The following is a 139609-nucleotide window of genomic DNA, read 5'->3' as shown; positions in this document are numbered from 1 at the left end:
ATGTGTTGTAGCAATTTACTGCATTTTGGTTTTGCCTTTGCCAAGGTTTTCTCTTTCCAGATTCACCCTTGAAGACAATGATTTTTTGAGGTGAAATTCACGTAGTGAGTGTGAACCTGTGTGAATGTGACCAATGACCAGCACCGATGACACCTACATTCATTGAACACGTGCCTTCACAAGGGTGTGCTAGGGTCGGCTCTGGGTAGCTTCAAAATGTTTCCACTGCCTTATCATCAGACTCCTCACCCATTAAGTCATTGCTTACAAATCCCCTGACCTGGGTCTGTAACCACAATCCCCTTGCAGGGTCAGGTATGGATTTACCTGCTCCCAATGGTTCCGGTCAGTGGGCTGCTCTCTGTGTCTGCCATCTTTCACTTAACATTAGGTCTTAGGTTCATGCACAACACAGCGCGTGTCATCTCGTGGCCAAGCCCAGTTGTGCCTGGCCAGTGGGGTAGGTTGCTGAAAGGCTGAAGAGAGAGACGCAGACAGCACAGGAAACACGGGAGGCTTGCAGGAGATCAGAGATTGCAATGGGCAGAAGAGAGCACCTCCGTCCCCCGTGGTGCTTTGCCAAGCCGAGCCACCTGACCCTCAAGGAGATTTGCCCAGCAGCGACTGCGTGAGTGGTGCGTTTCCTTTCCCCAGGGCTCTCGCTCTGCCCCAGACGCTTCTCAGTTAGGCGTGGACGCAGGGGCGTGGTGAGCATCATGCACTCAGTCTGCTTGGATGAGCCGCATCCCAGGGAGCAGTGGCCCTGGCGTAGGTGTGAAAAGCACCTTTCTGCAGATGACATTCCCTTGTCCTGGTTCCCAGTGTGCTTGAGAGATGCCAGGGCCCTTCAGGAAGACACCTGCTGCACTTCCTGCCCAGCCTTGCTCATCTGTTCCCTTGGCTCGGCTAGGTTCTGGGGAACAGAAAGGGACATGGTGCTTTACTGTTCCCCTTTCTTTAAAGATGACACGGTGCCTTTGATTCCTTTTTTATGACTGGATAACATTCCATTCTGTGGGTATATCATATTCTGTTTTCGCCATTCATCTACAGATGGAAGTTTGGGTTCTTTCCACCTTTGGCTTTTATGATTAGAAGCTCTGAACATTTGTGCACAAGGATTGGCTTGGGTGTGTGTTTTCAGTTCTTTTGGGTTTGCACCAAGGGGTGGGATGGCTGGGTCATATGAATTCTAGCTTTTGAAGAAACACCCAGTGTTTCCCCCACTGGCTGCATGAGTAGATTACCACACCAGCAGTGTATGAGGATGTCCCCTTTCCCACATCCTGAGGCTACAGTTGGAGTTACTCTAAATGGGGTAGCAGGGATGTACTCCTAAGAGACCACCCCAAACTATCCTGAGATGAGAATATTTGAAATTCATAAAGGTGTTTCCAGGGTGACCAGTGAGATTTACAAGGGGAGTTGACGTGTGTATATAGATATGTTATGTATAGTTATAATGCACTAATAAAAACATCATAAAATTCTACCATATTATTCTTATGTGCGTCAAAGCTTGAGGAACCTAGAATGATAGAAAGTTTCTCTTTCCTGATTTACGTTAGAAAAACCTGGAGTTCTGGAATACCAGTGACTCAAGAGGCTGAGGCAGGAGATCACAAGTTCAAGGCCAGCCTCAGCAACTTAGGGAGTGCTCATCACAAAATAAAAACAGTGAGAAAGGCCCGGGGATGTGGCTCAGTGGTAGAATGCCCCTGGGTTCTATCCTCAGTATAACTGCACCCCCCAAAAAAGATAGCATCCTGCTATCTTAGCCCCTCCCTCAGTCATTCTGAAGCACTTTGGGATACGTCCAGGTTTGCCAACTGCCCAGGTGTCTTTCATGTCAGTCAAGGTCCAAGCCTACAGCCACCAGCTAGAGGAGGGATCTGTAATCAGCTCTGCGTGTAGACGTGTCAATCATTTGAGAAACGTTTTGTCCAAACTTATAACACGGGCTGACTTTACTAGCCTTGCCTAGTCTTGCTCTCCTCCCTGGTCCTTGCTAAGGACAAATACCCGCTGTGCTGACTGAAAACGCAGGCCAGGGAAGGAGTTTGGGGTGGTGCAGAGTTTCTGGAAGTTCTCTGCCTATTCCCAGAAGAGACATGAATGCTCTTCCCCTTTATTGGCTGATCGCCACTCATTGAGAGCACCTCCATCCCCTGTGGCGCTTGGCCCCTCATTGAGGGGCGATCAGCAAATAAAGTTGATTGAGATGATGGGTTTCCACTTCTCCTTCTTTTTCGGTATACCGGGGCACTCCACCGCTGAGCCACATCCCCTGCCCTATTCTGTATTTTATTTGGAGACAGGGTCTCACTGAGTTGCTTAGTGCCTCTCTGTTGCTGAGGCTGGCTTTAAAGCAATCCTCCTGCCTCAGCCTCCCGAGCCGCTGGGATTACAGGCATGTGCCCTGTTCCTGGCTCCACTTCTCCATTCTTTGACGACTGAAGGAAACTTTTCCTTCTCCCCAACATTTGTCTCTTGGATGTTGGATTTTCCATGGGATGAACTTCTAGACTGGGGTTTGGTAACACAAGCTGTACCTGGCACCAGTGGGATCGGGATTTGTGGGGGTGGTAGTTCTAAAACTCCTGGTGATTCTCATCAGGTGGAGAGCCGTTAAAGTCACCTTGTAGAGAACAATTAGGTTTCTGGGCCTTAATCCCAATTAAAGTTAAACGATGTCAGGTGAGAACTCTGGATTCCTGGGTTCCACCTGAATCCGCTCCCAGTATGAAAGGATTCACACTCGGGCACTGGGGGTTCCCGGAGGGAAGAGGAGCTGAGACCAGGCTTGGAGCTCAGGCACCTGGACCGTGGTGGTGGCACCGGAGACGTTCTTCTTCCCCGTGAACGGCAAAGGTCGTACCCAGTAACCCTCCTGGGTGAGTGGGCTTCTGGTGACGTTGCCACCAGTCCCTTGCTGGTTCCTGGACCTTGCTGGCACACTGCAAGTCCCCAGGTCATCAGGAGCAGGTCAGGCGTTTCTCCACCCTTCCTGTGCCAGCATCCTGTGGGGAGTCCCTGCGGGGCGGGCTCCCGAGTGCCCACCAGTCGCAGGGAAGAAGCCCTCTCTCGCCCTCTTCTCCCTGGCTCAAGCACAGCCTCCCACCCTCCACCCCGGGGTAACCTCATGACACTTCTGACGCTCTGCTGAGCACTGTGTAAAGACTAACCAGGCTCATGCAGGTAAGGAAAAAAAGTTTCATTTTTCCCCTTGAATATTAAGCCTTAGTTGGAAGATGTGAAGTTGAGAAGGGAATGATCCTAGTTTAAGTGTTTTTTTTTTGTACCAGGGAATTGAACTTGGGGCCCTCGACCACTGAGCCACATCCCCAGCCCTATTTCGCATTTAACTTAGAGACAGGGTCTCACTGAGTTGTTTAGCAGCCTCTCTAATTTGCCGAGGCTGGCTTTGAACTTGTGATCCTCCTACCTCAGGCTCCTGAGCTGCTGGGGTCACAGGTGTGCACCACTGTGCCCGGCCTTAGCTTTAGAGTTTTTATTGATTATCTTCAACCGAAAACATTTGCCTCGTGGAGGATGGTGAGGATGGGCTGGAGATGGAGAGGCTGTTAGGCATGTATTGGAGAAGGGTGGGTGAGCAGGGTGGGTGGATCACCCCGGGGGATGGCCCAGTCAGCTCAGGTAGGGCCACTGTCCATGCAGCAGTCTCAGGCCATTAAGCTCACAGTTACCTGCGCAGGTAAAGGGTCCGCGTCTGGGAAGTACAGTTGCGTGTTGCTATCCACCAGAAACTGGCTCCAAGACCCCATGAATACCCAAATCCACCCTGCTCAAGCCCCTTATTTAAGATGCTGAGGTATTTTCACATAACTCACATTTCCCACATACTTTAAAGTCATTAGAGAGGACTTATAATACTTCATACAATGTAAATGCTGTGTGCAACTGTTGTCCTTATTTCCTAAATGATACAGTATATCAAAAAAATTCTATATAGCATGCTCAATACAGATGCAACTTTTTCCCTGAAGATTTTCCATCCATGGTTGATTGACTCTGTGGAGCACTATGCACAGAGAAGAAGGGCTCGGTGCATTTTATAACTTTCTTTATGTATTTTAAATCTCACTTCATTTACATCAAACCACTAAAATGTGTACTAATTTAAAATATCACTCAGGAAGTATAAAGCCACCTGTGGAAGTGAAAATTTTCAACATAGGCATTCTTTTTTTTTGAAATTTTTTCTTGGCTATAGATGGACACATATCTTTACTTTTATATGGTGCTGAGGATCGAACCTGGCGCCTCACGTATGTGAGGCAAGCGCTCCACCACTGAGCTACAGCCCCAGCCTCTAAACATAGGCATTCTTAAAAGGAAAATTCATGGTTGGGTGTGGTGGCACTCACCTGTAATCTCAGCTGCTCGGGAGGCTGAGGCAGGAGGATCCCAAGTTGGAGACCAGTCTGGGTCACAGTGACATCCTGCCTCAAAAATTAAAAAAAAAAAAAAAAAAAAGACTGGGGATGTAGCTCAGTGATAGAGCATTTGCCTATGGACTCAATCCCCAGTAGCCCCCATGAAAATTTCTTAAACTCTACTAGATCTCATTGGTCTATTGAAGCAAAGCAAAACAAGACAGATTAGAGATTAGGCAACTTCCACGACCAGGGCAGGTTCTGAGAACTGCAGCCAACCGTGGGGTCCGACAGCATTTCTGTGAAAGAAGGAGGCATAGAAAACTGGATGGCTGCAGCGTGGTCAGTCCCTCAGTGGGTGACAGCTTGACCAGTTGTTGACACCTTTCTAGGGGCCTTCCGAACCAGTGAAGCTCAGGTCCTAGGATTGAACTCTACGTTCCTTTGGCATGTTGTACCCAGTCTAAATCAAAGGCCTCCTACAAAATATTATTTAGCAATTTTAAAAATGCTCTGGGCACCGGCTGGGGGTGGAGCTCCATGGGAGAGCACTTGCTCAGCCTGCATGAGGCCCTGGGTTCAACCAAAGTGGGGAAATGCTCTCAGCCTTTGCAGAACTGAATGTGGACCTGGGAGTCTTCAGGGCATGGAAATTCTGATACATTTGGTCATCTGATTTCATGTAGATGAGTGTTCCATACAAAAGTCCAGAAAGACAAGTTTGTACAATCAGATGTAAAATTCATCTTCACTGACTCTTCCCACTTCTAAAAGTTAAGTACAATTTCTTCCTTGTGGGTAGAAATCTAAAACTTTTCTACTCTCCTTCCTAATAAAATGCAGGTATGGAATATTTTAACAAATACGGCATCACAGCTCACAGGTGATTTTGTTCTCGAATAGTGATTGTGGCACGATGTCCATCCGATTATGTATTTCTACCTGTCTTTTCTTCTCCAAATTATTACTGAAATATAATTTGTGGAGAAGTAAAACAAAACAAAACAAAAAAACACCACCTCCAAACATGTAGCCCACCATATGAACACACACTGCCCACTCTCCTGTGCCCTACCCTGAATCCATGAGGAGAATATCGGCTTTACCAGAGGTGCTTTTCCTGCCACCCTGTTCTGGCTCCAACATGGGCGCCCTATCCTGTAGTAGCCCATGGATCTACCTTGCCCTTCTCAATGTGCACGGGATCCCACGGCCATGTGTGCATTGATACCGGGTTGTGAGGTTCCTCCTAGTGATGTGGCAGTGCTATTGGTGAATTCTTGCTGTGCGGGTTCTTCCTGTTGCAGATACCACGGGACTTGTCCATTCTCTTTCTGATAAGCACGATTTCACTTACATCCCAGGGCTGTTACACACCGTGGCTGAACTGGAGCAAGCACACGGTGCAGGGAGCCCGGTGGACCTGTGACCCGCTTTCACAGATACTGCCAAGCAGTTTTCAAGGTGGTTTTACTAATTTAAACTCTCACTAGCTTTATAAGAATGATCTGATCATTCTGGAACCTTCTTAGCATTTGGGATTGCTGTTTTTTTTTTAATTTTCGCAAAACTGACATGTGTATAATAGTATCTCGCCGTTAATTTTTAAAAGATTGAACCCAGCCTGAGGCTGGACTACTACATTGGAAGACAGTGTAACAACAAATATGCTAAAGTAAACAACACTGGAGAGACTCAGGATGCAGTGACTGGTAACCCGGTGGGATGTGACGGAAAGGGAGCAGAGGGAACTTGGGGGGAAGAATGGATATCAGAAATGAAAATGTACAAGCAGGCTGCAGATGGAAACAAGACATCAACACAGTCACCGCCACATCCCAGAAGCAAGGGCAACAGAGGAAGCAGTAATGGACTCTATCAAGGTCTAAAAACCAAGGAGAACGAGAAAGATTTTCTTTTTTCGTTTTGTGGTGCTGGGGATTGAACCCATTGCCTTGTGCACATGAGGCAAGCATTCTACCAACTCAGCTATATCCCCAGACTGAGAATTAGAAAGATTTTTGATAAACATTATTGATAAACATTTAAAATAAAATGGATAACAATCCATGGTGTGTGTGGCTCTGGCTATTGAACCCAGGGATGCTGTACCACTGAGCTACCTCCCAGCCAGGGTCTTGCTAAGTTGCAGAGGTTGTCCTCAAACTTGAGATCCTTCTGCCTCAGCCTCCCAAGTTGTGGGATTATAGGCTTGCACCAAGACTGGCTGGAGGGCCATTTTTAAAATGCTAAAAGAAATCTCATCAGAAGTCTATACGGAGCAGGAATATTGCCCCCAAATACAGTTACCTGAAGAAAAGTTAACCTGAATAATTTTGTTGTTATCGGCCTTGAATTAGAAAAAAGTTGGAGACTGGGGAGTAAGTAGCTCAGTGGTAGAGTGATTTCCCAGAATGCTTGAGGCTCTGGGTTCAATTCAAACAAAGAACAAAACCCACCCAAATCTAGAGAGGATTAGGGAGAGGGTGCAGGAGGAGGAAAGGTGAAGAACAGGGGAATGAGATTAACCTAATAGGTTGTGTGTGTATGAATGAAGCACAATGATTCCATTATTATGTAAAATGTAATGTACCCATAAAAAACAATCTAGAGTGAGTTCTTCAGTTCAAAGGAAAATAATTCCAGATAAAGACTGGAAGGAATGAAGAGGATCAGAAAGGATGATATACGGATAATTACAAATGAACACTGTTTTATGGGACAATATCAGAAATGCCTCACAGAAATCAAAGCTATGTAGAGTTAAAACGCCTGACAACAGTATACAAAAGCCAAGGATGAGACAGAGTGGGAAGTGTCTCCGTACGGGCATTTGGGGGTAGGTGGTGAAAGTATTTGTATTACATATGTAAAGCTGGGTGTTGTGACTACGCCTTTAATCCCAGCAGCTCCAGAGGCTGAGGCAGAAATTTAAACCCTCAGCAGTTTAAGCCTCAGCAACTAGGTGAGACCTTGTCTCAAAATGAAAAATAAAAATGGCTGGGGTGTGGCTCAGTGGTTAAGTGCCCCAGGGTTTAATTCCGGTTTAGCCACCCCCTGAAAAAAAAGAGCATGTGAGGCATTAAAGACTTAATCATTAGCACACATACACAGATTGTATGTGATTGCAACAAGTTTATAGAGAGAACAAGGGAATCAAAATATTTAATTCAAAGTCAAGTAAAGAGCCTAAGGGAATATTAATTAGTTGGTTAAACCTAAGGGAGGAGAAAGAGTATGTTTGGAATAGTCTCCAGTTTACCATCAATTACATGAAATGTGCAAGAAATAGCAATTTTGACAACTGTAAATATATTCTATATTTTGTTAATGACTATTTTGGATATTTTATGGATAAATATTTAAATAGCATTTTTCTTATTAACCAGTGTTGTGTGGAAATTTATGTACATAGAGATTTATTTTTGGCACTGGGGACTGAGCTCAGGGGCACCTGACCACTGAGCCGCATCCCCAGTCCTATTTTGTATTGTTATAGTTAAAGCTTTGTCCTGGGGTTTCATAAACTGACTTCCAGACCACTCACACCACTCACGTCTAATCGAATCAAGCCTTTATTGAAGCACACTGGTGGCAACTGACCAGAACATAAAGCTGTTCCCCTGCTCAGCCCTGAACAATTGCAAGGGCATTCCTTATAAGCCTGAAAAAACCGCAAAAGGGATGTTTGGGGGTCCAGCCAATGCAAGCCAGCCAGGTTACAGAAGCAGGAGAGTGCAGTCAAGCAGTGGGAAGGAAGTGTTAGGTGCAGGACAGGCTGAATAAGTTGTCTGCAGGGCTTGCCAAACAAAGTTAGCTGCAGGATGACCTGGCCACTCAAACCCTCTGTCTGGTTCTTTATCTCCTGTTTGCTTCAAGCCCAAACGCCCAAGCCCCCACTCAAGGCTGAACACTTCGCCCCCATGCTCAAGGCTGAATACTCAACCTGCCACTCAAGGCCGAACACTTAACCCCCTTGTGTGCCAAAAAGGCAGCTTGCAGACCCAGAGACCCCATTAGATTTGGGCTATAAAGACTCCCTCCTGCAGGGGCCCCTCTCTTGCTTGCTCTCTCTTTCTCTCTCTCTTTTCTCCTCTTTGGCACTGCTGCAATAACGATCTCTTGGTTGCTCTGAGTGTTGCGGTCACTTTCCCTTCAGGAAGCTTAACCAATCACACTTAGCCCAGTCACCCCAGTTACAGAAACAGAGCCCCGTTACCCTAGTTACAGAAACAGTGCCCCATTAGGGAGTTCTGTGTTCTTAAAGGTTTCTATAGCAAAAGGAAAAGAACATCTTGCCCCAGTCATGGCCCTTCTACTTGGCATGGTTGTTTTACAGGATGAAGTCATAAAACAAAATGGAGTCACATTTGCTTTTACTATCACAGTATTTTATTTAGAGACTGGGTCTCACTGAGTTGCTAAGTGCCTCCCATTGCTGAGGCTCGCTTTGAACTCATGATCCTCCTGCCTCAGCCTCCTGAGCTGCTGGGATTATGGGCCTACATCATTGGGCCTGGCCAAAATTTTTATAGAATACATTAAAAATGTTTAAATAGTGGGAGAAAATGAAAGAAAATTTAAAATGCCGATATTAATGATAAGCTGATGAGGTGATATGGTAATTAGCTCAAGTGAATCTTAATGTATATGTAAATAAAAACATCACACAGTACCTCACAATAAAATGTTTTTCAATTAAAACTGTTACAATTCCAATAAAATAAAATTCTGACATTAACTTCACATGATTCTCTCCCTACATTAATATATTAAAGTTTTTCATCTACCACCATTATCTGAGCGTGTCGGTAACTGCACCTTCTTTGTTTCTGATAAGATTTTAAGAAGACCTCAAATCCTACAGAACCAGAAAAGGATGTCATCTGTGGATTGCCCAATGGCTGCGTCACCACTGATCCTCTTACCCGCGGATTGGCTACCACTGATTGACTTATCCACTCTTCCTCTGTGAAAGGGGACGTTCATGAGGAAGTCGCTTCACTTCCCAGCGAGCCAGGCCCTGCCGAGCCCACAGGATCGACTCTGCGGCCATGGGGGAGCCTGCGGCAAACTGGTTTCCCAGCCAGACTTTTGTGGTGAGTACCGAATCCACAGCGAGCGCCAGAGCGCGCCTCGGTGTGCCGCTTCCTTCCGTCTGAACCCCCTAAAGTTCACAGGCAGTTGTTCTGAAAACAAGATGAGACCTGATGGAAGTCATTTGGGAGGTGCTCAGCTTGAATTTTGCAGAGTAAAATTCAGGATGCAGGCGTGCATGGCTTAGCCCTGGGGCTTTGGGCTAAGGAGAGCCCTGTTAGGCGATTTTATCCTTGTGCGGGTACCACGGACACCACTCCACGTGGCCTCTCCATGCCATCAAGAGTCTTGGGCTAGCGCGCGGTGGCGCCGGTCGGTAATCCCAACAGCTGGGGTGAACCTGAGGGCCCAGCTGGTGCTGGGGGTGCACCCCCTTTCCTGGAACCTGCTGGCCAGCCTCCAGGCGACGAGGAGGGGGTTGTTTGTGGAGGTGCTCAGCTCACCTGGGGGCCTGGAGTCTTTGCTTTCGTCACTCAGTGGTTCCTCAGTGGTCAGAGCACGGGGCCTCAGCATCAAGTCAGATCCGAGCTGATGCTGGTGGGAGTTTCCTAGCAGAGTCCTGGGGCGTGCCCAGTGGGAGCACGTGGAAGGAGAGCAGAGGAGATGGGGTTAACTTCTGAGAAGCATGAAGTGTCTTGGTAGGTGAGAAAGGAGATGAGTCGGGAGGAGGAGAGCCAGGGGAGAAGTAAAAAATTCTTATGGGATCAAGAAGTTTGTTTGTGGAGGTCTTTGTGTAAAATCAGAAATGCGTGATGATGGGATTAGGTGGTGATGGTGTGGCCTAAAACAAAAAGATACTGGAAAATCTGAGGTCTTGGCATACAAAGAAACTTGTGATACCTCTCTATCAATAAGGGTGGGTCAGGGGAACTAGCCTCTGAGTGACAGGGAATAGAAGAGTGACATCCTTTGACAATGGAGGGTAATAGTCGGTAATTCACATGGGTAGTGACCTTGAGCTTGCTGTCTTTGACCCACGTCAGCTGGACCATGTTCCAGGATCCGGTTCTCAGTCTGTACCAGCAGCAGCTCATAAAGATGCAATTTCTGGGACCCCCCCACCCCTGCCCACCCCAGACCTACTTGAAACCTGAGTATTAACAAACTTTTCAGAAGATCACAATGCATCTCTGGTGGTGGTGGTTGGGGAGAGCGGTTGGAAGATCCAAAAGAACAGAGAACATGCTCTATAGCTTGTTCTAGTTAGAGCAACATCCGGGGTTTCATAAATTGACTTCCAGACCACTCACATATAATCGAATCAAGCCTTTATTGAAGCACACCGGTGGCAACTGATGGGGAGCATAAAGTCTGTTCCTTGATCAGCCCCGAACAATTGGAAGGTGCTCCTTTTAAGCCTGAAAACCACAAAAGGGATGCTTGGGGGTCCAGCCAAAGCAGGCAAGCCAAGTCACAGAAGCGGGACAGTGCAGTCAAGTGGCGGGAAGCCTAACCAGTAACAGCCCAGTTACCCCAGTTACAGAATCACAGCCCCGTTACCCTAGTTACAGAAACAGAGCCCTGTTAGATAGCTCCGTGTTCTTAAGGGTTTCTGTAGCAAAAGGAAAAGAACAACTTGCCCCAGTCATGACCTTTCTATTTGGCATGACTGTTTTACAAAATGGAGTTGCTAAGCAAAATGGAGTCACTTTGGCTTGACTGTCACAGCTTATGGTAGGTCTTTATCCTGGATTTTGCTCAAATTTCACATTTTGTTTTTAAAGGGAAAACTCAAACGAAATATGATGCCCCCGACTGTACAGAGGGACCTGGAAGTCCACGAAACCAAGGCCAAGCGGAGAGCTGGTGTAGGTTCTGCTCTTCCGATGAGATTGACCAGCTGCATCTTTCAGAGCCCGGTGACTCGAATATCTTCCCACCCTAGCAACGTGGTCAAGTGCAGTCAGAGAGAGCAGGGGCTTCAGAGACCCCGGCAACTCTGGGAATTCAGGAGGTTGCAGGGGCTCCAGGCCAATGGCAGCGGAGAACTTTTAAGTTCATTTGATTTTATGCATGCATTAAAAATAATCGAAATGGGAAATCCCGGTGAATCTGAGGGCCCAGCTGGTGCTGGGGGCCCATGCCCTTTCCTGGAACCTGCTGGCCAGCCTCCACGTGGGAAAGGAATGATTCCAGGAGGGGGTCTTTGTCACTCACCATCTTTCCACAGTCAACCGGTAACTAGTGCAGACATCCGGAGACAGATGTGGAAAGTGAAGAAACTGAGGAAGAAGCTGGCTGAGGCCCTAATGGCAGATAGGCTGGCCAGGGAGGCAGAGGAAACCAGGAGCCCAGAGGGCCGGTCTGACCCCTAGAAGCCAAGAGAAGGCAATGCCGAGGGGAAAGAACTGCAGGGTGACTTGTCTTTTAATGCTACTTCTGTTTAATTAAATTCGTTTTGAGACAAGCGTGGAGTAGATGGTTTTGTGACACTAGCTTTTATATGAGAAAGGAGATGTTGACTTATAATTGCTCAATTTCAGTTTATAATATCTTTCATCCACTTCATATTAAAATCTGCAGGGGTAAACTAGCATGAGGGATCACTTAGTGTTTTACATTCAAGGAAGAGCTCATACTCTATTCCAGATTCCTTTAACGGGATCATCATTCAACTCCATGAAGATATTAAGGTTGAGACTGTTATCTAATTTTAACATAAATTTTATCAACTTTATTTTTTTGAAACGTGCTAATTTAGTTCTAGGACATCTTCATATAAAAATTATGTAACCTGTGATTCCTAAGATCATCCATATAATGTAAAACCTGAAAATTACCTCATTGAATTTTTCATTGATTTGACCTTATTTATTTATTGTACTGGGGCTTGAACCCAGGGGTGCTTAACCACTAAGCCACATCCCCAGCCCTTTATTATATTTATATAAAATATAAATTCCAATGAGATTGACCAGCTGCATCTTCCAGAGCCCAGTGACTCGAATATCTAGCCACCCTGGCAACGTGGTCAGGTGCAGTCAGAGAGAGCAGAGGCTACAGAGACCCCAGCAACTCTGGGGTCTTTTTTATGTTTATATTTTAGAGCCCTTTTTATATTTATATTTTTTTATATTTAGTGAGGCTGGCTTTGAAATCTCTATCCTCCTGCCTCACAAACTGCTGGGATTACAGGCATGTGCCACCACGCCTGGCCTGAGATTTTTAAATGCTCTCAGGGGAATGTTCCCGAGACAACTTTGGCAGCAGGACCATTTTATTCATCCCTACATTAACTTCTGAGATGAGGACCTTGTCCACCTGCCCCATGCACAATTATTCAATAAGCATGTGATGAACTGGTATCTGGCATAAAAACATATTTCAAAAGCCAGAGGGCGGGTTTTACTACACCAGGAAGGAAAAGGCCTCGTGTAGGTTTGGAAGGTTCCAGCATTTTGTGGATTTCCTCAAAGACCTTTGGACAGAGCAGTTGTAGCAGGGGTGGGGAAGGGCGCCTGATTGCAGAGGTTCAAAGAAAACTGGGTGGCATAGTCAGAGGTGAGAGCTGTGCCTGTGTCTCCTAAAAACAGGTTCTGGGTTTAATTTACGTGTGAGGCTCACTCCCCCCAGGGCTAGGGTGGCTTTTAACTCTCCAGTGTGAGGGTATCTGCATATTCTGTGCCTCCTCCATCCCATAACCTGGGCCAGGGCTTCCTCAGGATTTCCTTCCTGCCTGGAGTGGTGTTGTGTGGTCAGTGTGGGAGTGTCTGCACAGGTTGTGTGGCCACCTGAGATGAAAGCACTGCACAGGTGGGCGTGAGGATGGTCAAACAAGGCTCGCCTGGGCCCTCCATTTGCATAAAGCTAGTATCTGTCCCGAGGTATCAACTTAATCCAAGTAGGTGAGCTGATACCTCCCTCCATGAAGGTTTTCTTCTCTTTTTTTTCTTGTATTAAAATATTCAACTGAGTTTTCTTTCCCATGTATTTCAATCATCCCAGCTGATTCTCAGGCAATGATTTTGGTGAGTTACACTGAAAAATGAAGGCGGCAGGGCTTAGAATTGGGGGCCTGGGAAATTTAAAAAAAGGGATTAGGTGTGGCTAAGGGTCAGGGCATCCATATGATAAATCAGGTGATCATCAGACTTTTAAAGACAATGTTCAAAGTTTTTGTTTTGAGTGAAATCAAGGAAGACTTCTATAATGGATTCATTTATTTTTTCTACAGCAGAGAATCCTGCGTTGCTTTCAGTTCTCAGCAGCCTTGGCTCGTAGCAGTTACTCCAAACTTGGCCTCCTCTTCACCCAGCTCCCTCCTCTGGGTCTTTCTCCTTCCTTCCTGTAAGGGCACCAGATCACTGAAGGTAGGGGACACCTTTAATTTGGGATGTTTTCAACTTCAGATCTTCATATTCAATAAGATCACATCTTGAAGTTCTGAGTAGACACAAATCTTTGGCAGACACCTGTCAACCCACCATGCCCTCCCACTCAACTTGAGGTTGAGGAAAATCCATCATGGAAGCGATAGCTTTTGTCTAGACCTGAAGGGAATCTATCAGCCTGAGCTGTACAATGCATACAGACAGGCTTCCTGTCATATCTGAGTGCTAACAGTATTGGAGGGGTGTTTTCTTCCAAAGTAGATTCAGTGTAGTAAGGTTAAGGTCATTGCACATCTACAGATATTTGTACTAATTCAGCTCCCAGTGTTATGCTGTGGGAATGCCACTTTCCCCACATTACTGGCCAATACATTGTCTTGCTAAACTAAAAATTCCAATCGAATCAACCAAAAAAGGGAATGTTGGCATTTTACTTTTTTTTGGTAGATGGACACAATACCTTTTGCCGCAGTCTGGCTGGGCACAAAATCACCAGCCACTCACAGCCTTGTAGATTCAAACAGCAATTCTTTATTCCCGAACTCTCACCGGCACTCTACACGCATGTTCTGGGGAAAATCCACACCTCCACCGGGCTCTGCATCCCAAAATACTCTCTGAATCCCGCGAGAACTCAACGGGAACTCAAGGAGTGGGTGGGCGCCTGAGGCAGCAGGATATGCCCTATTCCCAGCAGGGTCCACCTTAAACCTCGAACTGCCCTAATCCAGCAGGATCTTCCCTAAACCCTGATCCACCCTGGTCCTTGAGCAGGGTCACCTTTCTCATAAACATTCATGCAATGTCACTGCAAATGACCTGGGTCCAAGGCAAGCCCATTTCCACAATGGAGAGTCCTCCCTCTAAGCAACATTGGGTAGGCCGACAAAGAAATTGCCATGCGTCATTCCTACTTGGCAATGGCTCTCAGCAACCTCTATCTGTCTGTCTATCTATCTATCTATCTATCTATCTATCTATCTATCTATCTATCTATCTATCTATCTATCTGTAGTGCTGAGGCTCTACCACTGAGCTCCAGCCCCAGCCCTGGTATTTTACTTCTTAAGTTTCCTTTTTAGGCTGAGGTCGGCAACTTCTCTTACATGGGGAACCTTTGTACTTTCTGTGAATGGACATACTCGGAATTAACCCATTACTCTTATGATTCTTGGTCTTTTCCTTTGGGAAGAGTTCTTTAACTGGTGCATGTTAATTGCACAGAATGGCAGGTATCACTGTGGTATATTTGTGCATCAGAAAAGCAGAATTTGATCAACTTTGCTCCCTAATGCCTCCCCTGCCCTTTTCTCCTCCCTTCCTCTAGCTTGGGAGGAGTTTGTAATAAGTTAGCCTTAAGCGATGAGCTGCCAACATTTTTATCTATTTGGGTTTTTACCATGATTTAAGAGTTCTGCCTTCTCGATACTGGTCCTTGTACTTTTTTGCTTTCCCTGAATTGTGCCCACAACTCCTGCTTCCACAACTGACTTGAGAGTGTAAGGAAAAGTCCTAACAATGACCCAGAAAACCAGATCAGCGCCATCATGGCTCTGACCACATCCTCTCCAATTCTCCCTCAACACCAGCCCGACACGTTCCTGTCACCATACTGGCCTCTTTATGGGCCTCCATGTGCCAAGACTGCTCTTGCCACACAAATTTACATCTCACTGTCCCACCTCATCAAGGTCTCTGCTCAAATGTCCCTTAAATGAGGGGTCTACTTTCCTATTTTACATAAATGTGTTAAGTTTTCAAGTCTCCTCAAATCTTAGAATATTTTAGTTTTCTGCCTAACAAATACAACATTTCCTTGTTTTCTATAATCTATCCCTTTCCCATTAGGATGAAGTAGTTCAATAGAATGTACTCAACAAGTAGGTTAGTGGTCAAGAGGATGGGCTGTCTGGGTTCAAATGTGAGCTCTTGACTAGCCTGTGAACTGAGGCAAATATCATAAATGCACCACACCAGTTTGCTCACGGATAGGTAGGATAATAACCAACATACTTAAGGAACACTCAATAGTTAATATTTGTAAGGCATTCTTAAGGTGCTGTGTAAGTGTTTGATCATTTATTATCAATGCAATATAATGCTTTGTTATACGAAAACATGACCCCTACATAAAAGGAATGATTTACATGAAAATTCCTAATCTGGTATGCACTTAGTTACAGCATATCAAAATAAATAAAAATGACAGAATTACAGGAAGAATGTTAATCTATAGTCATAATGGAAGACTTTACTATGCCTCTATCACTAAGTAGGATTAAAAGAAAAAAATATCAGTACATATTATAACACCATAAGATTGTATTAATATGCATATGCCCTATGTCTACATATTAAAGAATATACAGTTTTCAAAGAAACATGAAACATGGATAAAATGTGACAAACTAATAGGTTTACGGTTAGATACTACATTCAGCTGCAAGTTAATACCATCTTGAAAACAAATCACTTTGGCTTCAGCCAGTAAGGGGTTACTTTTAATCAAAGGAAGAAAAATCTCAAGAATAAGCAGTCTCTGGCTGATACAGCCAGAGGCTCTTGAGGAACCCAAAGTGTTTTCTTTCTTTTTTTTTTTTTTTAAGTTTTGCTGCACTCTAGTTGTCAACACAGTAAAAAAAAAAAAAAAAAAAAAAAAAAAAAAAGGCAACCAAACCCCCCAAATAAATAAACCTTTCAATCTGCAGACCTTTCCAAGAGAAAGTAATGGTAAAATGAATAGAAAAGAGAGCTTCCCTCAGTTCCCTGCCCGCCCCCAGTGAGTCCTGCCCAGTCCTCGTGTCCAGGAGAGTGGAACAAAGACTGCCTGGGCTTTAGGAAAGGTGGCAGATAATTTTCAATTCTGCTTACAGACAACCTGAACAAACTGTTAAGTAAGTAGGGGAGAATGGACATTGGGAAAGAAGCTAACAGCATCTGTCACACAAGTATAGAAGGAGAAAATAGCTTCATAAAGCCCACAAATTCTGACAAAAATACCACTTTGAAAAAAGTGCACCAGAAATGTTGTTTAATGTCCATTAAGATGAGAGCATTCGGGAGCTATTCAGAAATAACTTTTTGAATATGCAATGTACCAGTGTTTTCAAAGGGTAAATTATAATAAATACATTGCAGTAAAATTTTGGAACACAACTTAGGGTTCATTTTAGGAAAATGATAAAGACACAAATGTTTATATGAAAACATACTGAAGTGCTGGGGCTACAGTTCAGTGGTACAGTGCTTGCCTCGCATGTGTGAGGCATGGGTTCGATTCTCGGTATCACATATAAATAAAGATCCATTGACAACTTAGAAAATATTAAAAACAAAGCAAAACAAAAAAACAGACTGAAAAATTAATGAGCTAGTGGTCCAGCCTGCAGGTGAGATGTTGGCAGGGGACTCTACACTCACTGCACGTTTGTTTCCAGTACAGATTATTCTGCAGTCATTCATGAAGTGCTGAGACGGAGGCACCTAACAGACTCCACTCCTGGTGTCCCCTAGTGAGTTCCTGAATCACTGAAAAACTTCCAAACACACTTATAGGTTTTGCATTCAGGGACCATTTAACACAAGAGGCATCCTTGAAGGCTTTCCCTGTTCTTTGTGTTAATAAATAAATTTTCATCTTTAAAAAAGTGAGAGAACAAGTCAAATGTGGGGGTGCATGTCTGTTAACTCCAGCTACGTGAGAGCCTGGGGCAGGAGGATTGCAAGTTTGAGGCTAGTCTGGGCAACTTAGCAAAATTCTGTCTCAAAATAAAAAGGGCTGGAGGTGTAGCTCAGTGGTAGAGCACTCATGCGCAAGGCCCTGTGTTCAAGCTCCAGAACATTCAAGTCTTTCCCATAGTCACTGTGGGCATACCTCAATGTCTGGTGGTCAGTAATGTGGACGTTTGGGCCACAGGGTTTTACACATTTCTGGAGTCTTCCTCTGTTGTGTGATCTCACGTGTGTCAGACACACACTCTTGACCTTCAGAGGGCTTTCCCCTGAGTGGGAGCTATTACTGAAGGGTTTCCTATCATCATTCCACTCCTCAGGTTTTTCCCAATACATAATCTTTCGGGCACGTCGGAGTGAGTGTGGGCTGAAAGCTTTACCACAGAGACGGTGCTCACAGGTTTCTCTCCAGAATGGATGGACCAGAGCTTACTGAGGCTATGTCACAATGATTAAAAGGATGAGGGTCTGCTGAAAGCTTTTCTTCATTAATTTCATGGCAACTTTCTAAGAAGGGTCTCTGATCTGTCTCCTGATACTCATGTTTCTGTAGTCTTCTCCCACAAAGTATCACTATCATTCTGTGACCGATTCCATATGAAAGAGGTGAAAACATCCTTCTGTGCCTAGGTGGTAGGACATTATGGCTTCTTCAGTGGCCCTCCCTTGAATCACTTGCTTTGGGAGGAACCTGCTGCCACATCGTAAAGCTACGTAGCCTTGTGGAAAGGCCTATGTGGTCAGGAAGTCTCCTGTCAACAACCGGCACCGACTTTCTAGGCATGTGAGGGCCATCTTGGAAATGGACCCTTCATTAGCAAAGACCTGCTGACCACAGCCCTGCCTGACATCTGGGCTGAAACCTCAAGAGATTCTGAGCCAGAACTACAAAGCTAAACTGTTCCTGAATTCCTTTTGGAAACTGTGAAATAATAAATGCTTCTTGTTTTAAGTCAAAGTTTTAGGGAATGATTTGTTAGGCAGAAACAGATAACTTATATACCTGGTGTGAGTTCTCTCAGGTTGTCTTAGGGTGAGAGGTCAACAAGTGCTTTCTCATAGAGATTTCCAGTCATTTCCCATCACAACTCATATCCACCTGTTATGTATTCTCTTGTGCACAGAGAGATAAGAGTTGCTGGTAAAAGATTTCCCACAATGGTTACATTCATAGGGCTTTTCTCCAGTGTGAGTTCTCAAGTGCTTCTTAACAGCAGAGAGGTTATTAAAGGCCTTCCCACAGTCATTGCACTCGTAGGGTTTCTCTCCAGTATGTATTCTCTTGTGCACAGTCAGAGAAAAGCTGCTGCTGAAGGATTTCCCACACTCGTTACATTCATAGGGTTTCTCTCCTGTGTGAGTTCTCACGTGCTGTGTCAGATAGGAGCTCTTCCTGAAGGCTTTCCCACAATCATGGCACTCATACGGTTTCTCCCCTGTATGAATGCTGTTGTGTCCAGTAAGAGAGGACCTGGTGCTGAAGGCCTTTCCACACTGATTACATTCATGGTGATTCTCCCCTGTATGGATTCTCTTGTGGCTTTTGAGGTTACAACTAGTGCGGAAGACGTGAAAACACTGGTTACATTCATAAGGTTTTTCTCCGGTGTGAATTCTCACGTGCAACCTAAGGGATGAGGGATCACTAAAGGCTTTCCCACAGTGATTGCATTCATAGGGTTTCTCTCCATTATGAATTCTCCTATGAATAGTAAGGTAAGACCTGCTGCTGAAGGATTTTCCGCACTGATTACAGTCATAGGGTTTTTCTCCAGTGTGAATTCTCTTGTGCTGAGTAAGGTTAGATTTGGTGCTGAAGACTTTAAAGCACTGATTACATTCATTGATTTTCACTCCACGATGACTTCTTTCCTGTTGATTGAGAGGTGAATGGTAACTATAACATAATATTTTAAATATTTGATATTTGTGTATCAATTCTCTTTCCTAGGAATTTTGCTACATCGTTATAATTGATGTTTTGGCTACTTTCAGCTTATGTATGGCTTCTGACTTAAGTCTTTGAAGTTGAAAAAGAGAGATGCTTTGCCACAGGTATTTATATTCACTAGACATTTTCTGATAAATTTAAGACCAATTTATGTTTCAAATGGACAATACTTGAGTCACATTTAATGAAATAATTATTTGTGAGAACACTCAGTGAAGAAACAAGTTAGAAGTTAACTTACACTTTTCTCCAAAGTCACAGCAGTTTTGCAGTATCTCTCTAGGGACACCATTTTCTCAAGTGTAAATGACACTTTCCACAATGAGTGTCTGGGTTATTTCTTTTCTAGCATGGGATTTTTTCCTACTATGGAAAACCAGAAATCATTCCTTGTCTTACCATTTTTATACTTTTAGTCTGTTCTTTTCTAAAAACATGCTTCTTAGGAGTCAGCCATTTGGTTTTAAGTACAGTATCCAAATCTGAAACAAATTGAAAAGAAATTTATGTTGATGAGGAAAAGAAAAGACTACCACATGACTGCAGTTGGTCCTGGAGGGGGTTTGCAATGAAGGGGGCTTTGTTATGGAAATTTTAGGTATTAGTTTTTTTAAAAACAATTATAATGTGGAAGCTAAAGAGAAAAAAAAAATTTAAAAAGGGACCTCACAGAAGGGAGACCAGGAGAATAAAGAAAGGGGATCAGAGGTGAGGAGGAGAGGAAGGGAAGGAGGACATTAAGTTGATCAAATTATGTTATGTATATGTTCAAACATATCATAATGAATCTACTGTGTATAATTATCATGCACTAATTAAAATAAAGGATTCTAGAAAGATTAATAAAAGACTAACAAGGTATTATCAGAAAAGAAAAGTGGGATTTAAATTTAGAAAACAGCTGCATTTTAATTTCTCCCTAGAGCAAAAGTAAAGTATGAGATGATGGAGAACTGACGAGAAAAGAAAAAGAGTACACAAGAAACTTCCTTGTCCGTCTTTGTCATTTTTCGAATTCTCTGATAATACTCCCAACTCCTGAGTCCATGGCCACAGCCGTTCCTCACAAGGACTCATATCTACCTGGTGCTCACCTGGACAGGTGCTGGGAAGGATTCCTCTCTCCTCTGTCACCGTCTTGTCTTCTTGCTCCAACTGGGAGATCAAACTGTGTTTATCAACATGACACCCTATTTATGGAGAAAATACACATGGTGTGCAGAGACTGTCTGCAGGACAGGCAACTCCATGAAAACTAAAGCCAAGACTTCTGAAGATGGAAAAGTGTGACTTCAGAAGCAGTGAAATAATTTAATCTAAATTCTGAACATTGTAACTTACAAGAAACAAAAATGAAAGTATCCTTAACTCAATATTCAGGATGACAGGGCTTAAATAGTTCCAGAAGCCCATGCCTAAAGTCAGAAACATCTTTTAGAGGCCCTCACTTAGTATTGAGAGTTAGGACAAGAGATGTTCTGTGCACAGAGAGGGCATTAGACAGCTCTGTGAGGAGGCAGATCTGTCTACCTTGTTCACCACTATCCCCAAGCCCTCCCAGACCCAAGGATAGAGAGGCACTCAATAAAGACTGTCCACAGTGACAGCAATGAAAACAGTCGAGTAGGGAACTCTAAGCGCCCATCCCTCCATAAAAGACTGTATAAATAAACTGCAAAAATGTTCAAGATCATCTTTATTGGAGCTCTGGAAACTTATCAAAAGTTTATAGCAGTCAGTTAAATGTCTAATCAAGGGAAAAATAAATAGCTGGATCTGGGTAAGAGTATTATGACATTTTAACGGAACCAGACCAATCTTCTCTGTTTTGGCCGGGAAGACAAGAGCCAGCATTACTACTCATGGAGGGAGCACAGAGGACTTCACTCAGTGATTTCTTCTGACCGGTCTGTGGGCTTCCTGCAGGACTGGGTCAAAGGGCTTGCCTTATTTGTCTAACTCCCAACTCTTGTGATCTGGGATCCGTGTCAACTTTGCAGAGAAGGGCAGTAAAACACCATGCCTCTGAAGTGCCCCTCCCCTCTCCCCCAAACCTAGCCAAATTAATGGAACAATGAGGGTGAGTCTAAGCTGGAATGTCCAGATACATAATATTCTGAAGGACCCTGGGAATTAGGGTAAGTAGTGTTACCTGTAGAAAGCTGCTTTCTTACACGCATGCCAAGTTCCTTGGGTGCTGGTCCTATAGGGACAAAGTAAGCTGGCTAGTGATGTCACTACTTCTGTAGTCTAGCTTATAAACCCCTTTTCCTGTGGTAACTGGTGTGGAACTGGGGGCACTGTGGAGAGGACAAGTGCTACTTGTCTAGCCAGTGACCACTGGACAAAGTATTGAGAGGGATGGACATGCTGTTTTCTGGAGTCATTTTGTGAGGGATGGAGGCATTATTCAAGGAAGCACTGTGAAGGATGAAGGTGCTACTGGCCCAGCCTGTTGCCCCTGGACACTCCCTGCAGGCATTTCTCAATTAACCCTTTGACTCACATCCCATCTCCAGGTGTCGTCTTTGGTCTCTCAGTAAACCTAGTACAAATTAGCTGTGAACCTTCCACATGTGACAGATTTAAAGGCCAATGTATTAGTCAGTCCTGCCAGAGAGTAGATGCAAACAAAATTAGTAGGACCAGAAAGCCTGGAAGAAAAAGTGGGGAAAAAGATGTTTGATGTGTATGGCTTTGAACAGCCCCCCATGCCCCTAGGAGTTCAGAACTCTGGAGTACAGCTACCCTACAACAACAAGGCTAAAGGGACACCTTCAGGCTAAAATCAAAGGACAATGGAAAGTAACTCCAATCCACACAAGGGAAGAGCACTGGCAGGGCTGGGGCGGCTCCGAGGGAGAGCACTTGCCCGGCTTTCATCCTCAGCACCGGGACAAACAGAATTAGAGAACACAGGTAAAGGTAAACACAGAGGTGAATATAAGTCAAGGAAGATATAGGGTTGGTTTGCAACTTTTCTATTTTTCTGATATCACTTAAAGATAAAGGCCTAAATTGATTAATTATAAATCTACCTTAATGGCGCACGATTCATGATGATACAATTTGAGACAAAACAACTATGGGAGAAGGAACACAGCTACATAGGAGTAAAGTCTCTTTTACTATTGAAATTAGGCTGGTATTAAACCAAACTAGACTGTTATAACAAATGAAAACATAAATGGTAATCCTGAGGGCAACCACTAAGAAAATATCTGAAGAACACACAAAAGAATGGGAATCAAAACAGCCCATGAGAAAATAGTTAACAATAATGGAAAAATTGAGAAACAAAAATGAAAAAAAGGATGAGGCTCAATTAAAAGGCGGATTTTGGCAGAATGCATGTAAAAATAATCCAGTGACATGCTATGTATTACAGGAAACTCATTTTACAGTGAAGACACCAACATGCTGACAATGAGAGGAGAGAAAAGGGTGCACAGAGGCACTGCAGACAAAAGCCGAGAAGAGAGGGCAGCCTCTGCTGAGGTCCGGCTGAACGCTGCGCTTGAGAAAAGACTGCTCAAGATACGAGTAAAGATGTCATATGCATCATCGATATAAACGTACAGGGCCGATTCACAAAGAAAATTCAGTAATTATAAACAATACATACCTGATAGAACTTCAAAATAAAAAAATGACAGAATCGAAAGGAGAAAGAGTTCTATTCCTAGTGGTTTGAGACTTTAATACCTCATTTTCAATAACGAATAAAATAACTCATATTGGTTAATAAGGAAACAGAGGACTTAAGAAATACTTCAAGCTAACTGGACCTAAAAGGCACAAAGAGCAGCCATCCAACAAGAGAAGACACGCTGATCCCAGATGCTTATGGAACTCTGGCAGGTCATATGTCAAGCCATAAAACAGGGCTCACTAAATTTAAAAACAATGAACTCACTGGGCACAGGGGTGTGCTCCTGGAGCCCCAGCTACTCGGGGGACTGAGGCAGGAGAACTGCTTCAGTACACAAGTTTGAGACCAGCTTGAGCAATGCAGCAAGAGCCCACCTCATAAATAAAATAATAAAATCATAAAAAGCATCTTCTCTAACAGAATGAAATAAAACAAATGAGCATCAGAAGGATACATACTGGGAAGCTTACTATTGTTAAGATCACAGTCCCACCCAAAGTAGTCCACAGAGATAAGGCGACCATATCAAAATCCTGATCCCCTTCCGTTTTTTTCCCCAGAAATGGAAGCAAATCTTAGAATTCATGGAATTGCAAAGGAACCTGGATAGGAAAATCAGTCTTAAAAAAGAACAAGCAGGAAGACTCACATTACCTTATAAAATTTACCAGAAAGCAACAGTTACCGAGAGAGAGTAAGGAACTAGCAAGGACACACCTGAGGACATCGGGAGAACTGCGAGCACACAGGCTCTGACGTCCTGAGGCCAAGTAATACTTGACAAGGCCCCAAGACCATTTTTTTTGGGGAAGACTAGCCTCTTTTACAAAGGTGCACAACTGGGGACTCACATACTAAAGAATGAAGCTGACGCCTTCTCCACATCTTATATAAGATTAACCCAATGACTCAAACATCTGGATCTAAATGCTGACACTAGAAAACTGCTGGAAGAAAACAGGGCTAAGTCTTCACGACTATCTTCGGCAATGGTTTCTTAGGTAAGAGACCAAAAGTGCAAGGAGCAACGAGGTAAACTGGACTTTATCAAAATTACAATTTTTATGCATCAAAGGACAGAATATCTTGAAAATGAAAAGAGACCCATGGAATGGAGAGAAATTATTTGCAAATAAAGGGTTTACTACCCAGAAGACACAACAAACTTTTACAACCCACTAAGAGAAGAACCAACAACCAATTTAAAAATGGGCAAAGGATTTGAATAGACACTTCTTCAAAGAAGAGATACAAACAGCCAGGAAGTGCATGGAAAGAGGCTCAGTGTGGTCAGTCACGGGGAAATGCAGATCAAAGTGAGACTCCACTCCACATCTCTCAGATGGCTGCCACCAAGGACACAGGTGGGGAGGTGGAGAACGCTGGACTCTCTCTCACTGTAGGGATGTAAATTGGTGCAGTTGCTGTGGAAAGGGCTGGCAGTTCCTTAAAAGCTAAACAAGTATCATGACCTGTCAGCATCCCCAGCCAAGATAACTGAAAGCAGGTGTGTCAACAAAAATTTACACACAAATATTCACAGCAGTATTATTCATGATAGCCCCAAAGTGGAAACAACCCAGATGTTTATCATCCAATGAGTGGATAAACAAAATTCAATCATGTCCACACAATGGAATACTATTCAGTTCCTATTAAAAGGAACGAAACACTGATATATACAACAGAGCTATAAATACTGTGTCACATGAAAAAAACACACAAAAGGTTACATATTTTATAGTTTCATTTACATGAAATGTTGGGAATTGGCAAATCCATAGATAGAAAGCAGGTTAATGGTTACCAGCAGCAACGGATGGAGAAGGTAATGGTACTGACTGCTTAAAAGGAATAGGATATTTTGCTACAATGAAATACCTGAAGCTCAGTACTTATATATATAAGCTAAAGAGGTTTTATTTTGGCTAATGATTCTGAAATTTGATAAGTTGAAACATCATGGTGCAGGCCTCTAGAGAAGCCTCTGTAGCTCTGTTATAACATGGTAGAGAAGTGGGAAGGGAACCAGCTCCCGAGAGATGGGACTAAGCACATGGGGTGGCCTCCCTTTACAACAACCTATATTCGAGAGAACTAACCTGGTGCCACCGACCTGACTCATTCCCTTTCTAAGAGTGCTGCTCCCTGATCTACTCATCTCCACCAGGCCCCACTACCTTGGTACTGTTTCACTAGGGACCAAGTTTCCCGTACATGAACCTTTGGGGGAGACACCACAGTTAAACCAGAGCAGGGGTGACAAAGAGTTCTGACTTTGTAGTGCTGATGATGGCACACAACACTGAGAACATTAAAAGCCACTTGAAGGTACATTCTGCAATAATTCAACTGTTGAATTTTACATCAATAAAAATAAAATCAGAATAAAAGGAAAGTCTTGCCACCTGAGCCATTAAATCAATGCAGGGCTGACGTTGGGCTTACCAAGGGAGGCCAGGTTCCTGCAGTTCTCCAGCATCACGTCTCGGTACAGAGTTCTTTGAGACGGGTCCAGCAATGCCCACTCCTCCTGGGAGAACTCCACAGCCACGTCCTTGAAGGTCACCAGGTCCTAGACCATCACAAACATTATGGCTTAGCTACAGAGCTGCCAAAACCAACAGGAAGAGGTCCAGGATGACAGATCCAGGGACAGGAAACCCAGAGCAGGATACGGGTGGGCAGGTCTGGGCTCTGTCCTCCGTGCTTGCCTCCTGTCTACTGGGCCCACCCCCAGATCCTGCGCTACAGAGACCTTCTTTTCCTACTGATTGTGAGCCCTTGGAGTCTTCTTTCCCTCAACTCCAGGGTTGAGCAGAAATACCTGGTAAAGGAATGAATGATTCCCCATAGCCATCAAAAGTTGTCTGAGGGGCTGGGGCTGTGGCTCAGTGCAGAGTGCTTGCCTAGCATGTGTGAGGCACTGGGTTCAATCTTTAGCACCACATAAAAAATAATAAAGTAAAATAAAGGCACGGTGTCCATCTACAACTATAAAAAGAAACTGTCTGAGTTGAGGACATGGCCATCTCTTCTCAGCTTCCCCTTGAACTCTCAGAAGCACGTGATGCATTTATGGAGCTAAGAGGGAGCTTTGACAATGTAGTAGGTATTGACGTACTTGGACGTCTTCTGTGCAGCCCCTGAACCCTCATAGGGGGCCTGGGGATCCTGTGATGTCTAAGGACCCATCAGTTGTGAGGCTCCAGGCCACTAAAGGAAGCAAGTCCAAAGGAATGACGACAGGGAAAAAGGAAGAGCCGACTCACCTGTAGCCAGCTGGCCAGGAGCTCACCAGCCAGCCCCTCCTTCCCTCTGCATGGTTTCCTATGAGGGGCTGGGCACAGGGAGGACTGATCTGGGGAAGAAGGAACAAGTCACAAGAATCCAGAATGCCCAGTGCTGACACTCTGGAGGCTTCTCCATCCACCTGTGCTTGACCATACACGAAGACACACAGCCCATAAACAAGCCCACCCACACAGATACCCACCTGCACCTTCACAGAAAACCTGGACAAAGCTGTCTCACCCTGGCCAGAAAACAGGACTCAAAGGTCTGACTGCACATAAAGAAGAGATTGCTGTCATCTCACAGATGAGGACATTGAGGTTCTCAAGTTTTTTTCAAGTTTACCGAAAGAATTAAGGGTATAATTCAAAACCTCCCACATATTCACCATGTAGGTGACAGAGCACTAACATACAAACACCCAAGTCCTAAGTCCCAGGAGCCACCCCACCTGACCCCGGGGCCTCTGGGCCCTCTCCTCTGTACTGCTCTGGGGGCTATGGACCCTCAAGCCTGAAATGGGCTGCCAAGACCCCCTGACTCACCATAAGTGGGGGGCAGAACAGCAGCTGCCATCCTGTGACTCCAACAGCAAAGCTTCTGAACACCAGGGTGGTGGGAAACAGGACCCTCCTCTTGCTCCCACAGGGCACTGGGAGAGCGCTCTGGAACAAGCAGGAGACAGGAAGTCTGCACAGTCTCTCCCTCTTGGGGCTGCTGAGGACAAGTCTTTCTTAGCCTGTCTCAAAATACAAGTTCTGTCTTCCACACTTGGTCTTTATTCTGCTTAGCAGGTTGTATGTCAGGGAAAAATAATAATAAAAAAGCAACTGTTTTCCTTTCACTCTCACACCACATCAGCATGGAATTTTGACACCAGCTATGTGGATTTCTCCCCACAAACAAGTAGACAAATGATTCTGCAGTGGACACCAGCTGGGCACATTTTCTCCCTTGACAGGGTGTCACAGCCCACAGGTTGGGGGCTCGTCCCCAAGGCCTTCCCCTGCACTTTAAATGTGATTCACAAGTCCCAGGTTGTTCTGTGTGCTCTGACCAATGGCTGTAAATGGGGTTTCCCACAAGCGCCTCCTCAGGTTTGATGTACTTACTCAATGGCTTGGAGAACTCAGGGAATCACCTACAGACACTTACAAAGGCACAGATGGAGGTACACAGGGGACGCATGGGGAAGGGGTGCCTTCTCTGGCTGTGTCCCCCTCCGGGAACCTCTCGTACAGTTACCTGGGATCTCTCAGAACCCTGTCCTTTTGGATTTTTATGCAGACTTCACTGCACAGGCATGACGGCCAACAGATGGAGCAGGGAAAGCCATCAGGCCTGTCTGTTCGGATCTCCCTGGCCTCTCTGTAGGGCTTTCCTTACCCAGAGCATGGACAGAACCCCTCTGGAATGAGCAGTGTCTATGACCATTATCAGACAAGGTAGGTCAGAGAATTCCCCTATGGCCAACCAGAGGCAGGAGAAGACTAGATTCTGCCTTGGAGAAGAGAAATTTCCCTTTACGGCCTGACACAGGGAGGAAGCTCTGAGCTAGGAAGGGTGCATGAAAACCAGCACACTGCGTATCATAATGGCAGAGCCACACGATGGCACAGCTATCTTCCTGCCCCCAGGGGTAGGACCAATATGTCACTGCTCCACTCCTCTTCAAAACTGTGGCTTCACTGAGTCTCCTGAATATTCTTCTCATCCCAGTTGTTATCACAAACCTCACAGCTGCGACCCCTCAAATTCTGAGACTTTGCCCCTGACTCTCATTATTCCTTGAGCCTCCAGTCCCACCTCATTTGGTGGATGGCTGTGATGCTCATAACATTAGGGGTGTCCCAACTCCAGGGCCCCTGCCCCGTTCCCCATCGACCCGACCTTGCCATGGTCATCCACTGGCCCTGGTGTACCACCTGGAACAATCAGAAATTTCCATCTCTCCGAATTGAACCTTCTTTCTTTTCTACTGTTCACTCATTTTTTTCTCTCCTCCCATTTGAGCATACCCGGCTCCAGCCACCCTCTCCCATTTCCTTGATCGTCATGGGCCAGCTCTTCTCTCATTTCACACACACCTAGCTCGACTTCATCATCCCCCTGTCAACACATGTCCTTATCCCCACCTCGAGCTTACGGCGGCCCAGCAGAACTGCAGCCAGCCAGGATTCCATCACCATCTGCGTGTGGCCACATTTGAGCACATCAGCCTACACAAGGGCTGTGATATGGTCACCTCTAGACAAACAAGCTCATCAACATGAACAGAGCCACCAACTCTGCAGGACAACCCCACAGGACCATGTAGCCTCACTCACCTCACCTGTCGCCTCCCCGCGAGTCTTGCAAAAGCTCCCTATTTCCCTCCAAGGCAACCAGCTTCCTAATCGGCCTTGAGACCCTAGCCTCCTGGGCCACACTCTTGTGTGTCCCCTGACATGCCTGAATGAGGGCTGGCTCTGCCGAGGGGGCGACAGGAAGGACTTCTGAGGACAGGTCCTAGACGGCATTGCAGCTTCCGCCTCAGGCTCCTGTATGCTTGTTTGCTTCAGGGGACATCGACTTTCAGGCTGGAGACGAGCAAGAGGCCCTGCCTGAGGCTTAGGGGGAGAGGAGCTGAGGCCAGCACTGACCTGCCAGCCACAGGGAGGCCTGGAGAATCCTGGAGTGCGTGGATCCTGCAGATGGCACCGCCCCAGGTGGAAGTCCCCTGAAACCTCGGACAGTCCCAAGCCAGACCCTTTCAGCCACACTGCTCCTGCATTCCTGATCCACAACACCCCTGAGAGATCTGCCCTGCCTCCCTCCCCCTGTTAGACAAGGCATAGCCCCCCCCCCCCTGCTCTCTGCAGGCTGCACTGGGCAGCTCTGTCCTGGGGTCCGTCTCCTGCTTTGTAGGAGCCGTCCACTCTTGATAGTCTCTGGTCATCCTTTCCTTTCAAGTTCTCCCTCTCTCCATTCAAGTCGGGTCTAGGATCCTCAGCAGTGGAACACACCTATGCTCCGAGCATGGTTTTCTTTCCGTTACTGCCAGTCTCTTTCCCTCAACCCAGCCAGAGTCACTCACTCCCATCCCACTGGCTTCCTCACATACCACCACCTGGTGTCCACCACTACCACCACCTTAAGGGTGATGCCCCTGGCAGTCACCAATGCACACCACAGTGACAGAAGTGCAGACCGCGGCCCCTCACATCAAACCTTCCTGAGGTCTTTGTGCAAGGCCAGCTGACCCGGGAACTGTGACAGAACTGTCCTGCCTCCACAGGTACAGGAGGTCCTATCTCCCCAGCAGGGACCTAAGTTGTGCTCAGGTATAGTTTGGTTACTGAACTGAGGAGGGAGAAAGGGTTGGGATCCAGCCAGTTCACTGGGACCCCAAGAGGAAAGCAGGCAGAGGAGGCACTGAGATCCTTTCAGGCCACAAGCTCCTCTTCCTGAACTCTCCCACTGGGGCAGAAGGAGTTCCTGTTCAGTTGGATTTGGTGACTCTTGCCCTGCCCTGGATATGTTGATGTTGGAAAAGGGTCACAGAGGATGGGCCATTCTACATCAGTGATGTCCAGTAGAACTTTGGGGGATGACAGAAATGTTCTATAATACTGCTCTGTCCAATATGGTGGCCATTAACTAACCAGATGTGGCTATTGAGTTTTAAAATGTTATCTGTGGGACAGAGAAAATGACCTTTTCATTGTGTTTAGCAGCTACCAGAGTACGACAGGGCAGCTGTAAACATACTTGGGCCTGACTCCTCTAAGATGCAGGAAGGATCCTGGGAGTGGCAAAACAAGGGTGGGCATGTGGCCTTGGGTGAGGGGCTGGCTGCAGGTTTGCACAGGTAGAAGTCAGAAGCACACTAGTCCTTGGTGCCACCTGATGAATGCAAATGTGCTTTCAGTGAGAGCAATGAGAGCGAGCACTGGCACTTTCTCTCTGTTCTAAACTCCCCAATTCCATCTTTCTACCTCTTTCTTACTTCATAAGCACCATGAAAACTCAGGAACAATCATCTGATTCCCAAACTTCTCCCTAACAACTCCTATCTTGCCTGATTCAAGCCTTCATCTGAGTCCTGAAGTCCCACAGCCTGAGAGCAAATGCACATCATACCACCCTCCAGCTCTCATGTCCTTGGTGTCCCCACACTGGCCTCAGAACAGAGAACAGCCAGGCCAGGTCTGCTTCTGCCTTTGGGTTGGGTCTGATGCACACCCATTCTTCTCTGCTGCCTAGGCCTCAGTCATCGCTGTCTTCCCCGTTCCCAGAATGTGCTGGGTCCTCTCCTGCTCAGAGGTTTTCCTTATGCTGTTCCCTCGACATGCTCGTGGTCTCTTGAACACACCTTAGGGCCCTCACCCATCTAACCCTGCAACTAGCTAGACTCAACCCCCCCTTTTACTCTCAAGCTAGATACTAGCATTTTCCAAGAGGATTCTCTGTCTCCTCACAGTGAGTCCTATAATACTCATTTAAATTCATCTTCCCAGTTAGAATGGACACTCCACGGAGGCAGTACGAGGTCTGTTTTCTCCAGGGTTTGCATGCATCTGGACCAGGGCATGGCTCAAGGAGGTGACCAACTGCTGTTTGCCTAGGACTGTCCTGGTTTGAACACTGAGTGTCCTGTGCCCTGGAAAACCCCTTAGTCTCAAATAAATAGGAACAATCTGTCACCCTAAATTGTGTACCCAAATAATGTATATGGTGTGATAAGCATTCTTCAACAATGTTACAAGAAAGCTAGAATGAGAAACACACATATACCTAATAAAATCCCACAATTAAAATAAAATAATTTGAGATTCTCAGCATTATAAAATGGGCCATATTGCTATTTCAGAAGTTTTAAGAAATAAGTTAATTCCTATTAGGAGGCAAAGTGTTGAGGGCCATCTTTTTTTTTTTTTGAAATGAGTTTCTTCGCCTTTAGTCTATGAGTTGTTGCTTAATCAATTTCCCAAATTTTTAAAATTTAAATTCTTTTTTTCAATTGCAGGTGGACACTATACCTTTATTTTACTTTTTTAAAAAAATTTTTAAAGTGGTGCTATAGACAGAACCCAGTGCCTCACAGGTGCAAGTTAAGCATTCTACCACTGAGCTATAGCCCCAGGCTCTTCCCAAATGTTTTAAAACTCAATTTGGGGGGGGGGGGGACAAACAACTGTTCAAAATACATCTGGTTGCTGTTCAACCTAATTTAAAATTTCTGTTACTAAACAAGGATGCTCAAATCTTCTTTTCTGCAAATACCCCTGTGTTTTGAAGCTTTGTGGAGGATTTATAGGTTTAGAATGGGATGGGTCTGAGAAATGCTGCTAAGTATCCTGGAAGCCTTTAGTCGGAAGCCTAATAACACTAAATAAATAGGAATAAATACACATAAATATTTTTTATATTTATATTTACATAAAATCCTGCATTTTTAAATATCAGGGCATACAGAAAATAATTACATATGCTTAAAGTTACTTGTAGGCTTATATACATTTAACTATATTTACTTATTTACACATACATGTTTTAGAATCCTTCCCCTGAATATAAGCCATCAAATAATTTTTCTTAAGATACTTTCACTCTTAGTCCCTCCTTCTGGGTACAACCTAAGTACAGGAAAAGGTGCACTGGCCACACCCTATCTAGGAGCCTGTTCCATTCCACATTGTACTCACCTGGTCACACTGAGTTCCACAGATCAGTGGATCACTGAGGCTGGTTTCATCATAAACCTGAATTTGAACGATGCTTTTCTTTTCTGAAAAAAAGAAAAAGGCCCAAGAATTGATTTTGATGCCTTTTATAATACGGTTGTTAGATAGGGATAAACCACTCCATTCTCCGTTTTCCCTTCTTCTTTTTTGACTTATGGGCTTAAGGTGTGATGAGGACCCAGCCTGCTGGCCTGCAGGGATTTACCTTATTCCTATGCACATGTGCTCAAGGCGGGAGAAGGCGGCTTCGTGTGTACACTTGGACTTGCTCAACCAATCTGGCTGGAAAGATTTTTATGGTGACTCCAGACGTCACCATAAAATCGGAAACGTCTTGTCACTTAGAGGCCCTGGACGTGACTCAGCTGAATTTTAAGCAGCTCATCTGGTTCATTCGGAACTTGAGATGCGAGGCCGCAGGCAGGGCTCCCCGCTCGGCACACAGCTCTTTGTTGTGGGGGGCTGCACCGAGCTGTGGACGCGGCGTCCCCGGCCTCCACCCCGAGGGACGGGAGCACTGCCTCCAGCCCCGATCTACAATCCAAACGCCCGTAGACTCGCCCCCGGCGCGGACGATGTGGGGGCTCCGCGGGGTGACGCGGGGTCCCACCTGGGGAAACGGCAGCTGGGCGCTGACCCCAAGGAGCAGCCTGAGGCCTCACGCAGAGGCGGGGCTCCCGGGATGGGCGGAGGGACGCCGAGCCGGGGGTCGGGGGTGCCCGCGGCCCACGCCCCTCCCTGAACTCGCACCCGAGCCCCTCCCGCCGCTCACCGCCTCCGGCCCCTCCCGAGCGCCCAACGCGCCGACTCGCGGAGACAACCGGCCTCGCTCCCCAGCGCGCGACGCGCGGCTCCTCCCACGGCACCGCCCCTCGCTTCCGGTCGTGGGCGGGACGTCCCGCAGTCCACTTCCGGTCTCGGGCTGTCAGCCACAGACAGCTCCTCTAGTTTGGGACTGCGTGGGGCGGGCGAGGATGCTGATCGCGCACCCCCTTCTCGGGCTGAGCTGTTTTAGTTTTCTTAGTGAGCGTGTGCACGGTTGTGCCCTTGGGTGGGTCAACCGTGGGGGCGATATCAGTCCTGGGTGGGAGTCGTAGGGAGGAGCGGGATCGGCTGGCGGGCGCCAGGCAGTGGAAGGCGTCTGGCCCGGGAGGCGGGGCCTGCCTGTGGGTGAAGACCGGTTCCGGGGGCGGGGCAGGGGCGGGGCCCAGTGCTGGGGGCGGGGCGAGGTGGCCCAGACTTGGAGGGAGAGGCTGACTGTGGTGGGTGGAACCTAGCTTTGGGGGCGGGTCTGTGGGCAGAGACCAATTCCAGGAGTGAAATACAGAAGGGCTGGGTTGTAGGATGGGGTTGCCAAAATTCCCCCCCCTGGGGCTAGGGATATTAGAGACCAGCTCTGGGGATGTTAGAGGTGAGACTTTTCTTGGACTGTAGAGATAGAAGGACGCTTAGAAACAACTTTTCTTCAGTCTGATCTCCATGATCACATAGCCCAATAGAATCAGGTTTTATATGCACAGTTCCCTATAACTTGCTTTCCCAAGGCAGAAGATAAGGATTTAATACTATCTTAGTTTAAAAACTTTGGAGGCACAGGAGGGCATTAAGTCGTAGATACATGTATAGGAAATCTTCAGTGCTACACTGCCGCGTCCGGCTAACGGAGCCGAGTCCGGCGAGGGACGTCGGGGTTAAAAAATACACAGGACACCAAGGTTCTTCATCCAGGAGGGAGCATGTGCGCGCTTTATTGCCAAATTTGTTCCCCTTATATATCTTTTTAACAGCGCGGGAAATTACTCAAAAGTGAGGAGGGGAGAGTAATAACTGCGTCCTTGGGTTATCGTCACGTTACCGTCCCCTATCAGGAGGCTCGAACAGGTCAAGATGTTCCCGAGAGACACATATGCTCCAGGCAGATAAACAGGGAACCGCAAGCCCAGGTCATGGCCTTGTGAGCTGGCCACATTGACATGCATAACAAAGAACTGGGGGTTGAGTCCCCAGGGGCCAGGGCGGGCCTGCTACCAGCACTACACATACAGTAAAATATCCTAAATCCCACCATTGTCTCTCAGTCCTCTTGCCCAGAGGACTTCCAGATAGAGTGTGCACATGTATGTGTATGTATGTATATGTATGTGTATGTATGCTGTAGTAATTTATAGAACAAATTCTTATACCTAGTAAGTCACTGTTTTTGATACTGGAAATATGTATTGAACAAAGCATACAAGATTTCCTAATCTCAGAGAACTTGGATTTTAATGGTAGGCAGGGGGAGTGAACAATGAATATTACAAATAAAACACATGATGTGTTAGATATTGATAAATGCAAAGGAAAAAATGAGGAGTGTAGTCTTGAGTGATCTTACCATTGGCCACTTGTTCCCTTTTCTAAGCCCAAAGACTCCAATTGTAGTTTCTCACAGTGAGGCCTCTCCCTTGCCCTGAACAAACTACTGACTGCATTCTAAACACCTCTTTAGTACAATGTTTACCCTGATTCTGGGGACCCCAGGGTGATTGGAGTGTGGTGGCTTTGGGGAGTGGAGCTGGGAAGCCTTAGTAGCTGCAAGGGCGAGAGGCTGCTAACTTTCATAGTGGACAGCTCCTGGTTGTGAGCCAACAGAATCAACAAAGGACCTTATAGCATAAGTTCATATGATGCTTTAGCAAGAAGATACATGGTTATGGCATATTTTCCTTCTGATTTAAGTTGCATATCATAATGCTTCTCAAGAGAGCACTCACAGGAAGCCATTATTGATTAATGGTGGTTGGCATGAGATGAGACATCTTTGCCATTCCCTCTAAGGTTTCTTGCTGAAGGCTTTATCTTTGTCCTGCAATTAAAGTATGTTGAATAAAGCATAGGGGCTATAAATCATTCACTGGCCTTAGAAATCACACTTTTGGCCTTTTCAGTGTCTCTGGGCTGTATCTGTGCCTTCTATTCCGGTGGTGGTTGTCTCTTTAAGGATTTCTGGAAAACAGCATCCCATTTTTTCCTGATCAGACCCCTAGTACTTTGTGCTCAACTTACTTCCCCCTTTGACATTCACTTCCTTCTGGCCACCATCTCTGAGATGGCATCACACTTCTGCACGGAGGTTCCATCTCCTTTGGAGATTGTACAGCTTAAATTATTCTTCCTGACACTGATGTGTGTGGCCAAGGGCGTCCTGCTGGCCCTCATGTCATACGACCGGTCCATTGCTGTGCGCCACCCCTTGCAGTACCCTGTGCTCATGAGACGCCAGGTGTGCCTGCTCATGATGTGCTCAGTGCTTGCACACAGACCTCCATCTGTGGCTCCCGCACCATGGACCACTTCTGCGAGGTGCCAGCCCTGCTGAAGCTCCCCTGTGCGGACACCTCTGCCTATGAGCGGGCGCTGTCCACCTCGGGAGTGCTGAACCTGGTGCTTCTGCTTTCTCTCATTGCCGCCCCCTATGGCTATTCTGCTCATGCACTCAGAGGAGGCCCCGAAGCAAGGCCTTGGCCACCTGCTCCTCACACATCACGGTCATGGGACTCTTCTGTGGATCTGAGGTGTTCAGGTACATGGTGCCTCGTGCTCACCACAGCCCTCAGAGGGGCAACATGGAGGTGTGGATGGCTTTGGTCGAAGTGCTCCACACACTGGGCTCAGGCCAAAGCTGACCACACGTGGCTGCTCATGTGAGTCCATGCCTGACATCATACTCATCTCAAAACAGTTGTTTTTGGGTGCAGCCGCCAAGGCCTCATGTTCAGGCTAAATGTTCAGACAAAAGACTAGTCGGATTCACATTTATGCCCCCTTCATGAAGCTTCCATCCTCATGACCCAGTTACTGCACCCCCTAAAGGCCTCACCTCCTAATGCCAAAACATGGCAGGGGGTCAGGATTTCAGCATATGAATGCTAGAAGGGCATAAACAGTCCACAACAATTACTATGTAACCACCATTATAACAGATTTATCCACCCCATACACACTCTTATCTTTGTAGCCTAGTATCATTTTTATTAGATTCATATACAACATTTATATTACTACAACGATTTAATTGTATCCTTATTTTAGGCCTCCTATCACAAAGTACCCTGTGCACATTTTTCTGGTCCTTCAAAATAAGGTAGTGCCTCCCACCCATCCACTGGCCCCACTGATCTGCATTTTCCACCCCAGCATTGTATTTTCTCGAAAGACTACTTACATATGAAACCACCATATCCATTTCCTGATGCTTCCCTACATAGGTACTGGGGACTCTGCTGTGCTCACCACAGTGTCTCCAAGTTTGCTTAGAAAACTGTCAGGCATGTGAAACTGAACAAGTATCTGAAGAAGAAACAAAAGAATAAAAACACATTAATGAAAGAAAGACTAGATGAATATGTCAAATCTCAGAATCCAATAGGGGGAACAGCACCTCAATTGTGAACCTTTGGGAAGACCAAAAATACCAGTCACTTGTATGTCATTTGGGAACTCCATTTTTTTTTAAAATAAAGGGCTTGGTGTTGAGAGTGCAGGACACCTGAGTATTATCAAGAGATTATATAGTTTGGAGAAAAAAGTGTCCTTATGTAGAAATCAAGAACCATCTTGGGGCGGTGAGATCAAATCTATGTTACATACCTGTTATGTTAAGCCACAGGGAATGTACAGAAATTGGGGTGGGAGGGATAGTCCTGAAATAAGGTGGGATAGATGTTATAGGTGTTTCTGATGAGTTTCCAGGTGACCCAGTGCTGGGAGAGAACTCTTATGTGCACCTGACAGCGCGTTTTCCAAGTGTGGCTAGGTTCAGTTGAGTAGGGATGAGACGGTCTGATGAGCGTGAGCCATGGAGTTATAAGAACGTTTTATTTGGGCTCCAGGCAGTCCTTCCCTTTCTCGGAATATTTGCAGCATCATAGATTTCCCAAAGTGATGGATGACTATGGGACACACCCAAGAAGGAGCAGGTGCCCGTAGTTTATGAACAGAGCATGTTTCTTGGTAATAGAGTGTCATGGCTTGAATGTGCTTTGTCCCCTCTGGAACTCCTGTTGGAGTTTTATCCCCCATTGTGAGCTACAAAGAGGATGGAAACTTAGGCTGACTATGGTGTTCAGAGATGGGACCATTAGGGGATGATTGAGATTAGACAAGGTCATCAAGGTACAGCCCCCGTGGCTGAATTCTGATGGCTTTATAGGAAGGGGGAGAGAGCAGGAGGCACAGACAGGTGCACACTCCCTGTCTCTCACCAGTTGATGGCCTGTGCTGCCTCAGAACCCTGACAGCAAGAAGGCCATCACGAGATCCAGCCCTCGATTTGGTTCCTCCAGAGTCCTGAGCCCAAACAAACCCCTCTTCTTTGAAACATATCCAGTCTGTGGCCTTGAGCTGTTTAGCAACAGAAAAAGAACTAATGCATACAGTGTGCGCACACTAAGAAATTGGTCAATCTAGATACGGAGTGACGGTGCCTGAGGTCAACCATCTCTGAGACATCTTCAGGTCCTGGCAGGAGGCTTGGGATGGTTTCCAGTCTAAGCCTGGGGTCCTGGACTCAGTGAGGGAGGCAGAGGTCCAAGGAAAGAACTAGATAAAGGTCCAGATTCAGATCCTGGAGGTCCACACTGATGTCGGACCCCTGCGTGCGCCTCTCTGGGAGAGACATGAGTGGCAGGCGTAAGTTTGGGACAACAGTTTGGGGATGTTGGATGGGGAAGGTTGTTATGCCAGAGGACTGATACCAGGAAAGGTTTTTTGGGGGTGTCCCATCATGGTCTGGTGAAGTTGGGGAACTGCCACAGAAATCTAGTTTATACTTTCTGCTTATAGCAATTTTGATCTGTCAGCTTAATTTGATCCGATAAACCTGTTCTGTGTTTAGATTTTTATAAGATTCACAATTATAAAACAAGATTCACATAGTCAAGTTGTTCCAATCATAGGTAGAAGTTTTCCACCTAAAGACTGTGTCAGGTGAATAATGAAAAGTTCCTTTTGGATCTAATGACAAAGGGTCATTGTGACCTTATCAAGGGGAGCAGCCATGGAATGATGAAGGTGGGTAGAAGTTGGGAGCGGCCGAGGAGGGAGGTAGGAGGTTGGAGAAAGGGGATAAGTAGCTGATCTTTTCTCAGTGGGTCATGCCAAGGGCAAGGGGCAGAAAGTGGTTGAAGAGATGCTGGGAGGGCTGGCCATGGGGTCTCTGTGTGGTTCAGAGGAATTTAGACATATTTAAATGCTGAAGGTGGGAGTCACCAGAGAAAGAGAAGTTTAGGACCCAGGGCTACGTTGGAATATTGCGGGACATGAGGTTCCTAGGAAGGAGGCTCAGGTCTCTACCAGAGGATCAAGGAAATATCTTTATAATCAGAGAAAATGTAGAAACAATAGAACCCAATCAGAGATATTTGCAGATTTGGCAACTAGACCCCTAAAATGTCAATCTGATATTTTACAATTTTCCTGTGAGATATCAGAGAAGTTTTAAGGGCGCTTGAGTGTATGTAAAAAAAAAAAGTGGGGAAATTTTATAACAGGATTTTTGGAAACTCAAAGGAGTTAATATGCCAACATATAGAAAGAAAAGAAAACCCCCCAGCATTATGTATTCTTTCCAGTTGACGCTGAATATTTTGTACTCATAGTGCTACCAAAATATCATGTTGTGTGCTTTTTCTTCAGCAGTTATCCTAAGATCAGTGGTAGCTGTGGCGTGAAGATAATTACAGTCCTCTAGGTCTGAAATTTTGCAAGGCAGGTAAGATGGATGGTAAGGAATTTTGAATTATTCCGAGGGAATTGTGGCAATCACAGACCACGGAGACCAAGATGTAAAGGAGTAAGGGGAAGGGAAGTGGGTAATGGGTACCAAAATATGCATAAAGAATAAGTTCTAATGTTCCGTAGCACACCAGGGTGACGATAGCTCTTAATAATTTATTACATATTTTATAAAGAACCAGAAGAGACAAGTTTGGAGTTTCCTAATACAAAGAAAGGATAACAGTTGAAGGAGGAGGACATGCTAATTATCCTGTTTGATCATTATATAATGAATTCTTGTATCAAATAATCCCCTTTGCTGCATATATATGTACTATCTGCATATATTGAATCCAAAAGGGAGGGTGAGGGAGGGAGAGAGGTGAAGATGTAATCTGGAGTAAGTTTTATTTTCGAGTGATTCTTATCTATTGTGTGGACATTTGAATGAAAAAGCTAGAAATCAGAAACTTGGGGTGAGCAAATAGTTTTTATAAATTATTTAGGAGTGAGTCTCTAAGGGTGGAATAGTTGATAATTTCACTGTGGACTTGGGTGGTACAGGAGGTACGACAGCCAGTGGTCAGTGGGCTAACCAGATGAATGGTCAACACAGAAGAACAGCAGAATTTGGGATTGAGGAAAAGACTGGGCACCCTGTGTCATGAGAGGGAGAATTGAGTTTCATGTCATTGAGACTGACAAGGACAACAGAAGACTTAAAGGATTCTCAAGCAGGAGGGGGTTTTGCAAGATGGCGGAGAGTTTTGACTTGGACTTTTCTGTGTTTAACTCCAGTCTGCTTGATGATGTCCCAGGATGCAGGTCAGACTCACCCCAGAGGAAGAGGAGGGATGGGAGTTCCAAAGAGCCGAGATAACTGTCATAGGGATAGTAAAAGAAGGCAGACTCGGCTGATCATTTTGATCCAGTTTCACGATTTATGTTTACAGGATAAGAGGAAAAGAAGTAAAATGGTCAAGACTTCACAGAGGAAGCAGCGTGACTGTGTGAACCAGTCCAAACCAAAGCCTGGTTTAAGCATCTCCATCCCCTTGAGGATGTCCAGTTACACGTTCAAGAGACCAGTTACGAGAATTATATCACACCCAGGCAATGAGGTTAGATACCATCAATGGGAGGAGAACTTGGACAAGCCCCAACAGGTCTGTTGGCAGAGGAGGCTGCAAGGACTCCAGGCGTACAGCAGTGTCGGGGAGCTCTTCAGCACTTTAGATCTCACTAAAACTTTGCAAAAACTTGCACCTGCTTGCATAGGTGCACCCATACCGGGGGCTCTGGCTGGTGGTCTGCACCCCAGCTCCGTGCCTGCCCTTGCCCCTTCTTCACACTTTGTGGAGTCGATTCCCGGAGCCAGTCTGGGCAGCCCCCAGCTCCTCTGCAAACAGTTCCTGGTGACTGAGGAAGATATTAGGAAACAGGAAAGGAAGGTGAAGATGGCTAGAGAGAGACTGGCAATAGCCATGATTGCAGACAGACTAGCCAGGGAGGCAGAGAAAGCACGGGGGCCCAGATGGGCGTCCTCGTGAACCCAGAAGACACTGTAGATGAAACGGGGCGTGGCCCTTTATTCACATCGCTTTGTAGGGACCATGTGTGTGTGTATATATATATATATATATATAGTTTGAATTGAGCTCCTGACACCTTAAAACACACCAATGCTTTTCCTTATTAAACTCCTTTGTGTAACACAAGAAAACATAACAGTGATTTCTTTATGAGATGAGAGATTGGGTTTCAAGTGAGAGGAATTTTTTTCATGTATACTCCTGTTTTCATTAACTCTTTACACGCTTTATTTGTATGTGTGTGTGGTTTTTTTTTTTGGTACTGGGTATAGAACCTAGAGTCATTTTTACCACTGAACCACATCCCCAGCCTCTTTCTTAAATATTTCTTTTGAGACTAAGTCTCTCTAAGTTGCTTAGGGCCTCACCTCACTAAATTGCTGAAGCTGGCTTTGAACTTGTGATCCTCTTGCCTCAGCCTCCAGAGCCACTGGGATTACAGAGGTGTGCTGTAATTTACTTTTTAAAGTATTTATATATTTAAGGCATATGACATGGTGTTTTGATACGGTGAAATGATTACTTCCGCCAAGCAAATTAATATATCAATTCATAGTTAGATTTTTTTGTTTGTAGGTAGTAAATAAAATATACCTTCTTAGCGAACTCCCACTGTACAATATGTTATTGACAATAGTCTTCAGTGTGCACCCTCATTTTCTGGACTTATTCGTCCTGCGTAACTGGACTTATTTGTACCCTTTAATCTGCATCTCTCCACCCACGCTTGCCGTTAGTAACCTCCATTCTACTCTATGTTTGGGCGTTTTAGACACAGAGATTAAAGATTCCACATATATGTGCTGTCATGCAGTGTTTTTTTTTTTTTTTTTTTTCTCTGCGTTGGGCTTATTTTACTTAAAGTCAATAGGGAGTTATCAACGTCCTGGAATCATCAGTATTTGTATCATCCTCATAGTCACAGGATGAAACCTGCTTCATCACTATGAATTACTATTTTTGGGTAATAGTTAGTAGATTCAAAAATAGTATTTCCTAAAAGGACTTTCTTGTCCGTTTTCCCAAATAAGGTATGTGCCTATAGTTACTCTTCTGTTTTTGATTGCCTGTCAACCCAGTGTTGCACAAAGAATGAAACAGCAGACATTCCTTCATTTTCTTGATCCATTGTGTGTTTGAAATTCATCTCACTCCATGAAATCCAACTTGCAGCCGGGCCCGGTGGCGCACGCCTGTAATCCCAGCGACTTGGGAGGCTGAGGCAGGAGGTGCCAAGCAACTCAGTGAGACCCTGTCTCTAAATAAAGTACAAAGTAGGGCTGTGGCTGTGGCTCAGTGGTGGAGTGCTGCTGAAGTTCAATTCCTGGTACACCCCCCCCCCGCCCCCGCCAAAAAAAAAAAAAAAAAAAAAAAAAGGAAACCAACGTGCTGTTTTGGTGAATAATGACGTAGAGACACTTTTCAGCATTATTAATCTAATAAAGCTCTGCTTCTTGGAATTCAAGAGTTTCTTTGCCTCATCAAGCTTGCTGTATTATTCAGATCCTCTTTATCATGACTTTTGTTTGATGGATTTGCCAGTTTCTGAGAGTGACATACTAAAAATACACAACATGGGCTGGGGTGGTGGCTCACACTTGCCCAGCCTGTGTGAGGCACGGGGTTTGATTCTTAGCGCCACATATAAATAAAGGTCCATTGACAACTAAAAAAAACCATAACACATATGCCATATTTATAACATCCCTAAAATATTTGAAATTTTATCTTCAATCCTCTCTGATTTCATTTGGGACTCATCTAGAATTTTAGTTAGGTTGTGTTTTTGTTTGGTTTTTGGTACAAGGGTTGAACTCAGGGGCACTTAACTACTGAGTCACATCCCAGTCCTTTACAAATTTTTGTTTGAGACAGGATCTTGCTAAGCTTTTTAGGCTCCTGCTAAGTTGCTGAGGGCTGGCTTTGAACTTGTGATCCTGCCTCAGCCTCCTGTGTCACTGGGATCACAGGCACGTGCCACCAGGCCTGGCTAGGTTGTATTTTAATGACTTGTTTTAAAACTAATTCAGGTACGCTCTTCTTCTTTTCCTCATTACTCCTGTTCTCTTCCTTCCAATGTGTGGGTTCGCATTTGTCCTTCCTAAAGTGTGTTCTCCCTGGTTCTCTTACTGGAGCTGAGGGAGGCTGCTGGGTTGGTCTGTATGCCTGGAAGTGTCCTCTATCCCCTTGCCCCAGGTAGTTGGGCTTAGGTACAAGGGATTCTTTTTGTCCAATCATAGTATGTTTCTGAGCCTCTATCCTTTTGACCTTAAGATGGAAATAAAACCCTCAAGGGATGTGGCTTGGTTGATTTTGTGTTGCCATAACAGAATTTCACAGATGGCACAACTTATACAGAACAGAAATTTATTCTCAGAGTTTTGGAGGCGGGGAATTCCGAGATCAAGGTGCTGGCCTCTGCCAAGGGCCTTCTAGCTTTGTTCTTGATGGTGGACGGTGGAAGGGCGAAAGAGACCAATGCTAAGTCCTCGCAGGGCAGAAAAGCAGGGAAGAGAGAGCGCCCACTCCCACAGCCCTCGTCTGTAGCAGCATTATGCCAACTCACGGGGCCGGAGCCCTTGTGACCTGAGCACATCTTGCTAGGTCCCCCTCACTGTATGCTGTCGCCTTGGGGATTAAGTTTCCAACATTTAGATTTTGGGGGAGCTACATTCAAAGAGGGACATAGCAGAGGGACAGCGTGACGGATTTGGTGCCTGCAGAGCTCGCCAAGTCATGATGACACTTCCACAGAGCGCACAGAAGATTCAAAGGACCTTGGGTCTCTTGGCATGTGTCCCTGTTGTCAACTGAGGTGTGACAGTAGTTGATGAGTGGTGGTCATCAGCATCATTACTGTGATCTTCAGAGGGTGCATTCTTAGAGAAAGCCTGCTCAAGATGGAGACTGTGAGGCTCACTCCCAAACGGCTCGAAGGGGGGGCAGGATTGTCATTTTAATTCCCAGCCCCTGGGTGTCATCACTTGTGCTGGGCTGAAAAAAGGTGTGGAGATCACGCAACGTATTCCAGCAAATCAAGGCAGGACGGCACAGTGGGCCTCACACCCGGGACACTTGGTTTTACTTGTCTGCAGAAAAAGATGGGGAAAAATAAAAAGGACAGATCTGCTTAGATATACCTCCCCACGTTTTACTGTTCTCTATATCCAAAACAGACACCGTCTTCAGAGAGCCTCGCCCTCACTCAGGGACTCAGGCCTCCAGGATAATTGGTCATTTCAGCCCTTCCATCCCAAGGCTGGCTGTGCGGTCACCTCTGACCCATGTATCCCTTTTCGGTCTCTTTGCTATCTTGGAGGACCCATGAGGTGGGCAAGGAAGCTTCACCCAGAAGTCCTGCCGCAGTGGAGCTTAGAGAACCAAGAAGTGTAAGAGAAGCTGGGGTGGCCAGAGCCCCGGTGGGGGGCAAGAGGGAGAAGCAGACTCAGCCACGGTGGCCAGCACCTAGCCAAGGGCAGGCCTGCGGCGGGTCACTAGGAAGGGAACGTGCCCACTGAAGGGGCACACTGATGTATGAGGGGGCAGTTTCTACACTGGCTTTGCCCTGAGGGGTGACGTGGTGTGAAACCAGAAGACACAGCCGGTAGCTGCCTTTGGGGTAGAGCCAGGGAGTAAGACTTTGCATTTCCTTCCCGGGGGACCAGAGGTGGCGTCTGACGGGTGTGGTTCATTTCTGCCCCTGCCAGGCTTCTCAGGACCCTGGCCCGGGAAAAGCAGCCCCTCACAGGTGGAATCACTGCAGCTTCGTCTGGTCCAGGTGTGGCACGTAGTAGCCCAGGGGTCGGTGATGCACCTCATAATTCCCCTCCTTCTTCCGCCGGCGCATGGTTACCTGGGAGGGTGAGAGGAGGGCGTCAATGGATGGTCAGCTGCCCACGTAGGGGAGACCCCAGGGTGAGGATATGGCCCAGGACACAGACCTGAGGCTCCCACGTCCCCTCTCCCCCCCTTTTCCTCTTTCCCTTCTCTCTCTCTCTTTTTACTCTCAATTTTAAAATATGTCCCTCTCTGTTATCTCCATTTCTTTCTCTCCCTCCCCCTCAACTTCTTTATTAATTATCTATTATTTATCTGCCTATCATCCATCTGTACATCATCTATTAATTGTCTATCATCTATCAACCATACATGCGTCTGTCTATATATTATCTATCAATCCTCTGTGATTTCTCTAGCAATCATCATTTATCAGTCATCTACTTGTCATTTATAATAATCTCTAAATCTATCAGCCATCATCTATCATCATCCATCAGTCATCTATCAATTGTCTATAATCTGTCAACCATTTATGTACCTAGCATCTATTAATTGTGTCATCTATCAATCATCTATCATCATCAGCCATCTATGATCATCGGTGTATCTATCTGCCTATCAATTACCTATCAATCACTTATCTCTCAGTCTCTTTTTGTCTTGGTAACTTTCTCTCTCCCTCTTCCTCTCTCTCTCTTTCCTGCCCCCACACCCCTCCAGCTTCACTGAGACAAAATTCAACACATGCTAAACTGCACGCCTTCAGAGTGAAGGGTTTGATGTGTTCTGGATATGACATCACACATCACCTCCGAGATTATCCTCCTGTGCCCTTATAATTCCTCTTTCCCTGCTACTCACAAATACATTTTCACTCCCAGGCAGCCACCAGACTGCATCGTCAGTCTTTTTAACTTTTGTCTTTCTCACGCCTGGTGGTGTCTCGCTGTGACTTCCATGTACATTTCTCCAATGGTTAATGTTAGATTTTGACTTATTGTGCAACATGGTGACTACAGGTAATAATAATGCAGTGTGTATTCCAAACTTGCTGAGAGTAGATTTCAAATGTTCCCATCACAAAAATGCGACAATGGGTCTGTTAATGAGCTTGGTCTCACCATTTCATTGTGTATATCAAAGTATTGCATCATATACCATACGTGTATTCATTTATTATTTGCCAGTTAAAATTTAAATTTAAAAAAGGCAAGCTACAAAATCACTAGGGAAAAATACATGCAAAACGTATCTCCAGCAAAGGCCTTGTGTTTATAGTAAGCAGCCATGCATCACTTAAGGATGGGCTGCCTCTGAAGAATGCACCTCAGTCACCTTTGTCATTGTGCAAACACCACAGAGTACACTGCACCAGCCAAGGTGGCTGTGGCATCACCGGGTGAGATGATCTCTTGGGGCCGAGGTCATGCATGAAGCCCGTCACGGACCAAAACATCATTATGTGGTGCGTGACCGCGTTAAAAATTCTTACAACCCAATCATAAGAAGACAGGTAACTCTCCCTCGCTCACCAGGTAACAGCAGATCAGGCACGTGATGAGTCCCAGGAGTCCCGCCAAGCAGATGAGGATGATGGCCCAGAAGGGAAGGGCTGGGGAGACAGGTGTTGGGTGAGCCACCTCCTAGGGCTCCCTTTGACCCCATGTGGCCTGAGGACGGGCATGGACTTGGGGGGGGGGGAGCTTAGCAGCTCAACACCTAATGGCTCTGAAGCCCCCTGCAAGCTCCCGCCCCAGGAGGCCAGGACATCTGAGGCCTCTCCACTGTGCCTCAGGGGCCCTTGCCAGGGGTTGACATGAGGACGTCCCCTCCCTGCCTGGGCAGGGGCTACTTTGAAACTTACCAGAAGTTCTAGTCATAGCATCATTTATGGTGGGAGAATATCCTAGAAATGAAGGAAATGGAGAGTGCAGGTGAGTATACTTCACTTTTTTTTTGGGGGGGTCTACTGGTGATTGAACTCAGGGGCACTTCACCACTGAGCCACATCTGCAGCCCTGTTATGTATTTTCTAAAGAGATAGGGTCTCACTGAGTTGCTTAGTGCCTCTCCATTACTGAGGCTGGCTTTGAACTCGCGACCCTCCTGCCTCAGCCTCCCGAGCTGCTGGGATCACAGGTGTGTGCCACTGTGACACAGCTGATGGACCTGTTGATGGACCTGTTCCGCCCTGGGAGGGAACCCAGGACCTTGCATATGCAAGGCAAGCCCTCTTCCCCTAAGCTCCACCCCCAGCTCTAGCTATTCCTTCCAGAACTGTGTTGAGTTATGTGCTAGGAGGAACACAGGGTTCTTGGAATGCAAGAGTGAACAAGTGAAGTCGCTCTAATCCTGACGTTGCCGGTGTTCGCTGCAACACACACAACCATTGTTCAAATGAGTACATTCGTACGCGCAAGAGTTAGCCATGTAGGAGGCACTTCTGGGTCAGAAAAGGGGTCCATCCATCCTATCATGTTTTCTGAGACTGGATCACACACAGCGTGGAGCTGACTACCTTATTAAGAGGCCTGCAGGGCAGAGATAGGAGGAGTCCAGAGAGAAGTGTCTTGTCTGAAGTCTGAGGTCACAGAGCTTTCTGGGAGAGGGTGAAACCCTCCCTTGTTCCCTCTGGGTGTCTTTCCTCTCTCCCTCAACGGTGGGTGAAGCCTGGAGGGACTACGCCACCTCTTACTCATCTGAGACGCTTCAGTGCTGTTCCACCCCAAGGCCTTGAGATTCCAAGGAATCCCCAGGTGTGGAGGTTGGAGCCTCTGTCCCAGCTCCAAGGATCCGGGAGACTTACCATCCACAAGGACACTGCTCCTGTCCAGGGTGAAGTTCAGCAGGTGGGTGCCATTCTGAGTCAGCCGCAGGAATTCCTCATAGATGGTAATTCTGTCCACTCTCCGGGTCAATGGTAAGTAGTAACACAGGGAGTTCACCCCAGTGTGGTTGCTATGGGGGACAGACCTGGAGGGGCACAAAGGTTGGACAAGGGTATCTGGGATTCTGCCCTGGTTCAGATTTCCTGATGTGAGCCTGTGGCGGGGAGCTCTGTGCCTCCATATAAACATTCTTTGAAGGCTGCACCCGAGACAGTCCTTCTGAGCCCCATGTTCTTACAGAGCTCTTAAAACGTGGCTAGGCCGAGTGAGTGAGGAATGGAACGTGTAATTAAATTAAATCTAATTAATGCAAAAATAAATAACTTCAGGGAAAACATTTCTGAAATGTTGGAGTATGGACTTCTGAAAAAAAAAATCCATCAAACAGTGAGCACACTACAAACAGTTGTCAAAATCAATTTTTTTCAGAAATCCAGGAATTCCCCCAAGGCTTGCAATAATCCTAGGAGTGTTCAGTAAAGAGAGCAAGCTTTGTGGCATTTCAACTTCCTTATTCCCATGCTGTTCTCCCAGAATCCTCCGTAATTTTGAAAACCAACGGTCTTGAACCCCTGGCAGCTATGAAAAGCAGCCACTAGCCGCCCCAGTGTGATCCCCAAACACCTATCTCCCACAGGACTGTCACTCTCTGACCTGTCCGGCATCTCCTTGCAAAAGCCCTGTTCTCAGGGAGCGCCTCATTTGATGTGACTCAGAACTTGCTCAGTGCCGGGAAGGGCAACCCAGGACACTGTCAAAAACAATCAGCAGCAAAGGCACCAGAAACGGACTTTGGAGAAACAGCAACCTCTTTAACAAGAGTGCTGGGAAAACTGGGTATCCACGTGTGGAAGATGGAAACTCGATCCTCAGCCCTCGTTCTGTGCAAAAATCAACTCAAAATGAATCCAAGGCCTTACTGCAAGGCCTGGCACTGTGGAATTATGAGAGGAAAATAAAGACCTCGGCGCAGGGAGCGATTTCCTGAACAGGACTCTAATCGCACAGGACACAAAAGCAAGAACGGACAAATCGGATGACATCAAATGAAAAGGCTTCGGCCCAGCAAAGGAAGCAATCAACAAAGAGAGCCTACAGGATGGGGAAATCCTCGCTGGCTCTTCATCCGACAGAGCACTCACGTCTAGAACACACAGTCAGCTCAAGGCACAGAACACCAAAGAATAAGTGATCCAACCCAAAAGGGGCCAATGAAGTGATCTGAACAGACACCTCTTAAAAGCAGAGTTATAAATGGCCAATCATATATAAAAAATGCTCGGAAATGCCAATCAAAACTACCTTAAGACTCCGCCTCGCCCCTGTCGGAATGGCTATTCCCAACACATGAAGCAAAAGAAAACAGTAACAAATACCAGGGAGGATGCAGAGAGAAAGGATCGCAGACACTGTCGGTGGGAATGTAAATCAGTGTAGCATGACGATGGAGGTTCTTCAGAAAACTAAAAGCAGAACCATCACAGGAGCAGCTATCCCGCTCCTGGGTGCATCCCGGAAGAAAATCAAATGAGCACACAGAAGAGACACCTGCATACCTATCTTTACTGTGGCTGTTCATAGTAGCTTAGTTTTTGGAACCAGCCCACGGTGTCCATCAATGGATGAAGAAAACGTGGTGTATATACACAATGGAGTACTATTCAGTCATAAAGAAGAATGAAATTATGTCATTTGCAGGAAAATGGATGGAGCTGGAGGTCATCATGTTAGGTGAAGTAAACCAGACCCAGAAAGACAAGGATCACATGTTGTGTCTCATATTAGGGAACTTAAAAATAAAAAAAAAAGATGATCTGAAAGAAAAAGAATTGTTATGGATGGGGAAGGGGAACAGGGGGAGGGGGAAGAGAGAAGAGGGAAAGAGAGGGTAGCTGGGAGTGGATATGATTAAAATCTGAGATAGACATGGGGGAATGTCTGTGAAATCCATTAATGTGCACTATTGATATTATTTAATATTCATTTAAACATCAATTGACATTAATTGTTCAATGCCACAGCTACCTGCAGCAGCCTCATGGTTGAACAGAAAACCTAAGAGGAAAATTGGGGGAATACTTTACAGGAGGATTTGGTGGATCTGGGATGTGTTCTGAGGATCTAGAAGCCACCACTGTGCAGGGCCTATAATCCCAGAGGCTCAGGAGGCTGAGGCAGGAGGATCGTGGGTTCAAAGCCAGCCTCAGCAACTTAGTAAGGCCCTAAGCAACTCAGTGAGACCCTGTCTCAAAATAAAACACACGTTAAAAAAAAAGGGCTGGGAATGTGGCTCAGTGGTTAAGTCCCTCTGGGTTTAGTCCTTTGTACCAAAAAAAAAAAAAAAAGACCTAAGACCCATGATAAGGAATCTCTCGGGGTCTAGAGCACCCACTTGGTCCTGCTTCTCTGATAAGAATTTTTTGGGGGTACTGGGGATTGAACTCAGAGGTATTCGACCCCTGAGCCACATCCCCAGCCCTATTTTGTATTTTATTTAGAGACAGGGTCTCACTGAGTTGCTTAGCGCCTCGCTGTTGCTGAAGCTGGCTTTGAACTCGTGATTCTCCTGCCTCAGTGTCCTGAACTATCTCAAGACTCTTGAGATCTGGAAAGCTCTTCCTTTTAATATGATGGAGGAAGGCAGCGTTGGGACCTATGTAGTTCTTGCAAAAGTTTCCCTCATCCTTGGAGAACACAGGCTGCAAATCAACTCATTAAAAAATATCCAAGTCAAATAGAAGCCAACTAGTTTGAATATTGTTACTTTTGATCCATCAGTAAATTTACTCCAGAAGGTGATTTCTTTTCTTCTTGTTCTTGTGTTCTTTTTGCGATCCCGGGGATTGAACACAGGGCCTCACGCATGCTAGGCAAGCAATTTCCACCCCTGAGAGACATCCTCAGCCCTCTGTATTTTTTATTTTGAGGTCAAGTATTGCTAGGATGCCCAGGCTGGCCTCAAAATTGTCGTCCTCCTGCGTCAGCTTCCCTTTTATAGGTGTGCACCACTGAGTCTGGCCCCCAGTATCTGATTTCTTGAGGCAAGAATTCTACACTCTAGACTCCTTGGCTCCCCGGGCCAGGCACCCCCATGTCTGCTGGGGCTATGGGTTTCCAAGACAGTTGGGCTCACTGCTTTAGGAAGAAGCTGGATTTTGGGGTAACAGTTCCATATTCCAAAGGCTCTCTTCGTAACAGCTGGGACTAAGAGACTGTGGTCAAGGGGACACTTTTATTTAAGTGCAGCAGAAGTTCTCAGGGTCATTAGTTGGAACTCACCTGAATGCTAAAACTTGACAGTCAGAAAAGTAACTCTTGATGCTGCTGTTTCGGAAAAGCTGGTTGAGCTGAAAGAGAGGGCGACGTTTCTTAGGTCAGAATCCCAGACTCAGTTGTAAAAGAGAATTAACGGCCTCCGAGTATCCTTTCCCATCTATTTTTTTCTTTGATGAAAACCAACCCAGATGTAAAAAGATGTCCTGTTCTGGGGGTACGGCATAGCTGTGTGATTCTGGGATAGCTACTGAACCTCTCTGGGCCTGTTTCTTAGTTTGAACCACGGGAATGAGAACTGTTACAACAAGTCCCCCTTTGGCTACCACAGGCTGGTCTCTGCCTGGGGACAGTCCGAGTGGACACAACGTAAGGCTCTCTCACCGCATTCTCCAGGCTTCTTTTGTTCCGTTGGTGTCTGGCTGTGCCTGGCTGAGCCATGTCCTGGGTATAGAGCAGGTTGGTGACGGTGAAGTTGAGCTGGAAGTTCTGGGAGCTGGAACTCCTGGTGGGCACTTCTGTTGGTAGAGGAGTGGACGGCTTCGCTTCTAGAATAGACAAAGAAAAAAAAGTCCTGTGTCGGGGGGAGTTTTAATAAAGGGGTCATTTCAGCCAGCCCTCTACCTGTTCACCTCTCCACGGGCGACGTGGGAGTTCCCTGTGATGGGGGAGGGCGAAGGGCTCTCTGGGGAGTGGTGGGCAGGTGCAGGTGGGGACCGCCCATCTGTCACATACCTTCCCTGGAGATTCCGATGGAGGCCCTGCATTCCCAGAGGTTCTTCCTGCCTCTGGTCTTCCTCCCAACCCATTCTGCACCCCTTGTTTGTTGAATCAATAAATGTGAACTGCAGTAGATCCCCAAATTTGGCGGTATGTGTGTGTGTGTGTGTGCGCGCGCTGAGACATTTGTTTTTCATTGTACACTCATTTGCTCTGTGCTATGATGCACCAACACATTAAACGGAGGATACAGTGGCATATCCACTAGATCTCAATTGACAGAGCTCACAGACAAGGGGGCAGTTAAGTCATCAGCCGCGTAATCACAGTACATCGTGGCACGTGAGGGTGGTGCCTTCTGGGAACCCTGGGACCAGGGCCAACAGGGTTTTTCACCCTGCAGCTACTGGCATTTGGAGCTGTGTGGTGGGATCTCCTGTGCCCTGGAGGGTGGTTGGCAGCCTCCCTGGACGCTATTCTCTGAATGCCAGTAGTAATCTTCCCCACCTGTGACGACCCCAAAGTCTCCTGGTAAGCACAAGTGCTGCCAAGCTGAGAATCACGGACCCAAAGGAGCCTCTTCCAGAAAACTCTTTGATTCCATCCCGAAGGATCCCATGGCTCAGACTTTGGGTTTGTCATGAAAGCCATCAAGGAGGAGCAGGGAGGACATTATGCTAAGTGAAATCAATCTGACAAAGAGACAAAAATACGGTGTGCCCTCACTTAAACGTGGAATCTGAAAAAGTTGAAATCATTGGAGCCGAGAGAAGGGCGGTGGTTACTGAGGCTGCCAGGGGCCTCTGGCAGGAAAGGCAGAAGGTTTAGCCTGTGCAGGGCTCTGGGTCTGATCCCCAGCACCGCAAAGGAAAGATGGAAAGGAGAGAAGAAAAAGGAAAAAGAGGAGGAGGAGGAGGAGGAAGGGGAGGAGGAAGAGGAGGAGGAGGAGGAAGGGGAGGAGGAAGGGGAGGAGGAGGAGGAAGGGGAGGAGGAGGAGGAGGAAGGAGGAGGAGGAGGAAGAGGAGGAGGGGGAGGAGGAAGGAGAGGAGGAGGAGGAGAAAGGGGAGGAGGAGGAGAAAGGGGAGGAGGAGGAAGAGGAGGAGGAGGAGGAAGGGGAGGAGGAAGAGGAGGAGGAGGAGGAAGGGGAGGAGGAAGGGGAGGAGGAGGAGGAAGGGGAGGAGGAGGAGGAGGAAGGAGGAGGAGGAGGAAGAGGAGGAGGGGGAGGAGGAGGAAGAGGAGGAGGGGGAGGAGGAGGGAGAGGAGGAGGAGGAGAAAGGGGAGGAGGAGGAGAAAGGGGAGGAGGAGGAGGAAGGAGGAGGAGGAAGAGGAGGAGGAGGAGGAAGAGGCGGAGGAAGAGGAGGGAGAGGAGGAGGAGGAGGAAGGGGAGGAGGAGGAGGAGGGAGGGGAGGAGGAGGAGGAGGAAGGGGAGGAGGAGGAAGGGGAGGAGGAGGAAGAGGAGGAGAAGGGACAAAGTTTCTCAACTGAGATGTCCATCAACTGATGAACAGATAAAGAAGACACGGTACGTACACTGGCATGCTACTGAGTCATTTGTGACAATCCTGTTATTTGTGACAATATGGAGAGAACTGGAGATCTCAATTGGAGAATTGGATAAGCGACAGAAGCCAGGCACAGAAAGACAAAGACTGCAAGATCTCACTCCTACGTGGAATCTAAAGAAACTGATCTCATAGAAGTCAAGAGTGGACCACTGACTCGGGAGGCTGAGGCAGGAGGAGCACAGGTTCAAAGCCAGCCTCAGCAACTTAGTGAGCCTCTGTCTCAAAATAAAAAAAAAAAAAATAAAAAGGGCTGGGGGTGTGGCTCAGTGGTTAAGAAACCTGAGCTCAGTCCCTGATACTGGGAGAAAAAAAAAAAAAAAAGTCGACTGGTGGTCACCAGATGCTGGGGATGGTTGGTGGGGTGGTCAGTGGGTGCCAGGTTGCACCTAGAGAGGAGCAGGGAGTCTTGCGCACTATTCCAACACAATGGGTGGAACCAGCACCCGGACACCCTGGCTTCTTAATTTTCATGGGACTGTGGAGGTGGGGGACTGGGATCTGATCTTGGGGAGGAAAAGGGACCCTCAGATACCTGTGGTGGTTTCTGGCTGCGCAGATGTCTTGGGCGAAGGCAGGAATGTGGTAGTTAACTCAGGAGCTGCAGAAAGAGTCACCATCAGGGAAGCACCGAGCCCCCACGTCTGAGAGAAGCCCCCACGCCCCCTGGGCTGCACTGGGGGCCACGCCAGAATCACTGATCCCAGGTGAACCGTGGACCAGAGTGAGCGGAAAGAGCATGCGCACGGCGGGTGGGGGGCAAGCCTGCGAAGGAAAGGGACCCCAGAGGGAGCCTGGGTGACAGAGAGGAGGACAGAGAGGACCCTGGGATGCACGGGCAGAGAGAAGGGACGGAGAGGAAGGAGGGATGAATGTAGGGTCAGAAGAGAAGGCAAGGAGGAGCGCGCGGAGGGGCGGTTGGGGACGTGGAGGTGGAGAAGGAAGGACAGGCGGGTGAAGGGGAATGGAGAGAGGCACTGACGGGTGGGTAGTTGGGAGGACCAGTGGGTGGCTGGGTGAGTGGCTCAGTAGATGGCTGGGAGGCTCACGGGGCGGGTGGGTAGGTGGATGTGTAGGCAGATAGAGGAAGGAAGGACAACCAGGCAACTAGGCAGCAGGATGGGTATACAGATGGATGGACGGTCGGATGGACAGAAGATGTCTGAGGACCTGATGGAGAATGGACGGCTCGGCAGGCAGCCGAGTTGACCACTAGATGGCAGCACGCGCAATTTTAGCTAAAGCCACCAGGGAGCTGGCAGAGTTTGCAGCTTGACACCAAGAAGCCCCTGCTGGGCACCCCGTGGTCTTTGAGGCATAAGTTACACGGTCACCGTGCGACCTCCATCCCTAGGTTCAGAGGATGCTTGTTCAGACTTCTCCCTTAACTCGGACGAATGTGGGGAATTCAGAATCCAACGCCACGTTACAGGTGCGAGAAGAGGCCAGGGATTTAGCATCCTCCCCCCCTCCCCACTGAGACCCTGGCCCCTCCCAGGAGACCCGCCTGAGTTTGGGAAGGAAGGAGAGAAGCTGAAAAGAGCTCTGGATGCCAGGACACGTACTTGGAGGAGGCTCATCTGGACCACGCTCATTGTAACCTGGAAAAGATGTCACAGGTGAGGAGAGGGTCACACCGTGCTGCCCACGCCCACCATAAGTCTGCGTCTTTACCACTTAAGGTGGGCAGCCCCCCCCCCACCTGCCACACGCCTCCGTTCACCCCAGGATGTGCCCTGCCCACTTGGTGAGGACAGGGATGAGCTCTGAGCTGTCCCCAGGCTGGGGATGGAGGGGAGGGAGGGATCAGTCGGATCAACCTCCCCACGGCCAGGCTTTGTGACTCAGAACCCCATGCAGGGACGCCCTCTTGAATTCTATCTTTTCTGGGTTCTGTGCTGATGCTGGTGCCCCAGAGGTCTGGGTCCCCTCTTGGGCCAGAGTCCCTGACTTCCTCCCTGGCATAGGGGACCCACTCTAGAGAGACGTTCATCCCTCATCAAGAGAAGAGAGCAGGGCAGGGGTACAGATGGGTTCCACCCCCCCCCCCCGCCAGGTGTCTCCAAGGAAGACTCCTCTGCGAGCTGCATATCTAGAACAGAGCCAGGCGACGCATGTGGAAGATGGGGCTCCTTCCCTGGACCGACACCCTCGGGCTGCACCCACTCGGGGAAGCCACCCTATCTGAGCCTCGGTTTCTCCTATAGAATAGGATTCCTCAAGGACCGGCCTTTCAGGGAGGCTGTGGGAGGCTGGATGCGGAGGCAGGGTTCGAAGTCTAAGTCTCCCCTAGAGACCCGACACTGGCATCCTCGTGGGCTGCAGGGGGGTGGGTGGGCTGAGGGCTGCTTACCATTGAGGTAGAGGCTGTCCTTGTCCAGAGAGTAGGGGCCCAGCCTGGTGATGCCACGAGTCTGCCTTCTCAGCTCGTGGAACACCTGCCGGGCGGACAGACCTGGGCCCCTAGGTGGCCGCTGGTAGGTGCAGAGGAGATTCACCTGGGTCTGCTCACCGTTCTTCACAGACCTGGGGAGGGACGGGGGAACTTTTTTTGGGGGTGCAGGTGACCTGGCACCTGCCCACCTGCAGTGGAGAGTGGTCACTGCCCCTCACAGCCTGCCCGTGCTTTCCCATCTCAGAAGCTCGCCGCTTGGCTACTTCTGTCTGGAAACCTCTCTCCTCCTGGCCTCTCCTTCCCCTCCTCTCCCCCTCCCCCTTCCTCCTTCAAGAGCCTCTGACGCCGGGCCCTGGGGGATCCTGCAGTCCCCGTTCTTCCCCATCACAGCCCTGGTCACTCTCGACGGGATCATAAGTCATTTGTCCCTGTTTCTTCCAGAACGTGGCCTCTTGAGGGCGGAAACTGGACTACTCTAGTTCACGGTTGTCATATGGAAGTCCCAGCACCCAGCCCATGGGCCTACCCCAACAGATGGATAAGAAAAGTGAGAAGTATTTCATACAAACGAAATATTATTCAGTCCCGAAAAGGGAGAAAAACCTGACACGTGCTATAACATGAATGAGAACATTTATGTCACTGGAACAAACCAGTCACCGGAAGTCTAACACCGTGTGCTGCTGCTCATCAGAGGTTCCTGGAGCTGTCGAATTCACGAGACAGAAGGAGAAAGGGGCCAGGAGCCGGGTGGGGGACAGGGAGTTAATGTTGGAGGATGACAGTGTTTGGGAAGTTTTCAGTTTGGGAAGATGGAAAGCCCTGGAGACGGGTGGTGGTGACAGCTGCACATGCGTGAAGGATTGTGCACCAAAAAATCCTCCAAAGGCCCGTTACTAAAGGCTTAGTCACCAGGTGGCGCTGTAGGCCTTTAAGAGGTCCTCAGGTTATAGGAGGTGTGCCCTCCAAGGGGAGAGTGGGGCTCCACCAATCATCTTTTTTTTTTTTTGGTTCCTGGCAGGATGTAAATGGTTCATTCTGCCACACACTCCTGAAATAATTTGCCTCCTTCATCAGATGCTCAAAGCTATGGGGCTAATAATGCCATAGAGTGGAGCTTCCAAACCATGAGCCAAAAGAAACCTTGTCTTTGTGAATGAATTGCCTCAAGCATTTTGTTATAGTAATGTGAAGCTGACTAGTACAGATGGCAAATTCCATGTGCATTTTACTGCAATTTTTAAGAAGTCCCCCAAGACCCTACAGAGCATGGATGCTGATAATGTCTTGAATCTCATCTTCTCCTTTTTTTCCCTCTGGCTGCCCTCTCCAGCCACTCTGGCCTCCTTGGTCTTCCCTGAGCAGGCCAAGCTCATTCTCACCCAGGGCCTTTGCCCATGCTGTTCTCTGTGCCTGGAAGTTTTTGTGGCCATTGGGGCACAACTCAGAAGTCACCCTCACTCTATTTAATGCTCCCACACCACCTGATGACATTTGAAATCATGTTCCTTAGGTATTTATTTTCCTAATTAATATCGGTTCCTTTTTTTCTGGATGAGGACAGGGACAGTGTCTGTCTGTGTCACTTTGGTGGCTCTACCTAGCTCAGAGGAGCTATCACTTGAAGGGAAATACGAATGGGGAAGCACTTAGTAAACACCAGCAGAATGCACACTGACCCGGGACTCAAAGCACCTGCCCAGGGCGTGCGGCCTCTCCTTCAGGTGACAGGGAGGTTTGGAAACACGTAGTGGTGGTGGCTGCTACAGGGGAGAACCCCACGTGAATCTGTTACAGGGGAGAACCCCACGTTCTCTGCTTCTCTTGTTCTTAACTGACTTGGAGGTCCCACGGCCGGGAAATACATTATTAGCCTGCTATGGAGGGTGCCTCTGATGCGTGGTCATAATGACAACAGTTGCCTAGGTGACTTCAGGGACCTTAGGCTGCTTTTCCTGGGAATATCGACCCTTTGCTGGGCCTGCAGGCGTCCCATGGGTGACGGCGGTGGGAAGGAAAGGTGTGGCATCTCTGCCTTCATGCCGTGTCCAACTCCCTTGTGGCCTTAACCTACGGGATTCCACTCAGCTCTGCATGTGGACGTGTGTGCGTGTGTGTGTGTGTGTGGTGTCCGTCCAGAGTCAATGAAATCAGTATCGCAAAGAGCGATCTCCACTCCTGAGCTCCTCCCAGCACTATTGCCACAAAGGGACTCCTAATGGTCATGCAGACCGTACGTAGGATGATGGCTGCCAGGGCTGGGGGATGGGGTAGGGTGATACTGGTCAAAAGGCGCAAAGTGGTAACTAGGTAGAGAGACCTGGATTAGCTGGAAGGTGGCCATCACTTCACAGCGGATATCAACATACACAAATTTATATGTCAAAAGTGAAGTTGTCATAAAATAAAGAACTGAAAAGCCCAAGAAGAGAACAAACTAGCACACGCCAGCCGAGGGGCGAGGCCTTTGGTGGGTGGAGGAGGGCAGGGGCTCTTCTCACCTTAGGGCCGTGACCTGGCAGCCTCTGTACTGGGCCCCCAGGCTGCTCCTCTGGAACAAAGGGCTGAGCTGGAGAGGAAGGAGGGAGGCTGTGTTGGTCCAGGCAGGTGCTGCCCGCCGAGGGGGAGGGCATGGGGCGAGGGGAGAAGCCACTCACCAGGTGCTGCATGAGGGTGTCCGTGATGTTGAACTTGAGGGATCGGGGGTGGCGCATTTCAGACGAGTAGCGCAGGTTGCGGAGGGTGAAGTTCAGGGTGAAGGGCTCCCTGCTGACCTCCCCAGCTATAGCAGGTGGGCAAGAGAGGAAGCTGGCAGGGATGACCGTGGCCGAAGGGGGTGGCATGGGGGCCAGGTGGGGGCGGTGTGTGCCCTTGGGTGGGGCCTCCAGGGCCCCCTGTCCTGGGTCCTGGTGGAGAGCCCCAGGCCCCTTCAGCCTCTGCTTCCTGCTTCACGAGTTGCTACTTGAATAAGCTGTTTACATTTTTAAAATCATGCCTCAGTTTACCTTTTGACGGCAGGAAGGGAGGGTTTGTGATGGAAGCCAAGGGAGGGTGGGAATGTGGGGGAATGTGTCCCGAGAGCCCTCCCGCCCTGGGCTGGGACACTGCAATGGCCCAGGAGAGAGAGAAGGCGGGGGTGGTGCTTCCCTCTCCGAGGACAGGGGGTGTGGGAAGCCAACATCAGGGGTACTCACTGGTGGGGGTTAGGGCCGCGGATCCAAAGGTGTAACCTGCACAGAGAAGTGAGGCAGAGCCGAGGGTCAGCTGGGGGACCCCGAAGATCAAGGATAGAAGAGGTTTGGGGAACTGTTTTGGGGTCAAAGCAGAGGAAAGAGGCGGTGGAGGGACGTTCTGGGAGAAGGTTATCGGGCGACGGGACTGCAGGTGGCTGGACCTGGTCACTGACCAGGTCCATCTCAAGGAAGATGGAAGTCAGACCCAGAAGGAGAGAAAGATGGGCCCAGGTCCCCCCTAGAGAGATGGAGGCTTTGCTCGAACTCTGGGAAAGCCCACTCCAACGGGCAGAGGGAGCATGGCTCTGAGACGGCCCCTCACCGTTGACGTAGAGACTGTTCCTGTCCAGACTGTAGGAGCCCAGCCGGGTGACACCATGGGTCTCGTGGCTCAGCTCCCAGTACAGCCGCTCCGTGTCCAGCTGGGCGCCCACGGGGTCAGAGTGGAAGGTGCAGATCATATCCACTCCCGTGGAGGCTCCGCCATCCTCAGGCCTGGAGAAGGGGGGACATGGGGCGCAGAATGCTGAGGAGGGTCTTGAGCCATCTGGGTGTGGGGGGGAGAAGGCCGAGGGAGACACCGTGGGGCCAGCTGTCAAGGCCACAGGGGGCCTGCTCCTGAGTGTGTCATCAGACGGCCTCCTGGCCCTGGGGACCCGACACATCTTGAGTAAACTGTGCAGACAGGGTGTGGGGTTGTCCTCCTGCGTCTCAGAGGAGAACCCTCCCTGAAGGCAGAGTGTCACCTGGATTTTGTACACTAAACACAGTTCCTCGTCTCAAAGCCACCGAATGCTCAGGCCTTTGCTCCCCCTGGGCAGGAAGAAGGGGTGGCGGTCCCACGGTAGGTGCTGGAGGCTCCCTGGCTGGTGGCTGAGGTCCACCCCACCCGAGTGAGCACTTCCTCCGGGCCTCACCTGAGCGAGGCCAGCCTGCAGCCGGCGTAGAGGGGGCCCACACTGGTCTTGTTGAGCAAGGTCTCGAGCTGGTGGGAAGGGACAGGAGGTTAGAGAGCCTGGCCGCAGGGTGACGCGGGCAGGGGTGAGGGGGCTGGGGGTGGCCATGGGAGGCTCTCACTTGGCGCTGCAGGATCTTCTCGGTGAAGATGAACTTCAAGGACCCTGGGTGCTCCATCTCTTCCGTGTGTTGCATGTTGGTGATGGTGAAGTTGAGGGTGACGGCTACCATGGAGGAGCCATTGACTGCAGAGGAAGAGGAAGGTGTCAGACACAGTAGCCACCCTGCCGCCGGCCTCCCGTCCTGACTGCGGGCCGCTGGCTGTAGACGCCTGAACTGCAGCGGGGGACCTCGTGGAATCCCTAAGACTTCAGGAACCTTGTGTCATTCAGGGAGCATTTATTGAGTGCCTAATGTGTGCAAAGTTCTCTGATGGAAGTGGCAACACCATTACGCTCTTGGGGGAGGCCATGAACCATCCAGGAAGGCCACCAAGCAATGACTTAAGATGGCTTTCCAGAGAAAGCGCCATTTCAGGTGTGACCAAAAGCATGGGTAAGGGGCCCACCGTGGAGCGCGGACTCCAGGAGGGAGCAGCCGCCTGGGCAAAGGCTGGGAAGAGGAGAGAGCAAGGTGCCGCGACACACAGGAACAGGAAGTCCTCTTATGGTGGCCGTAGGAAGGGACGATGTGAGAAGGGAAGGACCCAAAGGGGAAGGAATGACTCTGCAGAACACGGGTCCGGATGTGGCTTGCACACCAGATAGAGTCATCCAAAGATTGACGGGAACCCCACGGACAAAGGTACCTTAGGAGGGAGGTGGCAGCTGAGGTGCAGAGGGTGACGGGAGGCCAGAGTGGAGGCTGTGGGTGTCATCAGAGTGAGGCAGAGAAAGGAAGGGCTTGGGAGACCCCAGAGGGAGGAGGGGTTAGATTGGCCGCGGGGTGGACGCAGGAGGTGAGCAGGAATGGTCAAGCCTGGCTTTCTGTCTCTGCTTTTGGCAACGGAGGAGGAGGTTTGGGGGACCTTCTCCTTAGGGTGTCAGAGACCAGGGGGCCTGTGTGATGGCCGGGAGGCGAGAGGGCCACAGGTCAGTAACCTCTGTGTGGCATGGGCTGGACCCGGGATTTGGATCCTGAGACCTAGACGGTCCCTGGAATCCACAGAAATGGGTGAGTTCCTTGGGGAAGGTGAGCGAGCAACAAGAGGAATGATTAGGTGCAAACGGGTCGGTACCAATTGTACTGGAGCAAAGAGAAGCCTGCATCCTGGAGATGCTGCCTTCCCACCTGGGGCAGGCGGAGCCAGAGAGGGTGCTAAGAAGAATGCGGTGGTCATGGCTGCCGAGCAAAAAGGCCAGGAAGGAGATCCAAGGTGTGCTACCTCTTTAAGGGAACGGGGTCAGCTGTGGTGATTGCCGTGTATGAATTTGTGCCTTTCTCTGTACCCCATACAGCCTGGAGTCGGGGCCTCCTCCCTGGGGATACGTGTGCAGGGGTAGGCGACTTTGCCACCCCGATTCAGTCCCCATTCCTATGCATCTCCTCTGGACTCTTCCCCATCCAAAGAGTGGGTAATCAGGGAGGGCCGGCTGGTTGAGGAGCTCCCAGTTTGGGGGGCAGGGTGGAACCCAGGGATCTGGACTACTATGATTCACAAAATGAAGACAGAGCCCTCACCTGGAAAGGGTCAAAGTTCACTCCTAACCCCAGAGCGGCCGAGGCTTTACTTCAAGTACAGTCCTGGATGGAAGCTAACTAAGGATCTGCCGCAGCAGGGAAGGACAGCTGCATCCCAGCACGGCCCTTTACCAGGGAGTGGGTCCTCTAACTGCAGAAGTTGGGGGAACATACCCCAAGTGCTGGGCTGGGGCCTCCACCATCCAGGAGATGCCCGGGAGGAGATGCCGGGGTCTGGGAACTAGCAGGTACAGCTCCCTGTACATACTGGGTTGGACGGGGCTGGGATTGGGAGTGGAGGCAAGGAGCCCTGGCCTTGAAGGGCTTGGACCAGGCAGAAGGTTACAAGAGTGAGAGCTGAGAGAGACCCAGAATACTCACTGCTGGAGGTAGTGGTCGAGGCCTGGCGGGTATAGCCTGTACAGGTAGAAGGAGAAAGAGTTAGAGGGAAGGGCATCAGAGAAGAGAGAAAGACTGTGCAGAACTCACGGAACTGCTGTGAGAGATGGCAGCCCCTCACCATCAACATAGAGACTGTCCTTATCCAGGGTGTAGGTCCCCAGCTGGGAGATGCCCTGGGTGAGCTGGCTCAGTTCCTCGTACAACTGCTTTCTGTCCAGCCCAACACTTGTGGGGCCTGGGCGGTGGGTACAAGCAGCATCCACTCTGGTGGCAGCCCCATCCTTCTCTGGCCTGGGAAGAGCAAGTAAGAGAGACAGCTGTAAGTCGAGAGCCCAGGAAGGGGTCCTGAGTTTTGGGGGAGCAGGTCAGGAGGCAGCCAGAGGCAAAGACAAGTGTGGCAGAGAAGTGAGAGGCCAGACTAAGATCCTGTGAGGGACACTGAGGGCAGAGTCATGGACTCAGGAGTCTTTATTAAATGGCGAGACTTTGAGCCTGCATCCCATGGCATGTGGGCAGGAGTCAGACGCTGGGGACCAGAGAAGAGGTGCAGCTGCTGATTAAAACAGGCGGAGAATACAAGTTCGTGCTGAGAGAAATTGACACTCAGAGAAAATGGCCTCATTGGGAAAGGGAGTAGAGTGAGATTTTAGAATGACGACCATCACGTGGGAGATCCAGTATGGTTGATGGATCCTACAAAATCTAGGGGTGGGGTGGGGAGTTGAGGAGCGAAGTTGTAGTTTTAGGACACTCCTGGTGCTACAGCCAACACCTCCTGAATTCCACCTCTACTGAAGACAGCCAGAGGAGTGAAGGAAGGAAGTGACCAAACTCCTGAGCTGGGGAGCAGTTGAGGAAGTCATAGACTGGTACTGGAAGCACTCACCTGAGCAAAGTCAGTCTGCAGCCAGAGTACAGGGGACCCACACTGGTGTTCTTGAACAAGGGTCCGAGCTGTGGAGGAGAGAGAGGGGGAGTGGGTCAGCTGAGAGGTGGGCAATGGCATCATTGGTGGGTGAGGGGATCCTGGAGGATACAGGTGCATTAGAGGGTGGGACACAGGCAGGCTGGCTCCAGTGGGCAGGACCAGAGTGGGACAGGCACTGTGCTCACCAGGTGCTGCAGGACTCTCTGGGTGGTGTTGAAGGTCAAGGACCCTGGGGGCTGCATGTCGTCCTCATAGCGCAGGTTGGTGATGGTGAAGTTGAGGGTGAAGGACTCCAGGGGAGGTCCTGAGACTGCATCAGGGGAGGGAGAGGAGAGATACTCTGAGTAAAGTCTGCAGTGAACAAAGTGGGCAGGCAGGGTCTGTGGCCATAGTCCTTACACCAAGAAGCACATTGCTTGAGAAGTTTGCAATGGCTGAGGGTCCTTGGTGCCTAATGCCTAAACCAAGCCTTGATTGTCATATGCTACAAGCAGGAGGGAAGGATCTGGAAGCTACAAATCTCTGATGAAAGAAGTTATTACACACCTCTATTTTTTATGAATTTTTGAACCTACCTTTGTCTGTTTTCCAGCCAAATGACATTTAATGACCTTGGTGTGTGTCCAGGCAACAACACAAGGTAATCACAGATGAGACCTATCCCACTGGCTTTCCAGCCTGTGACCTGGATCCTATCCTCCCTGATAGCTGAAGATGTGGGCAGGGGTCCCCTGGAGGTCAAGGGACCATGACAGGGTCACTGTGGACTCACCACTGGGAGTAGTTGCTGTGGCCTGGTGGGTGTAACCTGCAGCAGGAGAGGGGGAGAGAGGCGCGGGGAAGAATGAATATGAACGTGTGAGTGGGTAAGGACGAAGCCTGCCCAGACGTGGAGGACGTGGGCTCTACCCTAGAGCACAGCATGGGTGGCCACTGCTCACCACTGACATAGAGACTGTTTTGGTCCAGGGCGTAGGGGCCCAGCTGGGTGATGCCATGGGTCAGTGGGCTCAGCTCCCAGTACAGCTTCTCTCTGTCCAGCTTGGGGCCCACGGGGTCAGGATGGTAGGTGCAGATAGCGTCCACCCTGGTGGCTGACCCATCCTTCTCAGACCTGGGGAGAGCAGGGGGGATGAGTGCATTTTCAGAGAAAGGTCCAGAGATACCTCTGATTAGGGCAGAAAAGTGACAGAGAAAATGAGGAGGCCCTGGAAGGGTGGGAAGCCAGCCTGGTCATCCTGTGCAGTGACTTCTGGACGGCCTCCCCCTGGGAGAGGAGTTGGCTGAAGGGAAAATGTTCTTGATGTTTGAAAATAAAAATGCAACCTCATGGCTTGGGGACAGGTGAGTCCCAGTGGGACAGTGGGAGAACTGGGGTTGTGCATTAAGGCAAATGTAGAAAGTGTGTCTGCCACAAGATACATCCTGGCAACAAAATCCATCATCTATAGGAAAAGCCCTTCTTGTAAAGGGGAGAAGGGAGGGAGGGGATGAGGGTCAGTGATGCTGATGTGCAGAATTTGAGACAGCTCAGACCTTCTGAGTGGTGTTGAAGGGTTAAGGGAGGCCTTGGTGCTGGAGCTGATACCTCCTGACCATCTCTGTGGAGGACGGAAGGACAGGAGGGCAGGAAGGAAGCACTCACACTGCTTGGGCCTGGGAGCACCAGTGACTCGAAGTCTCACCTGAGCAAAGTCAGTCTGCAGCCAGAGTACAGGGGACCCACACTGGTGTTCTTGAACAAGGGTCCGAGCTGTGGAGGAGACAGAGGGGGGAGTGGGTCAGCTGAGAGGTGGGCAATGGCATCATTGTGTGGGTGTGGGGATCCTGGAGGATACAGGTGCATCAGAGGGTGGGACACAGGCAGGCTGGCTCCAGTGGGCAGGACCCGAGTGGGACAGGCACTATGCTCACCAGGTGCTGCAGGACCCTCTGAGTGGTGTTGAAGGTCAAGGACCCTGGGGGCTGCATGTCGTCCTCGTAGCACAGGTTGGTGATGGTGAAGTTGAGGGTGAAGGACTCCAGGGGAGGTCCTGAGACTGCATCATGGGAGAAAGAGGAGAGGACCTTTGAGTCAGGTCTGGGGTGGACAAAGTGGCCATAGTCCTTACACCAAGGAGCACATTGCTTGAGAAGTTTGCAATGGCTGAGGGTCCTTGGTGCCTAATGTGTAAACCAAGCCTTGACTGTCACATGCTACAAGCAAGGAGGGAATGGTCTGCAAGCTACAATGCTCTTATGAAAGAATTTATTACACACATCTATTTTATGAATGTTTGAACCTACTTTTGTATGGTTTTGCACCGAAACAACATTTAATGACCTTGGTGTGTGTCCAGGCAACAACACAAGGTCATCAGAGCTGAGACCTATCCCACTGGCTTTCCAGACTGAGATCCGGATCCTACTCTCCCTGACAGCTGGAGATGTGGGCAGGGGTCTGCTGCTTGCCCCCTGGAGGTCAAGGGACCATGACAGGGTCACTGTGGACTCACCAGTGGGAGTAGTTGCTGTGGCCTGGTGGGAGTAACCTGCAGCAGGAGAGGGGGAGAGAGGTGCAGGGGAGAATGAATATGAACGTGTGAGTGGGTAAGGACGAAGCCCGCCCAGACGTGGAGGATGTGGGCTCTACCCTAGAGCACAGCATGGGTGGCCCCTGCTCACCATTGACATAGAGACTGTTCTGGTCCAGGGCGTAGGGGCCCAGCTGGGTGATAGCGTGGGTCAGTGGGCTCAGCTCCCAGTACAGCTTCTCTCTGTCCAGCTTGGGGCCCACGGGGTCAGGATGGTAGCTGCAGACAGCGTCCACCCTGGTGGCTGATCCATCCTTCTCAGACCTGGGGAGAGCAGGGGGGATGAGTGCATTTTCAGAGAAAGGTCCAGAGATACCTCTGATTAGGACAGAAAAGTGACAGAGAAAATGAGGAGGCCCTGGAAGGATGAGAGCTAGACTGATCATTTTGTGCACTGACTTCTGGACGGCCTCCCCCTGGGAGAGGAGTTGGCTGAAGGGAAACTGTTCCTGATTTTTTAGAATAAAAATTCAACCTTATCGCTTGGGGACAGGTGGGTCCCAGGTGGGACAGGTGAAGAACTGGAGTTGTGAATTAAGGCAAATGTAGAAAGTGTGTCTGTCACAAGATCCATCCTGGTAAGAGAATCCATCATCTAAAGAAATGCCCTTCTTGTAAAAGGGAGAAGGGAGGGAGGGGACGAGGGTCAGTCATGCTGATGGACAGAATTTGAGACAGGTCAGGAGGGGGAAGTGGAAGGGTTAAGGGAGGCCTTGGTGCTGGAGGTGATGCCTCCTGAGGCCATCTCTGAGGAGGACAGGAAGGACAGGGGGGCAGGAAGGAAGCACTCACACTCCGTGGCCCTGGGAGCACCAGTGACTCTAAGTCTCACCTGAGCAAAGTCAGTCTGCAGCCAGAGTACAGGGGACCCACACTGGTGTTCTTGAACAAGGGCTTGAGCTGTGAAGGAGAGAGAGGGGCGACTGGGTTAGCTGAGAGGTGGGCAATGGCATCATTGGTGGGAGAGGGGATCCTGGAGGATACACGTGCATCAGAGGGTGGGACACAGGCAGGCTGGCTCCAGTGGGCAGGACTAGAGTGGGACAGGCACTGTGCTCACCAGGTGCTGCAGGACCCTCTGAGTGGTGTTGAAAGTCAAGGACCCTGGGGGCTGCATGTCGTCCTCGTAGCGCAGGTTGGTGATGGTGAAGTTGAGGGTGAAGGACTCCAGGGGAGGTCCTGAGACTGCATCAGGGAAGGGAGAGGAGAGGTCCCCTGAGTCAGGTCTGGGGTGGACAATATGGGCAGGCAGGGTCTGTGGCCATAGTCTTTACACCAAGGAGCACACAAGTTGAGAAGTTTGCAATGGCTGAGGATCCTTGGTGCCTAATGTCTAAACGAAGCCTTGATTCTCACATGCTACAAGCAAGGAGGGAAGGGTCTGCAAGCTACAAAGCTCTGATGAAATAGTTTATCACACACCTCTATTTTTTATTAATTTTTGTAGTACTTTTGTCTTTTTTTACACCCAAACAACGTTTAATGTCCTTGGTGTGTGTCCAGGCAACAACACAAGGTGATCAGAGCTGAGACCTATCCCACTGGCTTTCCAGCCTGTGACCTGGATCCTACCCTCCCTGACAGCTGGAGATGTGGGCAGGGTCTGCTAAATGCCCTTGTCGTCAAGGGACCATGACAGGGTCACTGTGGACTCACCACTGGGAGTAGTTGCTGTGGCCTGGTGGGTGTAACCTGCAGCAGGAGAGGGGGAGAGAGGCGCGAGGGAGAATGAATATGAACGTGTGAGTGGGTAAGGACAAAGCCTGCCCAGACGTGGAGGATGTGGGCTCTGCCCTAGAGCACAGCATGGGTGGCCCCTGCTCACCATTGACATAGAGACTGTTCTGGTCCAGGGCGTAGGGGCCCAGCTGGGTGATGCCGTGGGTCAATGGGCTCAGCTCCCAGTACAGCTTCTCTCTGTCCAGCTTGGGGCCCACAGGGTCAGGATGGTAGGTGCAGACAGCGTCCACCCTGGTGGCTGACCCATCCTTCTCAGACCTGGGGAGAGCACGGGGCATGAGTGCATTTTCAAAGACAGGTCCAGAGATACCTCTGATTAGGGCAGAAAAGTGACAGAGAAAATGAGGAGGCCCTGGAAAGGTGGGAAGCCAGCCTGGTCATCTTGTGCAGTGACTTCTGGTCGGCCTCCCCCTGGGAGAGGAGTCGGTTGAAAGGAAAAAGTCCCTGAAGGTGGAGAATAAAAAGGCAACCTCATGGCTTGGGGACAGGTGAGTCCCAGGTGACAGGCGGAAAACTGGAGTTGGGGATTAAAGCAAACGTAGAAAGTATATACATCCTGGTAAGAGAATCCATCATCTAAAGGAAAAGCCCTTCTTGTAAAAGGGAGAAGGGAGGGAGGGGACAAGGGTCAGTTACACTGATGGACAGAATTAGAGACAGGTCTGGAGGGGGAAGTGGAAGGGTTAAGGGAGGCCTTGTTGCTGGAGCTGTTGCCCCCTGAGACCATCTCTGTGGAGGACAGGAAGGACGGGGGGCAGGAAGGAAGCACCCACACTGCTTGGGCCTGGGAGCACCAGTGACTCTAAGTCTCACCTGAGCAAAGTCAGTCTGCAGCCAGAGTAGAAGGGACCCACACTGGTGTTCTTGAACAAGGGCCTGAGCTGTGGAGGAGAGAGAGGGAGAGTGGGTCAGCTGAGAGGTGGGCAATGGCATCATTGGTGGGTGTGGGGATCCTGGAGGATACAGGTGCATTAGAGGGTGGGACACAGGCAGGCTGGCTCCAGTGGGCAGGCCAGAGTGGGACAGGCACTGTGCTCACCAGGTGCTGCAGAGTCTTCTCTGTGGTGTTGAAGGTCAAGGACCCTGGAGGCTGCATGTCGTCCTCGAAGCGCAGGTTTATGATGGTGAAGTTGAGGGTGAAGGACTCCAGGGGAGGTCCTGAGGCTGCATCAGGGGAGGGAGAGGAAAGGTCTCCTGAGTCAGGTCTGGGGTGGACAAAGTGTGCAGGCAGGGTCTGCCAATAGTCCTTACACCAAGAAGCACAGTGCTTGAGAAATTTGCAATGGCTGAGGATCCTTTGTGCCTAATGTCTAAACCAAGCCTTGATTGTCACATGCTACAAGCACGGAGGGAAGGATCAGAAACTACAAATCTTTGATGAAATAGTTTATCACACAACTCTATTTTTCATGTATTTTTCAACCTACTTTTGTCTGTTTTTTCACCCAAACGACATTTAATGACCTTGTGTCTATCTAGGCAACAACACAAGGTGATCAGAGCTGAGACCTATCCCACTGGTTTCCAGCCTGAGAACCAGATCCTACCCTCCATGACAGCTGGAGATGTGGGCAGGGGTCTGCTGCTTGCCCCCTGGAGGTCAAGGGACCATGACAGGGTCACTGTGGACTCACCAGTGGGAGTAGTTGCTGTGGCCTGGTGGGTGTAACCTGCAGCAGGAGAGGGGGAGAGAGGCGCGAGGCAGAATGAATATGAAAGTGTGAGGGGGTAAGGACAAAGCCTGCCCAGACGTGGAGGACGTGGGCTCTACCCTACAGCACAGCATGGGTGGCCCCTGCTCACCATTGACATAGAGACTGTTCTGGTCCAGGGTGTAGGGGCCCAGCTGGGTGATGCCGTGGGTCAGTGGGCTCAGCTCCCAGTACAGCTTCTCTCTGTCCAGCCTAGGGCCCACGGGGTCAGGATGGTAGGTGCAGACAGCGTCCACCCTGGTGGCTGATCCATCCTTCTCAGACCTGGGGAGAGCAGGGGGGATGAGTGCATTTTCAGAGAAAGGTCCAGAGATACCTCTGAGTAGGGCAGAAAACTGACAGAGAAAATGAGGCAGCCCTGGAAGTGTGGGAAGCCAGCCTGGTCATCTTGTGCACTGACTTCTGGACGGCCTCCCCCTGGGAGAGGAGTCGGCTGACGGGAAAATGTTCCTGAAGGTGGAGAATAAGAATCCAATCTCATGGCTTGGGGATAGGTGAGTTCTGGGTGGGACAGGTGGAGAACTAGAGTTGGGGATTTATGCAAACGTAGAAAGTATACTCATCCTGGCAAGAGAATCCATCATCTAGAGGAAATGCCCTTCTTGGGAGAAGGGAGGCGGGAGACGAGGGTCAGTGATGCTGATGGACAGAATTTGAGACAGGTCAGGAGGAGAGAGTGGAAGGGTTAAAGGAGGCCTTGTGGCTAGAGCCTGTTGGAGCCTACTAACAGGAGGTCTCGCTGAGTGACTGGCATTTCCTTTCCATGATCAGAAGACGCTCTGTGGGTCACTTTCATAGTGATCTGTTTATTGACTGGCCTGATCCTCCAAGTAGCAAAATTGTCTTCAGATGTAGGTGTGTTGCCCATGGATTGAGCTACCTGTTCCTTTGTGATGTTACCCCATTTCCCTGTTTGGAATAGAATGTTCCTTGGAAATGCCCTTTGTGTGTCCCTTCTCTTGTTCTGCCTTTGGGTGTGGCCTTCCTAGATGTCAGTCAACCTGCTGACTGCAGACATCAGGAAACTAGACTCCGCCCCCTGAATACTGACCCCAGCTTAATTTGAGTGGCTTTACCTCAATAAAATATTAAGCAGGAGCTTACTCTCTCTTTCTGGGGACCCTGAAAGTCAGAGGAGGGGGTCACAGGACTCCCAAAGAAAACGGCATCTTGTCTCTTGTGTGTTTATTTCACACAGCCATTTCCCCTGGAGTGACCCTGAGTGTTTTTGTTGCAAGGAACCCAACAGGAGCTGACACCTCCTGAGACCATCTCTGTGGAGGACAGGAAGGACAGGGGGGCAGGAAGGAAGCACATTGGTGCTCATTGCTTGGGCCTGGGAGCACCAGTGACTCTAAGTCTCACCTGAGCAAAGTCAGTCTGCAGCCAGAGTACAGGGGACCCACACTGGTGTTCTTGAACAAGGGTCCGAGCTGTGGAGGAGACAGAGGTGGGGAGTGGGTCAGCTGAGAGGTGGCCTGGAGGATACAGGTGCATCAGAGGGTGGGACACAGGCAGGCTGGCTCCAGTGGGCAGGACAAGAGTGGGACAGGCACTGTGCTCACCTGGTGCTGTAGGACCCTCTGAGTGGTGTTGAAAGTCAAGGACCCTGGGGGCTGCATGTCGTCCTTGTAGCGCAGGTTGGTGATGGTGAAGTTGAGGGTGAAGGACTCCAGGGGAGGTCCTGAGGCTGCATCAGGGGAGCGAGAGGAGAGGTCCCCTAAGTCAGGTCTGGGGTGGACAATGTGGGCAGGCAGGGTCTGGCCATAGTCCTTACACCAAGGAGCACACTGCTTGAGGATGTAGGAATGGCTGAGGGTCCTTGTTGCCTAATGTCTAAACCAAGCCTTGACTGTCACATGCTGCAAGCAAGAAGGGAAGGATCTGGAAGCTACTAAGCTCTGATGAAATAGTTTATCCCACACCTCTATTTTTCATGTATTTTTCAACCTACTTTTTTTGTGTTTTTCCACTCAAATGACATTTATTAATTTGGTGTGTGTCCAGACAACAACACAAGGTGATCAGAGCTGAGACCTATCCCACTGGCTTTCAGCCTGTGACCCGGATCCTACCCTCCCTGACAGCTGGAGATGTGGGCAGGGGTCTGCTGCTTGCCCCCTGGAGGTCAAGGGAACATGAAAGGGTCACTGTGGACTCACCAGTGGGAGTAGTTGCTGTGGCCTGGTGGGTGTAACCTGCAGCAGGAGAGGGGGAGAGAGGCGCAGGGGAGAATGAATATGAACGTGTGAGTGGGTAAGGACAAAGCCAGCCCAGACGTGGAGGACGTGGGCTCTACCCTAGAGCACAGCATGGGTGGCCACTGCTCACCATTGACATAGAGACTGTTCTGGTCCAGGGCGTAGGGGCCCAGCTGGGTGATGCCGTGGGTCAGTGGGCTCAGCTCCCAGTACAGCTTCTCTCTGTCCAGCTTGGGGCCGACTGGGTCAGGACGGTAGGTGCAGACAGCGTCCACCCTGGTGGCTGACCCATCCTTCTCAGACCTGGGGAGAGCAGGGGGCATGAGTGCATTTTCAGAGAAAGGTCCAGAGATACCTCTGATTAGGGCAGAAAAGTGACAGAGAAAATGAGGAGGCCCTGGAAGTGTGGGAAGCCAGCCTGGTCATCTTGTGCACTGACTTCTGGACGGCCTCCCCCTGGGAGAGGAGTTGGCTGATGGGAAAATGTTCCTGAAGGTGGAGAATAAAAATCCAACCTCATGGCTTGGGGACAGGTGGGTCCCAGGTGGGACAGGTGGGGAACTGGAGTTGGAGATTTAGGCAAATGTAGAAAGTGTGTCTGTCACAAGGTACATCCTGGTAAGAGAATCCATCATCTAAAGGAAATGCTCTTCTTGTAAAAGGGAGAAGGGAGGGACGGATGAGGGTCAGTGATGCTGATGGACAGAGTTTGAGACAGGTCTGGAGGGGGAAGTGGAAGGGTTAAGGGAGGCCTTGGTGCTGGAGCTGGTGCCTCCTCAGGCCATCTCTGAGGAGGACAGGAAGGACAGGGGGGCAGGAAGGAAGCATCCACACTGCTTGGGCTGGGAGCACCAATGACTCTAAGTCTCACCTGAGCAAAGTCAGTCTGCAGCCAGAGTACAGGGGACCCGCACTGGTGTTTGTGAACAAGGGTCCGAGCTGTGGAGGAGAGAGAGGGGGGAGTGGGTCAGCTGAGAGGTGGGCAATGGCATCATTGGTGGGTGAAGGTATCCTGGAGGATACAGGTGCATCCGAGGGTGGGACATAGGCTGGCTCCAGTGGGCAGGACCAGAGTGGGACAGGCACTGTGCTCACCAGGTGCTGAAGGACCTTCTGAGTGGTGTTGAAGGTCAAGGACCCTGGGGGCTGCATGTCGTCCTCGTAGCGCAGGTTGGTGACGGTGAAGTTGAGGGTGAAGGACTCCAGGGGAGGTCCTGAGACTGCATCAGGGGAGGGAGAGGAGAGATACTCTGAGTAAAGTCTGCAGTGAACAAAGTGGGCAGGCAGGGTCTGTGGCCATAGTCCTTACACCATGGAGCACATTGCTTGAGAAGTTTGCAATGGCTGAGGGTCCTTGGTGCCTAATGCCTAAACCAAGCCTTGATTGTCACATGCTACAAGCAGGAGGGAAGGATCTGGAAGCTACAAATCTCTGATGAAAGAAGTTATTACACACTTCTATTTTTTTATGAATTTTTGAACCTACCTTTGTCTGTTTTCCAGCCAAACGACATTTAATGACCTTGGTGTGTGTCCAGGCAACAACACAAGGTGATCACAGCTGAGATCTATCCCACTGGCTTTCCAGCCTGTGACCCGGATCCTACCCTCCCTGACAGCTGGAGATGTGGGCAGGGGTCCCCTGGAGGTCAAGGGACCATGACAGGGTCACTGTGGACTCACCAGTGGGACTCGTTGCTGTGGCCTGGTGGGTGTAACCTGCAGCAGGAGAGGGGGAGAGAGGCGCAGGGGAGAATGAATATGAACGTGTGAGTGGGTAAGGACAAAGCCAGCCCAGACGTGGAGGACGTGGGCTCTACCCTAGAGCACAGCATGGGTGGCCCCTGCTCACCACTGACATAGAGACTGTTTTGGTCCAGGGCATAGGGGCCCAGCTTGGTGATGCCATGGGTCAGTGGGCTCAGCTCCCAGTACAGCTTCTCTCTGTCCAGCTTGGGGCCCACGGGGTCAGGATGGTAGGTGCAGATAGCGTCCACCCTGGTGGCTGACCCATCCTTCTCAGACCTGGGGAGAGCAGGGGGCATGAGTGCATTTTCAGAGAAAGGTCCAGAGATACCTCTGATTAGGGCAGAAAAGTGACAGAGAAAATGAGGAGGCCCTGGAAGGATGAGAGCTAGACTGATCATTTTGTGCACTGACTTCTGGATGGCCTCCCCCTGGGAGAGGAGTTGGCTGAAGGGAAACTGTTCCTGATTTTTTAGAATAAAAATGCAACCTTATCGCTTGGGGACAGGTGGGTCCCAGGTGGGACAGGTGAAGAACTGGAGTTGTGGATTAAGGCAAATGTAGAAAGTGTGTCTGTCACAAGATCCATCCTGGTAAGAGAATCCATCATCTAAAGAAGTGCCCTTCTTGTAAAAGGGAGAAGGGAGGGAGGGGACGAGGGTCAGTGATGCTGATGGACAGAATTTGAGACAGGTCAGGAGGGGGAAGTGGAAGGGTTAAGGGAGGCCTTGGTGCTGGAGGTGATGCCTCCTGAGGCCATCTCTGTGGATAACAGGAAGGACAGGGGGGCAGGAAGGAAGCACTCACACTCCGTGGCCCTGGGAGCACCAGTGACTCTAAGTCTCACCTGAGCAAAGTCAGTCTGCAGCCAGAGTAGAAGGGACCCACACTGGTGTTCTTGAACAAGGGCTTGAGCTGTGGAGGAGAGAGAGGGGCGACTGGGTTAGCTGAGAGATGGGCAATGGCATCATTGGTGGGAGAGGGGATCCTGGAGGATACAGGTGCATCAGAGGGTGGGACACAGGCAGGCTGGCTCCAGTGGGCAGGACAAGAGTGGGACAGGCATTGTGCTCACCAGGTTCTGTAGGACCTTCTGAGTGGTGTTGAAGGTCAAGGACCCTGGGGGCTGCATGTTGTCCTCGTAGCGCAGTTTGGTGATGGTGAAGTTGAGGGTGAAGGACTCCAGGGGAGGTCCTGAGGCTGAATTAGGGGAGGGAGAGGAGAGGTCCCCTGAGTCAGTCTGGGGTGGACAATGTGGGCAGGCAGGGTCTGTGGCCATGGGCCTCACACCAAGGAGCACATCGGTTGAGGATGTAGGAATGGCTGAGGGTCGTTGGTGCCTAATGCCTAAACCAAGCCTTGATTGTTACATGCTGCAAGTAAGAAGGGAAGGTTCTGCAAGCTACAATGCTCTGTTGAAAGAATTTATTACACATCTCTATTTTTTATGAATTTTCGAACCTACTTTTGTCTGTTTTTCCACCCAAACGACATTTAATGACCTTGGTGTGTGTCCAGGCATCAATACAAGGTGATCAGAGCTGAGACCTATCCCACTGACTTTCCAGCCTGTGACTTGGATCCTATCCTCCCTGACAGCTGGAGATGTGGGCAGGGGTCTGCTGCTTGCCCCAAGGAGGTCAAGGGACCATGACAAAGTCACTGTGGACTCACCAGTGGGAGTAGTTGCTGTGGCCTGGTGGGTGTAACCTGCAGCAGGAGAGGGGGAGAGAGGCGCGAGGGAGAATGAATATGAACGTGTGAGTGGGTATGGACGAAGTCCGCCCAGACATGGAGGATGTGGGCTCTACCCTAGAGCACAGCAAGGGTGGCCCCTGCTCACCATTGACATAGAGACTGTTCTGGTCCAGGGCGTAGGGGCCCAGCTGGGTGATGCCGTGGGTCAGTGGGATCAATTCCCAGTACAGCTTCTCTCTGTCCAGCTTGGGGTCCACGGGGTCAGGATGGTAGGTGCAGACAGCGTCCACCCTGGTGGCTGACCCAACCTTCTCAGACCTGGGGAGAGCAGGGGGGATGAGTGCATTTTCAGAGAAAGGTCCAGATATACCTCTCAGGAGAAAAGTGACAGAGAAAATGAGGAGGCCCTGCAAGGGTGGGAAGCCAGCCTGGTCATCCTGTGCACTGACTTCTGGATGGCCTCCCCCTGGAAGAGGAGATGTCTGACCGGATAATGTTCCTGAAGGTGGAGAATGAAATTGCAACCTCATGGTTTGGGGACAGGAGGGTTCCAGGTGGGACAGGTGGAGACATGGAGTTGGGGATTTAGGCAAATGGAGAAAGTGTGTTTGTCACAGATACATCCTGGCAACAGAATCCATCATCTAGAGGAAATTTAAAAGGGAGAAGGGAGGGAGGGGACGAGGGTCAGTGATGCTGATGGACAGAATTTGAGACAGGTCAGGAGGAGAGAGTGGAAGGGTTAAAGGAGGCCTTGTGGCTAGAGCCTGTTAGAGCCTACTAACAGGAGGTCTCGCTGAGTGGCTGTCATTTCCTTCCCATTATCAGAAGAGGCTTTGTAGGTCACTTTTGTAGTGACCTGGATATTGACTGCCCCGATCCTCAAAATAGCAAAATTGTCTTCAGACGTAGGTGTGTTGCCCATGGATTGAGCTACGCTCACCTGTTCCTTTGTGATGTTACCCCTTTGCCCTGTTTGGAATAGAAAGTTCCTTGGAAATGCCCTTTGTGTGACCCCTTCTCTTGTTCTGCCTTTGGGTGTGGCCTTCCTAGATGTCAGTCAACCTGCTGATAGCAGACATCACGAAGCTAGGCACAGCTACCCGAATGTTGACCCCTTGCATCATTTGAATGGCTTTACCTCAATAAAAGGATTAAGCAGGAGCTTACTCTCTCTCATTCTGGGGACCCTTAAGGTCAGAAGAGCTCTCACAGGACCCCCAAAGAAAAAGGTATCTCTGTCTCTTGTGTGTTTATTTCATGTAGCCATTTCCCTGGAGTGACCCTGAGTTTTTTTAATGCAAGGAACGCAACAGGAGCTGATGCCTCCTGAGACCATTTTTGCAGAGGACAGAAGGACAGAAGGGCAGGAAGGAAGCACCCACACTGCTTGGGCCTGGGAGCACCAGTGATCCCAAGTCTCACCTGAGCAAAGTCAGTCTGCATCCAGAGTACAGGGGACCCACACTGGTGTTCTTGAACAAGGGTCCGAGCTGTGGAGGAGAGAGAGGGGGAGTGAGTCAGCTGAGAGGTGGGCAATGGCATCATTGGTGGGTGAGGGGATCCTGGAGGATACAGGTGCATTAGAGGGTGGGACAGAGGCAGGCTGGCTCCAGTGGGCAGGACCAGAGTGGGACAGGCACTGTGCTCACCAGGTGCTGCAGGACCCTCTGAGTGGTGTTGAAGGTCAAGGACCCTGGGGGCTGCATGTCGTCCTCGTAGCGCAGGTTGGTGATGGTGAAGTTGAGGGTGAAGGACTCCAGGGGAGGTCCTGAGACTGCATCAGGGAAGGGAGAGGAGAGGTCCCCTGAGTCAGGTCTGGGGTGGACAATATGGGCAGGCAGGGTCTGTGGCCATAGTCTTTACACCAAGGAGCACACAAGTTGAGAAGTTTGCAATGGCTGAGGATCCTTTGTGCCTAATGTCTAAATGAAGCCTTGATTCTCACATGCTACAAGCAAGGAGGGAAGGGTCTGCAAGCTACAAAGCTCTGATGAAATAGTTTATCACACACCTCTATTTTTTATTAATTTTTGTAGTACTTTTGTCTTTTTTTACACCCAAACAACGTTTAATGTCCTTGGTGTGTGTCTAGGCAACAACACAAGGTGATCAGAGCTGAGACCTATCCCACTGGCTTTCCAGCCTGTGACCTGGATCCTACCCTCCCTGACAGCTGGAGATGTGGGCAGGGTCTGCTAAATGCCCTTGTCGTCAAGGGACCATGACAGGGTCACTGTGGACTCACCACTGGGAGTAGTTGCTGTGGCCTGGTGGGTGTAACCTGCAGCAGGAGAAGGGGAGAGAGGCGCGAGGGATAATAAATATGAAAGTGTGAGGGGGTAAGGACAAAGCCTGCCCAGACGTGGAGGACGTGGGCTCTACCCTAGAGCACAGCAAGGGTGGCCCCTGCTCACCATTGACATAGAGACTGTTCTGGTCCAGGGCGTAGGGGCCCAGCTGGGTGATGCCATGGGTCAGTGGGCTCAGCTCCCAGTACAGCTTCTCTCTGTCCAGCTTGGGGCCCACGGGGTCAGGATGGTAGGTGCAGACAGCGTCCACCCTGGTGGCTGACCCATCCTTCTCAGACCTGGGGAGAGCAGGGGGCATGAGTGCATTTTCAAAGACAGGTCCAGAGATACCTCTGATTAGGGCAGAAAAGTGACAGAGAAAATGAGGAGGTCCTGGAAAGGTGGGAAGCCAGCCTGGTCATCCTGTACAGTGACTTCTGGACGGCCTCCCCCTGGGAGAGGAGTCGGTTGAAAGGAAAAAGTCCCTGAAGGTGGAGAATAAAAAGGCAACCTCATGGCTTGGGGACAGGTGAGTCCCAGGTGGGACAGGTGGAAAACTGGAGTTGGGGATTAAAGCAAACGTAGAAAGTATATACATCCTGGTAAGAGAATCCATCATCTAAAGGATATGCCCATCTTGTAAAAGGGAGAAGGGAGGGAGGGGACGAGGGTCAGTGATGCTGATGGACAGAATTAGAGACAGGTCAGGAGGGGGAAGTGGAAGGGCTAAGGGAGGCCTTGTTGCTGGAGCTGTTGCCCCCTGAGACCATCTCTGAGGAGGACAGGAAGGACGGGGGGCAGGAAGGAAGCACCCACACTGCTTGGGCCTGGGAGCACCAGTGACTCTAAGTCTCACCTGAGCAAAGTCAGTCTGCAGCCAGAGTAGAAGGGACCCACACTGGTGTTCTTGAACAAGGGTCCGAGCTGTGGAGGAGAGAGAGGGGGGAGTGGGTCAGCTGAGAGGTGGGCAATGGCATCATTGTGTGGGTGTGGGGATCCTGGAGGACACACGTGCATCAGAGGGTAGGACACAGGGAGGCTGGCTCCAGTGGGCAGCACCAGAGTGGGACAGGCACTGTGCTCACCAGGTGCTGCAGAGTCTTCTCTGTGGTGTTGAAGGTCAAGGACCCTGGAGGCTGCATGTTGTCCTCGTAGCGCAGGTTGGTGATGGTGAAGTTGAGGGTGAAGGACTCCAGGGGAGGTCCTGAGGCTGCATCAGGGGAGGGAGAGGAAAGGTCTCTTGAGTGAGGTCTGGGGTGGACAAAGTGTGCAGGCAGGGTCTGCCAATAGTCCTTACACCAAGAAGCACAGTGCTTGAGAAATTTGCAATGGCTGAGGATCCTTTGTGCCTAATGTCTAAACCAAGCCTTGATTGTCAAATGCTACAAGCAAGGAGGGAAGGATCAGAAACTACAAATCTTTGATGAAATAATTTATCACACAACTCATGTATTTTTCAACCTACTTTTGTCTGTTTTTTCACCCAAATGACATTTAATGACCTTGTGTCTGTCTAGGCAACAACACAAGGTGATCAGAGCTGAGACCTATCCCACTGGTTTCCAGCCTGAGAACCAGATCCTACCCTCCCTGACAGCTGGAGATGTGGGCAGGGGTCTGCTGCTTGCCCCATGGAGGTCAAGGGACCATGACAGGGTCACTGTGAACTCACCACTGGGAGTAGTTGCTGTGGCCTGGTGGGTGTAACCTGCAGCAGGAGAAGGGGAGAGAGGCGCGAGGGAGAATGAATATGAAAGTGTGAGGGGGTAAGGACAAAGCCTGCCCAGACGTGGAGGACGTGGGCTCTACCCTAGAGCACAGCATGGGTGGCCCCTGCTCACCATTGACATAGAGACTGTTCTGGTCCAGGGCGTAGGGGCCCAGCTGGGTGATGCCGTGGGTCAGTGGGCTCAGCTCCCAGTACAGCTTCTCTCTGTCCAGCCTAGGGCCCACGGGGTCAGGATGGTAGGTGCAGACAGCGTCCACCCTGGTGGCTGATCCATCCTTCTCAGACCTGGGGAGAGCAGGGGGGATGAGTGCATTTTCAGAGAAAGGTCCAGAGATACCTCTGAGTAGGGCAGAAAACTGACAGAGAAAATGAGGCAGCCCTGGAAGTGTGGGAAGCCAGCCTGGTCATCTTGTGCACTGACTTCTGGACGGCCTCCACCTGCGAGAGGAGTCAGCTGATGGGAAAATGTTCCTGAAGGTGGAGAATAAGAATCCAATCTCATGGCTTGGGGATAGGTGAGTTCCGGGTGGGACAGGTGGAGAACTGGAGTTGGGGATTTATGCAAACGTAGAAAGTATACTCATCCTGGCAAGAGAATCCATCATCTAGAGGAAATGCCCTTCTTGGGAGAAGGGAGGCGGGAGACGAGGGTCAGTGATGCTGATGGACAGAATTTGAGACAGGTCAGGAGGAGAGAGTGGAAGGGTTAAAGGAGGCCTTGTGGCTAGAGCCTGTTGGAGCCTACTAACAGGAGGTCTCGCTGAGTGACTGGCATTTCCTTTCCATGATCAGAAGACGCTCTGTGGGTCACTTTCATAGTGACCTGTTTATTGACTGGCCTGATCCTCCAAGTAGCAAAATTGTCTTCAGACGTAGGTGTGTTGCCCATGGATTGAGCTACCTGTTCCTTTGTGATGTTACCCCATTTCCCTGTTTGGAATAGAATGTTCCTTGGAAATGCCCTTTGTGTGTCCCTTCTCTTGTTCTGCCTTTGGGTGTGGCCTTCCTAGATGTCAGTCAACCTGCTGACTGCAGACATCAGGAAACTAGACTCAGCCCCCTGAATACTGACCCCAGCTTCATTTGAGTGGCTTTACCTCAATAAAATATTAAGCAGGAGCTTACTCTCTCTTTCTGGGGACCCTGAAAGTCAGAGGAGGGGGTCACAGGACTCCCAAAGAAAACGGCATCTTGTCTCTTGTGTGTTTATTTCACACAGCCATTTCCCCTGGAGTGACCCTGAGTGTTTTTGTTGCAAGGAACCCAACAGGAGCTGACACCTCCTGAGACCATCTCTGTGGAGGACAGGAAGGACAGGGGGGCAGGAAGGAAGCACGTTGGTGCTCATTGCTTGGGCCTGGGAGCACCAGTGACTCTAAGTCTCACCTGAGCAAAGTCAGTCTGCAGCCAGAGTACAGGGGACCCACACTGGTGTTCTTGAACAAGGGTCCGAGCTGTGGAGGAGACAGAGGTGGGGAGTGGGTCAGCTGAGAGGTGGCCTGGAGGATACAGGTGCATCAGAGGGTGGGACACAGGCAGGCTGGCTCCAGTGGGCAGGACAAGAGTGGGACAGGCACTGTGCTCACCTGGTGCTGTAGGACCCTCTGAGTGGTGTTGAAAGTCAAGGACCCTGGGGGCTGCATGTCGTCCTTGTAGCGCAGGTTGGTGATGGTGAAGTTGAGGGTGAAGGACTCCAGGGGAGGTCCTGAGGCTGCATCAGGGGAGGGAGAGGAGAGGTCCCCTGAGTCAGGTCTGGGGTGGACAATGTGGGCAGGCAGGGTCTGGCCATAGTCCTTACACCAAGGAGCACACTGCTTGAGGATGTAGGAATGGCTGAGGGTCCTTGTTGCCTAATGTTTAAACCAAGCCTTGACTGTCACATGCTGCAAGCAAGAAGGGAAGGATCTGGAAGCTACTAAGCTCTGATGAAATAGTTTATCCCACACCTCTATTTTTAATGTATTTTTCAACCTACTTTTTTTGTGTTTTTCCACTCAAACGACATTTATTAATTTGGTGTGTGTCCAGACAACAACACAAGGTGATCAGAGCTGAGACCTATCCCACTGGCTTTCAGCCTGTGACCCGGATCCTACCCTCCCTGACAGCTGGAGATGTGGGCAGGGGTCTGCTGCTTGCCCCCTGGAGGTCAAGGGACCATGACAGGGTCACTGTGGACTCACCAGTGGGAGTAGTTGCTGTGGCCTGGTGGGTGTAACCTGCAGCAGGAGAGGGGGAGAGAGGCGCAGGGGAGAATGAATATGAAAGTGTGAGTGGGTAAGGACAAAGCCTGCCCAGACGTGGAGGACGCGGGCTCTACCCTACAGCACAGCACGGGTGGCCCCTGCTCACCATTGACATAGAGACTGTTCTGGTCCAGGGCGTAGGGGCCCAGCTGGGTGATGCCATGGGTCAGTGGGCTCAGCTCCCAGTACAGCTTCTCTCTGTCCAGCTTGGGGCCCACGGGGTCAGGACGGTAGGTGCAGACAGCGTCCACCCTGGTGGCTGACCCATCCTTCTCAGACCTGGGGAGAGCAGGGGGCATGAGTGCATTTTCAGAGAAAGGTCCAGAGATACCTCTGATTAGGGCAGAAAAGTGACAGAGAAAATGAGGAGGCCCTGGAAGTGTGGGAAGCCAGCCGGGTAATCTTGTGCACTGACTTCTGGATGGCCTCCCCCTGGGAGAGGAGTTGGCTGATGGGAAAATGTTCCTGAAGGTGGAGAATAAAAATCCAACCTCATGGCTTGGGGACAGGTGGGTCCCAGGTGGAACAGGTGGAGAACTGGAGTTGGAGATTTAGGCAAATGTAGAAAGTGTGTCTGTCACAAGGTACATCCTGGTAAGAGAATCCATCATCTAAAGGAAATGCTCTTCTTGTAAAAGGGAGAAGGGAGGGACGGATGAGGGTCAGTGATGCTGATGGACAGAGTTTGAGACAGGTCTGGAGGGGGAAGTGGAAGGGTTAAGGGAGGCCTTGGTGCTGGAGCTGGTGCCTCCTCAGGCCATCTCTGAGGAGGACAGGAAGGACAGGGGGGCAGGAAGGAAGCATCCACACTGCTTGGGCTGGGAGCACCAATGACTCTAAGTCTCACCTGAGCAAAGTCAGTCTGCAGCTAGAGTACAGGGGACCCACACTGGTGTTTGTGAACAAGGGTCTGAGCTGTGGAGGAGAGAGAGGGGGGAGTGGGTCAGCTGAGAGGTGGGCAATGGCATCATTGGTGGGTGAGGGTATCCTGGAGGATACAGGTGCATCCGAGGGTGGGACATAGGCTGGCTCCAGTGGGCAGGACCAGAGTGGGACAGGCACTGTGCTCACCAGGTTCTGTAGGACCTTCTGAGTGGTGTTGAAGGTCAAGGACCCTGGGGCCTGCATGTCGTCCTCATAGCGCAGGTTGGTGATGGTGAAGTTGAGGGTGAAGGGCTCCAGGGGAGGTCCTGAGGCTGCATCAGGGGAGGGAGAGGAGAGGACCTTTGAGTCAGGTATGGGTGGATTTTGCGGGCAGGCAGGCAGGGTCTGTGGTCACAGTCTGAGATCAGGGAGGATCTCACTGGAGACTACAGCAATGGATTAGTGTCCTTTGGGTCCAAGCCCTGTGCCACCATTGTGGATCACATTCAGTCATCGAATCCTACAGTTAGGGAGGGGAAGATGTGGAACCTCCAAAGCTTCAAGGAGACAGTTGAACATCTAATATTTTATTTCTGGTAATTCTATTGAATTGTTCGTTTATTACTTTCATCTCTCCACCCAATTATCAATCAGTGGCATTCTCTCTATTTCCAAGGAAATATGGCCAGAAGTGTCCAACGACACGGTGGTGATAGTATGATTGCAAGGACTTCCCAGCCTGTGACCCCAACTTCTTCCTTCCTGGACCGCTGGCGATGTGGTCAGGGCCTGTTGCTTCCTTCCCTGGCTGTGGGACTTCCGAGGACCACTGACTACTCACCACTGGTGGTGGTCATGACAGTCCGGTGGGTGTAACCTGCAGAGAGCCAGAGAGAGTGACCTTGAGGAGGTGCTGGGAGGGGAGGAGGACTGAGGAGGCTTGGAAGGGGATGCTGTGTGGGCTTCACCATGCAGCAGAGCAAGATGGCCCTGCTCACCGTTGACGTAGAGACTGTTCTGGTCCAGGGTATAGCTGCCCAGCTGAGTGACCCCTTGGGTGAGCAGGCTCAGCTCCCAGTACAGCTGCTCTCTGTCCAGCTTGGGTTCCAAGGGGTCAGGATGGTAGGTGCAGACGGTGTGCACTCCTGTGGCTGAGCCATTCTTTTCAGACCTGGGGGAGAATGGAGAGGAAGAGGAATGAGAGCCTTTTCAGGAAAGGGGCCAGGAATACCGCCACCAAGAAGGGAAAATGATAGAGGCAATGAGAAGGCCCGCAGAAGCGTGAGAGGTCAGATACAGGTTCTCCGAGGGCACTGGCTTCTGAACAGCTGGCCACTGCGACAGAGTTGGCAGGTGTGAAAATGGATCCTGAATTTTAAAGATGAAACATGCCACCTCATGGCTTTGGGACAGGCAGGTCCCAAGGTGGGACAGGTGGAGAACTGGAGTTGGGGATTACAGCAAACGTAGAAAGTGTGTCTGTCACAAGATCCATCCTGGCAACAGAATCCACCATCTAGAGGAAATGCCCTTCTTGTAAAAGGGAGAAGGGAGGGAGGGGACGAGGGTCAGTGATGCTGATGGACAGAATTTGAGACAGGTCAGGAGGGGGAAGTGGAAGGGTTAAGGGAGGCCTTGGTGCTGGAGCTGATGCCTCCTGAGGCCATCTCTGAGGAGGACAGGAAGGACAGGGGGGCAGGAAGGAAGCACCTACACTGCTTGGGCCTGGGAGCACCAGTGACTCTAAGTCTCACCTGAGCAAAGTCAGTCTGCAGTCAGAGTACAGGGGACCCACACTGGTGTTCCTGAACAAGGGCCTGAGCTGTGGAGGAGAGAGAGGGGGGAGTGGGTCAGCTGAGAGGTGGGCAATGGCACCATTGGTGGGTGTGGGGATCCTGGAGGATACAGGTGCATCAGAGGGTGGGACAGAGGCAGGCTGGCTCCAGTGGGCAGGACCCGAGTGGGACAGGCACTGTGCTCACCAGGTGCTGCAGAGTCTTCTCTGTGCTGTTGAAAATCCAAGACCCTGGGGGCTGCATTTCCTCCTCGTAGCGCAGGTTGGTGATGGTGAAGTTGAGGGTGAAGGACTCCAGGCGAAGTCCTGAGGCTGCATCTGTGGAGGGAGTCAAGAGGTCCCCTTGAGTCAGGTCTGGGTAGACATAGTGGACAGACAGGGTCTGTGGCCATGGTCCTTAAATCAGGGACCCTCCCACTTAGAATACAGCAAGCCCTGGGAGTTCTTGGGTCCCAACCCCTAAATCAGTTGTGGTCCATCCTGGATTATCACACACTGCAGGCCATGAAGGAACAATCTGGAAACCAGAAAGCTCTGATGGAAGAATTTTTTAAATACTTATATTTTTCCCATCAAATTCTGCACCTCCTTTTTTTCGTTCATCCACCCAAATTACATTTAATGACCTTGGTGTGTGTCCAGGCAACAACACAAGGTCATCAGAGCTGAGACCTATCCCACTGGCTTTCCAGCCTGTGACCTGGTTCCTGTCCTCCCTGACAGCTGGAAACGTACGTAGGCAGGGGTCTGCTGCTTGACCCCCGGAAGTCAAGGGATTTCACTGTGTAGACTCACCACTGGGAGTAGTTGCTGTGGCCTGGTGGGTGTAACCTGCAGCAGGAGAGGGGGAGAGAGGGGAGTGGGGAGAATGAATGTATGAATTGTGAGTTGGTGAGGACCCAGGCAGCGTAGACCTGGAGGACGCCCCGGGCTCTACCACACAGCAGAACAGATGGCCGCTGCTCACCATTGACATAGAGACTGTTCCTCTCCAGGGTGTAGGGGCCCAGCTGGGTGATGCCGTGGGTCAGCTGGCTCAGCTCCCAGTACAGCTGCTTTATGTCCAGCTTGGAGCCCACAGGGTCGGGACGGTAGTTACAGACTGCATCCACCCTGGTGGCCAATCCATCTTTCCTGGGTCTGGATAGGAAGGGCGAGAGGAATGTCATTAAACAGCTCTTCATGGAGGGGTTCTTTGGTTCTTGGGGACAGGGGAGGAAGGGGCACTGATATGAGAAGCCTGACAGAGAGGGGAATTAGGAGACCCAGAGCCTCCAAGTGCAGTGATTTCTGGCCACTCCGCGCTGGTCTGGGGAGAAACGTTACGTCATGAGGCAGAAACCTGCGTCCTCATGGCGTGGGCCAGCTAAGCTCCCACCCGAGGCAGGTGGAATCTGCAACTGGACTCAATCAAGCAGTCTTAACAGAAATTTCGGGCAGAATTGGAAGCCTAAGTGAAGGCCCATCCTGTGGAACATTCAGAGGGGGAAGTCTTAATTTAGAAAATGTGACTTGGGGGTGGGGTCCCATCCAGCTACTGGGCTTTGCAGAATTCCAGGACTTATCGGGGAGAAGGTGGTAGAATCGGAACACATCTTGGTTACCCAGAGGATGCCGTAATACCCGAGGATGTCCAAAAGGGAGTGCGGGAGGAAGATGACCCCAATGCCCGGTTTGGGAACATGTGGGACATCTGTTGGCTGTGGCTCTAAGGTCTCACCTGAGCAAAATCACTTTGCAGTCAGAGTACAAGGGACCCACGCTGGTGTTTTTGAGCAAGGGCCCTAGCTATGGAAGAGAGAGTAAGAGATTAGGAGACGCATGGCTCCGTGCTCATCCTTGACAGGGGTCGTCCTCAGTGAAGGAGGCTTAGGGTACGGGGAGAGGGGAGTGACCAGTGGGAAGGGCAGCAGTGACTGGATGGGGCTTGAGGGATGTGGGCAGGGCAGGAATGAGTGGAGACGGGGGCTGGATGCTCTCACCTGGAGCTGCAGAGCCTTCTCTGTGGTCTTGAAGGTCAAGGACCCTGGGGGCTGCATGTCCTCCTTGTACTGCAGGTTGGTGATGGTGAAGTTGATGGTGATGGACTCTAGGGCCAGTCCCGTCACTACAGCAGGGAAGAGGAGAGGGGAGAGCCCACACTGAGTCAGGCCTGGGGTGGATATAGCAGGCAGGCAGGTCTGTGGCCACAGGCCTGACACCAGTGACCGTCACACTGGAGAACAGAGCAGTGGACGAGGGTCCTGGGGGCCTAATGCCTGAATCACCAGTGTGGCCTATGCTTGGTCATCACATACTGCGGGTAAAGAGGGCACAATGTGGCAGTTCTTATTTGCAGCAATTCTAGTGAGTTGTCCCGTTATTTCTTTCTTCTCTCCACCCAATTATCATTCAGTGACATTTCTCTGTTTCCAAGGAAATATGGCCAGAAGTGTCCAATGACACGGTGGTGATAATATGATTGCAAGGACTTCCCAGCCTGTGACCCCAACTTCTTCCTTCCTGGGCCACTGGTGATGAGGTCAGGGCTTAGTGCTTCCTTTTCTGGCTGTGGCTGGGGGACTTCGGAGGGCTACTGACTACTCACCACTGGTGGTGGTCATTGCAGTCCGGTGGGTGTAACCTGCAGAGAGCCAGAGAGAGTGACCTTGAGGAGGTGCTGGGAGGGGAGGAGGACTGAGGAGGCTTGGAAGGGGATGCTGTGGGTTCCACCATGCAGCAGAGCAAGATGGCCCTGCTCACCGTTGACGAAGAGACTGTTCCGGTCCAGGGTGTAGCTGCCCAGCTGAGTGACCCCTTTGGTGAGCAGGCTCAGCTCCCAGTACAGCTGCTCTCTGTCCAGCTCCGGAGCCCCCGATTTCTGGTGGTGGGTGCAGAGCACGTCTACGCTTGTGGCGGCGCCGCCATTCTTTGGCCTGGAAATGGTGGGGTGGGTAACCAGGAATGGGTTGGGGAGAAAGAGTGCTTGGAGCCTGGGGGTGTGACAGGAGGCAGCGTGAGGAAATGAGAAGCCTGGTACAGAGGCAAGAAGCCAGAGTTTGAGATCGGGTGGCTCCTTGGTGTTTCTCAGCCTGTGGAAGGAGGAATCTGGGAACGCAGACAAGGGGACCACCTGATGCGTTTCTCTGGCAGAACCACAAGAGTGCCATAGGCCGCGTCAGAAGGCGGTATAGCTCTACCGCCCTGGATGCTGCTTGTTCCCACCCTGCAGAACGCCCTTCCCTTCACCTCCTGAATCCAGGCCTCGCCTCCGGTGCCCTGTACTTCATGATCCATTCTCACCAAGGCTGCTAATTCTCACTCTAGCTGCAAATCTCTTCTTGTTAGACGTTTGCTGAAATCCATCCATGGATCTCTCCCTTCTGGGAGTGAATTCCTGATGTCCTGCTGTGAATCTGGGCACACCCCATAGGCTCCTGTGCGGCTAGGATTTCTGCTCTGCCTCTGGCTACACTTCCCCTACCTACTTTCCCTGCAGCAGACATGGGACATCACCTTCCCCCTCCAGGTAGTCAGTCTGCAGCCAGAGTACAGGGGACCCACACTGGTGTTTGTGAACAAGGGTAAGAGCATCTCGTTTCCTCCTTGACTCGCCACCCTTCCCTCCTCTCCATACGTCAGCAGTCTCTCTGGGCCTGTTTGTCAGCTATAAGATGGGCATCATGTAATAATACGGGGTACTGATGTGCGTTGTGAGGACTGAAGCTGTTGGTATAGACACGGGGCGCTGTGGCTCTTCTCAAGGAAGAGGCCGGGCAGCACTGAGGGGAAAGGCACATGCTTCCCCTAGACGTGAATCCTGGTCCTCTACCTGGCAGGTCCTGAGTTCTGGGTTTTCAGTGCTTTTTCTGTGCCTTGGCTTCTCATTTGTAAAACTGGGATAATTATCATGATTTTGAAATCTGGTGCTTCTAAACTAGGGGCAACTTGTACCCTTGGGGGACATTTGGTAAGGTCTGGAGTCATTTTTGGTTGTCCTAACTGCGGGGGTGGGGAGAAGATGGGGTCCAATAGGCATCTAGCTTGTAATTTAGAGGCAAAGATGCAAATCAACGCCCTACGATGCAGAGGACAGCCACCCACAATAAGAATGGTTCAGAATCTTCATGGTGCCAATGTGGGAAGACCCCAGGTCCTTCATCCCAGTGTCTGGCACATACTAATTGCTTATTTTGCATTGACCTTCAGGGAAAGATAGATGTTGTGGGCTATATTTCTATGCTGTAGGTGTGTCCTTTGTAAAGAAGTTTGGTTCATATTTCCAAGTTGCCCGTTTCCTCAGTTTGTTTCTAGAAAATACCTAGGAGACTTGAGGCTCAGGAGGATGGGAAGGTCTGGGCAATGGTCCGGGGTGGGATAGGAATGCAAGGAGAATCTCCCAGGAAAGGGCCAAGTCAAAGGGAGGACTTAGTCCTAATGAATTACACATAAGAATCTCCCAGGGAAGGGCCAAGTCCTAATGAATTACACATAAGAATCTCCACCATGTCTCCCTCCTGGACATCTTCTCTGGAGATTTTACCTGAGAGAGATCAGTCTGCAGCCAGAGTACTGCAGGCCGACACTGGTGCTCTGGAACAGGGACCTGAGCTGTGGATAGAAGTGAATAGAACACCTGAGTGGGAGGGGGCCCGACGAATGGGTGGGGCTATGACGAGTGGGCGTGGCTAGGAGAGTGGGCGGGGCAGGGGAAGTGGGTGGGTCTCTCACCAGCTTCTGCAGAGCGTTCTCGGTTTTGTTGAACTTAACAGAGCCCGGGAGCTGCATATCCTCCGCGTAAAGCAGGTTGGTGATGGTGAAGTTAAGGCTGAATGACACCAGAGCAGCGCCAGAGACTGCTGTGAGATTGGGGGAGAAGATAAGCCCCGAGTTATACTGCGAAGTAGATTTGGGGGTTGAGGAGGACTCCAAGTCCATATCCCTGGTACCCAGTGTATTCACATCTGGGATAAGAGATCAGAATGTCTCTCCTCCAATAGGAGGAGATGTCTCTCCACTTTATTTTGAAAGACACCACCACCACCAACAACAACAACAATGACAATGACAATAAGTAGCAGCAATAATAATAATAATAATGTTGGGTAGAGCTCACTCCCTGCTACCCCTTGGTCCTAAGCATTCTCCATCCAGTATCTCATGTATTCTCTCACACAATCCCTGGAGGTGAGTCCTATCACTGACTCCTAACTGCCAGAAGATGAAAATCATGTTCAAAAAATTTAAATCACTTTCCCAACACCACACACTATTTTCGTAAATGATAGACTGTTCCACTAGGGATCAGGGGCGTTTGTTATGCAGTAAAAGCTAACTGATACAATCTTCAACAGAGAGCAAAGCTTGGATTTCAGAGACTCCAGGGCCTCAGGCCGAGGCTGAAAACCTGATATCACAGAGCTCTCCAACCTAGGGATGGAACTGAACTGCTCTGTGACAAGGGTATAGCCTCAAACGTTCATCGTTCCCACCCTGTCCCCTTGCCTTGACCTCCTGTGCATATTTATTACCCCTTCTCACTGCTCAGCGTAAAGACACGTGATCAGGAGGAAAGCAGACATGGAGACAAGGCTCCTACCTGTGGTCAAAGCAGTCGAGGTTCCCAAGGAGAGGGGGGAAGACACAGCAGCTGGGGAGGAGGAATGGGAAATGAGTGCCTTGTTGCTTCGTCACACCGGCGGTGCCAGAAAGAGGGGCCTTGGTGCTCAGCCTGAGTCACAGAGGAGAGCTGGGGGTGGGGCTGACCAGGTCCTGAGGCTTCCTTCCTCCATGAGGACCTAGACTTTGTGGGATGTGACCAGCTGCCCCCTCACGGGGCAGTGGAGGCGTGGGGCCATTGGGGGTCTGAGCACTTACCAGGGGCCGTGGAGGTCAGGACTGGCCTGGTGAAACCTGCAGAGGGTGAACAAGAATGAGGCGGGAGGCCTGGAGGGATGGACCACTGGTAGAAACTGCCATCAGAATGACCCTGGTCAGGGGGTGGCTTCCCTTCCAGATGGTGTGTGGTACAGCCGTTCTCGGACTGTCCACCTCTCTGTGTGCACGACTTAGCCCTTGGTGAGGAAGGGGAATCTCACGAGGAGAGGAGGAGAGAGAAATCCAGAAGCAGATGGATTTCATGTGTCCTCTAGCCAGAGATGAGTAGCCACCGGGGTCCCCCTGCCCCCAGGGTGCCAGAGGAGACCTCATCGCTGCTGCAAGATGCTCACCATTGACATAAAAGTGGTCTCTGTCCAGGATGTAGGAGCCAAGCCGGGTGACACCGTGGGTCAAGCGGCTCAACTCCCAGTAGAGCTGTTCCCTGTCCAGCCCGAGGCCCCCAGGGTCAGGATGATAGGTGCAGATGACGTCCACTCCAGTGGCTGTCCCACCTTTCTCAGGCCTGCAGAGGTAAGGACATGGGGTGGGGATGGGGCAGAAGGGCATCCTTGGTTGGACATCTTTCTGTCAGCCCCCTTAGATGTGAAGGCCTGCTAATCTGCCCTCCGGGTCCAGGCATGAGCTGCCCTCAAGAGCAGGGGCATCCCTGAGCCACAAAGGACCAGAGTGGATGTTTCATCTGTTTAAACCTTAGCTCTTTCACTTGTTGAAAAACTCACAGAAGCTTTTTTGACTCCCGAATCTCCCATTTGTACTGAATGGATAATGCCCTGACCACGGGGTTGGAGTGTCATGGGATTCAGAAGTGAGGAAAAATATCCATCCCTGGTGCTGGCTATCATACAGGTGCACACTAATTAATTAATTTCTTAATTAAACAAATATTTACAAAGGACCCGCAGTCGCTGGTGAGAATGAACAGCCAGCTCTGAACAGAAATGCGTCAACTCTTGGAGAGTGGATCCAACCCAATTTCTGGGTCTGACCATCTGAGCATGAGACACTGTATAGCTCAACTTTCCAGTAACCACAAATTTTCCATTCCTGTCTCATTGGGGCAGCAGGAAAAGTGGGCCCTGAAGGGAGAACCTGAAAGGTTCACTATATTGTCCTGCCAGAGAGCATAATCAAGGACAGAGTGTCCTTTGTATCTCAGATGGATGGAATTGACCTTGAGCTAAGCAGATTCTAGTGCTGGTCTATTAGAAGCTTGATAAAAGTGCTACATTAGTCATGTTGTCTGGAAATATTGCACGTGGTGAAAATGACTAGACCTATTTCTGGGAGGACCATAAATGGACCTCCATCCCTTGCAGGAAGGTCTGACTTGGAGCTGCCTTGGGTGTGTTGACCTTGTTAGCTAGGTAGAACCGCTTGGTTTTCCTTTGGGATGGGATACTTCTAAGTCAAGGCAAATCCATTGGCCACTGAGGCCTTGATTCCTTGCATATGAATTGTCACCTGAGATGCTGAGAAGAAGGACAACCCTTGGACCATCAAAAGGGCGCTCTCAAAAATGAAACACCAGACACTACCCTGTTGGCCCTGTCCTTATTGTTCTAAGTGAAATGGAAGCCAAACGGCTTATTCAGGTCTTGCAAGTGTGACTGTGGATTTGAGATGTTCTACAGAGACCAGCACACAGGACTGGGAGGAGGGCGACGGGAGCCTGGGAGGTCTCGGGTGCTCTCAGGGTTGTGCAGGTGCAGAGGTGGCACCTGAAAGCGAGCACATTCCTAAATTTGGTGCCCTGAGACCTCTTTTGTTCCACCTGGTCCAGATCCTGGCCAGTGCAACCTGCCCATGCTTTACCACCTCTGCTAAGGCAACACAGAAGGGAATCTCACCTCAGTATGGACAGTCTGCACCCATCGTAGAGTGAACCGATGCTGCAGTTGGTGAACAAGGACTTGAGCTGACGAGGAAGGAGAGGGTCAGTGAAAAGATGAGCTCCTCCTCAGCCACTGTTTATTATCTTTCATTTTTGATTTATCCTGCTAACTGTACACATTAAGGGGGTTTAGTGTGGTATTTCTTTTTCTTTTCTTTTCTTTTTTTTTTTAGTTGCTGATAGAACTTGATTTTTGTTTATTTGTATGTGGTGCTGAGAACCGAGCCCAGTGCCTGACACAGGCTAGGCAAGCGCTCCGCCACTGAGCCACAGCCCCAGCCCCTGAGTGTGGTATTTCCACTGATGCACACAGCGGGCAGTGATCAAATCCAGCCTCTCTTTGTCCACCCCCTACCCGGAAGGCAAGTCCTTCCCACTTCGAGTAACCACTGTTCTACATTCAGGTTGACTGTTCAGCATCCACATATAGGATGAGAACATATGTGCTTGTCTTTCTGTGTCTGGCCTGTTTCTCTTTCCACCATGTTTGCCAGGTAGTTGCACATGACAGGATCTCATCCTTCCTTATGGATGAGTAATATTCCATTGTGTGTGTACGTACTTATGTATTTATGTGAGTGAGTATATGTGTGTGTGTATACATATATGTGTACATAATATCACATATTTTTTACCCTTTCATCTGTTGATAGGCACCTAGGTTGATTTCATATCTTAGCTACTGTGAATAGTGCCCCAATAAATATGGTTTGCAGATATCTCTGGGTATGCTAAGTTCATTTCCTTCAGATACATGCCCAGGAGTTGTATAGCTGGATTATACAGAACTATTTTTTTTTTTTATTTGTGCCAGTTCCAATTTCTGAATCCTTTAAATCTTCCAAAATTGAGCAGAGAGATTCAAAGAAGGTGGGTGGGGGGGGAGTTGGGAAAGAGGGGCGGTGGCTGGGGGCTCTCACCAGGTGTTGCAGAGTTGTCTCTGTGGACTGGAACCTCACAGAGCCGGGCTGCATGTCCTCCATGTAGGGCAGGTTGAGGATGGTGAAGTTGACCGTGAAGTGCTGCAGGGTAAGGCTGGCAGCTGGGGTGGAGGAACCAGAGGGGGAAGGGTCATGTCCTGGGTCAGGCCTGGACCAGATAGGGGGCAGAGGGCTGCAGGGACACAGCCCTGCTCAGCCGGCCCCACGGTCTTGGAGATGCCAGGGAGGGGAGCTTACACCTGGACCTGTCCTGGGTGTGGATCCCTGTGGGAGGGGGAGGGAGGGTGGGGAGTGGGGGAGGCTCTGTGTTCTATGCCACATGGTCCCCAGCTCCGGGTGCACACAAAACCCAGAGAGTGCAGCATCTGGGTGTTTCATAAACAGGTCAAAGATGACGCCTGTGTTTTAGTCCCCAGATTTTTTTTTTTAAAAAAATATCTATTTCTCTTCAGTAGGCTTGGATCCATTCACCCAAAAGCTTGCCAGCATCTCTATCAAATTTTTACACATCCTTTTGTTTCAAGCAAAGCCAAAATAAGCAAATTTTAGCCATTCAGAACCTGCTTTCTTTGCATACTTACTCAAGGAAACCATACCCAACATCTCCTAGATATCAAAAAGGTAAATTCTATGGCTATAAACACCCTAAACTGCTGTTCCCCATCAGAGCACTCTGACCTAGAAACTCCACTTGCCCCTCTCCCTGAGGAGTTCCCTTGCCTTCCTGAGAAGTGACCCCTAACCCTAGTTCCAGATGGTCCTGTTTCAAGGGACTTCCCTTGCATGCACACTGCGTGCTACTGCCATCTAGTGGTCATATCTTGCTTTCCTTGATCAATGCCCCAATTCCTCCCCCTCCACTGGTTTAGATGTCAGAACAGGTGACAGTGGGGATTTAAGGGATACTTGCTTGTATTGACTTGAACTAATTTCTTTCTCACACCAGGGTATATTAGAGGACCTTCCCTCCAAAATCTCAGAAATTCAGCAAATAATTGTTTCCTAATTTATCAAAGTTGCTGATTTCACAAGACTTATATTTTGGCTAATTCCTTCCAATTATATTCTTCTTTAACAAGATGTTGGAAGTAATTAGACAAAGTCAGATCGTGGGATGAGATTTTGGTCTGCTGTCTTTAAAAGTCAATGTTGTGCCAGACATGGTGGTGTCTGCTGTTAATCCTGCACGACTCAAAAGGCTGAGGCAGGAGATCGCAAGTTCAAGGCCAGCCTGGGCAATGTAGTGAGACCCTAAGCAACTTAGTGAGACCCTATCTCAAAAAAATATATGTATATGTGTGTGTGTGTGTGTGTGTATGGCTGAGGATATAGCTCAGTGGTTATGCACCCTGGGTTTAATCCTTGGTACTCCCCCACCCCAAAAGTCATTGTTATGATTTTTAAAAATGGGCTGCTGAGTAGGATTTGTGTACACTAAAAGATATGAAACACTAACATAATCAATATGAGAAATTTGATTGGAACTTCAATTTTGAAAAAGGCTAATTATAAAAGAAAGATATTTGAAAGAATTTGAATATGGCATGTTAGATGATATGGATGCATCATCATCATTTTTTTTTAAAGACAGAGAAAGAGAGAGAGAGAGAGAGAATTTTTTAATATTTATTTTTTAGTTTCTCAGTGGACACAACATCTTTATTTTTACGTGGTGCTGAGGATCGAACCCAGCGCCCCGTGCATGCCAGGCGAACGCGTTACCGCTTGAGCCACTTCCCCAGCCCCATCATCATTTTTGAAGTGTGATGTGGTTACCTAGGACAATGAACTGATATTTTTCTGATTCTCACTGACCTATTTAGCAGTGAAGCATTGTATTATGTGCTATTTTCAAATGGTTCAGACCAGAAAAAAAGTTCTGTTGACATCTACATGGTCAGTTCTACAATGCTGCTTGTTTTGAGAGCATGATTTTTTTTTTTTTCAGGCTCACTGATATCTTAGGGCCTAATTTGAACATAATGTAAATTCCACATCTGCTTATGTGCAGTTGCAATTGCAGGACACACAAGTGAAATGCTAAGTGCAGAAAATCATGACCCTCCATAAAATGACTGGCACAACATGTGCACTCATATACACATACACACGCGCATACACGCACACACCTCTAAGACCTGCTGGCTTCCTCCATGTCCCTTTGTTAGGAGGATACTAAGATTATAAAAGAAAGATGTTTGAAAGAATTTGAATATGATGGCCACCATTTCTGCAGGGGTGCTGACCCCTGTCTCCAGTCCTACAGATAGGAATTCTCCTCTCTGAAGATGGAACTTTGTCTTATTTCAGATAACTTTCCTTCCACCACTTGTAAATAACCCACAAGTTTCGACCCCACAGATAAAGTGCTGAACTTAAGTGTGGTATCTGCATATTTCCTAACTCTTTAATGTATGTGAGACCATGATGTTGCATTAGATTCTGATCTACTTTGTTGCTGACCATATTTCCAAGTGTGGTATCCTAATCCCATTTTCACCATGTGATAATTTTGAGGAACTCCTAGGTCATGTTATAGCACAGCTTACTATGTACAAGAAGCAAACGGGATGTCAGCAACTGTTGAATCCCAGGGTGGACAGATGGATGCTTCTTGTGCTATTCTTTGAATGTTTCTTGTTATTTTTGGCAATTTCATAATAAAATAGTTGGAGGGGTTGGGAACAAATACATAAAATATTCATGAATACAGAAACAATCTCATGGTTCCTAGATTTTGGAGAAATGGAACTCTCCTTAACATTCCACTTAAAGGAAAGGACCGTATTCCCTGCATAGAGCCAGGAAGAGGATGTTTGTATATATCCACAGCAATGCATTCAGAAAGAAGTAGCAAGGATAGTCTTATCTATTCAAGAGTAGTATTCATGAAAACAAGCTGTTGGGAAGTTGGACAATGGACTAAACTCTGGAAATGATCTTTTACTGACTTGGTCTCTGACGCTCAGGCCACTGCATAAATCTATTCTTCGCAAATAGGTTGGCTGTTTTGTGCTCCTCCAAGGGTTGCGGAAGGATTTAGAAGTGAAGGTCAGCTATAGGTTTCAGAAACAGGTCCCAGAGAATGGCTGGGGATGCTGAGTGCTGGGGACCCGTGTTCAAGGAATTCTCAGAGTCCTGGGAAGACCCTGTCACCCACGTCAAGAGTCAACCTTGGACTCCTGAGACAGGTTACCTACTCCACCCCTCCTACTACCTGCTGTGATTAGAGACACCACTGGAACCATCTTCAGAGAGGAGCATTCCTATCTGTAGGCCTGCAGAAAGGGGTCAGCACCCCTGCAGGAATGGTGGCCATCATAAAAGCTGGGGTGAAAAAACCTCATATTTGAAGTAGGGACTCTGTTACCTTGGAGAGAGCAGGAGGGGAATGGCCAGGCCCGGGTTTTTTTAGGGAGGAAGACCCTGTTCACCCTAGACTGGAGGTGGCGTAGGGTGTGAAGTGGAGACTGGGTTCTGGCTTCTTTCATTCCAAAGGACAGGGACCTTATAGGGACGGTGGAGACTTCAAAGCCTCAGAATACTCACTCCTGGTGGTGGTGGCCATGATCTGGTGGGTGTAACCTGTGGAGATAAAGAAAGAAAGGGTGAGGAGGGGAGGGACGAGGGAATGGGAGGGGAGGACATGGCTGGACCCCGCCACACAGCAGAGCAAGATGGCCACTGCTCACCATTGACATAGAGACTGTTCCTGTCCAGGGTGTAGGGGCCCAGCTGGGTGATGCCGTGGGTCAGCTGGCTCAGCTCCCAGTACAGCTTCTCTCTGTTCATCCCCAGGCCTGAGGGGTCTGGGTGGTAGGTGCAGACGGCATCCACTCCAGTGGCCGTTCCACCCTTCTCAGATCTGGTGAGGACAGGTGGGGGGAATGACAGTAAATGGAATGTGTCGGGCAGGGGCAGTGGCAATGATAGAGAGGTGAGAAGCCAGACTTAGAAATCTTTCTGAGGGTGCTGACTTCCAGCCAGCCTGGGACTGTGAGCAGAGTCATGGATTGGAGAACTCTTATTCCATGTAAGAGTCAAACCTACATCCTTGTGGCCTGGGACAGGAAAGGTCATACCTGAGACAGGTGAAGACCTGGAGTTGGGCATTAAAGCAAATGAAGAAAATGTGTTTGTTTTGAGAAAAATCCTAGTGACAGAACTGAAATCTAAAGGATAAGTGGTTCTTTTAAAAGGGTTGGAGAATTCAGAAAGATGACCTAGGGAGGGTCCAGCCCTGCTGCTGGATTCTGCAGAATTCCGGCACAGGTGGGTGGTCCTGGGGAAGCAGTGGGATAAGGAGACATTTTGGTGCTGGAGCCAGTGCTTTCTGAATTCCACCTCTGCTGAGGACATCCAGAGGGAGGGCAGGAAAGAAGCCAACCGAATTCCTGCAGCCTGGGAGCAGTTGGGAAGCCCTGGCCTGCTAGTCTAAGGACTCACCTGAGCAAAGTCAGCCTGCAGCCAGAATACAGAGGGCCGATACTGGTGTTCTTGAACAAGGACCTGAGCTGGGGAGGAAGGAGAGAGGGGTCAGTAGAAGGGCTGAGGGAACAGGGGCGGGGCAGACGTGAGGTGGGCGGGGCTTGCACCTGCGATAGGAGGGGGAGGTGGGTGGGTCTTCTTCCAAGGGCGTGGCATTGCTCAGGTGGGTGGGGCAAGAAGCAGAGGGCCCGGTTCTTACCAGCTTCTGCAGCACTCTCTCGGTGATGTTGAACTTCCAGGATCCGGGTTGACGCATCTCCTCCTCGTACATCAGATCAATGATGGTGAAGTTGATGGTGAGCGGCACCAGCATAGAGCCAGCCGCTGTAGGGGTGGCTGGAGAAAGACACCCACTGAGTATTCCCGGTCTGTGAAGCTGCGTGTGGGGCATCTCACACGTGTCTTCAAGCACTGGGGGAGGGGCTTCCTCGAGGAGGGATGGAGGAGACCCCGGACGTCAGCATCAACAGAGAGCCATGAGTGGGCGCCAGGGAGATAAGTGCTTCCTCAAGCAGAGAGCACACGCGGCTGACTCTCCAGGTGACTAAAATTCTGACCGTCTCCTCTCCTGAGTTTCTGTTTAGCCCAAATTGTTTCTCTGAGATCCACATATTCATTGGTTGAAAAAATATTTGAAGAAACAATCTTACTGCATTTTTACACCCAAGACCCTGTTTTAAATGCTTTGTTTACAGTGAACTCATGGTTTTGGAGCGTGACAGTGTTACCATGCCAACTTTACAGAGGTAAAAAGTGAGTCAACAGGAAGTTAAATAGTGTGCCACGAATCCCACAATGTCCAGATGGCAGAACCTGATTTGAACCCAGGCTTCATGGGCCATGGACAGGAACAATGACAGCCCAGTCTGCCTGAGGGGTCAGTGGTCGGAACACTCTCTGGAGACTTGAGCTGATGTCTAACTACAGACCCAGGACAGCAGTGAGGCCAGCTTATCCGGGGCCTCCGCAGGGCCAGGGGTGGTATGGAAATCCACCTTGGGCCCGTGGAGAGCAGAGCCTGCCCCAAACCCTAAGTCAGCATGACCTGCAAGAAGGTGGCTTCCAGGTCTATGCATAGCTCACGCCGTGTCCTTCTTTCCTGGAATTGAAAACTAAGCCCACAGAGAGAAGCTCCTCCTCACGCCTGCTAAGTGTCTCCAGAGCCTCTGAACTCATTGTGAGCCAGCCCTTGGCTGCACACGCACCTCTTTCTTTTCTGTTTTCCCTGTTGGGAGCCCATCAAAGACCAGGGCCATTGCTATTCCATTGAAGCTACATTATTAGAGCCTTAAAAAGTCCTTGTCCCATGGATAAATGAACGGTGCCTCCCACTGGCCCAGGACCCCTGAGCTTTGCACGGGAGGAGTCACCCACAGGAAGCTCCTACCTGTGGAGATTGGGGCTGGGAGTGCAGAAGTCACCGGGGGGATGACAGAGGCCATATCAGCTGAGGAGAGAACACAGGGAGGCACAGGTGGTGGGAGAAAGGGTCTCCCCGGCCAAGGAGGGCCCATGAGGGAACCCTAAGGCCATTTCCTCTTCTGCTTCAAGCTTGTGGTGGGCATTTCTTTTCTGGGCTGGGGAAGGACTGGGGCTTTCTGGGCCCCTTCCTTCTCTGGGGACGTGGGGTAGAGGACAGGTGAGCGAATGGATGGGCTCTTAGGCAGACCAGTACTAGGACCCAAGTTACTCACTCGTGGGGACAGGAGTCAGGGCCCAGTGCGTGTAACCTGAAGAGAGAGAAGGAGAGAGAGAGAGAGAGAGAGAGACCGTGAAGACGGGAAGGATCGGGACTGGGGAGAACAGGCAAGACTCTGGGGTCCCGTGGATTTCTTTAAAAGTCATATTTAGAGAGTGCTCTCCACGCGCAGACCATAGGCAAATCCCAGAGAATACAACTGGAGCACGGGGAGAGCTCCTGGATTAGGTTCATGCAGTTCAGGTTTCTGCCGTGGGTCCACCCCACCCCACTGCCCTTCTCTAGGAGACTGATCTCTCCTGAAAAGCTCTGCATATGCACGTCTCTGTGTTCTGACCCCCGGGGCACACAGCCTGCCATCAGACCCAGGGGGAAGGCGCGCTGCATTCGCCGCCCCGCTCACCGTTGACATAAAGGCTGTCCTTGTCCAGGGTGAAGAAGCCCAGCCGGGTGATGCCACGAGTCTCACGGCTCAGCTCCCAGTAGAGCAGCTCTCGGTCCAGCCCGGTGCCTGTGGGCTCAGAGCGATGGGTGCAGATGATGTCCACTCTGGTGGCTGACCCGTTCTTCTCAGACCTGGGTGGAGGGTGGCATGGTGATAGGGACATGTGAAAGATGGATACTGAATGTGGCTTACAAGAATAATAATGCCTGGAAAAGTCACAAGCCTTTCTCAGATGGAGAAGGAGGGAGGGAGGGAGGGAGGGAGGGAGGGAGAGAGAGAGAGAGGGAGAGAGAGAGAGAGAGAGAGAGAGGAGATTTCTAAAGTTTCCGATTGCTCAGTAGATAAGGTGGTTGGGACTAGAGCTTGTTTGCAATCCACACACAGATAGAAGATCCATTATCTTGAGATGCTCTGCACTAGAGTGTTTCAGAGTTTTCCAGATTTTGGAATATTTGCATAGACTTTGAAGCTTGAGGATTCCCAATCCTGAAATCGGAAGTCCCACGAAATTAAAAAGTTTTTGAACGACAATACGACACTCAAGCAGTTTCAGATTTTTGAGCATTTGGGATTTTCATCTTTAGGGATGCACTATCAGACCTGGTTTCCCATCACCCCACTCCCAAGATTAAGCCAAGGGAGGAAAAAAATGGACCAACAGTCTGGCAGCCCGAGGCCTGGCAAATCCCTCAGGCACATGACTTTGGAGCCCTTTCAATACAGGTTAAGAAATGCTCATGCCACAAAGATTGTTCATTTTTTGCACGTAAATTTTTCCGGAGTATAGAAGAATTTTGGATGTCGCTGGGCATTCACTCCTGGGGGATGTTCTTCATGTTGGTTAAAACAAGGAGGAAAAAAACAGCCAGACTAGAAAACTGATGAACAAAGACTGGAGAGAGGGCTCAGCTGAGAGTTGCCACCCTGGGCAGGTGCGGAACAAGGTGCAGGCAGGGACTGAATCCAGGAGGCCAGGGGGTGTGAGCAGCCACCGCTGGGCATCTCACCTGAGTGAAGTCAGTCTGCAGCCAGTGTAGAGGGGGCCAATACTGGTGTTCTTGAACACAGGGCCAAGCTGCCGGGGAAGAAGAGGGAGGTGAGTAAGAGGGTGGGGGCCCTGCAAGGTGGGGGCAGGCGGCTGGCCCTCGGCTCTTACTAGGCGCTGCAGGATGGCCTCGGTTGTGTTGAACTTGTCGGATCCTGGATGCCTCATGTCGGACACGTACTGTAGGTTTGTGATGATGAAGTTGAGGGTGAAGGGCATCAGGGCAGGGCTCACGGCTGCAACGGGAGAGTCTGTCTTGAGCTGGCATGAGCGCCCTGTCGGCTCCCCTCCAGCCTGCCCCCGGCCTGCACACAGGGCTCTGACCCTCCCCACCAGAGCTCCACACAGCTTGGTTCCAGTGCATGCAGGGACTACCACCTACATCACATCCAATCACTCTTTCCATTGGGAATTGGTTCTTCTCCCAGGAGCTCTGATTTGGAGGTACTCAAAAGTCACCCACCCCATGTTGACCCAATTATGTGACCAGGCTCATGTCCAGCAATTTCCTTTCCCCTTTCCCTCCCCTCCCTTCCTTCTCTCCATGAATATTTATTGAGCACCTACTCTACACCAGGAGGCACGGTCATGGCATTGGAACATAGAGTCCTGGCCACGAAAATAGAATCCATGTCAACTATTTCTAAAGAGGGAGCTTAATAGGAAAAAACAAAAAACAACAAACAAACAAACAAACAAAAAACGACAATAAAACACTGAAAGGGTCACAAAGAGATTTGCAGAGCCAGGAAGCCTCTCGTCCCACAGGACTGAAGGGACAAAAGCACAAGAGGGTGGCACACCAGATGTTGCTGAGAGCATGGAGGAGACACAGGCCTTGCTGGAGATGCTACACGAAACAGAGGGGGTGGGGGGAAGAAATGCCCTGGCTCATCTGCAGCCTTGCCCACCGCGGTCCCACCAGCGCCTCCTACTGGCTGAAACTAGCAGGGACTCAGCAAGGAACCTGGGAAAGGTAGTTTTCAAGGATCAGAGTCCACGGAGCAGAGGATGGGAAGGGTGGGGAATGAATACATTCCTAGCAGGGGGAATGGGCCTGTGAACAAATAAATACAACAAAAGTGTTACAAGTACAGATGGCCCCTGGCTTATGATGGGTTTTGACTTTATAATGGTGCAAAAGCCATATGCATTCAGTAGAATATGCACTTTGAGTTCTTTTTTTTCCTGGGCTAGTGGTGTGAGGTATGAGACTTTCTCAATACACTCAAAATTTAATTATAAAATAGGATTTGCCATAGATGACTTTGTCCAACTGTAGGTTAGTGTTATGTGCTCTGAGCACATTCAAGGTAGTCTGGGCTCAGGCAGAATGATCGTAGGCTAGATATATTAAATGCATTCAACTTGTGATATTTTCATCTTATGATGGGTTTTTTTTTGGGATGTAAACCCATCCATCCTAAGTCAAAAAGCGTGAAGGACTTAAAAACCTCAACAGTGTACGATTTAGTTCAAAGAGTCGGAAAACCTCGCATTTGTGTGAAACCTGCAGGAAGAAGAGGAGTCAGCGGTACAAGCCGATGGAGGGAAGTGCTTCATGCAAAGGCAGAGCAAGTGCAAAGCCCAGGAACTTGGAAAGAGCTTGCTGTGTTGGAGCAATATCCACATTGCAGCAGAAGGGTACAGGAGGAGGAGAAGTCAAAAGGGCATCAACGATGAAGTCCTTCAGGGGCCTGTGTATCACGGCGAAGGAGCTATTTCATCAAAACAACAACGTGAGGTGGGAGGAAGGTTTTGCCTTGGAAAGTGCCACGTTCTGACGTAGAGTTTAACAAGCTGCCTCCGGTCGCTGGGTGGAGAACAGGGGCAGGACACCACTGCTGGTGTCTGGGACAGGCAAGGTGGCTGGGAGGACTGCAGGAGTGGCAAAGAGAATGAAGAACCCGGCTATGCCCTGGACCATGGATGGTGGTGGTTAAAAAGTGGAGTTAAGGGAAAGGAAGGGGCCTGGACATGCTCCAGTTTCTTTAGAAATGAATTCCTTCTCTTGAAATGTCATCCTATTTCTCTGTACCGGGGGCTCTCACTATCCACCCCGTCCTCCAATATGGCAATGAGGCACATAGCAGTTATATTGAATTAGGTACCATAAATCATCTAGAGATGATATTTAAAGTCTATGAAGGATATGTGTAGATGCTATGAGGGACTTGCCATTTATATAAGGGACTTGAGCACTCTTGGATTTTGGTATTTTCAGGAGGTACTGAAACCAATACCCTACAGAAATCGAGGGACTACTGGGCTGACAGCTTCACTACGTGAGAGCCGACCATGTACCAGGCCCAGGCTGAGATTGTCTCCTGACAATCTGTCTACATCCAGAGCTTGTACTATTAATTCCAACCTTATTCAACCTCTCCCTAGACCCTGAGGCACCCATGGTGATATTTTGACCAGGAAGTAACTGTGGCTCAGGGAAAATGAAAACAAAGTCCACGAGTAGAGATCAATCTAGACTGCCACAGCCCAGGCTTGCTGAGGCCCCTTTCTGGCTGGTGGCTGGGTGGGGGAGCAGCTGGGATCCAGTCACACCCGGGCGAGGCTGAGCTGAACCTCTCAACCTGCAGACACTTTCTAGGAAAACCAAAGAGGCTCCCCGACACCCTCAGGGTCTTAGACTCTTGTGACAACTCCAACTGACCTGGCAGCCATTGCCTAGGGTGTTTGGTGGATGCTTTTATCAACTAGTGATGTCTGCCATGGAAGGGGGAGCGGCCACATAGTTGTCCTGGGTAGAATCTGACAGAATGGTGATACATTTGAACCAGGGAGGAAAAGGAGCATTCCCATACACAACCAGGACATTTCCATAAGCTTCCCTTCTTTTCAAAGGAGAATGCATCTTTTTCCTATAGCCCTACCGTGCACGAGGCCCTGGGTTGAAACTGGCGAAGCACAAAGGAGCAAGACACCCTTGCTCTATCCAGAGGGTGTACTTGATGTTGGCGTCAATGGAAGGAAACCTAGTGTTCAAAGGCACCTTGCTCATGAGTTTTGCAGTAGGCTTATTTCTAAAAAATCAGCCCACTTAAGATTAAATTAAAAGTGATAAAGCTTTCCACGCCTCTCATCTCTAATGACAGAAAGTTTTAAAAGAGAGCATATTCGATGATGCCACTTAGATGCAGAGTACGGCTCTCAGTGAATGTTCAACACTCAAAAATTTCAGGTTTTTTCTGTTACTTTTGTTAAATCATCATTGTCATCAATGCCATCTCTGTCACCATCACCACCATTATCGTCATCATCACCACTACTGTCACCATCATGACCACCACCATCACCATCGTTGACATCACCATCATTAGCATCACCACCATGATCATCACCACCACCATTATCCCTATACCATCATCATCAGTACTGACATCATCACCATCAACACGAAGTTCAACACCATCATTATCATCACAAGAATATAAATTCTCAGAGAGCATTGACGATCTGCTTTATGTTCCCCAGTGTATCTCCAGGGCCTGGCACAACACAGGTGCTCCATTAGATTGTTGGTTGATTCATCGTCACTAGGCTTACTATGATTTTCCATCTTTAGTTGATCGTATAATGTCAGAGACGTTCACACTCATCAGGACCTCTCCAACAGAGAGGCCATGAACTGGTATTTACCTGTGTGGCTGGGGAAGGAGAATGGAGACTCAGAAGTTCTCAGGTCCACTGTGGAGATCCTAGGAGCTGAGGAGAAGCCCTCATTAGTGAAATCAGCAAGGCACCCTTAGGGTAGAAATGCCAGAAGGAGGGACTATTTACAGGGTTTGTGGCGTGGAGGCTTGAACTTGGACTCTCTCTGAAGCTGGGCAGAGCAGAGGGTAAAAAAATTCTGCTCTCTCTACAGGCATTGGTGGTGCATGCCTGTAATCTCAGTGACTTGGGAGGCTGAGGCAGGAGGATCAAAAACTAGAGGTCAGCCTGGGAAACTTAGCAAGACCCCGTCTCAAAATAAATAATAATGATAATAAATTAACTTTTCTCTCTCAGATCTTTTTGCTTCTGGATAGAACAAGGAGGACATGAGGAAGGGTCAGACCCTGCTCTGCTTGGTGGGGATGGGTCACTGGAACATCAGCGGGTACTCACTGCTGGTGACGAGGGAAGAGCTCCAATGGGTGAAACCTGCAGGGAAAAGGAGGGGTGGTGGACAAGGGTTAGGGCAGGGGTAGTGTTCTAAGAAGGGGTCAGGGACTCTGGGGTGCAGTGGAGGGGCTTCATGAAGCAAGGGCTGTAGAGGATTCTTCATCAGGACCCTCATGTCAGGGAAGAAGGTCCTGAGGGTGAATACGTTCAAGAGGAGAAGAAACCATCCAGACTGAGCACAGGGCCAAGTCCACAGGGCCAGGAAAGGAGTGTGGTCAACAAGGAGGACTCCAACTCCTTCCAGCTGCTCACCATTGACATAGAGACTGTCCTTGTCCAGGGTGTAAGGTCCCAGCCGGGTGATGTTATAGGTCAGCTGGCTCAGCTCCCAGTACAGTCTTTCTCGGTCCAATATGTGGCCTTTAGGGTCAGGGCGATGAGTGCAGATCAGGTCCACTCTGGTGGCTGCCCCGTCCTTCTCAGGCCTGGATAAATACCGTACATGGTCCAACTACTCTCCGTTCTACCCTCTTTTTCTTTGCCAGTTCCTGACACAGAAACTGGGGAAACCCTCGTTAACAAGGAAGCTGCTGTCCGCATGGAAACGCCCACCGTGAACAATTATTAGGATCAAAATGCCAGTCCCCTGGAGCACCGGACACACAACAGACGCAGAGGGGGGCTGTCCATGGGGACGAGCCATCCCAGGGATGTCAGGATAGCCGAGTCCTAACACAGGTTCTGATGGACACAACATGGTGCTCAGGGTCAGGGTGTAATGGGCAGCAGGACTCCCAGGAAGGTGACCATAGCACAGTGAGTGACATTGTCCTTCAGAGAGCTGGCATCAGAGGCTAAAGTTCCCCTCTCTAGATCCTATGGAATAGCAGGGTTGGGACACTCCTAAGGAGGCTAGGTTGGTAAAGGACATGGGAGAGATGGCTGTTTGGTGGGTCTGTCTGAAACCATGGCTGGTCCAACCTGAGGTCCCAAGGTTTGATGACCCCACATGCATCTTTAGCTACGGGATGCAGACCCATCTGCCCAGCCACCCCTCGTATAGAGAGCAATTCAGAGGGAAAGGGGCTCCAGAGCTTGGGAGGTTGCCTCCCAGGGCAACAACTACCATGTATTAAATAATCAATGCAACAGACCCAGTGCTCTGTTCACAGTCGCTTCACTTCATTCTTAAAGCATTCCTATGGGCTGCTGTTGCTCCATTCCCACAATGATGATTAAACCTCTATATTACATACAACCAAGTACATGTGATTTAAAATATAATCTAGGGATATGTAAATATGAACTTAATATGTAAATATATGTGGTCTATGTATTTTATATATGATTATATTATGTATAATTATATTATAGATTAGGCTGTTATACATTATATTTGTGCCTAAATATTTATATTAAACTAGCATATATATATATATATATATACATACACACACATATATATATATATATATATATATATATATATATATATATATATATATATATGATATATACACACACATAGATATATCCCCTCCCACGTGGTTGTCCTTCAGTATCTGTCAGGGATTGAGTCTGGGGCCCCCAGGGATACCAAAATCCTTAAATGCTCAAGTTCCTTGAATAAAATGGAGTATTTGTATGCAACATATCCTCCTACAGACTTTAAGCCCTCTCTAGAACACTTCTAATACCTAGTGCAATGTATTTAGGTGTTATATTTTGTTATTTAGGAAATCATGAATAAGTCTGTACATGTCCAGAATGGGTGCAGTTATTTTTTCTGACTTGTCAATCCATGGTTGGTTGAACCCACAGATCTGAGGCATGTATCATGGGGAAATGGAGCAGAAAGGTTTGGGCATTTTGCCTGAGTCACAGTCATAGACTGTAGTAAATAGCAGAGTTGGGGCTGGAGCTTAGGTCTCTGTGACTTTGAGGCCCTTGGCCACTAGACCCCCTTCCCCCTTTTTTCCTGGGGAGAGAGGAGAGCTGGGGGTAGATGACTATGAGAAAATAGGAATCTCTCAAGAGCCCGACCTAGAGCTTCTTTGAGAGATGTGGGATGTTGGGGAGAAAGGTCCAGTAGTCTCTAACCCAGGCTGCCTGCTCTTCCTAGCTCTCCAGGGACAGTGTCCATCCCACCTCCCACCCACCCCAGGGCAGGGCAGGTCCTGAGGGCTGAGTCCGGCCCACTTGGGAGTCTCCGTGTGACACTCGGCTCGCCTTTCCTCTCGCGACTTTCCACATCTGCAAGGCCAGAGCTTGGGCAGAGGGGGCAGCACAAACCCGGGGCTGGGAGTCTGGATCTAGAACCTGAAGCGCTGGGGTTGCTCTGTGTGATCTTCCACAAGCCACTTGTTCCCTCCGAGCCTCAGTTCTGTTCCCCTAACAGCTTCATGAGGCTCTTGATTGGATAGACAAAATGTTAAACTGGAAATACACAGCACAGCGCTTTGGGTCATAGTAACAGCCGCTGGTGGTGCTGTTGATGCTTAGTGTCCATGGTCAGTAGTGGTTCCAAGTGTGGACAGTCAGGGAGCCCAGAGCTTAGGGTCCCATCCACCTGTGCAGCTGGGTTTTTCCTGGGGAGGATCTCACCTGAGCGTGGATAATCGGCAGCCCGAATAGAGGTATCCCACACTGCTGTTCTTGAATATGGTTTTGAGCTGCGAGAGGGGAAAGGGGAAGTGAGAAGGAAACCACCAGACAAACCTGCAGGAGCTGCAGCATCGGTGGGCGGGGCGGGGCCGGGTGAGGTGGGTGGGGCTGGAACCCGTCTGGGGGTTATGGGCGGGGCCAAGCGAGGTGGGCGGGGCTCTCACCAGGTACTGCAGGATTCTTTCCGTGGAGCTGAACTTTCTGGAGCCCGTGTTCTGCATGTCCTCCTCGTACTCCAGGTTGGTGATGGTGAAGTTGAGGGTGAATGGCAGCTGGAAAGGGACCGCCACCGCAGCTGGGGAGCAGAAACAGAGACCACATGTATGGCAGACCTAGTCTGGGCCCCAAGACAACTTCAGAGGACCTGGCTGGAGGGTTTGCAGCCGGCAGGACAGGAAGAGGGACAGCCAGGTAGGGAGGAAAGCCGGGTGTTGGAAACTGCCGCAGAAGTAGGTTAGAAGCCCAGATGCAGATTAAGGAACCCATCAGGGTGGCCAGGGATTGAGTTCTGGCCCTAACAGGTTCTGGAGAAAGAGCTAAAAGGAACAGGATTGGGGAAATGTCATGGTTGGGAGTATAAGGGAAAAATTCAATTCAGTCCCACTTAACATGTAACAAACTATTTTTTTTTTTTTGAACATCCGCCGAACAGCAGTCCTTAAAGGAGATCCTCTCTCACCTACTGAACTGGCTTACCCCTGCGCACCCCCTCCCATGGCTCCCAGAACTTGTCCATTAACAGAGAGGCCACTGAGAGCTTTGTTACTGTGGTTACGGCCACACGGCTGAGTGGGGTCTGGTTTCAAATTCCCTCTCTGCCCCTCACCATCCGGATGACTGTGGACAGTTTACCTGCCTGAACCTCAGTTGTTTCCACTGTAAAGGGGGGAATCTTACACTTTGTAGGGACCCTACTTTGTAGGGACATGATGAAAATGAGATGACTGTTTGTTAGAGAGTCAGCACATCTCAAGGGCATCGCACAAGAACAAAATAAAGCTGATCCCCAAAGGCCCAACTGGCATATTTCCATTTCCATTTATTTTATATTTGTATTTAATTATTTTTTTTTAAAAGGAAACATTTTTTAATTTTATTTATTTATTTTTATGTGGTCCTGAGGATCGAACCCCATGCCTCACGCATGCTGGGCAAACGCTCTACCACTGAGTGACAACCCCAGCCCTGTATTTAATTTTTCTCAAAATAAAATTATATAGAGAGAGCACAGATCCGTGAGTGCCAGAGTGTGGGCTGCGTGAGCATGACTGTACAGGAGTAACTGGAGGGAGATCCTCGTGGGGCTGGAACAGTTCTGTCTCTTGGTTGTGGGGGTGGTTAGAGGAATCTGCCCATATGATAAAATGGTCACACACACACACGCCCACACACTCAGGAGTGCATGTAAGAAACTAGTAAAATTTGACTGAGGTCTTGATTTTAACAATGTTGATTTCCTGATTTCGATACTGTATTAGAGTTATGCAAGGTGTAGCCACTGGGGAAATTGGATGAAGAGTTTAGGGGAACTGCCTACTACTTTTACAACATTCCCTGAACCTATAATTATTTATTCAAAGTGAAAAGCTGAGAATTGAAAGAATACAGCATGTGTGAGGACACACAGGAAGTGCTGAATACTATGGCTCTGTCTTATTATCAGTTCTACCTGGATGGACCTTCCAGGTGACCCAGGGCACTAACCCCAGGGAAGGACCATATCTGATTTCCTCAGTGTCCTATCCCCATGCCCAGTAGAGAACAGGCGCCCCATAAATACTTGTCAAACTCAAATTTCCTGCCAGCCCTATGCGAGGTTCTTACATATAGAGTGTACCTACACAAGTAAGATGGCTACAATGTCACTGGGCGATATAATCTCCTGGGACCACTGTCCCATGTGTGATCCATCCTTGACTGAAATGCTGTCACTGGTCACATAACTGTCTTTTCATTGAACATTCATAACAAACTTAGGAAATGTTATAGCTCCACTTGGCAGATGAAGAAGGTAAGTGCCCAAGGTCAACGTGGCTAGGGAAATGAGGAGCACAGGTCCCCTGGCTCTTGCGTTCACAGAGGAGCAGGAGGTGGCTGTGGCAGCTCCCGGCCACCCCCCACACTGCCCTTTCCCCCGCATCTCCCAGGTCCTCGCTTTGAGGCTGTGCACGCTGACTTCCCGGAAGAGGTTGGAAAGAGAAGTCACCCACCTGTGGAGCTGGAGAGGTGGGCGTGCGCCGTGGAAGTCGTTGGGAACAAAGTAGAGCTCACAGCGGCTGAGGAGAAACAGAATGGAGTGAGGAGGGGGATCCGGGCTGGGCACGGGTGCCACCATGAGTCTCCCTGACAAGCCCGGGCCACTGAGTGTGTGGGGGTGGGTGAGACAGTCCACTGGTTTCTTTTCTCTCCACATCCCTGGACTCAGGGTGGGAGAACTCAGCTGTTCACAAGAGGTTTGTGCACACGGTCATCAAGGATAAGTACTCACTGCTGAGAGAGGGACCCGAGGCCTGATGGTTATAACCTGCAACCAGAAAAGGAGACAGGGTTGGAGTGCAGGCAGGAGAAGGTGCCCATCCGTCCCCATCTGCAGCAGAGGCTTCAGACGGGCTCAGTGGAATACTTAGGATCTGGGAGTGGCCGTGTGCTTTCCTAAAAGAGAAAAGCTGGAAACCTAGTCTCTGTCTTCATGGGCTTGCAGTTATTTGGGGAGATAAATACCCCCCCCCCCCAATTCTTATGGTGTATATTTGCAAGCTGTGCTTTTCAGGATCTCGAGGGGATTTTGAGACACCGATGGGGAGAAAGGTGAATGGTCAGACTCTGGAATCCCCGTTGGCTTCAGCAAGAGGGATATTTTCTTTCATGCATTTGAATAAAAGGCTTTTGTGGCTCAGACAGGTGCAGGTCACAGCCCTGGAATGTGGAGTTATGAGGGAAAGAGAAGGACTTGCAAACTTGAGGGCTCATGGGAGCCTTCTGGTTACTCAAGGGGGGCTGTTTAGGTGGAGGACAATTCACAGGACAGGTCTGTGGCAAACTGGAAAGTCTGCACCTCTTCTTAGGCGCGGATTCTCAGCTTTGGCTTGTGGTTACTAAAGGCTGCTCACCATTGACATAGAGACTGTCCCTGTCTAGGGTGAAGAAGCCCAGCTGGGTGACATCGTGGGTCTCATGGCGCAGCTCCCAGTACAGCTTCTTTCTGTCCAGCTCGAGGCCCATGGGGTCAGGACGGTAGGTGCAGACTGCGTCCACTCCGGTAGCTGTTCTGTTTTTCTCAGGCCTGGGCAGAGAGGGACATAGGGATGGGGTGGTGGAGACTCTTCCATTGAAGGAGGGGATAAAGAAGGTGGGGGGGGGATGCTGGGCAATCAAGTGGCCTTGGGCTGGAAATGGATAGGACAGCCATGGTCCCCATACAAAGAGGATGTGGCATCTGTAAATGCTGATATTTGTTAGGCACGGTGGTGCACACCCTAGCATCTCAGGAGAGTGAGGAAGGAGGATCACAAGTTCAAAGCTGGCCTCAGCACTTAGCAGGACCCTGTCTCAAAATAAAAAAAATATAAAAAAGGGCTAGGGATGTGGCTCAATGGTTAAGCACCCCTTGGTTCAATCCCTGGTACCAAAAAAAAAAAAAAATTCAATATGTGTACTAAACTTTAACATGACATCTGCAACAAGACCTCACAAACCCTGAAGACAGAAACAGGATGAAAGGGGTGGAAGAAAGGAATCTGGGAATTCGGCAAGGTAAAAGAAGGCAGTGTCCACTTGTTTAAATCTCAGTTCCGCCACTCACTCACTGGGTGACTCTGGGTAAATGTCCCAGCCTCTCTGTGCCTCATTTTCTTCATCTGTGAAATGAGGCCACAGTATAGACCCAATGGCACTTAACATTTGTGTAAGTGCTCAATACAAGCATTCCTCCTTGTCTCTCAGGAAGGAAAGAATCCAGGGAGCCCACATTTTTTATTTCGCTTCTGGAAGGAAAGGACTTGAATGGGAGCTGGGAGTCAGCTGCCCTCAGGACAGGGGGTGCAGGGTGCTGGGGCCCAGCTTGTGGTCATCTCCCCCGTGGCCTGCTTATCTCTCTGGAGCACTCACCTGAGTAAGGTCAGTTTGCAGTCAGAATACAGGTGCCCGATACTGCTATTCTGGAACACGGGCCTGAGCTGGGGACGAGAGGGAGGGAGGGAGGTGAGCTGGTGGGACAAAGGGCTGGGGACAAGACTGAGATGGGACGGTGAGCATGGGCGCACTCTCACCAGGCGTTTCAAGATCCTCTCTATGGTCTTGAATATCTCAGATCCTGGGGGCTCCATGTCCTTTGTGTAGTTCAGGCTGGTGATGGTGAAGTTGAGGGTGAAGGATACCAGGTACGAGCTTGTACCTGCAGCTGGAGAGAGAGGGGGCCGTGGCTCATTCTGACCTCCGTCTGGGGTGGTGGGGTGAAGGGCCAGTTGTGTTGGTTGTGCCACAATCTCTAGAGCTTTTGTATCTTGCAAAACTGAAACTCTATATTAAATTAATTTCTTTAGCAACATATCTTCAAGTTTTAACATGGATCAGAATTTTTTTTTTCCCTTTTTAGGACTAAATAGTATTCCATTGCACAGGTGCGTTCCATTTTTGTTTACCCGTTTGTCTGTCAGTGCACACTTGGGTTGTTCGTTATCTTTTGGCTATTATGGCTAATGCTGCTGTGAACGTGGATGTGCCAATAGAAAGATGTTTATTTCTGAACTAAAGAGACATTTTCTCTGTGCCAAATCTTTGTCTCCTCGATGACATAAGGTTAGTGATTGGGCCCCTAGAGTGTGGCTCAGGCTTAAGAGTTTGGATGGGACAGTTTTCATGGCATAAAGAAAGCCCCACAAGTTTCTAAAGGTTTCTAAAGCTTCGGGAGCCCTCAGACCCACATCTGGGCAAAACGAGGGGACAGGGCAAGAACCAGACTCCTGATTTAGATTTTTAACGATTTGCTGATGTCTGAGTTGAATCCACAAATAACATACAGAGGTGGCTTCTTTCATTCATGGACTCGTTCAAACAATTAATAGGAAGTGGGTGTTGACTGGGTGCTGAGTTCCCGGGGACAAACACAAAGGGGGATGGGACGGTGCAAACCCTTGGGAGCAAGGTGGGAATACAGGGAAGGTGCCATTCCACAGCAGAGGGCTTGGGAACGTTTGGAAAATAAGGAGGTACGAGGGAAGGGGGTGGCCAGTCTGCAGAAACAGCGAGGAGTGGAGGTCCTCAGGTGGGACAGTGCCAGGAAAGCAAGCACATCTGTGGGGCGGCCAAAGTGGGGGAGCGAGGGACAGAGTGGCTAGAGAGCCGGGGGCTGCTGGTCAGCAGGGGCCAGACCCCGTGCCAGAGACCCCAGAGAGAGGTTCCTGCCTAGAGCTGGGGTCGGGGAGGTAGGAAGTCCTGGAGAGAAGGTGGAAGTCCCTGGAGGAACAAGGGACAGGAGGGAGTGTGTGGAAATTGGCTCCATCCTCAAAGCGTGTGGGGAGGAAGCTGTTAATTGGATCCTGGGCTCTGTCCGGAATCTGCAGGGCTCGGGGGAGGGCACCGTCGGGTTCTCTCCCATGAGCTCTAAGGAGGAAAGCTCCTGGGGACATTGGGGGGATCTGTCGCAGCTTTGAATACTCACTGCTGGTGGTAAGGGCCAAGGACCGTTGGTTGTAACCTGCAGAGGCAGAGACAGCAAGAAAGGCCTGTTAGGATGGGCACAGCAAAGGCGGGAGAAGGTGGCAGCCCCGGAGACCGGAGTCCTGAAGACACTTATGAGAAGGGAAGACAAGCAACGTTTTCCTGGGTCCCTGTTCTGTGCCTTGTTCTTTGACGGTGGGATGCACACCATCACCATCGTTTTTACTGAGAGTTGATAACAAGAGGTGCCTGTGGTAACCAAGAGGGACCTGCCGGGCCCTGGTGACGGTGCTTCACTCGAGGCCAAAACACACTCAGGGACATTTTCTCCCTCCATAAGGATAATTTGATTCTATCTTTGCTCTCTCAGCTTCGTCTCCTTCACAAAATTTGGTGATGGTAGGGTCTTTTTCTAGCTTAGTGTCTGGGTTTTGGGGATGTGGAATTGACAAAGTTGTGGCGAATTGAGGAGGGGCACGGGGAGGTGAAAATATGGAAGAGATGGAGGAAGAGAGTGGCATGCATGGTTTGGAATATTAAGAACAATTTGGATAATGGCATGGGATGGTGTAAAGGGAGAGAGAGACTTGAGGGTCAGATGGATGTTATCGTGGTTGGAGCCTAGAAGCAACTGGGGAGAAGATTGGATTTTTTTTGTTTGGCCTGGGTCATGGTTGGCATTTCTTCTGATCCTCAATGGGAGATGAAAGATTGGCTCCAGAGGAGGCCTGAGACTTACTAGGGTTATTCCTGAATGATCTCATGTGATTACCCAGAACAATCCCACGTGATATTTTTACCCCATTCTGCAGGCGTAAAACACTATAAACCCTAAAACTGAGACGGTAACAGGACTTGTCCTGCATCACACGAAACAGAACCGTCACTCTGCAGCATCCACACTGTTCACCACTGCTGCAAGTTAGTTGCAGTTTTGGAGCAAACCTTCTAAGGGCCAAGAGTAACGCGTGCTACAGATAATACAAAGAAGTATAGGTATTGCAAACCAGGCATAAAGGAAAGTGGATAAAGTGGATAGAGATGGGAGAAAACTACGCATTTGGTTAGTCTGTTAAGCTAGAGGTCACCAGATGCCCCTGCCTGTCCTTCTGTTTGTGGCTTGCTCTAGTTGGATGGTCTGCTGAGTTTCCTGGTTTAGCTGTGCCTCCAGTCCTTGGGTAACATCTTCATTTTGCCATGCGTTATAATTGGGTGATCCCTGGGCAAATGACTTCCTCCCTGAATGGACAGTGGCTCTAGGTCAAAACGAGTATCACTACTCCCAGAGTCTTGCGTGAGATTAACATGAAACAATACAAGCCAAGTCCTCATCACCGTTCCTGGTGCACAGGAAACTTTGAATAAATGGGAGCCGCAGTTGTGGTCTTTACTCTTGGCAGTAGTGTTGTAGTGTGGGTATTTTTTGGCTATGATGTGTCAACAGCTACCATTCCTGATGTATTGACCGAGGGTGGTGATGTTTCCAGAGGGCAGTGTGAGTCAGCTGGCTCTTGGGGCCTGAGAATGTGCCTTACGTTGTCACGATGAACAGAAAAAAGTGGAGTGAGGGCTGAACTTGAACTAGGCCCCTGAAGACTCTGGGGGGAGACACTTAACCATAGGACTCTGCAGCACCCCATGTCCCCTGCATCATCTGGGTGCTCCCGCTGGGCTTTGTGGAAGCAGATGAGAATAAGAGACATTTCATCTCCGAAGGTGGAAGGGGAGAAGAAATCAGCCTCTGTTAGTGTGCTGACCGTGGAAAACGAGCTCTCGAGGAGACCTGGGTTTGTGTCAGAGCTGTTTTGCTCTAGTTAACTCTTCATAGAATCTTGTGCTTTCTAGGTTAGGGGCACCCTGTCCTCTACCTAGTAGATGCTATGAGCATCCCTACAGGGGTCACATGAAAATGTCTCCAGACATTGCCTAATGTCCCCTGGGTTGCAAAGTCACCCCCAGTCAAGAACTACTAGTAGAGAGAGATCTGGGTCTGTGGAGACCCCTGTTGTAGTGGTCACTCACCATTGATATAGAGGCTGTCTCTGTCCAGGGTGTAGGGGCCCAGCCGGGTGATTCCGTGGGTCAGCTGGCTCACTTCCTGGTACAGCTGCTTTCGGTCCAGACTGGGACTCATGGGGTCAGGATGGTAGGTGCAGATGGCATTCACGGTGGTGACCGCCTCACTCTTGGACCTGCCATGACAGGGATGTGGGAGTGGGGACACCCAGATTCGTGGGAGAGTCACGTCTCTCCTTCAGTCCGAGCCCCTCCTGATTTCGTGACCCCTCTCTGTGGGTCGTGTCTGGTTTCTCAGACACATTCCTGTCTGGTCCTTTGTGCAGGCTCCCTGCCCGTCTGTAAACTGGTTGATCTCCAGAGCCTCATCCTCAACCAACTTCTCCTTTTTGGATCCCCATTCTTCTTGGCTAACACCCACCGTGTCAGGTACCAGCTCATGATCATAAGACACAATTGCACTTTAAAGAGACTTCTCTCCTGAGCATCACTTCATGTGACCAACAGCCTCAAGGATGCCCTCAGACCCCTTTGATCCTGTATTTCCCAAGTTCAGCTTATCATCTTGTCCCCCTGAAATACAAAGCCTGCTCCTTCCCCATGTTTCTCTGTCCGTGTCAGTGCCAGAGGTCTGGAGGCCTCCCTGACCTCCTCGTAGCATTTCTCCCCACGGCCACGGTGCACCCAGGTCCCTTCTATCTTCTCAATGGCCTGCTCAACTTTCCTGATCCAGCATCATTTTAAATGATCCCTGACCACATTTGCTAATGCCTTACTTAAAACAAGCCACATCATGCCAATCAGAGCTGCACTGACAACTCCAGAGACCCCCTGGCTCTGAATAAAATTATGACTAATATTTACAAGACAACTACTAGGTGATAATATTTATGGGACAACTTTTACCGGGTACTCGACTTTTTGCCGTGGCTGTCCCACTTTATCTTGTCAACAACTCTACGAAATAGATATGGATGCTATTCCTGTTTCTTAAACATTTTAAATTACAGCTTTATTGAAATATGATTCGATGTTTTGACACCCGTATGCATTACTTGCAGTCAAGCTCATTAACATTTCCATCGCTTTACATAGCGCTTTTCTCTTGTGTGTGTCTCTGTGTGGAGAATACTCAAGATCTACCTAGCAAATTTCAAGTATGCGATGCAGCGTCATTAACTCTATCCATGCTCATTTTATCACTGAGGAAACAAAGTCACATACATAGTAAAGAATTTCCCAAACATCATATAGCTAGGGTCAGAAACAGAGTGTGATGTAACACATTTGGACACCAGAGACTATTTGTGTGTCACCTCATTGCTATACAAAACACGGTGACAACTCCTTGGTATGGCCTGGGGTCTCCACCCTGGGTCTCCTCTCAGGATGCTGTTTCTCCACTGCCCCAGCAGCTGTGATCTCAGCCATCCACACAGTTCCCAGGCAACCCACCTCCTTCCTCCCTTCTCTATCCCCCGCTTCTCTCCCCCTCCCTCTTCCCCTCCCTCCCTCCCTTCCTTCCTTTCTTTTCCATTCCTTGATCTGTCCGCTGTTTGTCCCTCCCTCTCCTCCTATTTCACTGAACTTTGCCACACATCATGCTCTTTCTCACATGTGCCATTACTCACGATGGCCCACCCTTGAAATGCCACCTTGGCCAGTGCTTCCTCTGGCTAATGTACACTCAGCTGTCAAAACCGGCCTCGGGCATCACCCTCTCCGGGCAGCCTCTACCCAGCACCCCTGTGATGAGCTCAAAGTCCACGCTCTGGGCTCCTGTGGCCCCCGTGTAGAGTTCAGTGGTCACAGGAACCCTGCTCACGTTATGGTTTCAGTTCATGTGGCTGCTTGCCTCTCTCGAGTTGGGGCACCTAGAGGGAAGGACTCACGGTCCACCTCAGTGTCCCCAGTACCATTGCAAGAATGGCCTAAGCTGTCATTCCTGTTTGCTAATGAGTTGGCGCTGCCCTTGCTGATCCATGAACCTGCTTGCTCCATTCTCTGCTTGTCCAAATAGCTGAAGGCCAGCTCTTTTGGGAATCCCTCTCTTTAATGCTCTTAGCCAAAGAGAGTGTCTTCCATGTCTGAGTTCCTGGACGGCCGCAGCCATTTATGATCCTTGCTGTCTAGGGACCAGGCTCAGGCCCTCACCTCCAGGTAGGTTTGCCTGTGACAGCACAGTCCCTCGTGATGTGATGGAGGGAAGACTCACCTGAGCAAAGACAGTCTGCAGCCAGAGTAGCTGGAGCCGATGCTGGTGTTCCTGAACACAGACTCGAGCTGGGAGGAAGGACAGGGAGATGAGTGGGGTGGGCTGAGGGGCCTGGTGGGGGATAAGACACAGCAGGCCCCTGTAGGCATTGGCTGGCTCTTACCAGGCGAATCAGGGCCTTCTCCGTGGCGTTAAAGTTCAAGGAGCCTGGGCGCCCCATGTCTGGGGTGTAATATAGGTTGGTGATTGTCAGGTTCAGGGTAAATGTCACCATGACCGGTTGTAGACCTGCAGCTGGAGGACAGGGGAAAGAGAGCCTGTCGGGTTAGTGCCTAGCTGGGTGTGGGCTGAAGAGCTTAACCGTCTCTAGAGTCACAGTGTCCACCAGGTGAGGCCTGGGATAGCCCATTTGGGCTAGCCTGCAGCCAACCAGAGAGCGAGGTGAAAGACCTCCAGGGTGGATGTGTGACTTCAGCTCAGAAGAGAACCCCAGTCCTCTCAGCCCAGAAGGACAAGGTTGACAAGTCAGGGACTTCTCGTTGATAAGAGGAGGAGCCGAGACCTTTTGTTCTTAGGTCTTGGGCCACAAATACTTGAGCAGTAAAAAAATCCAAATAGTAATAATGACCATGAAGGAAAAGAGCACAGAGGTGTGTATGGGATGTGAAGTGGGGACGTTCCCTGACAGGTACATGCTGGGCTGAGACCTGCAGGACAAGAAGGAACTAGCAGATGAATTCCAAGGGCAGGAAATGCAATAACCCTAAAGAGAGAGGGATGCGTGGACCCTGGAGGAATAGAAATGAGGCTGCTACGGCAGAGGTGAGGCAGCAAGGGGCAGAGTGAGGCAGGCTGAGGCAGGGGACATTGGTTCCAGACTATGCAGGTATCCATCAGCTGCTGAATGGGGGATGAAGTTTCGGGGGACCCAGAGTCCAGACTCCTACCTGTAGAGCTGGAAATAGGGGTCACAGATGTTGGGGATCCTAGAGGGTATGTGGAGGTCACTAGATCTGAAAGAAAATACAACACAAATAAAGATTACTGAGCTTCATTGGGAAGCCACAAGAGAACCAGCTGTTAATGGGAACTTGGGGCTCTACTTGGTCCATCCTGAGACCTTTGACTGGCCCGGGGCCTCTCTGGAGCTGAGAACCCAGGGGATGGGGCACACTACCTCAGGCTTGGGGAGGAAGGGTACTGGGGCATGGGGACTTTAGGGCCATCCATACTCACTGCTCTTGGTTGAAGCCCAGTACTGATGGGTGTAACCTGCAGAGGGAGGGAAGAAAGAGTGAGATGCTAGGAGGAGGCTTGGAAAGGGTGAAGTCATGTGGTCATCTATTTTTTAGTTTTCTGAAGACTCTCCATGCGTAATGGATGTGCTTCACATTCCCACCAACGGTGCCTAAGAGTTTTCCTTTGTCCATACCTTTACCACCACTTTCTTTTTTCTTTTCTGGAAATAGCCGTTCATCCCAACTAGGGTTGTAGCAATGCCCCTTCCTCCACCAAAGAGTCTTAATTAAGCTTTTCCAGAAACCCTCCCCATAATTGTTCTTATTAACAGAATATTAGCGAAAATTTCTGCCAAAAACCTCAAGGTGGGTTAGGACTTCCTATGCCTTTGTGAGGACTAAGTTGCTCTGTCTTGCAAAAGCTAAGTTTGGCTGCAGACTTGATGATGTCTTGTAAAAACCTCTGACTAATCTAAAAAAGGGGACAAAAAGCACTTTCTATGAACTCAAAAAAAAAAAAAAGAAAGAAAAGAGAATACTTTTATGTAGACTTCTACAAAAATGTAAACTTCCAAGGCTCCCTACCCTTTTTTAGGCACGAGCCTTACTTTGAACTAGTGCAGCCACTAAACCTGCTTCCTCTTAATTCCTGGGTGCCCAGCTGCACCTGTCCTGCATCAGGGTGAGATGCTATCTCATTGTGGGCTGATTTGTATTTCCCTGGGGACATTATGTCCAGTGAATTAAACCAGACAAAGAAGGACGTGTACTGCATGTTCCCACTCATGTGGAAGCCAAGAAAGTTGATCTCAAAGAGGAAGAGAGTGAAATAGTGATTGCTGGAGGCTGGGAGGGGTAGAGGGCCATTGGATAATAAATATCTCAGTATAGTTAGATATGAGCTGGGCACAGTGGCGGGCGCCTGTAATCCCAGCAACTGGAGGAGCTGAGCAGCAGGGTTGCAAGGATCCCCAGCCTCAGCCACTTAGCAAGGCCCTAGGAAACTTAGTGAGACCTCGTCTCAAAGTAAAAATTAAGAAAAAAGGGCTGGGGATATGGCCTAGTGATTAAATGTCCTTGGGTTTAAACCCTGGTACCAAAAAAATAAATAATAAATAAATAGAGTTAGATATGAAGAATAATTTTCATATTCTACACCACAGTAGGATGATGGTAGATTACAAACTATTATTTTATGATGCAGCAGAAGAGAGGTGTCCATTGGCTTCAGATGCAAAGAAATGATAAGAAGATGGAAATGTTAATTAGCTTGATTTGATCATTACATAGTACACACATGGACTGAATTAACACACTGCACCCTATATATAACGTGCAGTTATTTGGTGTCAATTAAAAAGAAAAAAAATCAAAATGAGTGAGAAGCAGAAGTCAAAACAGAATTCAAGACCCCATCTTCCTGAGCTCTTCTCTGAGATTCATCAATAAATAGCATCTACTGTTATTAGTTAATTGCCTTGTACTCTTGTTGCTCACAATATTATTATCCTCATTATCATTAATCACAAAGATAGCAGCAATTAGGGCCCCTTCATTATTGTGTGTGTGGGTTAGTGCGTACCTGGAATAATGTCAAACTCATTAAATGAATAATAGAGACAGCATTATATGTGTGCTTAGCCTCTTTTGTGTTTTCTTCATCCATTACAGAGGGATTCTCTGCCCTTAACCACTTCCATTTTTTTTTTTGTGCTTCTCATAGAGTGATGATTCTATGACATAATGTGCATAGAGTTTTGGGTGGGATTACTAGACTTTGTATGTGAAGTTCAGGGTCATAGGAATTCCTCAGTAATGATTAGCCTTTCTTACAGGTGTTACTGTTGATGCTGTTGCCCAAGGCGTTGTTGCACAGGACACTAGCATTGCGAAGAGCTTCGAGGTTAGTTTGTCAGGGCAGGTGTAGCTCTGGCTAGCCCTTGGAGATGAATGAAGGATCCCAGGCTGCCGTTAGGGAGGGGAAGAGGTTACCAATCACTGCGGTTAGGAAGCTGGGGGCTCCAGGGGCACAGTTGACCTCAACAGCCACCGTGGGCTGGTTTACCCTCTTCCTTCCCTAATGCCATGTGCTGCTTCCGCTGGGTCTGTGAATGGGCACAGGAATGAATGTGGAAGGAATCTTCGTGTGCAACTTAAGCAAATTGGTGCAGCCAAGATGGAAAGCAGTATGGAGATTCCTTGGAAAGCTGGGAATGGAACCACTATATGTCCTAGCTCCCCTCTCTTCGGTCTATATCCAAAGGACTTAAAAACAGTATCCTACAGGGACACAGCCACATCAATGTTTATAGCAGCACAATTCACAATAGCTAAATTGTGGAACCAACCTAGATGCCCTTCAATAGATGAATGGATAAAAAATGTGGCATACATACACAAGGGAATATTACTCAGCAATAAAAGAGAATAAAATCATGGCATTTGCAGGTAAATGGATGGAGTTAGAGAAGATAATGCTAAGTAAAGTTAGCCAATCCCCCAAAACCAGATGCCGAATGTTTTCTTTGATGTAAGGAGGCTGATTCATGGTGGGATAGGGAGCGGGAGCATGGGAGGAATAGACGAACTCTAGACAGGGCAGAGGGGTGGGAGGGGAAGGGAGGGGGCAGGGGATAATTAATGATGGTGGAATGTGATGATTGTTACTATCCAAAGTACATGTAAGAAGATATGAATTGGTGTGAATATACTATGTATACAACCAGAGATATGAAAAATTGTGCTCTATATGTGTAATAAGAATTGTAATGCATTCTGCTGTCATATATAAACAAAAAAATTACATAAAAAACATCCTTTTAAGATTTTGAGGGGAGAAGAATGAGCCCCCATGGATATTCTAGGTTGGCCCGGGACTCTGTCTGTGAATCTGGAGAAACCACAGCTCAGGAAGACCCTTCAGGGATCTGGGGACCCCCAGCTGAAGCAGAGCCACTCACCATTGACACACAAACTGTTCCTTTCGAGAGAGTAGGGGCCCAGCTGGGTGACACCATGGGTCAGCCGGCTCAGCTCCCAGTACAACTGCTCCCTGTCCAGCCTCGGGCCTGTGGGACCTGAGTAGTAGCTGCACACTGCGTCGATCCTGGTGCTCATCTTATCCTTTTCGGCTCTGGGGAGAGAGGGACATGGGCACAGGGCTGGAGACTCCGCCACGCTGCCTCCAGTTGTACCCCTGGTCTTTTAGTCAGCACCTCTGCCTGGGTTGCCCCTGTTCTCTGACTGTATCTTTTCCTCTTTCGTCTGGGGACCAGACCCTACCTCTTTAAATGTAGCCCCCTCCCAGGGCTGCTCCGCTCCCTGTTCTTCTTATAACTCCCCCAGGCTCTTTGTTTCCACCCTCAGCCCCACCACACTCCCTCCCTCCACTCCGGGAAGAGCCCAGTCCTGCTGGGCCGTGGGGCTGGGAGGTGGAGCTCCCCCGGAGGGAACTGAGAAGCCTGGGACCCGGCAACGCTGTGGAAAGGAGAATGGGGACCTCGGGCATGTGGGCCATTTCCCCATGGCTGCTGCATGGGCAACGGCCATCATGGGGCCTGACAGGGTGACTTCATCAGAAGTTGGTGGATCCCAAGGCTGGGTTTAGCCCTTCAGGAAAACCTTTGGGTAGGCAACTCAGTTTGGAGAGAGAGAGAGAGAGAGAGAGAGAGAGAGAGAGAGAGAGAGAGAGAGAGAGAGAGAGAGAGAATGTATAATGGCATAAAAAAAACCAATATAAGAAGTAATTAGGAAGCCTTGTTGGGACACAGAGTAGCTCTCTTTTTAGTTTTTTGAGGAAACTTCGCACTGTTTTCCATGAGAGCTGTTCTAATTTACATCCCCACCAGAAGCATTTGAGAGGGTTGGGGCCGTGGCTCAGTGAGAGAGCGCTTGCTTCACACAGGTGAGGCACTGGGTTTGATTCTCAGCCCTGCATATAGATAAATGAATAAAATAAAGGTCCATCAACAACTAAAAAAAGATTTTAAAAAAAGTGTATGAGAGTTCCTCTTTCTCTGTATTTGTTATTTTCTTTTGTCTGTTTGATAATAGCCACTCTAACTGGGGAGAGATGGTATCGTGCGGCACTGTTCATAGTAGCCAAGATGCAGAATCAATCTAAATGTCACACACACACACACACACACACACACACACACACACGTGCGTGCATGCACTATTATTCAACCATAAAAGTGAATGAAATCCTGTCCTTCAACAAGAGGAGCCTGAAGAACATTATGCTAAGTGAAATGAGCCAGAAAGGCAAATACCACATTTTCAAATCATACGTGGAAACGAAGAAATATTGATCTCAGAGATGTGGAGAGTAGAATAGTGTTAACAGAGGCAGGGAAGGGTGGGGTGGGGTGGGGAGAGGTGGATGGAGACAGAGACATTGGTGACTGGGTAAGAAAAAAATAGGTTCTGGTGTTCCACAGGACAGGAAGGGAACCACAGTTAGCAATAATTTATTGCATATTTCAAAATAGCCAGAAGACTTTGCATATTCCCAGTACAAAGAAATGATAAGTGTTGGAAGTGATGAAAGTGTAGTTACCCTGATGGGATCATTATACACTATGTATATGTATCAGAATATCACATCATACCCATAAATACAATATTTTGCATCATCTAGATTTTTATGTTTTCATTAGTGTATTGTAGACATAGATGCCACTAATTTATTTTTAGAGAAGCAGTGAGGCAATGTCATTGCACAATATCTTTGTCATGAGTTTAAGCTGACCTGTCTGAGATGCCCGCTAGGGGACACCTGTACTGGTAGGGAGAGGTAGCCCGGTCCTGGCCTGAGAATGCTGCTGCTGTTATCTGTGCTGCTCAAAGCATTTCTTCCCATTCTTGCCCATGAGTGTAGTACAGTTACTCTCAAAGTGTGGTCTAGGGACTCCTGGTGTCCCCAAAAGACTTACAAGGAGCCCACCAGGTAAGACATCATTTTCCTTTTTCATTTACTCAGGAGTATACAGTGATTTCCCCCCCAGTGGCCCCTTAAGCTAAAATATTCAAACAGATTGAAGGCAGAAGCATATATCTACCCATCTTCTTCTAGGCCAGACATTGCAAAGTTTGGTAAAAACATAAACAATACCTCTCTTCTCCTTATGCTATTTAAAAAAATATGGCTATTGTTCTTAAAAATACATTATTTGCATTAATATGAGTAGTCAGGTCTGTATATCCATAGGATCCACATTTGCAGAATGAACCAATCTTGGATCAAACATACTTTTTTCAAAAAATTGCATCTAGAGCTGAGGACACAGGTTGGTGGTGCAGTGCTGACCCAGCATGAGACCCTGGGTTTGGTCTCCAGCCCCACAGTATGTACATGCATACATGAAGTTGTATCTGCACTCAGTATGTTCAGATGGTCCTCCTTGCCATTTCCCCTAAGCAATGCACTAACCACTATTTCATGGTCTTTACATTCTATTAGGTGTTATAAGCAATCTAGAGATGATATGAGAGGCTGTGCGTAGGTTATGCAAATACTCTGCCACTTTATATAAGGGACACGAGCATCTGCAGATGTTGGTATCCTTGTGGATCTTGGGGCAAATCCTCCATGAATGCTAATGATGGCTGCATTAGGTTTATTATGTTGAATGAATGAATAAGTACTTATAAAATATATCAGCTTTAATAATTTTCAATTCAGCAAATATGGGGGGACAGAACCCCCAAGCTCTCTGGAGTTCTGAGCACTTTTTAATTTAATTTTTTTCCTGAGCACTTTTTAAGAATGTAATTTGTTAGGAGGGGTCAGTGAGATGATGTTGGTAAAAGGCTACAGAGTTTTAGGATAAGATGGGTCAGATCTGGAGATTTGATGTGCAGCATGTCGATGATAGTTGACAATACTGCATTGTACCCTTGAAATTTGCTATGAAGATAGATCTTCAAGTAAACTTCCCCAGCAATCATGTACAACTACGTAGAGGTGGTCGACACGCTAATGAGCCGAATTGTGATTATTTGAAGAATTGCGGTATGTCTACACACATCACATCATCAAGTCATACACCTTAAATGTCCACAATGGGTCATTAAGGCTGGTAGGGAAAAAGAGTGCAAAAGGCGTTGACCCCAGTGACCTTGAGGTCTGCTGGAATCCTGGTTAAGAGCAAGGACTCCCGAACCAGGACACTCGGGCTCCAGTCTTGGCTCTTCTCAAGCAGTTATTATTGATTATTTTGAGCCTCAGTCTTCTCATCTATAGAGTGGGATCATACTTGTGTGGTTTTCATCCTTGGGGACTAAATGAAAACATGCAAGGCACTAGACCGAGGGTGGCATGTGGCCATGCCATGATTACTGATTCCCTCCACCTGTGGAGGGAGGGGGCCAGGAGGAATAGGTGGAGCTCAGTGAGGACAGTTCCCATCCATGACGCTCCAGCAATCTCTCCACTCACAGGATGGGGTGGTAAGCCCTCCCTTTTGACAGGATGATCCAAGTTTATTGGATGGAGGACTCCATGGAGACACCTTAGGGACATAAGCTGTAAGGGGAGGGTGCTGAGCCCCAGGGACCACAAAGGAGCCAGGCAGAGCAGAGACGGCAGGCTATTTCTGCAGTGTTTAGGTCCCTTGAAGATTATTTCAATTGCAAGATCTCCTGTGTCAGCTCAACATTTACTTCATTTTCCGCTATTTTAGTGAGACTTGGGCATGTCCTTGCCTCTTTTTCAGGGAACAAACTGCAGAGATGGTTTGGGTCGGGGAAGATGCCGGGGTTTCTGGGCATGGCGTTGGCCAAGATCTACACTGGCTATCCCTATGAGCTCCAATTAAGCGAGAGCAGGCACTACACTGGGCCAGGCAGTATCTGGCTTATTTCACTGTGCTGAATAATGAACAAGCCTAAGAGTCTGTTGTTATCAAGATTCTATAGATAATGTGATTGAGGAGCAAAAGGGTATATGTCTCGCCCGATGTCACACAGCCGGCAAGTGGAAGAGCACAGGCTCAAAGTCTAGCCTGGGGTCCACTAGTCTATATTGCCTCTTAGCAAAAGTCCAAGAAGCTGTGGCTATCTCGGATGTGGAGGGCCAAGAATCAAGACAGAATTGAGGTTGCCATGGGCCATGAAGGGAGTCTCACCTGAGCATTTTCAGCCTGCAGTCAGCGTAGAAGGAGCCGAGACTGCTGTTCCTGAACAAGGGCTTGAGCTGGGGAGGAAGGAGAAAGAGATGAACAGGGGGGGCCAAGGCAGCAGAGCGGTGGCCACTGGGGAGGGGATCTTACCAGGTACTGTAGGGTCCTCTCGGTGGCATTGAATATCCCAGAGCCTGGAAGCCCCATGTCCTCCGTGTAGGGCAGGTTGGTGATGGTGAAGTTGATAGTAAAATACACCGTCAGGGGAACCTCAGCTGCATGGGGGAGGGGAGAAGAGGGCAGCACTGTCAGTCCCGGGCAGAAGCGGGAGGCAGGGCTCTGAGGACCAACTTCAGCTCTGGCACCCAGGGAGGGTCTGTCCTGCGGAACTGCTTCATGAGTTCCCACACCAGGAACTTCCTACACAAGGTGACAACCGTCCCAGTTTGCTAAGGAAGGTATGAACTCCTGGGCGCAGGCTCAGTTTTCAAAGTGAGAGGGTTCCCACGTCCGGTGGTATCCCCACGGCCATGTTTATCACAGCACTGTCCACAGAGGCAAGATACGGGCTCAACCTAGTGCCCATCCATGAGCGAACGGATGAAGAAAACAAGGTGTGCACTCATGGTCTTCCTCCACCGTGGAAAAGAATGATGTCTTACTCTGACATAAAGAACTAGAGGGCATGGAGATTCCTCAGAAAACTGGGAATGGCACCACCATTTGACCCAGCTATCCCACTCCTTGGTTTATACCCAAAGGACTTAAAATCAGCATACTACAGTAATGCAGCCACATCAATGTTTATAGCAGCTCAATTCACAATATGGAACCAACCTAGGTGTCCCTCAATAAATGAGTGGATAAAGAAAATGTGGTATATATATACTCAATGGAATATGACTCAGGTTTAAAGAAGAGTGAAATTATGGCATTTGCCAGTAAATGGATGGAGTTGGAGAATATCATGTTAAGTGAAATAAGCCAATCCCAAGAAACCAAAGGCTGGATGTTTTCTCTAATACGTGGATGCTAATTCACAATAAGGTGAGGGGGTGGGGGGCACTAGGGAAGAATAGTGTTACCTTAGATTAGGTAGAGGGAAGTGATGGGAGGGGAGGGGAAGTGATGTGGGGATAGTTAAGACAGTGGAATGACATTATTATTGTATGTATATATGTGATTGCGTGACCAATGTGATTCTGCAACATGTACACTCAGAAAAATGAGAAATTATGTCCCATCTATGTATGATCTATCAAAGTGCATAGATGCATTCTACTGTCCTGTATAACTAATTAAAACAAATTTTAAAATTAGAAAAAAAGAACTGGAGGACATTACGTTAGGTGATATAGACCAGGTGGGGAAAGACAAGTGCCACAGACTCTTTCTCCCCCGTGTGGGTGTAAAGGAGGTCTGTCTGCAGTGTGTAGAGGGAGGGTCCAGGGAGGCAGGGGGGGAACGGGGGAAACAGTGGGGACTGAATTAGAGCAAGTGAGATTCCATGCTTGTGTAGTTATGTCAAAATGAACCCCAATATTATGTATAATTAAAATTGACCATTAAAACACTCAATTTGAGTGAAAGATGGTGGCAACTTGAAGTTGGGCAGGGTGAGGGTAGAGAGGACAGAGAGAATTAAATAACACATACAAAAACAGAGACAGAAAGAGAAAGCCCTGATGTTCTCCAGCTCAGTGGGGTGACTAGAGCTCAAGATAACCTGGTATAGATTTCACAGAGAGCTAGAAGAGGGGACATTCTATTCCAGTTAAGTGAAAACATTATGCCAAGTGAAGTCAGCCAGATACAAAAGGGAAAATGTGGTATGACTTCACTGATATGTTCCAGAAGGGGCAAATTCGTGGGGGTAAGTAGATTAAAGGTCACCAAGGGCTGGCAGGAATAGGTAGTGATTGCAGAAAGGGTACAGAGGTTGGGGTGATCAGAGTTTTAAAAACAGTGGTAATGGTTAACACAACAGTAAGATTATAATCAATGCTGCTGAACTCTACGTCTAAAATGCTTAAAAGGGCAAACTGGATGGGTACTCTACGTATTTCACTACAACAAAGAGAAGTCACTCTTTCTGACCTGTTCCTGGAGTCATGCTCTCAGGGCCCCAGGTGGACATCGCGGGTGTGGTCAGAGGGCTCAAGGGCCTTCCGGGCAGTGTGCCAAAGGTGATTCTGGTGTCAGCCATGGTGGAGCTCCAACCTGTGGCAGCTAGATGAGGGGTCCCCTCAGTTGTAGCTTTCAGGGTAGTGGTTTGACTTGCTCCTTCTCCATGACTGGCTGTAGGTGATGTTGGGCTCTCTGATGGTATCAAGGTCATAGTGGTATCTGTGACAGTCCTGGAAATATCTGGGAGTCCAACTGAAGTTGCAGGCAGTGAAGTCTCTGTGCTCCAGGAGGTCACCGTAGGGGGCTCACTTGCTGTAGGGGCACTGGCAAGCCCGGGGACGCTGGGGGGAATGGTCGGAGCTGGGATACCTGTGCTGGCCTCTGCTGAGGGGCTGGGGGCGCTGGGGGCCCGTACACCCGTGGTTGATGTTAAACCAGGGGACAGGGTTGGAACAGTGTTGCTGGTCTCTGTCCCGGGGTGGGTGGAAGGTGAGGCTGCTTCTTCAGGAGCACCCGTTGACACAGCCGGGCCTGGATTAGCTCTGCTGGTCTCAGTCCCAGGCGAGGAGGAGAGAGGAGTTGTCGTCTCTGGTCCACCACGTGAAGCAGCGTGAGTCAGGATACCTGTACTAACCTCCACCCCAGGTCCGATGGACAGTGAGGCTGTGGTCTCTGATAAAGGACGAACTAGAGTTGAGGCAGGGACTTTGGTGCTTGTCTGTGCCCTGGGAGGGGTGACCAATGAGGCTGTGGTTTCTGGTTCACCGGGAGAGAGAGTTGTCATTAGAAGAGTCATCCTGGCTGGCGGTTCAGAACTAGTGACCTGTGAGGTCACCGTGTCTTCAGGTGCTTCAGGTGAGGCAGTCCTGACGGGCACAGCTGAACTGGCTTCTGTCCCAGGACTGGCGGCCGTTGAGGGTGTGGTGTCTGATCCACTAGGGGGAAAATCTGAGGGTGTCCTGGGGACGGCCGGGCTAGTCTCTGTAGGACGAATGACTCGAGCTGTTGCAGCTGGCTCACCAGGGGAAATGGTCAGAGTGGGCACAGCTGAACTGGCAACGGCCCCGGGATGAGGGACCCGCGAGGTTGTGGTGCCCAGTTGATCTGGGGAAAGGGTCAGAGCTGGAGTGGTTGTACTTGTCTCTGTCCCAGAACTAGTGACCAGTGAGGTCACCAGTCCTTTTCCACCAGGAGAGACAGTCCTAGTTAGAACGGCTGGACTCGTCTGCTCCCCAGTCTGGGTGACCGGTGAGGCTGTGGTATCTGATTGAGAAGAAAGAGCCAGACTTGGAGGACTTGTACCGGTCACTGCCAGAGAACTAGTGACCAGTGAGGTCACTGCCTCTTGCACCTTAGGTGAAACAGTGGATGCTGAGATAGCTGAACTGGCTTCTTCCCCAGGAACAATGGCTGTTGAGGGTGTGGTATCTGATTCACTATGAGAAAAGCTTAGGGTTGTCCTGGGAACCGCTGGGCTGGTCTCCGTAGGATGGAGGACCAACGAATCTGTGGTATCTCTCCTACTAGGTGAAGCCGTCAGAGTCGGGGCAGCAGAACTGGCTTCTGACCCAGGACGGGTGACCCACCAGGCTGTGGTCTCTGGTTGGTCAGGGGAAAGAGTCCGAGTTGGAAGCAAACTTGTCTGTGCTCCAGAACTAGTGACCCATGCAGTCACTGTCCCTGGCGCACGAGGGGAGACAGTCAGAGCTGGAGTGGGTGAACCTGTCGGTGGCCCAGCATGGGTGACCAATGAGGCTGTGGTCTCTGGCTCACCGGCTGGAACCGTTAGGGTTGGAATATTCCTCATGGTCACTGATGTAGAAGGAGTGGCAAGGAGTGGGATATCAGGTGGGACCCCTGTCGCTGGGATATCAGAACTGGCTTCTTCTCCAGGAGCAGCGGCTGTTGAGGGCATGGTATCTGATTCACCATGGGAAAAACTTAGGGTTGTCCTGGGGACTGTTGTGCTGGCCTCTGCAGGGTGAGTGACCCATGAGGTTGTGGTATCTGGTTCTCCAGGTGAAATAGTCTCTGTTGAAACAAGGGAACTGGCTTCTATCTCAGCCTGGGTGACCCATGAGGTCTCTGGGTGACCTGGGGAAGCATTGAGATCTGGAGGAGTAGTACTCGTCTCTCTCCCAGAACTAGTGACCGGTGACGTTGCCCCCTCTGATACGTCCGGTGAGAGGGAGGGATTTGGAGTGGTTGGAATCTTCGGTGTGCCGCGGCTGGTGGCCAGAGAGGCTGTGATTTCTGATTTATCAGAAGGAGTTTGAGTTGGTTTAGTTGAACTGGTGTCTGTCCCAGAACTAGGGACCTGTGAGGTCACCCATTCTAGTATGTCAGGCGATGCCGTCATTGTTGGAACGGCAGAAGCGGATTCTGTCCCAGTACTGGTATCCACTGAGGAAGGGATGTGTGGTTGACCCTGGGGAAAATCGGGGCTTGTTCTAGAGAAAGGTGCTGTGGTCACTGCCTCGGAACTAGTGGTCAGAGAGGCCTCCAGTCCTGATGCCCCCGAGGAGACAGGCGGGGTTGTAGTGGAGTGACCTGCCTGTATCTCAGGTTGGGTGACCTGTGAGGCTGTTGAATCTGACTCAGGAGAAGACGCAGCCAGAGTTGGGACAGCTGGACTGGTCTGTGCCCCAGGACTGGGGACCAATAAGGCTGTGGCCTCTGGTTCTCTGTTGAGTAGAGAGGGGGTTGTCCCGGGAACAGCTGTGCTGGTGAGACCCTCTCTAAGACCCGTGGCCGAGGAAGCCGTTGCCTCTGGAGCTGTGCTGATGGTTTCCCCTGATATCTGGAGCTTCAGGTCTTCTGAGGTGGGAATGGAGATCCAGGTGATGAAAGAGGGGATGGCGGTGGTCTTCAGAGGTGTGGCAGTGGTCTCTGCTCTTCCTGTCCTTCCTGTGGCTGGACCTGTGAATTGGGGGATGGACCCACAAGTCAGTCAAAATCATCACACTTACTAGACTGCAAATAGCCTTTTTTCCTCTTCTATGTGAGGAAAGAGAGAGAGACATCTATCCTCTGGGATGTGGGTGGGGTGACGCTGGCATGGAAAAGGGTCGTGCCCTACCTTATGGTCACATCCTGGGCTGTGACTCCTCTGGGGATGCACGGCCACAACTCTACTCCCTGTCCTCATTGCCTTCTGCTCTGCTGGTGCCTGAGCCTCTGCTCCACATCTTCCCTCTGTGCCACCCAAATCAGATCCACCCTCCTAACCCTGTGTCAGAAGCCATCTCTGCTTCTCCCTGTTTCCTTGTGGCACTGCCTGTGCCTGCGCTGTACCACTCCCTCCCAATCTAGTTAGTAACTGCTCCTGTGGTCTGACTGCGAGGCACACAGTAGGAGCTCAAGGAGAGTTTGCTTCAGTGAATTAAATGAATGGATGGACACGTGGATGGATGTCCAAGAGGAGTCTCCTCCGGCCTGAGAGAGAGATTGTGCATCTTGCACTTGGGAACGTGGGCCCCGTGCTGAGACTCTTTGGCTGAAGAGATGGGTGACTTTTGGAGTTACCAAACCTTGATAAATGTGCCTTTTCTTATCTACAGAGTGGAGGTGAGCAGCCGTCTCAGGATGCTGGTCAAAGCCACGGAGCGTGGTGCCTCGAGGGTCATGTTCCGGCTCCTGCCACACTGCTGTTGCTGCCGCTGTCTGTGGTGGCCACCGCTCCTGTTATTCACTGCTGTGCCTAACTGGCTGCTGGCACGATGCTCTTACCCCTGTCACCACCACCTGTGGCTGTGGCTGTGGCTGTGGCTACCCTGACGACCGCGTTCTATTGTTCCCGTCATTTTACGGGCAGAAGGATAGAAACTTAGAGAGATCATGATTTGCCCAGAGTCAAATGGCTAGCGACTGGAAATTTGAATATGGTTCTGAGTTCCAGACCTCGGCTCTTAACCACTGCTCCATCCCCTGAATGAATTTCAGGATCTTGTGAGCGCTGGGATGGAAGAGAAAGGAGTGAGGAGAAAATGTCCATCTGGGGACAGATCCCTGGCTCGGTGGCTCTCTACTGGGTCCGTTTTGCTTCTCAGCACAGCTGTGTGTGGGTGCAGCTGTCCTCTGGAGTAGAGGCCAGAGATGCTGCTAGTTATTCTACAACACACAGGGAAGTTGTGCACTAGGAAGAACCTCCTGCCCCAAATGCCAGTAGCTCGGAGGTCGAGGAACCCCACTTTGTATTAAATGAGGGGGTGCTGACTGCCCCACAGACATTTTGCCCTCTCAGTGTTGGCCGTCACCTGAAGGCCGGTGGGCCTCTTCTAGTGACCTGATTGATGTAGCTGATCCTACCAGCACTGGCTGCTGCAGGAGAGCCCCCCAAAGTGTCCCTACTACAGCTCTGTGCCTCCATGCCCGAGAGAGGTCACTCAGCCCAGGTGTGGGCAGGTCGGCAGGGCAGTCATCCCTTCCAGGAGTAAGCAGCTCACATCCACCGAGAGAGGGGAGTGGGATGGCAAATACCCCAGCCACCTCTCCATTTGGAGGGGACAGTGCCAAGGGGACTGCCCCTCAGAGATCCTGGTGGGATTGGTGCCCTGTGACCCGCTCAGGGTGTCCCTTCTGCTGCCTCCTTCTCTTCTCTGTCTCCTCCACCAGGGCTTCCTGGGACCACCCCCCACAGAACACAAACTACTTATCCCTGTTTCTTTGACCCACCGTGGTCTGCTTCTGGGGAAACCCAACCCAAGATGCTTGGGTCCCATGAGAAAACCAATAGCGAGGCTTGGAGGTGACTATGTCTTGGAAAAAGTGGGTTGATAAAATAGTCTGGCTTCTGAACAATTTGGGAATAACTTCACGGATATGGGAAGCTTTACCTTTAACCACACGGTGAGGAGGACCCCTGCTAAGTACACCTGTACCTCTGACAGTTACATGGAATAATAATACCACAGAGTGGTAAGTGTCTTTCAGAGGAAAAGACGATGCCATCACCTAACCTTCTTAAAGCCCAGATTGAACAAAGCTAAACAGGTTTCTTTACAGGACTTGCTCAGAGCTTTTAATATGCCTGTGCACGCGACCACGCCAAGAAGGAGCAATATGTATGCTAAACCTCTTGGACCACAAACTTCTTTGCCCTTTTGTTCAGAGGTAGACAAGCATTACGAAGGCTTAGGAGGTTTTCTGCCCCCCACCTCCAGCTTTATCTCCCACTGACCACATACATCTCATACTTGAGCAAATCATCACGACTATGATTTAGTCATACCCAGCTATCCCTGGGTTTCACTTCTCTTTGTGCCTAATGTGCCGCTCTGTCCTGCATCTAGTAGGTCTTCCTCCACTCCCCCTGTCTTCCTGGCAAACTCCTATTCATCCTGTACAACCCAAGGCAAATGTTCCCTCCTCCGTGAAGCTTTCCCTCTGTGGCTCCAGGGTGCCTTCATGGCCTACGTTTAAATCTACAACATAGTTATTTTGTTCCTTTGCCGTCTGTCATGGATTCGATACCAAAATGTTTTCATCCTGTGCTTCCTTGATTTATACCAGAGTGTCAGGCATGCAGTGAGTTATCAATAGAGGTCTTGAGAATTAAGGTAAACCGGGTCAAATTCTCTGACCTTGAACTAAAGACCCTCAGCATTGCTCTGAAGAGAAGAAAAGTGGTAGCATCCGCCCAGTCACCATGAGACAAAGATCCAGCTGAGGCAGGGAGATTCGTGACAGTCACACACGATTCTCCTTCCAAAGAAGTCAGCTTCGTGGCTGGAGTCGGAGGCCAGGGCACAGGTGGGGTTTCTAGGAAGCAGTCAAACCTACCTTTAGAACCAGCAGGGGATGTGGCTGCCGGAGGGCCCTCGACGGGTCCCAAGGTGCCTCTGGGGGCCGCTCCATTGGGTTTCTTTGTGTGCCGCTCCACAGTGTCGTCGGGTTCTATAGGAGAGGGTAGGGAGAAGACTGGGGTAACTCATCTCACCCAGAAGGAGCCCATGTCCAGGTGTGTCCACGTCATCACTCTGCCCCTCATGTCCTTCTGTACGAACTCACGCCAGTCCTGCATGTGACCCGTCCACAGACCCATCCATCTGCCCGTAGGGCCGCCCGTCCTTCGCCCAGTCTAGACCTGACCGCCTTCTCTTCCATCTTTGCTTCCTTTTAACCCTTTCTCCCCCGCTGCCCACCCTTCGCCTTTCCCTTGTTCCTCTCTCCCTTCCCCCTCTCCTCTTCAATCTTTACTCCCTCCCATCATCCTTCCACCGTCTTTCCTACCATTTCAACTGCCTTCAGTGCTGCCTTCTTTCTCTCCTGCCTTCTGTCCCTCCATCTCTCCATTCTTTCCCTCCTCCCTCCATCCGGCCACACCTTCACCTTCCTGCCAGCTCACGCACCTCTTGCTTAATCAACACTCATGCCCTAACTAGGGAACCGTGGCTCGGAGACGTGGGCTGGGGATTGTCCAAGCCAGCTGGGGGGAGGGGATCACATTAGGATCCTGGGGAGACACGGTAGTGAAGCAGGTGCTGGACTAATTGTGGGGCCTCTTTGGACTTGTGTTCAGAACAAGAACTGGGGATTAGCTCAACCCTTTCAGAAGAATAGACTCTCCAAGAGGTTTCTTCCCTGATGGGTTGCTCTCTGGGAAGTGGCGTTTTCCTGTCTCCAGGTCCATCCCACATCCCTGAGTACCTTGTCTCCCCAGGTTTCATGTGCTCACCTCTGATCTCACTTATGCCTGTTTGGACTCTTCTCCCCTACAGAAACATGCTCCACCCAAAGGTGAAACCTCTCGCTCGTACCTTTGAGCTCTTCTCTTAGTCCCCTAACCTCAGGGATACACCCTTCATTAGAATCTCTGAGGAACCCTGCCGTTTAGTAGCATTTGACAGAACTCATCTTTTCTCCCTAAAACAGCACCCTCCTGTGGCTTCAGAGATCTTAGAATCTCTGGCTTTTCTAGCTAACTCTGAGCATTCTGGTTTAGCCTAAGGGTTAACAGCACGGATTCCTAGTGCTACATAGTCTGAGTTCTTATTCTAGTTCTGTAACTTATCATCTTTGTTATCTTGAGCAGGTAACTTCTCTGCATCTCACAACTTCTTCATCTGCAAAAGAGGCTCCAACTAATGTTGCAATGAGGATTTGAAACCTTAATGAAAAAGTGCTTAATGTGGAATACATGCTATAAACATTAGCTGTCATCCTCGTCATCATCCTCAGTAGTAGCAATAGCAGAGCATCTGTCATGGGTTATAACTTTTCCACCACTTGCTTATCACCTGTGCTTCCCCATGCCTAGCCTAGCACTTGGAGTTGAAATGAGATTAACAGATGTTTGCAAAAAAACATTCAGGTACAGGAAATACTCCTCATTATTTTCCTTTTCCCTCTTAGGAAAGTGCTATTTCCTATGATCCTCTCATGAGTGGGTGTGTAGGAGATATAGGTCCTTACTTGTGAACTGGGTGGAGGGTGGAGGAACTGCAAAAGCACTTGTATCTGTTTTTGAGTCAACACTCTCAATTGCTCTGATATTCAAAGTGGGTGATACAGATGTCTTGACTGGCTGGGTGCTGGACTCCAACCCACTGAGCGTAATCAAGGATCCTTCAGTAGGGATGCTCTCTGTCCCAAGATGGGTAGTGGGAGAGGAAGTAATCCGAGGGAGGGCTGGGCTGGTTGAAGAGCCAGTCGTAGTGGAGACAGAAGAGGATAATGGTATAAAAGTGGATGAAGGCAAGTTCCCTGCAATGATGGACAGAGTAGCATGGCCAGGTGAATGGGACTCTGCCCAGGATGTCTCCCAGGTAAGGGTATCCTGTGTTGTATCCTTAGAAGGACTTGTGTGGGTGGTGATAGTTACTTCTGCAGAATCTCTCTTGGTGGAGGAGGCGAAGAGCCTGGCTATTGTCCGAGTGGAGAAGTCTGGAGAATTCGTGAACTGAGCAAGATAAGGGCTGGGTGTTCTGGAAGAGGGAAGGATGTCCGTCTTGGAGATCACAGAACTGGCATCAGTGGGTACACTGTCGAGGAGACAGCTTGTATTTGTGCAGGAGTTGGTCTGATCAGAGGTGTTAGACTTTGTCAATCCAGGGGAAAGGGTAGACAATGACTCCATCTGAATACTTGCAGCCTCCGAAGAGCTAGGCTTTGATGTGGAAATAAAGGTCTCCATTGTGGTGTAAGAGGTAGCCCTGGGAGATGTTGATGTGGAAAGCTCTGAGTCAGACGACAGAGAGGACTGAGACTCCTGCCTAGAATTGGTGGGAGACACCGGAGCCAACACTGTGCTTGGGGGAGCATAATTACTGTGTAAGAGTGTGGTGGCTGGAGAAGAGGGAACGGTTTCCGGTGAGGATCTGGAGGAGGTGACGGATGACATGCTTAGGGAGGAAACACGGTCAGGAGATGGAGAGGAGGTCCCCGTGAGAAACAAAGTCCGAGAGTGACCGGAGAGAGTGGGCACTGCATCTGAGGACATTGATGGAAGGGCCACAGGAGAGGCGGTAGAGCCGCGCTGCAAACCATAGCTGCTGGTTCCCGCGCTGACCATGGCCACCTCGGGGGAAACAGACACTGAGTGTAAATGGGAGGGACGCACTGAAGTGGGGACATTCTCATATGCGGAGCTTGCACTGTGAGGTAGGCTGGCCACGGGCAAAGAGCTTGTCCCCAATGGACGCATGCTTCCTGGCAGGGTGGTGGTGAGGCCTGAGATCCTAGGACCAGTGAAAGAGGTCCCGGGTGACCCAGTATTGACAGGTATAAGAGGAGGGGATGACTCAACTTGAGATGTCCCCAGAGAACTTACAGGTTGACTTTCATGCACAGAAAGGGTACTCTGAGGGGGGACTGGGCGAGAAGAGCTACTGAAAGGGGAGGCCTTCTCCGAAGGTGCAAGGGACGTTGTGACAGTTGAAAGGATCTTGGATGCCCAGGTGGTCATGGTAGGTTGAGAACCAGTGGAGAGGGATGGAAGAGACTGTGGTTCAGACCTCTGAGACTGTGGTGCAGAGCTTGTGTTGGGAGTCAGGTCCCTTGACACCTCCTGCATTGTGGTCCTACTGCCAGTCCCAGTGGAGACTGCCTGGCTGACAGGCTGTGTGCCTGTGTTGGAGAAGGTGTGGTCATGGTTCCCAGTGGTGAGGAAGATGGGTGTTGGAGACCCAGGTGGGTAGGCAGTGGATGCTTCTGGGCTTCCCGACAATGGAGAGATCCCATCGTCACTGGTGAGGAGCAAAAGGGCTGGAGACCCAGGCCAGTGGGGAGTGGACGGTTTTGGGGAGGAGGCTCCAGGGGTCTTGGAGGCACTGAGCAGGGTCACCTTTGTGGATTCTGCAGGGCTGCTTTCCTGCAAAGGTGGGTTTCTTGGAGATAATGGAGTGTGAGAGGAGGTGCTCCCCAGAAGGGTGGAGTGTGAGTGAGGAAACATCTGTGGCCCAGGGCTGACTGTCCACTGCACAGCAGTCTCCTGTGCAGGAAGTGAGTGTGGAGAGGCAGAGGAGTGTGCCTGGGTTGCCGTTGTGGTTGTTCCTGCAGGTGTCACCGCAGTGTTCATGGACACATGAGTTGTGTGTGGAGTGGGAGCCTCCCAGGAAGTGGCCAGGCTGTCATGAGCCTGGGCAGTGGTCCTGGTGTGTGGGCTGGTGATGGGCAGAGAGCCTGTCCTCCATGCCTGTGTGGTTCCTGGCAGGGTGGAGGTGAAGACTGAGATTGAAGAGCTCGTTGTGGAGGACCTGGTTGTCCCAGTGTGGAGAGGTGTAGGAGGAGGGGAGGAGACACTATGGGATGTCTCCTGAGAACCAGGAGGCCTGCTCTGTGTCCCTGAGAGGTTGCTTTTGGGTCCCAGAGTTCCAGAAGAGGTGGTGGGAGGAGTGTCCCTCTGTGAGTGTGGAAGTGTGTGTTTGGTAGTGGAGTGGTTCTTTAGAGCATTGGTGGACATGGTTTGTTGTGAGGGAGCAGAGGGTGAGGAATAGGATTCTGGTGGAGACCTGGTGGTGTCCTGGCTGGAGAGGGCTGTGTGTGCAGGGGCAGAGGTTGGTTCAGGTCCTATGCCCTGTGTGTCATTAGAAATCACTGTCCCACTGCCAGTCCACGTGGGAAGGGGGCTGGTGAGAGACTGTGTGTTGGTGCTGGATTCTGTAGTGTCTTCTTCATGGACTGTAGAACCAGTTGAGGATGGAGTGGATCCTTCTGGGGTTGAAGAAGGATGTTCCCATGAAGTACTGGTTTGAGGGACCTTTGGAGGTCCTTGGGGTCTGCTTGTCATCACAGGTGAGGTTCTCTCAGGTGTTGGAGGGTGAGAGGAAATGCTCCTCAGAGGGGTGTTTGCTGAGCCTGAAGTCATCTGGGACCCAGTGCTGAATTCCCACTGTGTAGGGCTTTTGAGTGAAGGATGTGACCCTGTGGAGGCAAGGGACTGTTCTTGGGGTCCAGATGTGGTCACTTCACTGGTCACTGCCTCTTCTGTGGAAACTTGACTTGTTGGTGGAGTGTGAGTGGTCAGGTTAGTGTCCAGGGTCTTCTGTGCCTGGGTGGTGGTCCTCACATGCAGGCTGGTAATGGGTGGAGAGCTTGTCCTCGATGTCTGCATGATTCCTGGCTGGGGGGTGGTGATGTCTGAGAACCTAGGGCCTGGTGAGGTGGTTCTGGGTGACCCAGTGTATAGAGGTGTAATAGGAGGGTATGATCCAACAGGGGAAGTCCCCAGAGAACTTACAGGGTGTCTTGGATTCTCAGAAAGGGTGCTTTCAGGTGGCACTGGACCAGAAGTTCTGCTGGAAGTGGTGGCCTTCTCTGAGGTTGCAAGAGAGTTTGTGACAGTGGAAAGGATCTTGGATGCCGTGGTGGTCATGGTGGGTTGTGACCCAGTGGAGGATGAAGGAAGGGATTGTGGTTGAGACCTGGTGGTTTCCACGCTGGTTATTGTGCTCTGTGGAGGTGCAGAGCTTGTGTTTGGTGTGAGGTGCTTGGACACCTCCTGCATGATGGTCCTACTGCCAGTCCCAGTGGAGACTGCCTGGCTGACAGCTTGTGGGACTGTGTTGGGGAAGGTAGGGACATCGTCCTCAGTGGTGAGGAACATGGGGGCTGGAGACCCAGGTGAGGAAGGAGTGGATGCTTCTCGACCTCGTGACGATGTAGAAATATCGTCTTCAGTGGTGAGGAAGATGGGGGCTGGAGTCCCAGGCCAGGAGGGAGTGGATGGTTTTGGGGAGGAGGCTCCAGGGGTCTTGGAGGCACTGACCAGGGTCACCTTTGTGGATTCTGCAGGGCTGCTTTCTTGCAAAGGTGGGTTTCTTGGAGATAATGGAGTGTGAGAGGAAGTGCTCCCAAGAATGGTGGAGTGTGAGTGCAGAAATGTCTGTGGCCCAGGGCTGACTGTCCACTGTGCCGTGGTCTCTTGTGAAGGAAGTGAGTGTGGAGAGGTAGAGAAGGGTGCCTGGGTTCCCGGCGTGGTGGTTCCTGCAGGGGTCACCGTAGTGTCAGTGGACACATTAGTTGTGTGTAGAGTGGGAGCCTCCTGGGAAGTGGCCAGGCTGTCATGATCCTGGGCAATGGTCCTGGTATGTGGGGTGGTGATGGGTGGGGAGCCTGTCCTCCAACCCGTTGTGGTTCCTGGCAGGGTTTTGGTGAGTATTGAGGTTGAAGAGCTCATTGTGGAGGACCTGGGTGTCCCAGTGGGGAGAGCTGTAGGAGGAGGGGAGGAGACACTATGGGATGTCCCCTGAGAACCCGCAGGTCTGCTCTGTGTCCATGAGAGGTTGCTTTGGGGGGCCAGAGTTCCCGAGGAGGTGGTGGGAGGAGTGTGCCTCTGTGAGTGATGAAGTGTGTGTTTGGTAGTGGAGTGGTCCTTGAGAGCATTGGTGGCCATGGTTGGTTGTGAGGGAGCAGAGGGTGAGGAAAAGGATTCTGGTGGATACCTGGGGGTTTCCTGGCTGGAGAGGGCTGTGTGTGGAGGGGCAGAGGTTGGTTCAGGTCCTATGCCCTGTGTGTCATTAGAAATCACTGTCCCACTGCCAGTCCACGTGGGAAGGGGGCTGGTGAGAGACTGTGTGTTGGTGCTGGATTCTGTAGTGTCTTCTTCATGGACTGTAGAATCAGGTGAGTAGGGACTGGATCTTTCTGGGGTTGAAGAAGGATGTTCCCATGAAGTACTGGTTTGAGGGACCTTTGGAGGTCCTTGGGGTCTGCTTGTCATCACAGGTGAGGTTCTCTCAGGTGTTGGAGGGTGAGAGGAAATGCTCCTCAGAGGGGTGTTTGTTGAGCGTGAAGGCATCTGGGACCCAGTGCTGAATACCCGCTGTGTAGGGCTTTTGAGTGAAGGATGTGACCCTTTGGAGGCAGGGGACTGTTCTTGGGGTGCAGATGTGGTCACTTCACTGGTCACTGCCTCTTCTGTGGAAACTTGACTTGTTGGTGGAGTGTGAGTGGTCAGGTTAGTGTCCAGGGTCTTCTGTTCCCGGGTGGTGGTCCTCACATGCAGGCTGGTGATGGGTGGAGAGCTTGTCCTCGATGTCTGCATGATTCCTGGCTGGGGGCTGGTGAGGTCTGAGAACCTAGGGCCTGGTGAGGTGGTTCTGGGTGACCCAGTGTATAGAGGTGTAATAGGAGGATATGATCCAACAGGGGAATTCCCCAGAGAACTTACAGTGTGTCTTGGATTCTCAGAAAGGGTGCTTTCAGGTGGCACTGGACCAGAAGTTCTGCTGGAAGTGGTGGCCTTCTCTGAGGTTGCAATAGACTTTGTGACAGTGGAAAGTATCTTGGATGCCGTGGTGGTCATGGTGGGTTGTGACCCAGCAGAGGGTGATGGAAGGGATTGTGGTTGAGACCTGGTGGTTTCCACGCTGGTTATTGCGCTCTGTGGAGGTGCAGAGCTTGTGTTTGGTGTGAGGTCCTTGGAAACCTCCTGCATGATGGTCCTACTGCCAGTCCCAGTGGAGACTGCCTTGCTGACAGCTGGTGGGACAGTGTTGGGGAAGGTAGGGACATCGTCCTCGGTGGTGAGGAAGATGGGGGCTGGAGTCCCAGGCCAGTGGGGAGTGGATGGTTTTGGGGAGGACGCATCAGGAGTCCTGGAGGCACTGAGCAGGGTCACCTTTGTGGATTCTGCAGGGCTGCTTTCCTGCAAAGGTGGGTTTCTTGGAGATAAT

The 139609-nt window shown here is 49.7% G+C and overlaps 7 protein-coding genes and 1 pseudogene across 13 annotated transcripts; 3 read left to right on the top strand and 5 right to left on the bottom strand.

The window, feature by feature from the left end:
* Positions 1-9451: 9451 nt before the first annotated feature.
* On the top strand, positions 9452-11809 carry LOC139702719 (methyl-CpG-binding domain protein 3-like 2B). The gene is made up of 2 exons (XM_071604642.1): positions 9452-9496; positions 11219-11809. Exons 1-2 carry the CDS (start codon positions 9452-9454, stop codon positions 11807-11809), a joined length of 636 nt encoding a protein of 211 aa, XP_071460743.1.
* A 5030-nt stretch (positions 11810-16839) lies between these two features.
* Znf558 (zinc finger protein 558) lies at positions 16840-33038 on the bottom strand. Of its 7 annotated transcripts, XM_071603085.1 has the most exons (10): positions 32953-33038; positions 32386-32462; positions 32142-32224; positions 27000-27119; positions 26433-26521; positions 25609-25735; positions 21661-21711; positions 20603-20698; positions 19908-19990; positions 16840-19429 (listed from the first exon to the last, which is right to left on the bottom strand). In XM_071603085.1, exons 4-10 carry the CDS (start codon positions 27028-27030, stop codon positions 18647-18649), a joined length of 1260 nt encoding a protein of 419 aa, XP_071459186.1. In that variant the 5' UTR covers positions 27031-27119; positions 32142-32224; positions 32386-32462; positions 32953-33038; the 3' UTR covers positions 16840-18646. The 7 variants fall into 7 exon arrangements, with proteins under 7 accessions (XP_071459186.1, XP_071459190.1, XP_071459197.1 ...); XM_071603089.1 differs by lacking the exon at positions 32386-32462 and having other exon boundaries at positions 32953-33011; XM_071603096.1 differs by lacking the exon at positions 32386-32462 and having other exon boundaries at positions 27000-27168; positions 32953-33005.
* A 2233-nt stretch (positions 33039-35271) lies between these two features.
* On the top strand, positions 35272-35848 carry LOC139702712 (olfactory receptor 2Z1-like; annotated as a pseudogene).
* Positions 35849-39913: 4065 nt separating this feature from the next.
* On the top strand, positions 39914-40489 carry Mbd3l1 (methyl-CpG binding domain protein 3 like 1). Its single transcript, XM_027954879.2, has one exon. It carries the CDS (start codon positions 39914-39916, stop codon positions 40487-40489), a length of 576 nt encoding a protein of 191 aa, XP_027810680.2.
* Positions 40490-44285: 3796 nt separating this feature from the next.
* Positions 44286-116279, bottom strand: Muc16 (mucin 16, cell surface associated). The gene is made up of 89 exons (XM_071604489.1): positions 116169-116279; positions 116006-116073; positions 113797-113966; positions 111776-111811; positions 110385-110509; positions 110224-110291; positions 109227-109399; positions 108605-108640; positions 108336-108392; positions 106281-106411; positions 106057-106124; positions 103765-103937; positions 103434-103491; positions 102585-102703; positions 99445-99569; positions 99296-99363; positions 98247-98419; positions 97532-97591; positions 96344-96588; positions 96103-96170; positions 95349-95521; positions 95206-95241; positions 91636-91757; positions 90672-90739; positions 89154-89326; positions 88801-88836; positions 87655-87887; positions 82904-82971; positions 82148-82320; positions 82010-82026; positions 81357-81509; positions 81133-81200; positions 80392-80564; positions 80223-80258; positions 79626-79750; positions 79426-79493; positions 78152-78324; positions 77964-78018; positions 77396-77549; positions 77167-77234; positions 76437-76609; positions 76249-76303; positions 75672-75837; positions 75445-75512; positions 74165-74337; positions 73985-74031; positions 73397-73561; positions 73169-73236; positions 72428-72600; positions 72183-72294; positions 71671-71836; positions 71447-71514; positions 70706-70878; positions 70533-70572; positions 69940-70105; positions 69740-69807; positions 68466-68638; positions 68278-68332; positions 67702-67867; positions 67476-67543; positions 66748-66920; positions 66560-66614; positions 65983-66148; positions 65755-65822; positions 65014-65186; positions 64826-64880; positions 64264-64429; positions 64035-64102; positions 63291-63463; positions 63122-63157; positions 62535-62659; positions 62308-62375; positions 61540-61712; positions 61401-61436; positions 59460-59584; positions 59300-59367; positions 58705-58877; positions 58344-58379; positions 57807-57931; positions 57651-57718; positions 55108-55280; positions 54320-54355; positions 53290-53355; positions 50857-51020; positions 50479-50546; positions 47118-47284; positions 46176-46217; positions 45844-45923; positions 44286-44384 (listed from the first exon to the last, which is right to left on the bottom strand). The coding sequence occupies exons 1-89, from the start codon at positions 116277-116279 to the stop codon at positions 44286-44288; spliced, it is 9672 nt and encodes a 3223-aa protein (XP_071460590.1).
* On the bottom strand, positions 83000-86220 carry LOC139702864 (mucin-16-like). Its single transcript, XM_071605339.1, has 9 exons — positions 86057-86220; positions 85687-85859; positions 85532-85567; positions 84927-85051; positions 84665-84732; positions 83912-84084; positions 83740-83775; positions 83132-83262; positions 83000-83044 (listed from the first exon to the last, which is right to left on the bottom strand). The coding sequence occupies exons 1-9, from the start codon at positions 86218-86220 to the stop codon at positions 83000-83002; spliced, it is 951 nt and encodes a 316-aa protein (XP_071461440.1).
* Positions 116280-117221: 942 nt separating the features above from the next.
* LOC139702686 (mucin-16-like) lies at positions 117222-125054 on the bottom strand. Its single transcript, XM_071604427.1, has 5 exons — positions 125030-125054; positions 124518-124642; positions 124374-124441; positions 120204-120376; positions 117222-117277 (listed from the first exon to the last, which is right to left on the bottom strand). The coding sequence occupies exons 1-5, from the start codon at positions 125052-125054 to the stop codon at positions 117222-117224; spliced, it is 447 nt and encodes a 148-aa protein (XP_071460528.1).
* Positions 125055-126450: 1396 nt separating this feature from the next.
* LOC139702673 (mucin-16-like) lies at positions 126451-128301 on the bottom strand. Its single transcript, XM_071604370.1, has one exon. It carries the CDS (start codon positions 128299-128301, stop codon positions 126451-126453), a length of 1851 nt encoding a protein of 616 aa, XP_071460471.1.
* Positions 128302-139609: the final 11308 nt, after the last annotated feature.

Source organism: Marmota flaviventris, chromosome 1, assembly GCF_047511675.1.
Source record: "Marmota flaviventris isolate mMarFla1 chromosome 1, mMarFla1.hap1, whole genome shotgun sequence".
Taxonomy (NCBI): Eukaryota; Metazoa; Chordata; class Mammalia; order Rodentia; family Sciuridae; genus Marmota; species Marmota flaviventris.
The sequence above is the reverse complement of the archived record's forward strand: the minus strand, read 5'-3'. Positions and strand labels throughout refer to the sequence as shown.

What these genes read in the sequence shown, in the direction of transcription:
- LOC139702864 (XM_071605339.1), bottom strand. Translation starts at nt 86,220, where the DNA reads ATGGATCATGAAGTACAGGGCACCGGAGGCGAGGCCTGGATTCAGGAG. An exon ending in GAACAGTCTCTTCGTCAACG is followed by an intron (nt 85,568 to 85,686) that starts GTGAGCAGGGCC and finishes GGCTCTCTGCAG; the next exon opens with GTTACACCCACCGGACTGCA. An exon ending in AGAAGGCTCTGCAGCTCCAG is followed by an intron (nt 84,733 to 84,926) that starts GTGAGAGCATCC and finishes TCTCTTCCATAG; the next exon opens with CTAGGGCCCTTGCTCAAAAA.
- LOC139702673 (XM_071604370.1), bottom strand. Translation starts at nt 128,301, where the DNA reads ATGAGGAATATTCCAACCCTAACGGTTCCAGCCGGTGAGCCAGAGACC.
- LOC139702719 (XM_071604642.1), top strand. Translation starts at nt 9,452, where the DNA reads ATGGGGGAGCCTGCGGCAAACTGGTTTCCCAGCCAGACTTTTGTG. An exon ending in TTCCCAGCCAGACTTTTGTG is followed by an intron (nt 9,497 to 11,218) that starts GTGAGTACCGAA and finishes TTGTTTTTAAAG; the next exon opens with GGAAAACTCAAACGAAATAT.
- LOC139702686 (XM_071604427.1), bottom strand. Translation starts at nt 125,054, where the DNA reads ATGCCCTCTAGTTCTTTATGTCAGA. An exon ending in CTCTAGTTCTTTATGTCAGA is followed by an intron (nt 124,643 to 125,029) that starts GTAAGACATCAT and finishes TCCCCCATGCAG; the next exon opens with CTGAGGTTCCCCTGACGGTG. An exon ending in GAACAGTTTGTGTGTCAATG is followed by an intron (nt 117,278 to 120,203) that starts GTGAGTGGCTCT and finishes CTCCCTCTGCAG; the next exon opens with GTTACACCCATCAGTACTGG.
- Muc16 (XM_071604489.1), bottom strand. Translation starts at nt 116,279, where the DNA reads ATGGTGACATTTACCCTGAACCTGACAATCACCAACCTATATTACACC. An exon ending in GCAACTACTCCCACTGGTGA is followed by an intron (nt 70,106 to 70,532) that starts GTCCACAGTGAC and finishes TGTCCACCCCAG; the next exon opens with ACCTGACTTAGGGGACCTCT. An exon ending in CACAGCAACTACTCCCAGTG is followed by an intron (nt 62,660 to 63,121) that starts GTGAGTCCACAG and finishes CCCCTGATGCAG; the next exon opens with TCTCAGGACCTCCCCTGGAG.
- Znf558 (XM_071603085.1), bottom strand. Translation starts at nt 27,030, where the DNA reads ATGGCAGCTGCTGTTCTGCCCCCCACTTATG. An exon ending in TCCTGGCCAGCTGGCTACAG is followed by an intron (nt 25,736 to 26,432) that starts GTGAGTCGGCTC and finishes GTGATGGTCTAG; the next exon opens with GACCTGGTGACCTTCAAGGA. An exon ending in AAGAAAGCAGCTTTCTACAG is followed by an intron (nt 20,699 to 21,660) that starts GTAACACTACTT and finishes CTCCATAAATAG; the next exon opens with GGTGTCATGTTGATAAACAC.
- Mbd3l1 (XM_027954879.2), top strand. Translation starts at nt 39,914, where the DNA reads ATGGTCAAGACTTCACAGAGGAAGCAGCGTGACTGTGTGAACCAGTCC.